Source organism: Lycorma delicatula, chromosome 6 (assembly GCF_047948215.1).
Source record: "Lycorma delicatula isolate Av1 chromosome 6, ASM4794821v1, whole genome shotgun sequence".
NCBI classification, from domain to species: Eukaryota; Metazoa; Arthropoda; class Insecta; order Hemiptera; family Fulgoridae; genus Lycorma; species Lycorma delicatula.
This window is the reverse complement of record NC_134460.1, coordinates 64,469,135-64,613,313: the sequence shown is the minus strand read 5'-3', so window position 1 is coordinate 64,613,313 and position 144,179 is coordinate 64,469,135. Positions and strand designations below refer to the sequence as shown.

Genomic DNA, 144,179 nt, shown 5'->3' with positions numbered 1-144,179 from the left:
TTTAAAATAGTCGGCCTTCATCTTAAAAAAAGTAGTAGTTTTAGCTGGCGCGAGTGGTAGCATCTCGGCCTTTCATCAGGAGGTCTCGGGTTTGAATCCCGGTCAGGCATGGCATTTTCACACACTACAAAAATTGTCATTCATCTCATCCTCGGAAGTAATACCTAACAATGGTCTTGGAGGTTAAAAATAGTAGTTTTAGCTGATTACTCGTCCTTCATACGTTTAATTTTCTTATTTATATATAAAATTATTATTTATATAAAATTAAATATATATGAAACTTTCTTAGTTATATATTAGATTAATTATATTTCTTTTTCCTGTTTAGCCTCCGGTAATTACCTTTCAGATAATACTTCAGAGGATGAATGAGGATAATATGTATGAGTGTAAATGAAGTGTAGTCTTGTGTAGTCTCAGTTAGACCACTCCTGAGATGTGTGGTTAATTGAAACCCAACCACCAAAGAACACCGATATTCACGATCTAGTATTCAAATACGTGTAAAAATAACTGACTTTACTAGGACTTGAACGCTGGAACTTTCGACTTCCAAATCAGCTGATTTGGGAAGACGCGTTCACCATTAGACCAATCCGGTTGGTTAAAAGTGTCTACTACACATCTATCTCTCACGGTCGTCACTTGTGCTCAACACCATTTCATCTCCAAATTGGCACTGATTTTTGTTTTAGATAAAATGTAGACATTTTGCATAAAATCGAAATAACTATTTTTCGTTTTACTTATCAAATATAGATCGAATAAATTAGGCAGTAACTTCATTCTATTACCGAACTAGTACAGCACTAGTCATTAACAAAATTTCACTTTGTGATAACAGCACGGACTGGCCGGGACGTGGTTAAATTATAAAATTACTACTACTAAATTATTACCAATAAAATTGGTGATCAGCAAACAGAATGAGTTTTATAAAAATAATGATGGACACTTACGGAACTTGAACTTTTTCTGAATATTCCGGATGAAATATGTAATTAAGCTAATTTATGAATCGATTTAACTTGGTTATATTATTTAAGAAGAAAAGATTAGAAGGTTTTGAAATGTGGTGCTATAGGAGAATGTTGAAAATCAGATGGGTGGATAAAATGACAAATGAACAGGTGTTGCCGCAAATTAATTAAGAAAAAAAGGAGCATTTGGAAAAATATAGTTAAATAAGAGACAGACTTATAGACCACATATTAAAGCATCCTGGAATAGTCGCTTTAATATTGGAGGGACAGGCGAAGAGAAAAATTATGCAGACAGGCAACGTTTGGAATATGTAAAAAAAAATCGTTAGGAATGTAGGATGTAGGGGGTATACGGAAATGAAATGACTGGTACTAGAAAGTGGAATCTTGGAGAGCTACATCATACCAGTCAAATGAATGAATACAAAAAAAAATTGCTTAGGCTAATTTAGTTTAAAATAATCTTTTTTCATTCCAAAAACTATTGTTATATATTTTATTTTTTAGCTTGTTTTCATTTCATGTGCATAATTCTTTTCTTTTTTTTAACAAAGTTTATTGTACATAAATTTAAATACTTTCAGTTGTGTTCCTAATGTCCACTGAAACGAAAACTGTCTCCACTTCAAGAAATCGGAAGTGTAGACAGGTGGAGAGTTTTGTCATTCACGCCATCAAAACGAAAGAGGAAGAATATCAAGTATGGTACGCAGTGACTCTAAGAAATACCTGAAGATAAAAAAAACAGACTCGGCCTGAGGCAGGGGTTCTGGGAACAGCACAGCTGGGCCTAGTCCCTATGCTGAAGGTCAGAGGCAAACGATGTGAAAAGACTCAGAACTGACGGACCGACCTGCCATGCCGGAATTACAGCAGATGGGGAGGCCCGTTAGAGTCAGACGGGCACCCCGTCGGGGCGCGTATTTGTTGCTTGAATGCGGATCCTTCCCGGGGGGAAAGCGAAATAAAAAAATAAAAATTGTGTTCTTAATGTATTTCTGAACATCATCAATCTAAGGATTACTTTAGTCTCTTCAGTATTATACAAATATGGTGTTATAAGAGTCCAGGAAGATACCAAAAAGGTTTACTTTGAAATTCTTTATAATGAGTTGTTTTTTACCTTTTCTCAGACTCTGCTGAATGTACACCCAATTCCATGGATTTCCGATCCTTCGGAATCTTGAATCTGATATGGAAGTTTTGAAGAAATGCAATCTTTTTTGCAGTGTATAATATGAATTAACAATATGTTTCTATTTGGGTAAAACTGTCCTGAAAGAGATACTTGGAGGGGACTTTGAGCTAGTCTCTAGCTGTTCGAAGATCCTCCGTCGTTTACTACCGACTATCCTTATTTAACGTTTTCTTATCTTTGATTTACCTATTTTTTTTTTTTTGTATGTCAGTAAGTCTGATCCGGTTAGATTTTAGCTAAGAATATAAAACCATTCTTGGTTTAACTTGAAGAGACAGGATCCGTGTAGACCAATCAGAACCTGTTTACGTCCGTTGGCCGAACAACAATCTGAATTTCCTATAGAATAAACCTTCTTGTGTCTTGTAATCCTAAATTCAGGCCTACGCAAAGAGTTATGGAGTAGTTAATCATGCATGTCCTTTACGCCCTCAAATGCTTCAACCAAAAAAAATTGCATAATGCAGAATTTATTTAACATAATTTTTTTCTAACTAAAAGTATTGAATGGAGGAAATTTCAAATGGTGTGATAATGAGACTAGGAAGAGGATATAATCACATGTAATAAATTGTTTAAAGGTGTAATATATAGGATTTCGGTTTGTATTAATTAGCATTAAATAATTGTTTTCTTATGTAAATAATTAACTATAATAAATCATCTTTACCACTTAACTGTATCAGTAATTTATTTATTTTAAATTGCCTTAATTATTTTACCTTAGCCTACTTTTTTTTTACAACTTTTCAGATCAAATATCTTTTTAAGTAGAATATATTTTATTTTGAAAAATTTGCTGCGATATATACCTTCTGATTTTTCTGTTATTTAAAAAAAATTTATTTACCAATAAAATTAATTTATGAATAATTTCAAAATTTAAATATATTACATAAGTTAATATTTTTTTAAACTTTTTCAAGTTATTATGAAATTTTCTCGTATGTGAACCACACGAGCTATATTTTATTATATTATGCTGGAATTTTCTACATTTAAGATTTATTTTGTGTGAAAATAGAAATTATGGTTTGTAAGTTTAAAGCAAACTAAGGCAGCGGCGAGAGGCAAAAGGCGAAGTTCGATAAGTAACAATAAAGTAGAATATAATGTAAACATAATAAAACAAAAACGCGTTGGAAGAGTACGTCGGTCGGAAAGGAGGAGAGAGTTTCGGATCGGGTCACATTACATATACTGGTGTTTGGTGCAACCCCCCGTTAGTAAAAATAGGGGGTGTTTTGCATGGGGTTGTAAACTGTGCGGTTTATCATGGAACCAGGTGGTGCAGTGCTCGGTATATTAGTTAATTTACTGCAAGCAGCCCAGCAACCACAACAACCCTGTTCAACCCCTCTTCATCTACATCTTACAAGCTATATTTTCTTTCGATAATAACAATAAGCCAGTTTTATTCTTTTTACAACCGTACTTTGTTACCTTTTTTTTAAGCAAGGTCATTTTGTTCAAGATTTTTGTTTGATAACAAGTTTCCTGTTCCATTAGACAGGAATTAGTTTTAGATGAAGGTCTATTTCTACGTTGAATTTTCTCATTAAAAATTCTACAGGTTTTTTTTATAATCGATGCGCTTTTAATAGAATTTTTTTGTATTAAAATTTATCAAAAATATTACATTCATTCAACTTAAACTGCAATGATATTTAAATTTAGTAAAATATAAGTGTTCTCTTAAATTACAAATATAAAAAATTATTATTTGTTATTTCAAAACTATCTCATTTATGTTTTGCCTATTATTATTATTACTTGTTGAATTAAAGAAAACATGATAACGCTTTAAAATGATTAAAAATTAGGAAGGAATAGTTTAAATATTAGTAGAGAATTTTATCTCAAAGGTCTTTTTTGAGCTAATTGTTGCACATTCTTCAGTGAAATTTCCAGCAGCACTGTTGTTAACAGCACTGGTCTTACAAAAATGGGATAACCCCTAACAGGTTAATGTTACTTTTAACAAGTTAATGTACACTACCCCTTTATAGTGGTAAAAAATCTTAATTTATAGCAAAATCAATTACACATCAGTGATAAAAAAATAAATAATACAAATATATATCAACCAATGTCATCATCAATAATAATCATTTAAAGTTGCCAACTTTTTAAGGAAGGCTTCTCTGTTGATATCAAGAAAAAACAAAATACATTATAGGAACATACAACAATTGCATAAAATAAAGTTCCATTTACCAATAATTTTAAAAGTATATATCCGAGTACTTTCGGAGCTGTTACTCCATCATCAGAGATTTTCTAAAAGATGTTAATTCAAATACAAATGTATAATTGTTTTTAAATTAAAACTGTTACGTTCATAATAGTCGGTCGTCGAGAAATGAAATTAAATTGTACGTCAGTAAGACCGAAACGTCATGTTCATAAGATGTTTTACTATTATTATATTATATTATTATAGATAATAGTCACAAACATCTTACGAGCATGAAGTTACGGTCTTATTGACGCAAAATTTAATTTTATTTCTTGACGACCACTATTATGAACGTAACAGTTTTAATTTAAATACAATTATACATTTGAATTTGAATTAACATCTTTTGGGAAATCCCTGATGATGAAGTAACAGTCCCGAAAGTACTCGGATATTTTATACAATTGTATTACGGTGCCAAATGGTTAGTAAATTAAACATACAACAAACTAAAAAAAAACACATACTGACAGAAATAGAAACACAGAAGTGTATAAATTAAACTCCAGTGATTACATAAATACTGCAGGACAGAATGGGTGCATTTTTCCACAGATAAAAGGAATTCATACAGATACTATATCCAACTGAAACAACTCTTTCAAATTAGGTTTGAAATGACTTCATATAAATGTAAAAATATTAATCACAAAATGATAATTTTACACATAGTATGTAAAATTAAATTTTAATTAGATTATTATTTTGTATAAAACAAATTGAATTTCACAAAAAAAACACACATTAAATGAAAAAACACAACATACGAGGACCATTCGAAAAGTTCTTCGCCTGGCAAACAAAATAGAAAATTTTTTAAAAATGTATTTTTTTTAGGTAGTCAATCCAGTTAGTTACATTGAAACCAACGACTTTGCAACATTTTTCTAACACACTCAGTACAATGCGATTTGTCCAACTTTGTAAAATAAGCGGTTTTCTTTGCTTTTAACTTGTCGTTCGAAGTGAATCTTTGTCCAGCGAGCCATTTTTTTAAGGATGAGAAGAGGAAGTAACCACTAGGAACCAGATAAGGCGCACACGATGATGAAGTTTTGTAAATACAACCTGAAACGTGTGTTCAGTCGCATCATCATGATAAAAGAGCATTTTCTTTTTGGCCATTTATGAACGTTTAGCTAAATAGAAACCTTCAATCAACCACGTAATGAAATATAATAATTCCCGATGATGGTTCTGCCTCTTCCCAGGTAGTCTATAGCACCATACCACGATAATCCCAGATAACCGTAACCATGAATTTTCCTACAGATCGAACCTATTTTGTTTTCATTAGTGCATTTTCATCTGCCACCACCCACTTTTTGGACTGCTGTTTGATCTCTGTGTAAGAGTGAATCCATATTTTTTCATCTATTGTCGAAGAATCTCAGCGGACTCTCATTTAAATAAGTCTAAATATCCTCGAAAAGTATTCAGTCGGACGCGTTTTTGGTAAACTGTTAACAAATGCATCACCCGTCGAGCTTTATCATACCCAACAATCTTGGAAAATATAATGGGTACGATCTATCGAGATGTTTGCATATCAGCAAGCTCGCGTATTTTCAGTTTGCAATATTAAATTGTGATACATTGTTGTTTTGTGACTATTACTTCAGTTGTAGCGGTTCTTGGGTGTTCCAAGTAATCATCATCTTGAATAGACGTAAAACCACGTTTAAATTCAGCAGCCTTACCCACCGGATTGGTCTAGTGGTGAACGCGTCTTCGCAAATCAGCTGGTTTCGAGTTCCAGGGTTCAAATCCTAGTAAAGGCAGTTACTTTTATACGGATTTGATTACTAGATCGTGGATACCGGTGTTATCCACGATCTTTCTGTTTTGGTAGTTGGGTTTCAATTAATCACATATCTCAGAAATGGTCGACCTGAGACTGTACAAGACTACACTTCATTTACACTCATACATATCATCCTCCGAAGTAATACCTGACGGTGGTTTCCGGAGGCTAAACAAGGTAAAACCTCAGCAGCCCACTTTTTTAACGTCAACACAAAAAGAAAGAATCGTTTATAGTGAAATGTAATCTTTTTGTACGACCGTCGGGATTAATTTAAAGTACTCTATAACTACAAGAACTTCAACTTTATCTTTTTTTCATAAAATGTCAAAATTTATTTGCTTTACCCGGTCGTCACAAAGAGCAACTAAACGTACGCGGTTGACTCTTTGCAACACGCCATCTAAAAATCATATTTTACAAGTATTATAGTCATTCGGTCGGTCGTACTTGCGCCACCTTTGTGTCAGTGAAAGAACTTTCTTTCCAAATGACCCTAGTAAGTAGAATTTATTATTCGATTACGTATTTAAGGAATTTTCTAATCTTTTGAATAACCCAATTAACAACTGGCACTGGAAACTGCATCGAAGAAAGTGATAACAGTTATCTCCAAAAGAATTTAGTAAAAGGAAAACATCATTCATTTATAAAATGAGCCGTTTACAATTTTTATAATTCTAATTATAGTTCCGAACACATTTTATTATCAAAACCAATTGTTCTGCACAAATAATTAATTGTGAGTACTGTGATTATACTTAATTGTACTTCACAGTGAGTGCTTGTTTTTTTTTAAATAAAGATATTACATAATAAGTAATATCTTATTAGTAAATATAGATTTCTAGGGATTAGATTTTGAGCTCTACGCAAATTTTAGTAAATATTATCTTATACGTTGCCATAAAACCTAAAAAAATTCAAGTAAAAAAATAAGATATTTCAAGTTTTTATCGCTTTAATTGAATTTTAAAGATTTTAATTTTAAATACACAATATTTATTTTTAAATGTTCATTAACTTAATTGAATGTTTTATTTATTTATTCCTTTTTTTTACTTTTTTATTTTTACAACTTATAACTGAAATGATATATTTTGAATTTCATCAGTATAACAATCCATCCATCAAAAGAAATAAATATTATACGAAATGGATGATACAGAAAGGGGGAATGGAGAAAATTTAGAAAAAGGAAGATATCATCAGTCTTAACCGTCAACTGTCCGAGAAAAAATATATCTAATAATAATAATAGTAGCAAATAAAGTAAGAATCAAAAATTAAGTATATTTCGGACAGTGGAATGTAGTGTGATTTATAACTATACGTTCATTCACTATTCTATGCCTACAACTCGTATATTGCCTCGATTCCCCCCTCCCTTATTTCCAACTAAGCTCGAGACTTGACTTTTTTTATCCATCCCTTCACTAACTTGTGTTGATATAAATGAAAGCATTTACAAGCTTATTGGGTTTTGCTTCGGTCCGTTCCCTATTCTTTGTCTTCTGTATTAAAACCAACATCTAGTGTTATGACTTGCGCGTAACAGTTCCATATATTCCTAGGATGCTATTATGAGCACAGTTTTTGCCCCTCTGCTGGCTTTTAGAGCGGGAGATTTCTTCTGTCTTGAGAGTAGCTAAGAAGCCATATAATCGGGAGAAATGGTTTGTGTTTGGAGACTTAATGGAAGCCCTCGACCCCTCTCCTTACCGGCTTTCTTTTCTACCCCTCCTCTACGTACTAACCGTTCTCTATCCTCTTTTACCCCTTAACCTTCCTCTGCTATCCGCTATTACTCCTTCTTCACCCCTCTACATGTCCATGCACTACCGTACTTACTCACCCACGTTTACGACAACGTCGACGAAAGTCTCGAATAAAAAACTCTTTCCACTATTCCCTTCTCTCTTTCGTTCCTCTCCCCCTTTCTGTTTTCTAAATAATATTACAAATTAATCAAGAAACGACTTTTAGCCCGGCAATATTTTCAAATTACTCTTTATCAAAGAATTATTCAACTGTATCGTAACAATTTTTATCCTTAAACTCCTAATATTTATCAATCTTTATTTGCTTTTTATTTTTTTATAATTTTCATTCTTGATTAATAAGTAATCTTTTTGACAATTTTAAATAGTTTTCAAAAATTTATCCGTTGAATACATAATTAGCATTAAATATATCACCTATTTTTTACTGCTGCAGTAACTAACGTTCAAATCCAATATAAATATATTTATACATATAGTATTAATTTTATTTCAACCTTCGTTTTATTTTATTCGTATGGATTTAATTAACGGTAATTTTTCAGGTACGATAATCCTAATATTATAGATGTAAAGACAAATTTTAGAATTCTATTTGTATTTATATAATAATTAAAGAAGATGATTTTTCTTATATAATAAGTAACAAAATGCTTACGAAATTTTTGTATGAAGTAAAACTAAACAAGCAAATGCAGAATTTTTATCGATTGTTAAATTAACATCATTACTAGTTTTAATTAGATTAATAATAAATTAATATAAAAATAGAAACCAATAACAAATGAAAAAAGGATTAAAAATAATCATAAAATACAACAAAAACCTTAAAACTCAAAAATAATATAATTTCTTAAAGAGTCTAAACAGGAAGCAAAAGACTACCTTACAATACAGTACATATCCAAACGTTCCAGTATCGAGGCAGAGTACGTGTGTTTGTGTACTACATTGGTAACGTCACTCTCTCTCTCTCTCTCTCTCTCTCTCTCTCTGTGTGTGTGTGTGTGTGTGTGTGTGTGTGTGTGTGTGTGTGTGTGTGTGTGTGTGTGTGTGTGTATGGGCACTTTTTTATATTTTAGTATTATTATGATTTACTAATCTTGTAATAAATACTGATTATGATTTAATATTTAAGAATTAAAATGTGCATTTAATTATATTTTTTTATTTTTTTTATTATTTCTTTTTAAAAATTGTTTGATATATTTCAATAACAATTAAGCGTAATTCTTCTTTTTTGTTCCTTTTTGTGCAGTACAATTTTTAATTTAAAAATAATTCGTTAGAATTTATTACCCTAAAATTACATAATAACAAATCCATATCCTAAAAACGTCGTAGTATTTTTTGTACGTTATATTTAAAAGAAAAAAAACTGTATAAAATGCACTAAATTATTAAGATTTTGTTAATTTCCATTATTAATATTATTGCCTATATCGGTAGCGGAGTGATAACGTATCTGCATTTCATCCGAAAGATTCAGGCTTCAAATCCGGTCAGGTTTTCCATTTTTTATATGCAAGCATATTCCTCATAAAATGACTATAATTGGAAGCAAGCCTCTTGTTGATCAATTAATTGCTATATATTTATACAGATATATTTAAACAAAACTATATTATCTCGATAGTTTTTTTAATAATTATTCTATTTTGAAGTTTTCTGTTTAAAAACTTAGAGTAATAAAGATTAAATGTATACTTTTAAAATCTTCAAAGCTTTTTGTACATTGTTTTTGATCATGATTGAATCAATTTCTTTGTTGCTTCAATCAGTTTATTTTATTGTGTATTTTCAACAAATTTTAACTTTTTATGTCATATAGCGAACAATGAATTAAGAAATTTTCATCTCGTTTATTTTTAATTTATATTCATTTTTTTTAATTAAACCACATTAAAACCATAGTTTTACAGTTAACTAAATTATTTTGTGTTAAATTTAAGTTACAATTTTTATTAATTTAATTTTTTGGGTTTGAATTAATTAAAATTAACTGTCTATTAAAGAATAAACAAGCAGAATAAAACTAAATTTATTTAAAATGGGTGTTATTTGTCTTAAAAGATGCTCCTTCAAATCATAGTTGAGTCAATCATTAGGCTTTTACAGCCCTGGAAAGAACCCCACCGGGTTGGTCAAGTGGTGAACTCGTCATCGCAAATCAGCTGATTTGCGATGACAAGTCGAAAGTTCTAAGGTTCAAATCCTAGTAAAGGCAGTTACTTTTACACAGATTTGAATACTAGATCGTGGATACCGGTGTTCTTTGGTGGTTGGGTTTCAATTAACCACATATGTAAAGAATGGTCGAGACTGTACAAGACTACACTTCGTTTACATTCATACAAATCATCAACTCACCGTAATAACTTACGGTGGTTCCGAAGGCTAAACAGAAAAGAAAAAGGCTCTGGCAAGCAATAAAATGTCCGAACTTGCCTAGAAACTGATCGCTTACCTAATTATACCTAGATTACATTCCCCACAATAGGTTCTTTTATTCTCAAAAGGGATGTAGAAGAGAGAACTGAACAAGAATCGTAGAATTCAAGCTATGAAAGAAATTATCAGACATAATGAATGGTAAAAATGGATTATTAAGCTATGGATGATCCCATTAGTAATTCCTTGAATATCAGCGTTTATTCCAGGCTAGGAGCAACACATTGATCAGAATAGTATACCCATGCGAGAATTGCGTTCAATCGACACTATGACAAATGAGCTACCATCTTATCTTATCTGGTACAAAATATATTCACTTATCGTGCGCTTAAGTAGTATCCCCTCAATCACCTGCTTCATTTAGCGTGCGATTATCCACATCGTTCGATAATACCAAACCTAACGAGTTCAATATCAGTTTCTACTTGATAGATCACAGACCTTCATGTCACCGTGGACTGGGCAACAAAATTCACTATCGTACACTGAACAGAATTTCCAGGTTTCAGTCAAAGCTCAGGTTCACTATGCCTGTTCGAGTGACTAGAAAAATCTTCCTATCCCGTTCCATCTGATCCATTTTACAAAGAAAAATCATTCATGAGTAATCAACAACAAAAATCTTAACAATCCTTTGATCTTTAGTTACACGGCATAAAAGCACAGTTCTGGCTTGTAGAAATGCAAAATTGATCGTCCAAAAGTATAAAAAAAGAAACCCCGGGGAGAATAAATCCTCACTCGGTTTAAAGTTGCAAACTTTTTGTTTCCCCTTTTGACTTCACGAGTCGATCTTGAAGTACCATTACTTCACGAGTTGATAAAACAATCGAGTCACAATTAACTTTTTAACGTGATTTTAATGTCATTTAAAGTTAAAATACGCCTATAGATCAATTACACTACTAAAATTTCTCATACGAATCTATAATCAATTAAAAAACTGTGTTTTATTCCCCGAATTAACTTTCCTGTCTGAAATCGTATTCTTTGTGAGTACAAATTTGGATGATCAACAATTTTGAATTGCTAAATAAAATTCATATGTGAAAAAAATTGATTTTACTTAAAGATCTTTTCTTTCTTTATAAAATAATGAGCTATATGGAAATAAACACAACTTTTCGTTAAAGAACCTTGCTTATCTACCTTAATTTTGTTCAATACGGAATACAAATCATTCAAAATAGTTTCCAGCAAAGAATGTAAAATAAGTGGATATTTCTTATACTCAAAAAGGATAAACTATTACTAAATGTGTTTAAATTAATTCTGTTACGCATTCTTATGAAAGCTATTAGTAAATTAGATAAAAGTGGGTGGGTTATAATGTTTGAAATATGGAACTGTAGAAAATTGTTAGAGAAATTGGCTGGAAAGACTGAATCTGATGGTTGTTAAATTGAAAGCGAGAAATTAAAAAAAAACTCAGGGAAATAACTGAGTAGAAAAACTATTTTTTTTACTTAAACGATAAATTGCTCTGAATAAATTTGGTTGAATATATCAAAAGCAGTCTTATTTATGAAGTACGATAAAAATAAAGAAATACAAATAAAATTTTCTTGTAGAAAAATCAACTAAATATAATAAGTTATATAACTATATATTTGTAAAATAGAATAATATTTGGTAGTAAGAACCTAACATGATACGAAAGAAAAATAATTTTTCATGACAAGTTTACATTATGGTAACACAAATATAATATTTTACAATATTAAAAATATAATAATAAATAAATAAAATAGATGAAAATAAAATTATGACCGTACTCTATATTTTAGATTTACATATTGTTACATGAATTTTCTAAAATACGTAGTAGCCTAGTAGACTTAAATAATACAAGAAAGCACTAATAATAAATCTTAGAAAAGAGAAAATTTATAGCTACTATAGAATTTCCTATCTATATATTATTTATTAAATAAAATAACAGACAAAGAAAGAATTATTTGATATTCCTATTATATGGTTTATTCTATATATACATATTTTTTTTTTTTTTTTATTTACAAAAGAAATGAATTAAATTTATATGAAATATTTCTAAACGTAAACAACTGAAGTATTTTTACGTGAATGTGAGTTTTTTTTATTTATTCTATGTAAAAGAATGAAATGATAGACTACAAACATGTATGAATTTAGAAGATGCATTTTATCATTAGAGAACTCATTGTGTATCTCGTTTCTTTATATATAAATATATAAACAAGTTGCAGATAGATAATCTCAGAAATGTCACCAATTCTATATCAGGAATACGGAAATGCAAACGATAAAAATAAACATTCATTTCCTCGTAGAAGTCAACCACTGTTTTTTTTTTCTTTTCTTTTTCTCTTCTATCTCTTTCTATTGCTTTCAATTGTATCGATCAGCCGGTTATTTAAAACTTACATCAAGAAGCAATAACACAAAAATTCTTTCGTGAGTGGTTTAATAAAACATTCCGCTTTCTTTTGTTTGTTTAACCTTAGACTGTATATGCTATTGGCACTGATAGTGCCAAATTGAATTTAGTATACAGTAGGCTACTTTGATCGGATCGACTCTTGATGCCTCAACCAATTGTTCATATCATTTTTTTTTTTTAATAAAATAAAATATATATCTACAAACGATACCAATGACATCAGTTTTCAAATAAATGAAAATATGTGTATATTAGATAACTTTAATAATAATAATAAATTTTTTTAAATTTTTAATAGTTAAAGAACTCTTTTCTAGGCTCTGAAATATTTATTAAGATTGTAATATTTTTTAAGCATAACTTTTAGCGACGAAAAATGTATATAATTTTTTTTTAATTTTATGCATTATTGATAGATAGCCCACCGGGCTGGTCTAGTGGTTAACTCGTCGCAAATCAGTTGCTGAAAAACTGATTTTTGAATTAAAGAAGGTTCTGAGATTCAAATCCTAGTAAAGGTTATTTGCTTTTATTAGGATTTGAATATTAGATATTGGACACAAGTGTACTCTGGTGGTTGGGGTTAATTTAACCACACGTCTCAGGAATGGTCGGCCTGAGTCTGATCAAGACTACACCTCATTTACATGTCGTATATATCATTCTCATCTCGTTGAGCCGTGAAGGTTCGCTTGTTGTTCAGTAGTTTAACAGACTACAACGTGCATATTAGGAAAATAAAAATAAATTATTGCTATATTTGTCATACATTTTTCATTATAAGTCTTTTTAAAAACTTATATTACAGGAACTACAAAAAAGTTAAATTTTATGTAGAAATTCTTTTGGACTAACTATGCTCAAGAGAAATATATAATTAGAGATGTTCCAGCAAGAATCTTAGATTAATAAATACTAAATAATGTTAATGTTAAAAATTATGTATATTTGTATAATTTTAATACTTAAAATATATGTTGAAATGGAGTATAGGGTTAGCGGTTGCAATTCCAAACGTAGGTAAACAGTTCGAGTTCTAGCCAGATCGATATTATAACTCAAACGATTCCTCGTCAATAAGGTGTTTCCAACCACCATACGATTATTAAATTAAAAATACATTTTTATTCGGAGATCCAAAGATGTAACAAGCTACAGGATATCCATTACAGGAACAAAGGGGATCCAGTTCGATACGAACACTGTATCAAAAAAATTATTCTGAATATCTGAAGACTTCCTAAATATCGTACAAATCGCTAAAAAAATACTGTTCAAAAATCAAACAAATATCATATCTAAAAACAACTAAGAGCTAGTGAAACAGAAGGATTTAAAATTATAATTTAGTTTATTAATTGTAATAAATCCGCTTTTTGATTTGAATAGATAATGTTATTAAAGTTTATTTAGTAATTAGATTACAATTACATTTATTATACGTTTATTTAGGTCATAATTACATTATAGTTTTTGGTTGTACTAATAATATATATCTTCATTATTTTATTTACTTAGTATTTTTTTTTTTTTTTTAAGAATAAGCAGTGGTTTGAAAAACCAACTGAAAATCGTTTATAAAAACTAATAATTTAGAATTAGATGCCCGTTTTTATTGTCACGCAATCATCATTAGCTAATGTAATGGAATTAGTTTACATAATTTCAGCAAAACGTTAATATAAACATAAAAATATAAATCAACAAAAATAATTTTACATTCACTAAAAGATAAAAACAAAACAAAACCTGAAAAATATAAATAATATACCTATAATAATATAACCTTCAGTCCAAGCGGAAAACAAAGCTTTGCCTCACAATATAATGTCTACCCGTTAATTTTTCAATCCAAATGTCCCACTACGTAGTTCAGACTCCCCTTTAAAGGAAGAAGGTTTATAATAATTTTATCAAACGTGGCCGGTTGGTATGATTGTACAATAATAATAATTTATAAAAACCTATTACCAACAACTTTTTTATATGTGTTCAAGTACTTTCGGATATCAAATCCATCTTCAGGAACTCAAAAAACTTTTATATTATTCTTAAAGTTAAAAAAACTAAAACATTCATGGTATGTAAGTCGTTATGTAAAATATAAAAATGTACAACAGTGGTCGGTCATCATGTTTTAAAAAATTATCTCGACTTAGACATAAAACTTTGTTTTGTTAAATTTTACAACATTGATAAAACGGCTTTTAAAATTTATTAAAATATATCAAAATAATACAATGGTTTAATACAAGAATTTAAGCAAAAAAAATTAATTAAATATAAAATCTATATGTATTTATCGCATACATGTTAAAATTGAATAATTCTACAATATGTATTCTTAAACATTTCATTTTTTTCTGCATCTTTATTGAATTTTGTAAAACAAATTTTTATCGACACCCAATTTAAGCAAATAAAATAAAAATTTATTTTTCTATACTTTAAACCTATCTTTGCCTTTTTCCCTAATTCTATAAATAGTTCTCTTTCATCTTGAGTTCATAGGTATCTAAAAAAAAGAGGAATCTTTTAATCCAAAAATCATGTTAATTTAAAACACAAATTGTGAAATCATTTTCTCCCAAGATATGTTTTTCCTCTTCAAAGAGTAATGATTTCTTATATATATATATATATATATATATATATATATATATATATATATATATATATATATACAGATAGCACCCTTATATATATATATATATAGATAGCAACCTTACTATAATACGCCATGGTATTGATAAAATTAAGAGAAATGAGGCCATAATTGTAATAATATTTTATGGTTATAGAACAATAATTTATAATAATAGTTTGTATCGTACATAATTATAAAATTGTATCGTAAAGAAATATAATATTGTTTCTTTTTGCTTAATGGTATAATATTTCTTCATAATCTAATAATTTATACATATATTTTTTGTTTTCTGATTTTTGAACGGAAAAATTAATATATGTACAATTTATATTTTATATTAAATTTTATTATTTCAACTTTATTCATTATTTATTACAAAAATATCACGTAAAAATTATAATAAACAATTTTCAAACTGCTCTGTTGTTAAATCAAGTACAAATAAAATACATGTAAAAGTATAGGTCTATACACGCGCGCACACTTTTTTCATAAGAATAAGAGAGAGTATGGGAAAAGGAGGAAAGGAGTTCCTGAAACGCTGTTGTATAGGTGGAACTGAGAGAGAAAGATAGAAAGATATGGGGATAGTGTCAATTATACGTTGTATAATGAGGCCGGGATATCGACCTGTGAGAACGCCGGGACGCCGCATTGGTCCAGGGACGCAAGAAAGGGGGAAGACCAGACGCCATATTGTCATCCTACTCGACACCGCCATTTTAATGCACACACCAGCCTAACTTTAATTGTACCCTGAATCGTTGTCCAAATATTATAGAAAACTTTATTCTTGCGTATTGCATTTCTCTTATCTTTTATGTTTTTCTTGTACTATACGGAAGTATCTATCCCCCTTATAAATGAAGCTGAATTCAAATTACTAAGTTTTAACAGTACAAACGTTGCTACTTATTGTAATTATAACACTTTTTTAAAAATAATTTCTTAAACTAGAAATTAATGGCTAATTTTAATGATTTACATGTTAATTACCCTTAATACAAAAATAATTTTAATTTAACTGTCGTTAAATTAAAAATATTAAATACTGGGTTCATATAATTTATAATACAACATATAAAGATTTATTACTTCATTTTTCAATTTTCTTAGATGAAAAGCCATCAGTAAAAATAATTAAAATTAGTTTTTAGAAACTAGTTTTTTTATTAAAATTTCACAACAATAAATAAAACAGTATGGATAAGCGTAAAACGCTTTGTGTGAGTAAAATTGCTAGGAAATAAAGTTTTATATTTTAAATGTAATTTTAACTTCATTGAAAAATCTCGATTATAAAGCATTAAATTCTGAAAAACCGTTATTTTTCAATTTCCCAGTGAAAAATTCGTATAATCCTTAGGATCAAATGTAATATGTTTATCGAACTTTGACTTCCGTGACTAAAAGAAGTGTATTTTATTGCGCAGAAGTAGACTATTAGGAATTATAGTATATAAAAAGAAAATAGTCTATAGATTAACCCTTTTTTATATTAAAAAAAAAAAATAAGTAATTTTTCAATTTTATGTCAAATTTAATAATACTGAATTTCATTCTACATTTAATAACAGAACATAAAAATTTTTATGGTAAAACATAATGGCAAATAATACATTGTTACTCATAAAAAAAAAACATTTATTTTTTTCTATAAATATTTAAAAAATCTACATGGTGTCCGATAAAAAAACTGAAATAATTTCAAGATATATCTACAACAAATTAATTTTTTGGGGGTCTGTCAGTTAGCATTTACAATCTGAACCTCATAGGGGACCATAAGTAAATTTGATTAATGATAATCACGTGAAGAGAAGTCCCCGGCGAAACCCTTCATTAAAACATACAATGGTTCAACATTTCGTATATTAAAAAAATCACTGGTACAGCTGTTCCAAGTAAAATTCAATACTTAACATAGTACTAGAAAGAAATCACAGCAGGAAAAAATGAAAACAATGACAATACTAATATATGAAAACAACACTATAGACAAAACAAATAATTGGCAGTAAATAGAAATAACTATAATTCCTAGACTACCAAAGTGACGTTTAATATGGTGACAAAGTCATCTTGGTTTCCCACTTCTAGGTTCCTTCTTTAGGTTACTCCTCTGGTTATATCTTCTAGGTCCAGCTCATGGAAACGTTTCAGACCCCTGATGGCATCGTTATAGTCCAATAGATTTACTGCAAGATAAAATACGTTTTAATCGCGAGCCAATTGTTTGAATCTCTTCGAAAACAGAAGGTCCTAGATAGGCATGAATTTTTCTACCCCCTAACAAACAACTGCACCTCCGTAATGATCCTCACCAATTTATTTTAAACCTTTGAATTATCTCAATATTGATGGTACTCGTCGTACCGCAAAGCTGGATCACATATGTGATTTTTTACCTGTGATCTTGTGTGATGTGGAATATCTGTGATCTTTTACCCAGTAATTAGTTTAGTTTCCTACACTTGATGTTAAGCAGTTTCCTCTTTCCTACCACGTGGTCCTTTCATCTCAGGCGACGATCCAAATGTAGGTTAAGGTACCGTACCCAATCCGTATGAAAAATAAAGAAAAATTTTTATATAAACATGGGACCGGAAATACTTTGTTTTCAAATTTTAGCTTGCGAAAAATTATGTCCTAATGTAATCCAATGGTAAAATAAAGCTATACTAAAATTTTTGGAACTAATAGGAGTTTAATGGTTTCATATGCATTTTTCCCTGAAAAATAGAATAAAATAGTTTCTAGAACCCTATTTCTATAAATTTTGGAGACAATAATTTTAAAAAGCCAAAAATTGGTGATGCGTAGTACAACTTGTTAGGTTTGACCCACATTAATTTCTTTAAATGCTTAGTAAACAAACAAGATTTGTATAAAATTTAATTCTGAAATGAATATAAATGAATGTCAAGAAGAGTTTATAAAATTTGACTTTTATTAAAACCAAAAAAGACCAAAACTTGGTTGAAAAATACTGAAATTATTTCCGTTTTTTTTTTTGTGAAACATTTTGTACATCAGTATTTTTTTTTACTATCACTATCCTTTGTTGATAGTGGTTTATTAAAAATATATATTTAGGAAACAGTGAGTAACAGTATCGGGTTTTATGGTTTATAAATGTGTGAATACGGATTTTCAATTAGTTTAGAATTTTTGTGCTTCCTACCCTGCATCTATCAAGATTAATTTTATTCTGTACGAAGATTTTTTGAGTTAAAATAAAAATAAAATTTTCACCTGATGAGAAATGTTATAACTTCTTTCTTGACAGGTATTGTAATACCGTACAATTTTCTACTTTCTCGATCCACGAATTTGGCAAAACATATTGTGAGGAAGTCAGTATAAAAGTTTAATATACACAGATTATTTTCTTTTTGAATAAACACCATAATAAATTGGAAAAAATCTTCTTAAAGTGAAAATAGTTGAAAGAGATATACATACGAATTATGTTGTATCCTATATTGAAATACAACAGACTATATTCTATATTTTTTTTCTACATTCTATATTATTTATTACTTGAAACATATAATATTTGTTATGCTTTATTTATTTTACTATTTATATGAAATTTTAATCTTATTATTAAATTTTAATTATATTAGCCTGTTTAATCAGATATTATTTTTGCTCGGGTTAATTAATGAAAAACGAATACTGCTTTGTCTTTATTAAAAAATAAAAAAAGAATCGTTTTTATTATTTTACTTATATATATAAAACATAAATGTATATTATTATGTGTGTTTTTTTTTTATGTTTCACAGTCCAGTTAAAATATTTTGCACTGGACGGAAGAATTTAACCTAAAAATTAAACATAGATTAAACAACGCTTAAATGAAACATTGTTTCAAAGCAGTGTTTAAAAAATACTAAAATAATAACACCATATTTAAAATATTGTTATTTACAGCACTTTTTTAATGATAAAATTGAAACTGTACTAAAATTGATTTTATTTAAAAAAATAATTAAAAATTTGCACCAAAAAATTATTTTTAAATTATGTATAATAAAATTTTAAATTGTGGTTGTGACTTTTCACTTAATACATTAAGTAACAGCTCACGAATAATCATTGTGTACATGACCGTATAAAAAAAATTCAATAAAAAAACTGTAGTTGAGGAGTACGTGTATTTTATAAGCTAAAATAGTAAGAACAACAAATGGTCTGTCTGCTGACAAATTTTTTGATGAGCAAAGACACATAATCCCAGTTGGATTTTTTAAAAACTTATTGTTATGCTTAAACCTTCTTAAAACTCATACTTATTAGAATCTATAAAGTTATTCTGTGTATGTATTTTTCAGGGGTTTCTTTATTTTATCATTAAAATGTTTCAAATAGATTTTAGTGATGTTTTGTTTTAATTTTTTTTTAAATCTCATTACATTTTAATTTTAACATTTTATCTTAATTAAATAAAAATTTTTCAATGAAAATGATAGAAATTAATTGCGGATAAAAAAAACAATACTAGATTAAATTTAAAACTACCAGTTTATATATTCATAATATGAGACATCATTGACCGTAAACAGTACTAAGTAAACAGAGCATGCGCTTCATATAACCTCCATCCACTTACACGGAGCACGTGGAAACTAACGTCGTTCGTAGAATAATATCGAAAACATTCAAATTAAACAAAACTAAATCAAAAGAACGTATGTTTTACTGATAATATAACGTTTTTTTCCTTGTAATTGATAATAAACATCGATAAAATATTTTTTTATGCATGGTGCGAAATCTTTCACTTAAATTATTTTGTCATCTGTTTAACTGATTAACAGATAAATCCATTTTCTAACCATCTATATAATAAATTCGTTACAGAAAGATAAGTTAAAATTAAGTGAATTTAAGGATCACAGTAAAACACGCTTCCTTAGGAAATTTTTTTTTAAATCAAAAATACTTCGATAACATTAATACAAAAAATAAAAATGTCTGGTAACAATATAACTAAAATTTATCTATATTGCATTTTTATTAAAATTTAATCCTTTTCTCAGATATAATTTTAAAATTATTTTAACCTTTGAATCTATTTATTTAGTAATGAAACAATTTTTTCATTTCTTTTTTTCTGATACAAGTTAATAGCAATACAATTCTTTTTTTAAATTAATCATTCCTATTTGCAGCTAATGAAGGGCATAAGAATTTTAAGTGATATAGAAACTGGAAGTTGTTTCTACTTTAAAGTGTAAGAAAATTAAAATCCTACGAATTAAGATTATTTTTATGAAACGGAGAGTGTGTTTTGATTTCTTGGAAGAAAGATGATGGAAGATTTTCAAATTTTTTACACCATTAAAATAAATCTCAGTAAATAATTTAAAAATAACAGCTGAGTTGCGCAAGTCACGGGTCACAAACAGTCTTTTTTTTTAGAGATTTTTTTTTATTTGATTTTGGTAATGATTTTTTTTCGTATTAAGGATAGCAGAGATGTACTGTTTAAAAATTGTTTTTTTTCAATTACTACTATTAAAAATTTCTTGAACGTTTTCTTAGGTGAAGTTGTAAGCAAATTCACTAAAATCTAGATAGTAGACGTAATAGATTAAAAAATACCTGCTCGTTCCTTCTTGTCCGACTTACGTTAACAAATTTAATACCAACAAAATTCTATACAGGTTAGTCATTATACTAAAATTTATCACTGTACACTTACACTACACTTATTCATGAGATAGTAAGCAAAACAAACACACACACACATATATCCATCTATCATTTAGAATCTCACTCTACTATACTTTTTTAATATTTTTGTGAAAAGATGTGAAATTTTACCCCTGAGGTAAAAATATTTCCCGCAGGGTAAATAAAACACCGAGAAATGCAACAAAAGAAAACGGAGTACGTAAAATTTTTAATCATTACAATACTTGTCTTTATAGTCATGTCTATTATATAATAAAAATTACAAATTTGTTATAATTAGTAAAACATTTTTTTTAAAAATAGGAAATCCTTATAAGTAATAATTTGTTAAAATGCTAATGTTTGTATGTGTCCGACGATAATTCTTAAATTTTAAATTCAATCTAAACGAAAGTATATGGAATTCGATTTTTGTTAGGAAAAAAGTTTATTGGAATAAAATATTTTCGTTAACAGGCGGTTCGGTGGAAATGGATTGATCACTGTTCATCTATTTTTTTTTTAATTCGTTCTTCGTTATACCCTAAATATTGCGGTGAAATTATTTATACAACAAAAAATATATATATATTTTTTTTTTAATTCTTTATTTATAATAGGCAAGCCTTATAGAAAACAAAAGTAAATTTTATGTCAAATAATAGGTGAAAGAGAAGCATCCAGTAATATTCCACAAAAAGAAACCAAACATGTAATAAATAATTGATAAATAACCCTAATAATGTGATTTTAAAAGAAAAATAATTGTAAAGTCCAGAGATAATTTTAAAGTTTAGAAGTAGTCGATATACAATCGGAATAGTTAAGTAACATCCACACATCAAGACTCCCGCCTCGTGACGATTCCGATCGCCACACCAATCCCTTCGTTCCTGGCTCTGATAGGTTTTACCGGAGGTGGTCTTTTTGATCCTCTAAACTTGATAACAACATATTCATCAGTCTGGCCTCTGTCAGAATGCCACCGATACAAATACCTCGGCAGATATTTCCATCACTGTATTTACACAACCTACTACCGCCTTCGTATGGCCTCTTCCTACCACAACCACCTACCATAACTTACAACCCTCAACTATCCAATTAACATATTCGCTGAAGTGCAATCCCCGTGTCTCTAACACCGAAGGTTTCACACTAAAACTCAAACTTCAATTAGACTACGCTCAGATCATTACTTGATTGAGTCTTTAAATACCAAAAATACTATCCCTCATACCAACAAAACAAGTGTTGATCGCAACAACTTCCTTTTTCTGTTTAGCTTTTGGACACACCGTAAGGTATTACTTCAGAGGATGAATGAGAATGAAATGTATCAATGTAAATGAAATGTAGTCTTGTACAGTCTCAGGTCGACCATTCCTGACATATGTGGTAAATTGAAACCCATTCACCAAAGAACACCGATATCCAAGATCTAGTATTCAAATCCGTATAGAAGTAACTGCCTTTAATAGATCAACAACTAGTAACTGCCTTAGATCAACATCCATTCCAACCTCTTTGGAGAAGACATCCTCCTTGTGACGCCTCCGGTCGCCACAACCCCCCCCCGTTACTAGCCCTAATGGGCTTTAACGGGAGTCGTATTTCGCCCTCTAACCTTTTTCATCTCATAGTAATAAGCCAGGCCTCGTTGGGATGCCACTGATGTAAATGCCTCGGTAGACATTTACATCAGTGATTTATAAACTCAGCTTTTGCCTTCGCTGCAAACCTCATCTGGACATCTTGAATGTCCTACATCGTCGTCCTCTGTACTAGCTAACCAAGTTCACGGAAGCACAAACCCTGCGCCTTAGATCAACAACGACAATTTAGTCCTACAATTCAATTTACTCATGATTTACTTAAATTTCAATAAGTAAATTCACAAATTTAATAAGCCTCTAATGACAATATACCCTATCTTTCTGTGCTTTGGTCCGCTTTTGGGAGCAAAGTCAATGCCCAAACCCGTCCACATAATTAAATAACAACAAAATAACAATCGAAATGATAATCAATACGTAAATAATTCTTAGAGTCCAAAAATAAACAACATATAATCTAAATTACAGTAAGCCACAAATATATTACCATCATAATTACTAAAGTATAATCCGTTCGAGTCATATACCATCCTGCTGAATGTATCGTAACCTCATTATCGTTCAAGTTAGCAGGCTTATCATCTTCACCATCAGGATCCGATCCCTAGCTCCAAAACGTGAACCCATTTGAGCCGTCTGAGATCCTTACTGCTGGTCAACAAATTTAAAACGAGATGTTTAATTCGAGATATATACTTTATGTTCAGACGTCCAATTTCTTTGCGAACAAACGGAATTCCCAGATGCTCGTGAATTTTCACCAACCACAGTAGTTGTGCTATGATCATTAGAATTTTGCTTTCAAACTTCTGGATGATCGCCACGTTGTTCTTACTTATAGTGCCTCTTAGTTGAGTTATGTATATTCAGACTGGTTTAAGAAACCCACCAGGTTGATCTAGTGGTGAACGCGTCTTCCCAAATCAGCTGCTTTGGAAGTCGAAAATTCCAGCGATCAAGTCCTAGTAAAAGCAATTAATTTTATACGGATTTGAATACTAGGTCGTGGATACCGGTGTTATTTGGTGGTTGGGTTTCAATTACGCACACATCTCAGAAATGGTCGAAAGAAATAAACAGATTAAAGCAGTAAATTAATGTATTTCTTTTTGTAAACAAATAATACATTATCACATTGCCTGTAATAAGTTTGAAGGTAATTTTAAATTAATATTTTTTAGGAAATTAATTAGAAAAAATCATGAAGATTGTGGGTGCATTAAGGTTTTTGTTTTTTTTTCAAGTAGAAATAAAAAATTTACGGTCTTATGTCTGTGAATTGGTATTTTCGCTTCACTACCTCTTAGATAAGAAACAGGAAAAAATATGTTTTACGGCTTAAAAATTAAAATAAAAAATTTCAGTTTTTCTAAATTGCGCAACTCTTTCAATTTAATAAAATTATTTTTAAATTAATTAATGTTTTCAAATATTTATTCAATATTTTATAAAATAACCAGAAAAAAATTGGTTGATTGAGTATAAAAAGAATAAAACCTTTTTCTTAGCAACAATTTTTTTTTTTGCAGAACAAAAATTTACAATAGGTATCTCCTGACGAAACCATAAGTTTAACTACGTTAAAATATCACATGAGAGAGGGCCATCCAGCAATGAACCCCACGAAAACAAACAGTAAAAAGTTATAATAACAGTAAACGCCCATGTTAATAAACATACTTATAGTAACAAATAAGATCCAACTCAGTAACTCATAAGCACTCATCACTGGGTTTTATAACTTTTCCAATCTATGAAACACATGTATCCAAAACATTCACTTTGTACGCGATGGTTTAGGTAAATTTCATAAGAAAGCTACCTATTGTAATGATTCGACTTCTGGAAAATTTCGACATATCTTCGTGTTTCACATCCCCAGACCCCAAGACCACCGTCAGCTCAAAAGTTTATATATACATTTATATATATTTCACTTTCTTGTGGACAAGATAACTGCCGTAATTTTGCTCCAATCACTTTTAAATTGTTCCTTAGAAATAACTCATCCCATAAATCTTGGTCGAGTTCGTTAACGGCCAAAATCGGACCACGGGGGGTGGAAATGGCAGGGGCTTTTTCGAAAAAACAAAATATTGCTATAACTTTCTTATTAAGTAAAATATCGAATTCGTTTAAAGTTCTTGCTATTCTTTGGATAAGGGCCTAAAACTTATCTAAGTAAAGTTTTTTATATCACCAACTATTGGCCCAGGGGGTTGAAAAAATGGGGTTTTGAGGACAAAATAAAATTCATACGTCCGTTAATAGGCACATTATCGAATCGGTTTAAAGTGGTCGTTAGTCCTCTACACATTGCCTAAAATTTTTTTCTGAAACAATGTTTGATATAACCTACCCTTACGGCAAGGGATGATCAAAATTTTGCTGGAATTGTAAGAAGATGGAACTTGTCGTATGCTAAACACGTGAAACTTTTTTTCACATGCAACCATTGTCGTATTGAGTAAATTTTAAGTTTTCTTAAGGTGGTTTCTTTAAGGTGGAAATCCTTTATCCCCTACTTACCACTGGTAAAATCCTCGCCTTCCAGCGTGTAGAAAATGATTTTTTATCAAATAGAAGGTCCTCATGAAGATATGCACACAAATAGATGAACGAATGAAAAATTATACACAGACATAAATAAAAGGCTAAATAAATAATCGAATATAGGGTAAATTAAAATCAAAAATACGACTAACGTTAAAACAAAACAGTAAATAGGTAACAACAATAGGTAAAAAAAATAGTATTGTAAACAGGTAAATGGACAAAGTATAAAACGTACCGAAAAAACATGAGAATAGAGTATTTTCAACGACCACCACTAAGGTGCAACACATGAACCCTTTTCAATAGCCTAATGTACGAGTATCAACGTTATCTGGCAAGGCGATTTACATGTCTACTTAGCCTAACCATGTATTTAGAACTGAAACGGTCAATCTCATCTCCAAAATTTAAAGAGAACGAATTAATAATATAGTAATTCTAGTGCTTCGGCTGTTACATCATTGTTAGAAGTACATTTTAAAATACTCAATTTTTTAATGAACACAATGAAACAATGTTAAACATCTTCAAAATTTATATCGAATCACCATCAAACTTATCGTACAAGTGATTTTTTTTTTAATTTAATTGTTCTAAAATATGTTCATGAGAATAATTTAACAACCAAAGCACTAAAATTATTTGATTTTTTCAGTTTATTGGCAATAAGTTGAATTTTATTATTAATATTTTTTATAATTCTCATGATTAAATTATAAATACCTTTTAATTTTTCTCACGCCATAACTATAATTCTATTCTTCTAAAAATACCCATTTTTCTGATCTTAGGGGATGGGTAAAATCATTTGCAGGTATCAGAAGTTAGGAAACCTTTTGTTCTAATAATAATTATTTTTTACTGTTTGCGTACCCTAATCTGTACAAGAAGTGTACTGTGAAGCCAAGATTTTTAGGGTTTGCAGGAGTTTTTCCCCTTCAGTAGCATATATTTTCGGGTAATGATCCGTAAAATTACACAGATAAAGAATATTTAAAGCAGTATTCAGATGCATTTTTTAAAAATTAGGTACCCATCCAATTCATAACTCAATTGAATAGGGTTGTTTCAGGAAGATTAAGACTACTTTTTTTATTACAACAAAATTGAAAAAAATAAATTGTTCTTTAAATTTAATTCTTTTTTATTGATTCAAAACTGCATTTGTGTATCTATATATAACTTATAAACACTGAATCGATTGAACTGAAAAATGTTTAGTTCCATTATGCGCTTTCTTTGAGATGGTTTGTACATATTAGTGATTAGTTTTATATATGAGGAAGTATATTAAAATTCTGTTTCTTTCCTCATTGAAAGCCATTACATTTTCTTAAAAACCAAAATATATAAAACCAAATCCACTTAATTTTTGTAAAATTAATGTGTTTTAGTTTATTTAAAATTTTTTTTTTGACTTTTTATATAAATGTCTAACATATAATACCACAACTTTTTAGAAATACCAAAGTTAGGGAAAGTTTTAGTTTAACCTTCTTGAAGCCTCTTAAAAAGTATTTCTAAAATCTCATCAGTGGTTTTTGTCTGATTTATGTATTTTAGTTTGTATTTGTTGTTGTTACTTGTCTTTATTGTTCCTGGTCCTTTATTGTATATTTTTTTTTGTTTTATGTAACACTACATGATAGTGTTACTTTAGACGGTAATGACTGTAATTGTTGATGCGACTTGAAATAAAAGCATTAAAAAAAAATCCCATCAATTAAGCCGATTTTATTATCAGTCTTTTTTTCTGTTTAGCCTCCTGAAATTACCACTCAGATATTACTTCAGAGAATGAATTAGGATGATATGTATGAGTGTAAATGAAGTATAGTCTTGTACTCTAAGGTCAACGATTCCTGAGATGTGTGGTTAATTGAAACACAACCGCTAAAGAACACCGGTATCCACGATCCAGTATTCAGATCCGTTTAAAAGTAACTGCATTTACTAGGACTTGAACGTTGGAACTCTCGACTTCCAAAGCAGTTGAATTGGGAAGACGCGTTCACCATTAAACCAGCCCGGTGTGTATTTTACTATCAGTCTATTTCAGTCAATACTATACTCGTATCTCAGTCTTTCATCCGGTAGATTTTTAGATCGAATTCCGGTCGAACTTGACATTAACGCTTAAAAAAAAAAAATCAATACCATATTCCTATACATCAGCATCAAACAAGTTTGGTAGAATAAATTATATTCAAAAAAAATAATAATAATAATGCTAAGTAGATATGACCGACAGAAATAAAAATATTACCAAATAATTTAATAACAGTAGATCATTACTACGCATTTTTATTTTCAAAAATTTCCGCTTAAATTATTGGAAAGTAAGGCATTACAGAAAAAATTACTTTAGAAAATAAAACTTGTTTAATTTTAATTAAAATTTTAAGTTTTTTTAAATCGGTGCCAAATTAAATACAAAAATGATTATTAACCGTTAATTTGTTACTGCCTTAAAAACGTAAATATCAAGCAGATAATTTAAGTGGAAATTTTTTGAATTATCTGAAGATTTTTTTACACATTTATTTATATATTTTTACCGACTTTTCGAAAAAAAAGTACATTACTTTCGGTCGCACAGTGGTATTAGGCGGTGAAAATGAATTCTCTTTAAATTTCAAGGAATGAGGAGTACGAAAATACCATTTCCTTAAAATAGAACTTCCTTATACACACACACACACACACACACACATATATATATATATATATATACGCGTATGCATATATATATACGCGTATGTATACAATTTTATGGCTCAAAAATCTCCAAAACTACTGTATCAATTTCACTGAAATTTATATATGCTGTAGTAGCATACCTGTCGTTATGCATGTGAAATTTTTATGAAGATTTCTTGAGTTTCGCCCAATTTAAGGTCGACAACAGACAACATAACCTCAAATTGAGATATTACTTTGGTCACATGATGAAATTGGGGGATGAAAATGAATTTAATTTACGTTTTGAGTTATGGAAAATTCCATTCATGTTTAAAATTTTTCGGCTCGAAAATCTCCAAAACTAGAACACCAATTTCTTTGAAATTTAGATATACAGTAGTAGTCCATCTGAACGTGGGCATATAAAAATGTTATGAAGATTGGTTGAGTAGTTCTTGAGTTATATCCAACTTAAGTTATATAGTAAACAAAATAACCTTAATTTGAGGTTACATTGACTGTATAGTGATGTATTTTTCATACGCGCTTAATCAGTGAGTCACAGCGGTAAGTTGAAACTTGGTGCTTGTGTGTAGGCTACTCGTTAATCGAACTATATACTGCGTTTTACTCTGAAAATCAGTGCGTTTCTGAGTGCGAAATAGTGAGGACGTCGGAAAGTAAAAGTTGGCCTTGTTGAGAAGAACTGCGCAATTTTCTTTTTTTTTATATATTATTGGTTTACCAAATAAGCTTATAATTCTAAATATGAAAAAAGAAATATATATATTTTAATCTTTTTAAGATATAGAAAGGTCTATAAACGCGATTGGTATGAATGAAACCATTTCCAATAATTTTAAAGTTGAGATACCTGTAAATTAATACAAATAAGAAACAGAACGTCGAAAAATGACGTCGAGAAAATCCTTTCGATTGTGGATTATGACTTTTTGAATGCGGAACGATGTTTTATTTTTACCTGTAGGTTTTCTTGACTAATTTTCTTCTATTTTTTTGAGTGAAATTAATGTTTGATGATATCAGATATGAATTAGTAAATTATAATAATCTTATGCTAAGCAACTAACGACAAACAGAAATAATAATATCAAATTATAAAATTATCATCTGTAAACGATTAATTTTCTTTTGAAAAGTCTTTCTTTAGTGGTGCTTCTTCAAAAAGAGAATATAACTATCCAAATTTGACAATTTGATGAGAAGCAAGGATACAACATACATGCGAATCAAGTTGAGACCTTTTATTCTTTTACTGAAATCAGTTAAAAATATAATCTTTTCATTTAGTAATAAGTAACGTTTGAACACGCATAAAAAATACATACGGGTTAAATTAAAAAACAGTTCCTTTTGTCGAAGTCGGTTAAAAAAACAGTTCATTTATACAAGCTACGATTTTAAGAATCACTGAATAAATATAATAATTTTATTTTGTCAAGATTATTTTCTTTTTTCATTAAAATACTTTTTTCAATTATACTACAGGAATGTATTTTTTAATTAGTTATATTTCATTTTTGTTACCCATTTTCTGACTAAATTGCAGCTATTTCGGTCGGTTATTAACTTTTAAAGGTACTATAATATAACTGTGTAAATAAGGGTCTTTTTAAGAGGGAAAGAAGTACTCTGAGCCCGGTTAATTGGCTGTAATTTATTAATGAAAGAAAGAATAAAAGTACGTTCTTTTCTTCTCTTTTTTTTATATCTCTTTACTTGTTTAAGACCGGACGGAAAACCAAATAACGCAAGAAAAGTCAATTTTGAGGTGGTGTTCCCTGGTGTAAGGTTACAGTTTAATCTCTCGGTTCTCTTAAGACCCTCCATGTTAATGAACAACCCTTAATCTCTCCCCCTTCTTCCTCTTCTTCTTCTTACTTTTCTCCTAACAACTTACCCGCAATTCTTAAAAACCGCAGCCTTAGTTATTAATCTAGACCCATTAATTTTTCCGCATTAAAAACTTTCCACTTTACATTGCTGTACAAAGTTTTATTGGTGTAATTAACTAGATTTTTTTCTACCGTAAACCGTAAACTTTCACGTAATTCTTTCATTTCTTTGGTATTGTTTTATTATATAAAATATAATATGATAGCGAAGTTTTGCTCTTATAAAAGAAAATTAATGATGAAAGTTTTTGAAGAGTGGATAATTTAAAGTAGAGAAGTGGATTGGACAATAAGCCGCATTGAAGAACCAGGATTAAACTCCTAAGTTAAGGGGAGAGGGTGCTTAAATTACTTAAAAATCCGTATACAAGATTGATGCCAATATATATCACAGTATACCGGATATAATATAAAAGGGTGGGTTTTTAAAAAGTATTTTTTTTTTTTTTTTTTTATTCTATTCCTCTCACTCTTATCTTTACCACTTCTTCATCTTTTCTTTCTTTTTTTTTTCTACGCTATTTCATCTCCAAGAAACACTACTATCAAGCCACCACTCTTTTCGTTCCATCATTTAGCTGAATTAAGAGTTTAATTTCGCAAACTCTGTGAACAATAATGCTTCTTCTTATCTCGTTACGTTCATTGTCAGATCCCCTAACACAGCCATTTCCTTTTGTCTAGATATACAAAACTCTAGTCGGCCCTACTTCGGTCTATACATCGTTATCCATCTCTACCGTAGGAAATTACAACTTAACCATAATAATGTAAGTTGTAGAATTCTTAAACAGTATAATGCTCTCCTTTAAAAATGCTGAATTCAAAAAAGATTTTATTTTTAATTATTCTAATATTTTTTAATCTTTTAGTAATTTTTACATCCATTATTAAAAATAATTACTTTTGAAAAGAATAAATCTCTTAACTTCTGGTACATTCTAGTATTATATATACTTCAAATAGTGAAAATACATAATAACATATCCTTTAATGAATTCCCAACAAAATAAAAGAGAATTTAACCAAAAATTTTACTTTAATTTTTATTTCTTAAATATTTTTATCTGTTTAACTGTAATAAAAATTCTTAAATACTGAATTTAATGAGTTATTTAAATAGTAATCTGTTATTTACTGTAAGAGAACAAATAAGTATACAATCATTAGTTTGTAGAAGATCTTTCACATAAGCGATTGCATTCTTCAAAGTTTAATTATCTATAAAATACTTTTAAAAATATAAAACAGGAGCTTAAATAATACAAGAGCATCCTGTGCATAACTAAAAAGAGAAAACTGAGGCGCGCTCTCATATATAATCATTTTATTATTAGAGCGCGCCACACGCGCTTTCTGTTTACTCATGCGTAAATTGAGATTTTTCTTAAAAGTAATTTAAAACTTAATTACTTGAAAGTAATTTTTTTTAAAGAAGTTTTCTTGAAAACAGAATTATTTTTTGTTTTTTAGTAAGATTTTTTTTTATTTCGTTTGTTTTTTGTTAACTTTTTTTAAGGGATTTTTTTTTTAACTTTGTGTCTCTTTTCATATCCTCCACTTGACGTTCAATTCGATTAAATATTAATTGTTTTTATTTATTGTTAATTATAGTACTGAAGATTATAATCAAATTAAATAATTCTCTCCCCATAATAAACCTAATAATGATGTCATAAAATTACAACATAAATTTTTTCCCATAACTCAGCTATTTGTTAACCGATTTTAAAAAATAAAATTCCATTCTGTTCAAAATAAAAGGTTTAATATTTTAGAAAATAACATAAATTTTGATAAAACTAATATTTATGAAGATATAACGGATTGAAAAATAAACATGTAATTTTGTAATTTGCAAAGCTATTTAAGTCCTGATTTTTTTGCTAATTTTAAAATTTTATTACCAAGATGTTTACCAAATATTAATGTGATTTGTCTATCCGAACTTGAGATATAAATTTTTATACAAAAATAACAAAATGGTGAACAGGGGGAGAACGAAGAAGAAATTGCCATTTTTCCTAAGGATATTTTTTGTTTAGTTTTACAAATAGTATCCGGAAAAGTATAGCCAGCCCAGCACTTTAGAAACACTCTGTATAATAAACAGACTACTGTATTAAATTATGTTTTGCTAAAAAGTATTATTAAATAAAACTTTATATAATTTAACTATATTATAATAAGCAACTTTTTTAATAACTTTCAGATAACTTGTCTGAAAATGGAGAATAAATAGTCTGATTCTTTTCATCTTCTATAAATATATATAAATCAATAAAAAAGTAAAATCTTTACTTATATATATATATATATATATACTCAATAAACTCCTAAACCTTTGATCAGTAGAGGTTACATTTTTTTTTCATAGCTACTATCTATAATCATGCTTGTATTATGGAATATGAAGAAATCCGAACACCTTAACCTTACTTCATCCTTTTGATATTTTTTTTTATATATTTAATTTTTCTCATAACTCACATCGAAATCGCTATGGTTGTGGTAGAGTATGAAAAGGTTCATAAATTTACTATCAGATACTAATGGAGCCATTAGGGTTGTAGCGTGGAAAAGTTTTGTTAGACAAAGCAACTGGCTACTTAAATAGTAATGTATAAAAAATAATAATTATAAAAGAAATTATATTATATTTTTCTTCATCATCAAAACTTTTAATATACTTTACGATTTATGGTTAACATAATAGTAGTTCAGAATTTAGTTTTTAACTTTTTTTTTTACTTAAAAAAGATCTTTATTACACATTAAAACTTTGATCACTTTTTACAGTGAATGCGTATAATCTAACATTTTGTAACTTTTAAGAGTAATGAATAACATTAATACTTAATTATTCCATTTATTCCTTTAAATAAAAACGTAACCTTAATACATAGATTTCTTATTTTACATATATGTAAAATTTAAAATAAATTAAAAATCTAATTTAATAAACAGAATGCGCTAAAATTTATGTAAACTATTATGTATGCTGGATATCATAACCTAACGATTGTAAGTGCCTTGGCACAGAAATTACTCATAAATGTGGCATTACCATTCCATAAAAATAACAAAGATCTTGCCCGGATTACCAAAAAAGCTTAGAAGTGAAGTAGGTCAGGTTACCCACCGATGTTCGAGTTGCGTTCATCGAGTTTTCGAGTAATGTTTTATTTCCGTGCTTTATTTTCGTGTCTTAATTAAATAGGATTAGCTTAATGGTAAGCTCTTTATATGCATTATTGGCTGGTTTTCATGTCATGCTTGTCGCTTTCATTGTGTTTATCGAAAGGTTATTGCGCGTATTATGTTCGTCTCGAGCATTCCTGACGTTTTGTTGATACGAGTGAGTTACATAAGGAGGTAGAGGTATAAGGAGTTACATAAGGAGGTACATAAGAAGTACATAAGGAGACCTGCGCATCCTGAAATTATGACTTCCGGTGGTCCCAGAATGCGTAGGTTTTACTCCAAAAGGGGGATGGTTTTAGTCGGGAGTCTGCTGATGGCGGTTGGATAAGACCACCAGTGGGAGCCGGACACTGTGCGTAAATACATTTCCACATCCCCCAAAAAAAATAAAAAAAAAAGGTTAACCCATCGGGTTGAACTAGTGGTGAACTCATCATCGCAGATCAGTTGATTTCGAAGTTGAGAGTTCCAGGGTTCAAATCCTAGTAAAGACAGTTACTTTTAAACGGATTTACATTCTAGGTGGTGGATAACGGGGTTTTTTGGTGGTTGGGTTTCAATTAACCACACATCTCAGGAATGGTAGATCTGAAACTGTACAAGACAACAGTTCATTTACATTCATACATGTCATCCACATTTATCCTCTGAAGTAAAATCTTACAGTGGTTCCAGAGATTAAACAGAAAAAGGAAGATTAGGTTAATGGTTTCCCATTGTCTTTTTCATTATTAGGAATATATTTTTTTTCTTTGCGGATATTATTTGATCTTATAAACAGAATGTTTATTTCGTTCATTATACTAACTGGTTATACATAAAAGCATCATCACTCTCAGAGAAATTCTAACGCTTGTACTTTAGATGTGCCGCTATTATTAAAACAACAAATTATTATTCACGGAAAACAATGTATATATATTATTTCTAATCACTGGAGGATATACATTCATTAAGATATACTGAAGACACTTAGAAAGATTTTGAAAAAAATCAGTTGTACTTTCTGATTTCTGGCAAATCTAAACACCAGTAAAATTAAGTTTGACATACTGTTCTCCAGTTAAAGAATGGTTTTAATATTGTAGTAGGTAAATTCTGATTTATTAACACTATATGCATAAATAAAACATTTATGACCAAATCATACTTTGTCTGAAGTGTGTTTGTCATATAGATCTGAATCATAAATTATTAGAAATAAGAAAGAGAAGTATTTGGATAATTTTGATTCGTCGTAAAAAAAAAACTAGAGAAACTGAAGAAGAAAAACTGAAGTATTATTGAGGTAGGAAAGGAGCAGAAACCGATGAAGATGATAAAAAAGAGAAAATCCTCATCTTGTTTGGGACATATCACATTTAGAAATTGTCTTTAGCGAAAAGAAATGTAGAAGGAAGGAGTCAAAGAAGAAGAAGGGTTGGGATTCTGATTCGAATTACGGAGGGAAGAAGCTATAAGGAAATGGAGATAGATTATAAACAGAATCTAGTAAAATGAAGGATATTCAATTAAAACCTGACAAAAGATTGATTCACTAAAAAAAGAAGAAGAATCAAATAAAAAAATATAATAAAAGGATTTATATTTTTAAAAAAATATGACTTTTTCTTTTTACATTCATTATATTGAATCAAAGACCGACAGGTAAACCTGACGTATGCCTCATAAATCTATGTAGGAGGAATTTGACTTGAAGGGAAACGAAATTTTTAGATCTTGGTTGCATATTTTCTTCCAGAAACGATTTATTTTATTTTTTAAATGAGTACTGAAAGCTATTTCTTAAACTATATCAATTTATTTTTAAATATTTCGCAGAGATCTAGAGTTATCTTTATTATTAAAAATTACTTGTTTTAATATGTTTCATGTTCCAATTTATCAATGAGTTACCCGAAATTTTTTTTCCAAGAAACAATTTGAAACATTGTAGATGTTTGCAATTACTGTTACTATTTTTATCAGAGACGTAATATTCAGATGAAATTTTATTTTCATTGTTAGTTCTTAAGTAAATTTAACGTGGGGTCTGAATACTATTTTCCAAAAGTGTAATAATAATAATAATTTATGAGTTACTATTTACAAGAAATAAAAACAAAAAATAAGAATTTTTAGAATTTAATCCCTACATGATGGTTGGTGCTCGGAATCATAGTTACATAAAATATACATTTTATTTATTTCTTCCATACTCTTTTCAGTTGCCAAACGTTTATGTACCTTAGATCAAAGAAAAAATACTTTCTTAAATCATTTAAGTACTTTAAACATATATATATAAATTACTCTGTTGGTACTGTAATAAATATTTTCCCGATATAATTTTTACTAAAAAAAGTTAAAAATCTATTTATATATATATATATATATAATCGATATGAAAAACTATTTCTTTGTTTTTCGTCATCACTGCTTAGAATTGAATTATTTTAAATTCATAATGAATAGCTTGATATAACTTTCGTATTCAAGGTATTTTCACGTGGAATTTAAAAAAAATTAATTTGAAAACTTACATTACGTATGGTAATTGTAAAAAGTAGATTTAAAAAGTCTTGAAAAAACTAACGTGTAACTTACACGTTACATGAATAACTTACATATTTTACATGAATAGATATTTTTTATATGTACCGTTTATATATATATATATATATATATATATATATATATATATATATATATAGACTTTCAACGTTTTTTAGTATAAATTATATCGGGGAAATATTTATTTCAGTACCAAAAGAGTAATCTATATATATATATATATATGTTTAAAAAAGTACTTAAATGATTTAAGAAAGTATTTTTTCTTTGATCTAAGGAATATAAACGTTTGGCAACTGAAAAGAGTATGGAAGAAATAAATAAAATGATTTTCGTTCAAATATTTTATGAAACTTCCACAAATTAATTTTAAATATAATATAAACCATTTCGTTAAATTTTATTTTAAGTAATAATTATCATAAAATGAAAAAGCAGTCGTGCAATAGAGAAAAATATGAGTGTGTATACAAACCTTCACTAAAAGGTTGTAAAATAACATAATATTAGTATTTTGTAATATCATACATAGGAAAGTAAATTTAGAAATGTTTTTATTGATTAAAGATATTCAATTTATTAAAGATGAAAAAATTAAAATTTCATTAATATAAATAATATTATTAAGAGAATTACAGTACCGGTAACTGATAATATTATTTTAATATTTTTATTCTGATAAAACAAAGAAGATCATCATGGTCCTCCATAAAGGGTGTAGTAATACAGAACAGTGGAGAATGGCGGGGCATGCGTATAAAGTGGCGTCGTCGTGAAGGCTATGAGACGTCTCTCCCCTCTCTTAGACGCCCACTCCTTTTACCTCCACCCATTGAGGGACGCACACGCTTCAGGCGTCGTACAGAATGACTTCAAGGTCATCTCTACTCCACGACCTTTTCCTCGCATTACATCTGCCACCATTTCACTTAACAGGACATCTTTTACGTACATCTTTACCTATACGATATTTACGTTTTGTTTTTATTTCAAGTTTTATTAGTATTGTATTTATTGTATGTTTAACTTTTTTTCTTACAATTACTATCCCGTTAAAGATAGTCTAATCAATTAAAATACCTTTATCGAAATATTATTTTTATATGTAATTACTTAATTCAGTTGTTTATTATTAATCTATATTTTATTGACATGTATCAAAATTTTAGTCATAAGTTTTTTGTTTGAATAAAAACTAATAAAGTAAAATTTGACTTCTTATTGATTCCTAACAATTATACATTGAAAAAATATTTATATTTTAAGAACAAAATAAAATTGATTTTATTACAATTAGAACTTGTCAATTTATTTGCCATTCTTATCGTAATGTTATATTACAGTATAGTATATTTCGTAAATAATCAAGAAATTAATGCTCATACGTAATTCACAATTAAAAATAAAATTTTTAATTTGATTTTTGCATAATTTCAACATTAAATATGTAATAACACGACTTAACCTGTTTAAGAAATGAATGAATTAATATTAACTTAATATTTAAAAGATTTTACGTAATTTAAAACCTTCTAAGATTATAATATTATTTTTATTTCATTATTATGAATCATTACAGTGTAAATACATTATTTTATAATTAAAATAAGAAACAATATTATAACAGTGATTTGGGATCATCATTTTTATAATAAACTACTGAAAGGAGCCTTGACAGCATTTAAGAAGTATCCTTGTTAACAATTATAGAATAGTAGTAAAGTTACAAAAATTTAATTGGTTGATGATTTAGCTTAAAATACCTCAGCACTACAAAATTAACATACTTCTACTATGTTATAATTAAGTGAGGCACAAATTTCATGTTTTATTATTTTATTATTATTATTATTATTATTATTATTATTATTATTATTATTATTATTATTATTATTATTATTATTATTATTATTATTATTATTATTATTATTATTATTATTATTATTATTATTATTTTAAGGTGGTTTGTTATATACGGATATGAATACGAGATAACGTTTTATTTTTTCTATGACATAATAACTTTTTTTTCTAAATAATAATAAAATGAAAATTAAGCTTAGTAGATAAATTATAATAAATATGTTTATTTTGTATTATATACTTTAGTACTTATATTATAAATAAGCAAATTAAATAATCTGCTGATAAGTTCTTTTTATTTTTTCATAAATACTTAAATCTCCTGTTATAGCAATTAAAAAAACTTTAGGTTATCGTAAATTATTAAAATATTTAAAAAATAATAATATTTGGTAGAAAAAATCCGAAATAAGCTACTGTATGATAATGGAAATTATTTTTTAAACAAAATAATTTTTTCCTAATTTTAACATGCCAGAAAATCAAAAAACAATACTGTCTTATTTTTATTTTTATCTTTTTAAATATCTTCTGGTGATTTTATATTCCATTCCATATAATTAACAGCTTTTACAGGAAATAAAATATGTAATTTACACTATATTTATTTATACATTGCCTACACCTACAAGAGCGTATTGTACGTTTGTACATTTTTTTTTTCAATTTTCTTTTTAAAACACAATATTTTTATCAAAACACATTTTTTATGTTGACTGTTAGTTTCAATTTAATTAATATTAGCAATTTTTTTCAATAATTGTACCATTGCATCAATTCCATACGTTGATAACAGAATCCGTACTCAAAAGATTTGATCAATCATAGACTTGATAGAATTGTATTTGTTTTAAAATTTAGTTGGGTTGAGAAAGGTCATATCATATAAAATTAAAATAATTTAAATATAAACTGTACAAAAGTAACGTAAATATAAAAACTGAATGAAATAAACCATGTAAAGATTTTGTTATTTTTCTAAAGAAGGCTGAAATTATTACCCTTATATGATGTTCATAATGTTTATTTATTTATTTATTTTTTTTTTAATCAAAAACTCATGTAATTCTTTTCAATTATTTTCCTGAATTACAATAATTCAAACTACATATTATATAATACTAGGTATTTAGACTGGTTTAAAGTAATTGTAAATTTTTCAGTGATAAACTAAAAACTAAATGAAGTTATTTAATATTTTCTTTTGGTCCCAAGAATGTAGAACAAAAATGTTTTAACTTTGTTAATTATTATTGCATTCACGCAAAAGATTTTGGGGCGTACCCATTATTATGTTTTTTTTCAATTTAGAAAACAATTTACTATCAAGAGAAAAAAATGTTTAGTTTTTACGATAAAGTTTGATAAGTTAAAATATTTTGTAATACCAATTTTATTTCAAGGTATATTTTTCTTATTTTATAATATTATAATAATCACAATAAAGGTCTATCCCTTGTCTATAAAAATTTCCCTTCTTCGATGAAAAATTCCCTTTTATTTATTCGTTTTTCTTATTTACTTCTTATTCCTGATGTTAAATTATTTAATTTTACGAAGACAACCAGGATTATAATTATCATTTACCGTTCTCGGACCCTCTGAAGAACTTCATATTTTCTTAAATATACTTCTACATGATTCTCAATAAATATCTAATTTTTTATTTCTAAGATCTCATTATGATTTAGAAGGGAAAACTCTGATAATTTCGTAAATTTTACAAAACGATAGCTGTTTAGATTTGTAATTATGTTAACTTTTTTCATGGAAAACTTAACCAAGTTCAAGATTTTAACATTGAAAATATTACATAGCTAAATTTTGTGGCAGTAAATCTTTAAAAAATAATATGAAAATTGGTCCCATGAATCAATCCTGTCGTCATTATTCGTTAAAATGACAATCATAAAGTATTTTATCGTTAAATTTTATTGTATCAAATTTAACCTTAATATTTAAATAATTCCACTAAAGACTTGCTGTTATTTTTTTTTTACATATTTAAAGTTTAATAAAATGTTATCTTTTGCGGTTAGATTTACCAAATAAAAGAATAACCATTTAAAAATTTATACATGTTAATATTTTTTTATCTATAAAAGTGATAAAAATATATATTTTTTTATAAATAAACTGCTGAATATTCAGAAAATTGTACAAAAGCTGTATTAAATAAAGTTCAGTCAGTTTGAAAAATTATCATATAACACTGATACTCTGCCGTAGAGTAAAAAACTTTTCCCTTATACCGGGTAAACCTTATATAAAGATATAAGAAATATACATAGTTTCTAGGATACATCTAACATTTTACAAGCCAATGTAAGTTTGCATTTTTGGTTACCTTCAAGGCATGAAGAACTGAAACCGAAAGCCTCTGAAGCTCTAACAGACTTGCAATCTCTGACACTCGTATACCGGCCATAAAGTGTACCATATCCTAAACTACAGCTGTGTCTTTCAGAATACAACAAGCCCTCAACCCTCTCTACGTCACAATAATACAAGGGATATAAAAAAGCGTACCACCCCACGCGCCAGTTTTTTTCGTTCTTTTTTATGCAACCCCTATGATATGCACCCCTTACCTAGGGTGGGTTGCTAACTGCACACCCGGTCGACGTACTTTCCACCCCTTCTGTTTAGCCCGAGGATAAAACCCGATCGCTATACATTTTTTTTTTTTTTTTTTTTTTTTTTTAATGTTCTGCATTGTTTTTGTGGTTGAAACGGATATTGTTCGCAGCATGCTGTTTAATTCATTATTCTTCACGCGTATTAATTTCATAACAAAAGAAGAGTAAGAGGTTTGAATTTTTTTTTATTTGCATCATCATTAACTTTCTAATAGGGTAGTCAAAATCGCTCTCTCTAAAATTACAAAAACAATATAAGATAGAACAAAACCTTATTAACTAATATAATTTTATCAATACATTTATAAAGATAATATCAAAATATTTTCTTTTTTACTTAAAAATTAACAAATTTTAAAAATTTATATTGTTTAGTGAGTATATAAAAAAATGAACTAGCCCTCTAAAAATTTCTTCTTTTGGATTTACATGTTCGACAATAGATTTTATCGGTTAAATTAAATTCAATAAAACTCGTTTTAATAATTTCAACAGAGTATGAAAAGTAATAATCTAGTTTAAAGAGATAATACTGAAGATAATACAACAGCTTTTACCTAAGTTAGAATTCGATTGCTAAATCATGTCTAATTCTGATACAGTGTTGAACTGAACTGAACTTCTTAGAATAAAGGTTAACGTATTAAGTATATATAAATAGGCAAATATATTATTTTTCATTTTCAATATTAGTCCTAGAATTACAAAACAGATGCTATAATCGGTGATCAATGTGAATGCTAACCGTCAATATTATCATTGTCAATATTATCTCGTTTCCTATTCATTTTAAAAACAATCTGAATTAAAATTAATGGTTATTAGATTTTCCTTAAAAATATTTTTAAGTTTTTTTGAATATTAAAGAATAAATTATATCTATTTTTCATTGTTAAAAATTATTTCATCGGATTTGGATTTATTAATGAGATAGGAAATATTATTAAATTAAGGAAAACGCTATAACTAGACTACCACAAGTCGGTAGATTATTTAAGTAAAAAAACAAAAAAAAAATACAACGAGGATTAGAAAAAGATTCTTAAAAATATTTTTATGGAGGTTAATATCTTATGATCGTAAAACATTAATAAAAGTTAGAGAAATCACAGTAAAACCAGTAAAAATAGAGGCGTTTGAATTTGGTGCTAATAGAAGAATATTGAAACTGGGATAGATAGAAAGATTTTAAGAAGAACTGGAGAAAAGATAAGTTCGTGGCAAAATATCGTAAAAATATAAACAAAACAAGGTTTATGGATCACATATTAAACAATGTTACTTAATTTGGTTGAAAAGAGAATATTAAGATAAAACTTGTAATGAATAATAAAGATTAAACGTATCCAAAATTTAAAAAAAAATAAAAAATGAAAAAAAATTATTGATAAGAAATTAAAATAATTAAACAGAAATAAAAACAGTATAAATTCAAACTACTAAGCTACAAAAAAATAAGATAACTTATCAATTACAAAACATAAGAAATAAATTCAATAAAATAAAAATAAGGAAAAAATAATCCTAAGAAAAATTGATGACACAAACTTTAAAAACGGAATCCACAAACTCAAAAACGAAAACGAAATTTACAGAAACATAGATAAAATCTACAACACAATAAGAAAAAGAAGGTAACAGTTTTACGGCCATTTGTACAGAACGGATCCACAACGACTTACAAAACAAATCTTTGATAGATTTAATTCTACAAAATTTAAACTCAGATGGTTCTCGGCAGACGATAAAGAAATTAAAAAGTTAAACATAAATGAAAACACAGTACAAGAACGAGACCAATTTAGAAAACTTATAAAAACGGTAGACTCACAGAGAAAGCCAAAATACCAGGCATAAAATGGACTGAAAAAAGAAAATGAGAAACAAAGTAGCAGAATGAAAGAATACTGAAAGAACAAAGAGAATAATTCTGTTTGACTTTGTGTGTGCGTGGTTCCTAAATTCCTAAAGATCTAATCGAAAAATTAAACAAATAAAATTAAACCAGTTATATAAACAAATCAATTATTAACAATGATCATTAATAATAATTAATAATTTTGAAATATATTAAATTAAAAAACCAACAAACCACCTCTCCATATCCTGATGGACTTTATCGGAGGTCATCTTTTACACCTCGGCATATGATATCTCTCAGTCGCCTCAGCCCAGGATACCACCGATGCGAATGCCACAAGGGACATTCCCTTTGGTGTAACTATTACTAGAAATAACAAAACACATCTCTAAACACCTCTAGTCTCAAGCAAGACTGAAAATCATAGTCGTCAAAGGAACTAAATCACCCTACCTGTCTGAAAGGTAAAGTTCACACGCGACACAAACATGTTTCCGTTACTCTGTATCAAGTAACGGAAAATGTATGTAACTAATTAAAATGAAGAATGAAAAAAGTGACTTGTTTGATTAATAAATAACTTCTTCCTGTTCCCTGTTACATCCTGAAAAACTTATCAAGTGAAAATAATTTATTAAGATGATAATATTAATTCTCACCTGGCTCAAACTTTGACTACACACTTTTTTACATGTTTATATTTTCTTCTAGTTGTTTTGATCTATACATTTCCCAAGCTTTATTTTTAGTTTTAAGTCCGGTATGAAATTACCTGGAATTTTTTATTACAAAATCAAGAATATCATAGTAAACAAATGTATAAATGCTTAATCATTTTCATTTAAATATATTTTTTAAAAATGAGCAAACAGTTTACTAATTCTCTGATAATTTCCTCTGCCAAAGGCTGGGTTAGTCTTCAATCTTCTAAAAGGGGTAGATTACCCTTCTCGTTGGTCTAGTGGTAAACTCGTCATCGCAAATCAGCTGATTTCGAAATCAAAAGTTCTAAGGTTCAAATTCTAGTAAAAGTAGTTAATTACTTTTATACGGATTAGAATACTAGATCGTGGATACCGGTGTTCTTTGGTGGTTGGGTTTAAGTTAATCACACATCTCAGAAACGGTCAACCTGAGACTGTACAAGACTACACTTCGTTTTCATTCATACATATCATCCTCATTCATCCTCTGAAGTAATACCTTACGGTGGTTCCGGAAGCTAAACAGAAGAAAAAAGAAGGTAGATTATGGGAAAGAAGAATTAACAATTTAATAAAATTCCAGCTATTCTATATAAATAGATTACTTTATATAATATATTATATAGGAAGGCCTTTACACGGGAAGGTCTTCAAGGATGACTTGGTGACGGAATGGTAGCATCTCATTCATTCAACATATAGGCCCAGGTTTCAAATCCTGTTCAAGATTGGTATTCTTCATAAGTTACAGAGTCTTACAACTCAAACTACAACCGAAAAGCTTATTAAAATAATATTATTTTAATTAACAATTTCTTCTAGGTTAAATTAAAAAGGAGAAAGGTAGAAATTTTAATTAAGGTAAGAATGTTTTTCTTATGCTTAGCTGTTGTTTAGAATGTTGTTACCTAAAGCTAAAAAAAAAAGTTTTCTTACTTGGCATAATGTGGCAAGGGAGAAACAATTTTTGGAAAACTCGTTAATATTAAAATGTAAAAATTAAATTTTTCAGTAATAGTTAGAACACGAAAAATTAATTATTTATTCCCGTGATAAACTAGTATTACAGTTAAATTGGATTAAACCTGTATTCAAAAATCTTGAAATATTTCTGAACTTGTTATAGGAACTTAACCTTTAATCCATCTGATAAATCTAGTATTAGTGCAAACACATCTCGGATTTTCCCCTTTAAGCCACCCCTAAAAGAGTGAAATGATTAAGGGTGGATTTTACACTTTCCGTATTCTTTGTGATCCAATCGTGATAAAAGCTATATTTCCGTTCTACAATTTATTCCAAAAAAACCTGGAAAAAATGTAAGCTTCTATTTTAATCATTGTTTTAAACAGTGAAACGAGATAAACGTAGATCTCCTAATTCTCTTGAATGTTGTTTACTCGTTGAAAAGAAACTAGTAATACGGAACAGAAGAAGTTCTCTGAAAACGTGTTTCGAAATTTCCCTATAAGCCATTGTTAAGAAGGTAAAACTAGTTACAATTTTCATGTCTGCAATTATTATTCAGAAAGTGCTGGAAATATTTAATAAAAGGATTATTTGTAGAAAAAAAAGTTTAATATTTTCTGATATAAAAAAAATACATTGTTTTCTTATATTTAGAACAGGTACTTCATCTAATACTTAATAAATCGAGAAGAATCTAAAAACATAGTTATTATTATTATTAAATTAAGCCATAATTTTCATTGTAGAATCAATATCACGATATAGAGGTTGCAATAAAATTAATATAAATAAACACTGGTTTAACTGTTCTCCCGTAGTAGCCTTTAACTAGATCATATTATTTTATTAGCTGATAATACAAAATACTTATCAATAAATTAATTTTAAATTTTTATTTTAATGAGCTTAGGTTTATTAAAATAAAGCAACTTAGATATTTTACAATTATTGTGGAATTTTAATGAAATCTTTTTTTATGTAAAAATCAGTTTGTAATTTTGAATTCATGCGCTTTTTTTAAAAAAACTTTTACGTGGGAATATGGATTTGTATCAAATGAGAAATGTCATGTCTAACAGGGATTCTTCGAACCCAAGACCACCAGATAAAAAGCAGTGACGTTACCAGTTCACCACAAAGATCGGAGTTTATGATGATCGATGATTTTTTATCCCACAAATACAGTTAATTACAAATTAATATAAGTTTCTAGGACTTTAAAATAAACAATGTCCTACTTGTATTGTGTATTTTTTAAATAGTACTGTTTTTGGAAAAAAATGAGTTGTGAAATTTTGTGGGATACTCCAAATGATATTTTTAATTTTATCTAAGGAGTCATTTTCAATAAAGAGTCAATAAACCTTTTTTTCCTAATGTGTAAGTTGCAGTCTATCAACGAGAGAACAGTAAGCAATTTCATTTGGCCTTGGGCCAAATGAAATGAGGATGATATGTAAGAAGGTATCTTGCATAAACTTAGGCCAACCATTTCTTAGATGTGTGATTAATTGAACCTAAGCCACCAAAGTTCACCGGTGTCCAGTGTCTAACATTCAAACCAGTATAAAAACAACTAGTTTTTACTAGTCGAACCTCAGAACCTTCGACTTTCGAAAATCAGCTGTTAAACAACTGGTTTACGGAGACGAGTTAACAACTAGGCCAGCCAGGTGGCAAAATCAATAAATATTAAAATATTCTCTTGTATTTTGTAAGAATTAAAAACGAAATTTATAAATTATACTGGATATGTGATTAAAATTATTTTTTAACATGCAAATCGAGCTTGATCCAAAAATAATTTTGTATTATGTATTATTTTATTAAGTAATTCGAAAGATAACAACACTTTTATAAATTTTCAAAAAATTGCCACTTTTGTTTTAAATAAAACTGTATAGCCATTTCAGTTATAATGAAAACATCTTCAGTAATAACAATCAGTATTATTGAACTACAGAAAGGAAAACGTGTAGTTTCTTCTCAGAAGCTACAAAATGGCTATGTAGTTTTATATAATATAAAGTGCCAATTTTTGGAAAATTTATAAAAGTGTTATTTTTTGTAATAATTGACTAATCATACTCAAGAAGTTAATAAATTCAAAAGATATTTAACAAAGAAACAGTTTAGTTTTATTTTCTACAAATTGATGGTTGAAAATGAAAGATGATTATTTTCTTATGCATTTTTTATAAATTCAATTATGAAGCATATAGTGAAAAGTGAAATGTAAGAAAATTATTAAAATCAGAAATCACTTTTGCAATTCATAATTTCTTTTTTAAATTATATCCAATTAAATAAGATCAATAATTATACCATTAAAATAAAAATAAAAAATTTATTATGCATGACATCAGTCCATAATGTATGTTTTTAAAGATTATATTATTAGATCGAAAATAAAACCCTCGTGTTATAATTATATTCTCTCCATTTCCTGAAAGTAATGGTTAATAATCGGCTCGATTTATTTAGAAGGTAAAAAGATAAATATCTCTATTTTTTCATGCTTTAATGCTTTGAAGAAATTTTACATTTTACCGGTAGAAATATTAATGATTTAAGAAATTTAAAAATTTGAAGACTAATATGTTTAATATGATTGCTACCGGAACAGGGCTGATAGGAAAACTGTAGTCGTATCAAAAATATAGATGAAGGAGCAACATCTATGGCAGTAGGTTCATCTGTGCTTCAACTGTGGTGAGGCTGGGCACAAAAGACAACAATGCACCGAGCCAGCTGTGTGTGCGTTATGCAGTAATGAGGGCCACAGGAAAGGCAGCAAACTGTATGGGAACTGACGATTAATTAACCTGTAGGAAAATCCTACAGGTTAATTGTGTAATAGTAGTCAGTACTCCATGGATGCCTGCAAGGAAGTTGCTGTCAGACGAGGCGTCGATGGGGTCTCCGAGCCGAATAGGTCAATGATGACTCAAGATTCACTCTTGACTGGATCACGGAGACTATTAGAGATGCCACGATCGGCTTCCCTGTGCCCGGAATACCGATAGTGAGCAGTGGCAAAGGTAATAATGGCTTTGTTTGGGTAGACATTAGGCAGCTGCTGGTGATTTTCTTCAGCTATCACTCCCCAACACCACCTTGGATGCCTTTGGAAACTTCGTAGACAACCTGTCTAGGTATTAACCTTCAAATATTTGTCTGTCACGGTGACCACCCTGGCAGAATGGTAATTATAATTATATCGGGTGACGCTAAGTCGTTGCCATTTGAAAAAGATAGAAAAAATGCAAGAGAGGCTCTATTGAGTGAGGCAATTAGTCTGTGCAAGTTCACTTGTGTGAACAATGGCGTGCGTCCCACGTCTTAGAGAGGTGGCTGTCAATACTGGGTTTACCTAACATTGGTGCGTTCGTGCCATGTCGACAAGGTCCGGGAGTGGATCACCGAGGAGATAACCCTTAGTGACCATCATTTGATATTGCATTGATAGTTAGGCAGCATACACTTGAGACCATTCCAACTTCTGTAGAAGACACAAGGCGGGTGCCTTGTGACGATTCCGGTCACTACCACCTCCATAGCCCTGATGGACTTTAACGGACGTCGAATTTTTATTCTCTAACTTTTTACATCTCGCATTAATAAGCCAGGCTTCGTTGGGATGCCACCTATGTAAATGCCTCGGTAGACATTTACATCAGTGAATTTATGACTCAGCCTTTGCCTTCGCTGTAGGCTTCTTTCAGACATCTTCATTCTTTCGGACTAGGTTGGCTAGTTCAGAAAGCAACGAAATAGCCCTCTGAATTTCGTTGCCCTCTGAACTAGCCAACCTAGTTTGCGGAAGCACAAACCCCGCGCCTAGTTAAATGAGCTTTGTAAGTAAATGTCTCATAATACGAGGTAATTCAGTATAAAACACACCACAAGAAATGTTGTTCGCAACAACGGAATTTATTGCTAGTTCCGTTAGTGAACTCAACCTCGACTTCATTACAACAACGGATTACAGTAGAGACCAACCCAAACCCGTAGGAGAAGACACCCGCCTAGTGGTCACCACACCTCCCTTCCCGTTCCTTGCTCTGTTGGGCTTTAACGGGAGTCGTCTATCGCCCTCTGACTTTTTACATCTCATAGTAATAAGCCTGGCCTCGTTGGGATGCCATCGATGCAAATGCCTCGGTAGACATTTGCATCGGTGATTTAATAACTCAGCTTATTGCCTTCGTTGTAGGCCTCGTCCGAATATCTTGAATGTCCTACATCGTCACCCTCTGAACTAGCTAATCGAGCTCGCAGAAGCGCGAACCCCGCGCCTAGTTCTACTTGTTATGAGCCAATATCGTGAATGTCTCGTAATTAGAGGCAAAATAACACAACATACCACCAAACATGTTGATCGCAACAACGAAATTTAGTTCTAGTTTCCTTATTGTACTCAGCTTACACTTTAAATAAACCCCTGACTTAGGTTAATTACGGACTCCGGTCTGGTCCACCAGGGAGAGGCGGATTGATCGCCTACTCCCACTCAGCTCCATCGGACAGTCCCGCGAGACATTCACCACCATAAACTGTCGTCGAGATCCCGTTACACCTCACGGCTTTATGGTGTCCCATGCCCATCGGCAGTGCAGTCGCCGTTCCGCCGACAGCTTAACAATTAACAATTGACGCTTCTTATCTGACTAACTGTGGCTCGCTGCCAATCAACTGTCCAGGCGGACCCTAGCCACCCAAGTTCCTACTCCACTATCTACTAGATCCCTTCGGCAGTCCTGCGCAGGACGAGGAAGCGAAGGAATCTAGCAACGATTACCCAGTCTCTGCGAGTTCTCCAGTTGACCCGCAGATCAAAGAAGGAGTTAACTCTCTCAAATTCCCTAACAACTCTGGTACGCTCAGCTTCGTTCCGGGGACAGACATACAGGACATGGTCCACTGTATCATCGACCCTACAGTCCGGACACAAGCCGGAGTCAACCAACCTAAACCTAGCCAAACTATCCCTAAAAGCACCATGTCCCGAAAGAAATTGAGTGATATGCCGATTAGGGGAAACCCAGCTAATCGCTGGCAACTCTCTAACACTGGAAAAAATACCATGCGTATATCGACCAGTAGAAGAATCGTTCCACCTAGTTTGCCAAGAATCAAAACCTTGGTCTTCAATTTCCCGCTTACGCCCTGACGTTAGAAGGCCTCCCTTCTTAGAAAGTAATATACCGCTGGCTACATTCCGTAGCCGAAATATCCAGGGGTTTTATGCCAGCAATCACAGTTACTGCCTCTCGCGAGACAGTCCTGTAGCCGCCGACAACAGCTAACAATAGAAGACGCTGGGCTCGCAAAAGAATGTCACTATAACATTGGAATTGTAAACGATGAGCCCAGACGGTCGCAGCGTACAACATTATGGGCTCACAGACACCTTTATAAAGAATGCGCATGGTACGATAATTCAACCCTCAATCGGCAGGAATGACTTTATGGAGACCGAAGAAAGCATCGATGCCCTTCTAAGCGGAAACATTGACCGCTAGATAGCATTTGCGTAGAGGCGTCCGTCCGCGTTTCAGCGTGGGAGTCCATGGGGTCTGCTTTCTAAATGCCGTTCCCAAATACTCCTCGGGAACCGAGTAATATTTAGGTGGATCCGGTTTCCGGGTGAAGTCAGCACGGTTTATAGTTTTTAGCATTTAGGTATAAGTCTAACACTGCCACCTGCGCGGTGGAAGATGATTTTTCTATCCTCCTACCAAAAAAAAAAGTTTGGATTAAAAATAAATTCCTAGACATTTTTAAATTGTAAAATTCCACTTAATAAAAAAGTAAAATAGCTTTTATAAAAACTAATCTACAAGTAAATAAAAAATAATAACTTATTTTTTAATTTTTCTCTAAAGTTTGACTAAATAATAAACAACCAAATATAAAAGTAGCTTGTTCGTTCTTAAATGAGGCTAACTTTCAAAAAAAAATTTATACATAACTTTTAACAATAAACCATAATTCATAATATAATCGTATAATTCTTTTTAAAATTAAAAAAGAATTTTACAAAAATCTTTTACTTTTTAGTTCGGGTTTTTGTTTGTATTGAAATTTTTAAGTTTATTTACATCTCAATTCTATTTTTATTAAAAATTAGGATTGATCTACAAAAAAATTACTATCGATACAAAAAAAAAATTAAAAAAACAAACACAAAGCAAGAACCTGCCTTTTGGTAAAAATAAGTAAAGAAATATACTTAAATAACCTAAAAAGACACTATTAAGTTTAAGCTAAATCTCTCTCTGAAATACGAAAATATTTATAATTTTTACGTTGAGTTTCCCTAATAATTTTTTTTATGTTGAAACATTTTTGAACATCAGAATATATATATATTATTTTTTTGTAGCATCCTCGTCGCAACTTCACCCACACTATACTATGGTTACTTGTGTTTCCCGTTGCGGTCAGTTTTCTTTTATTTTATGTTTTTTTTAGTCAAGTAATCGAAGGTAGATGCAGCCAGTCGTACATATAGTAACATTAGCAGCGGCTGTGATGGTTGAACCGATGTGCCGTACACCGTCGCATCTCTTAAAAAATCGAAATTCAAAAACACCCAAAAATTGTTTTTAGATATTTATATGAAGAATATTTGCAAGCCCAAATCTACTTAATATCTCGTTTAGTATAGTCGGAAAAGGGGAAAATTTGCAATCATCGTTCAAAATGTTTACCTTTCTTTACCCTTTTCAAGATTGAATTTCAAAAATTCTTGAAAATGGTTTTTAGATATTCACATGAAGATTACATACATCAAAAATCAAGTTGAAATCTACATTGTTACCTAGAAATAAAAAAAAGTCATAAATTTCATTGTTACTCCATATTAATCCTTTAAACTTGAAATTTCAAAAATTCCTTCTTAGTGTGCACTTACACGGTCTAGAGAGTTTCATCAATTTATCTTCAGTAGTTTTTGCTGAACATTGATTATGAATCACTCACGACAGGTTATATATATATATATATATATATAGACAAAAACACACGCGCGCGCGAATATATAATTACATTATAAAATACAATACTAAATAAAATATTTTCTGAAACAAAGTGATTTTCGTTAAAAAAAATTTTCTAATTTAATTTTGCGAAGAAAAATTATAACGGACAGCGGAACAACTAGCAGAATTTTGTTTAAAAAATCAAAAAAAAATCATCTAAATCATTCCATTCTTTGACTAATAATTTTTTTATATTTTAAAAATATTTATTTATACATACAGGTAGAATTAAAAATTTACTTCTTTTGTAAATTAGTTTAAAAAAATATCCATAAACAGTAATCAGTAGGGCAATGATAATGAGGAAGTAAATTTTAAACGTAAAGTTAGTTTAGATAAAATCATACTATTATTTTGCAACTAGTATACCAAATAAATTAGTTATTTTTCATCATTTAGCATTTTATAATATAAAATATTACTAAGCCTATGTAAAAGCTAATAGACAATGAAAATTTTTATGAAATTTATTTTTTTATTCTTCCATATTTTGCATTTTATTATAATACAATTGAAAATATTCAACGGGCAGAGGTCAATTTTTAACAGTAGTCAACGTGCACCTTGTGAAAGAAAGCATACATGGGATTCGGTTCTGAGGATTATAGATTTTTTTTTCATCGGGGCGAGACAAGGACTGAGGGGTGACTGGGGCTAAAAAAACAGCAGCGCCTGGGGTGAGGCCTGAATATGCAGGGGAGAGGGAAAAACATAATCATAATGGCAATCGATAAAACACCCGCGATTGCTCTGCCCGTCTGAAGCACTGAGTCATTCACGGCTAGAGTTAAAGAAAAATCTTTTTTTTAACTCTCAACCAAGTAAAAAACTATTAATATTAAATAATGTACGTTACCATAGTTACGATAAATTTTATTTTGGTTTTAAAATTATTTTAAATCTTATTACATTTATAATCAAGTATATAAAAATGACTTTCATCATTGTTAACAAAAAAACGAAATTATCAGAAAATTCAACAACTGATATTAACTATTAAACAAATTTAATTTGCACATATTAAAAATATCATTCATAATTTCTCTTTTTAGTAATGAATGAACTTTTTCTTTGAGAAAAAGAATATATATCGAACTTTTTTATAATGTTATTTTTACATGTTTTTCTGTTCTTTTAACTAAAGAATAAAAAACACTGGTTTCCTCATTTATCACTTGTAATCTATTGTATCACCCGAATTTAAGCACTTAAATTCGGCTGCACTTAAAAAAAGAACAAAACTTTATCTATTTTTAAATCTAAACGTATTTCAGGCGAACACAACTTTAGTCTTAACTTCTATCAATTTTGATTTTCTAATATGTATCCAGATAAATTTATTTTATTAAATAAGACTGCTAGTAAAAAAAAATATATTATACAGATTAATTTATAATTCTCATATTAAAATCATAAAAACTACAGAAATTTATGTATAAATTTATATTTAGATATTTTACGTATCTCTTAAAAAGTATAATTTTTAATATTAAAAATGATCAGTATTAATTAAAATTTATATATTTTTTTATGGTTATTTATTTATTATTCTTCAAATAACAATGAAATAACTGTGAAACTAAAAAACTTATTCACTTACTTTTTTTTAGTTTTATTCGAAATTCAGGTTATAATTTTCTGAATAAATGAATAAAATTCTTGAATGAATAAAACAATAAAAATTCAGCAACTAATTAAAAATAAATAAATACAGATAAACTTTAGAAAAAATTATTCTTTAATTTATTAAGAACAACAAATTAAGAACTCTTCTGAATTATTCATTATTATGATTTTTCATAAATATACATTTTTATTCTTTAAACAAGATAATTTTGTGCTTATATTTAAATTAAGCACAAAAAATATTATAAATAAATTAATATTAAATGAACAATAACGAAAAAATTACCGATAAAAAAGTTAAATAGACAAATTATTTCTACTCATTTCACGGTTACTCATGATCAGGTTAATTTTTTTAAATAAACAAATAATAATTAATAAAATATTTTTTAGATTTAATTTACTAAGAAATCTATTTCATAATAGTCGCAAACATCTTATAAACATGACGTTACTATCTTATTGACGTACTAATTATTTTTATTCTTCACGACCGACTATTATAAAAATAATAGTTTAATTTTAAAAACAATTCCTGATATGAATTTAAATTAACATTCCTGAAGATGGAGTAACAGCTCCAAAAGTACTAGAATTTCCACTTTTTAAATTGTTGGTAATTGAAAATTTAATTTATACTACAAAATATTTATTTAAAAAAAAAACTTTTTTTTAACCTCCGGGGACCACCGTTAGGTATTGCTTCAGAGGATGAGATGAATGATTTCTAGCGTGTGTGAAAATGACATGCCTGACCGGGATTCGAACCCGGGACCTCCGGGTTTATTATTTATTTTTTTATTTAAAAAAGAAAAATTAGTATCTTGTTCTATACATTTAATTTTTTTAAATTATTTTTTTTTTTTAAATCTGATGTGTAGACCACATTACTTTCTTGTACGCCTATTAAATTTTATATACACTTTTTTTTTTAAATGAAAAGTACATAAAAATTTATTTAATTAATAACTTCTGGTATTTTTTTCTTTTTTTTTAATGTTATTGAGTTATTATTCATCGTATTTTTTTTACAATGGGAAGCTAATAATTATTTGTAAATCAATATATTTAAATTTAAAAAAAGTTAAAAAAAGGAGATGAAATCTGATTCGAACTAATCTGCCTTTGTAAGATCCAAATATTTCATTAATTAAAATTTCATTTGGTTATAACTCTGAAAGTAATGAAAGTAAATACCATTTATGATACATCGTTGAAAACCTCTCAATGAGGGCTTATTACTGCAATTAAGAAAAGGTTTTTTGTACACTTTTGATTCAGTCGATTGCAATCAAAAGGGTAGGAACACAACTAAATGTTACAGCAGTACTAAATCCAAAATTTCAACATCCTACGGCTAATCGTTTTTGGAGTTATGCGAGATGCATACGTATAATACGTATGAAATACATAAACAATACGTATAAATACATACTTACGTACAGAAGTCACGCTGAAACTAGTCAAAATGAATTCAGGGATGGTCAAAATGAATATTTCCGTTGAAATCTGAGAACCAACATTTTTCGCGATTACAAGTAAAACGCATGATTCACAACAACGTCATTTAGATACATATATATTTTAATTAATCTGCTGATATTGTTCCGAAACAACGAATTTGATTTTTATTTTAATGATTTGCCTACCCATTTACTCATCCTTTAACTTTTTGCTGTGTAGCATAATACGTTGTTTTCTGGCCTGATATTTTAGAAAAATTACCTTTTTTTTGTTTATTTGAAAAATAACCCTAATAATAATAACTGCGTATAGAATTTAGTAAAACATTATTTATTACCTAATTTATTAAAAAGAGAATTACTTTTTACTTACTATTGAAAAAATTAATCTAATTTTAATTTAATTTTCACTTTGTTCCTAAAGAAAGTTACAAATGAATACTGAAATTAAGTAACACTGACAGTTATAAATAAACGGATAATGACTGATCTCTTGATTTATTTCAACTGCTGCTTATATCTATAGAATTAATTGATGTCAAGAAGAATAGTTGTTGATAAATCCTTCTATTTTTTTTAGATAAAATAAAATTAACCCACTGTTAAATAATACCATATTATCAAAGAAAAACATGTCACATCAAACATTGACTTATTCCTGTTATATATATGCTTAAAAAAAGTAAACTTTTTGACTTATATACCTCATATGCTTAAATATATAAGGTTTTGATAATAATAAATCATATTAAATTTAGTAAAGTAGTATTGTTTCATTTAAGTTTGAACGATTGATTGATCAAAAAAGTATACACAATATGAAAAATAAAAATATATAAATCCATTTTTTACTTTCATCCAATGATCCGTGACAAATTCCGACATATTTCAACTGAACTGTCCTTCTATCTAAAAAGATTCATTCACTTTTTTTTTTAACAACAATAGAAAATTCAGTTACTTTTACTTCAAATCTATATTATTTTGAAGCCTTTACATTGTCAGGAAACATGGACGGAAGGATAGAAGCGGTCATTCTTGAATTTGCGAGATTAATCTCTACCACCCTCACTCAAGGGAAATGCTGTAACAACACCCCGCATCCTTCTCCATTCCTAGTCTTCCCTTCTCTTTGCTTCACCATCCACATACACATACATATATATTTTTATATCTCAAACCAGTGAACTCAGAGGAGGCTTAAAATGTAACAGTTATAGCCAGAGTAGTTCTTCGTCCGTGAAATTAAAAAAAAATTACAACTTTTTTATTTCTTCCATTTTTTAATAAAAAAAGAGTAAAAACAACTGTTTTATTAAAATTCTTATTATTAAAATATACATAAAATGTTAATCAATTTATAATAAATTTGTTTATAATTTATGTAAATAAAACAGTTCTTCAAATATATGATGGATTGTTTCCAATAGAAAAGTATTCATTTACTTATTTTAAATTATCTGCCTATTTTTTAGTAATTTATATTTTGTTAAATGTACATAAAACTTGTTATCGAATTTACATTAAAATATAATGACTGCACAGTTAAAATTAAATATTATCAATCAAACTTCTTGGGTGAGGGATCCTTCACATGTGAAGTAAGTAATCAAACTAAAACAATAAATTATCTAGGAATTATTATTGATAATCAATTAATCTGGAAAAAGTACATTATTTATTTAAAAAATAAATTAGTCGCTTTATTAAGAAATTTTACTCTTAAAGATTATATTGTGCTTCACACATATATAGTTACGATTAAGTTCCACCTTAATTTACTGCAAGAAGTGTGTATGTAGCACCATATAAATAATGATTATAAGTTAATGATCACGAGTTAATGATTATACAGAAACTACTAAATACTTTTAGAGAAGTAGGAATAATTCTAATTACATATATATATTTTTTAAATGTTATATAATTATATTTATAAAATGAAAGTTTTGATTCTAAATAGGTCTGGACGAATAAGCAAGAATAATTACACCCCCTCCTAAAAAACAAGTATTTTAAAAGGTCTGATTCTAGGAAATGAAAAAAACTGATAAATCTTTGCAATAGATGAAATGTTTGTTTGGTTTTTGCATCAATTATTAAGTCTTCTTTTTGTAAACAGCTGTTTTCCTACTTTCTCTGATTTTTTTTTTTCTAAAACCGATTCGTATTTGTGATATATGAATTAGTTTATTCTATACTTATGAGTAAAATTTATCATTAATTCTATAATCTGCTACTGTATATTTATTATTCTTTCATAGCACAAGTTTATTTATCGCCATACCAAAACTTTTTCTTTCAATTTAATTTTTATTTTTTTAATTGAAAAGAATGTTAATATTGTTTTGTGTTGTAATGGAAAGTAATGTTGTATAGTTTTGTGAAACTTGGGAATGATATTTGAAAACAAGTTAGTTGTAAACTTTTGAGATAAACAATTTTCTTTTATTTAACAGAAACCTTACATTTACCAGAAGCATTTTTTTATATTTTAAAAAGAAGTTCAGTATAGATTGTAAATTCAAAATTGTAATCTTCAATACAGATTATCTTACAGAGATATCTGATTTTTCATCAAATCAATAATGTTTTACAGTGTACATAAGTTTTTCTTCTTTGATTTGATTAAAAATAAACATTATTATAAATTAATGTAAAAGGGGAGAGGAGATAATGAGCAAGTGATTTATCTCAAAAAGAGTTGAATATGAAAAGTTTAATTGTGGATGTTTGAAGCTTAATAAATAATACTATCAGAATATAATTCTTATATGTTGGTCAACATGACAACACTTTAATTCTTATAAACAACTCGCTATCAAATTAATGTAATTTGTTCTTTTAAAGATCTATCAGCTAACTAGCAGCACCTTTTTAAATGTGATTTTATGAATCTGATGAGGTTTCCTATTCTTTTCAACATAGGAACCATTAACAATAATGCAAAAGAAATTACACTGTTAATAAATTGAGCATTATTTAAAACATTAACATGAACAGTATTTATTAATATGATCTGATTCATGCTTAAACACTGTCTACAGATTTACAAACAGCTTCTGCAAAATGAATCAACAGTTGAAAATATTTTATAAAAAAAAAAAAAAACACAAAAAATGATTTTAAGCCAGTGCTACTATTAAAAATTAATATTTATACTTTACAAATATATTTTCTTTTTAATCTTTCTGTTTAGTTAATCATTAAAAAAATATGTCGATTTTAACAACTGGCTTTCTCTGATGGTCCGTAAAAATAAATTATATCAATTGGTACAAAACTACTTAACAAACATTTTTATATTTCTAATAATTAAATTTTTTTAATTGACATGTTTCTCTACAATTTATACAAAACTTGTCCTAAATAATGGCTTACCTTAATACCCATTATTACTTTTCTATCTACACAATCTTTTAAGTGACATTATCTTTCCGTGTAAAAAGAAGGATCAGGAAAGGAAGAAAGGGATCAAGCAACTTGAAGAGAAAACTATATAGTGAGGGAAGGAGGAAAAATAAAGAAGGGCAGGATTCGCTCGCTATGTCTTCGTAATCGGGGCTTAATTTAAGCCAATCAAGGGGGAAGCACAATGCTTGTCTCAACAATTAGATAAATGACCCAATTCCCCCTTGGCTTTTCCACATCTGTTGTAAAAGACATTCCTTCTACTTGGCTCTCAGGTGATTAATACTGGATTCAATAACAAACATATACTTTTACTGTCTACTTTTTTTGTCAGGATAAATTAATATGTTTTTTTTTAATTTGAAAAGCTTCATGAAAAATCATCATCCATAAATTGAATGCATACTTTTTTACAATCTACGAAAGAGGACCTACTCATGTAGTTATAAAACTGTAAAATTAGAGATAATAAATACCATACTGCACACATTTAAATCTTAGCAGTCCCAACGTATCATATAAAATTATTAAATCATTAATCAAATTATATAAAAATAATATCTATTTTTTGTCTCATAAATATCGAATTAAGATATCTTTTAAAAATTATTTTATTATATTTAATTTTACATAATACTGAAAAATGTCTCCATCTTGGATGAATCTCTTTTTGGATATTTAGGCAGAAGGGATTTAAAAAACAGCAGCAAATTGAAATTTATTTACATTAAATAACTCTAAAACTTTAATTACCAGGTTGTTTGTTTCTTTAAAAATATAACTAACTATATTCATTGAATTGCATAATGAAACATAATTTAAAATTATCAAATATAAAAAACTCAGAATCAAAATACAGTAAATTTTCTTTTACAGGAGTTAATTAGAGAACAATTTAGCTATAATTAGAGGAATTACAAGTACTGCTGCTCTGACAGTTCCAGTAATTAGTATTTGGTAATAGGCAATTATGATTGGTTTTTGTATCAATCATAAAGGGTAGAAATACATATCCAAATAATATATTTTTAATCTATGCTATATTAACATTTTGTTTTATAAATTATGTGGATTTGAAAATTTGTATTCCTCAAGTGCATACAAACAGATTTATATGCTATTAAAAATGTTTAGGTTATGATTAAACATTTAAGCAATCATTGCAATTTAATCTATATATTGCTGAATTTTGCTGCATTAGTCAATGTGTCTTTTGTTAGTTATTTTAAAAGCAATAGAGTAAACTTTTCTGAAAATCTAAGCAATTTGTATAGCTGTTGGTTGATGTACTTTGGTATGATATGTTTTCAATCTATCTTTTATCTGATATGTTTTTTCTGTAATTTGTACAGTAAATTGTCCATAAATGTGGGTGGGTATCTCTATTAACCTGCATCAAATGTTACATTGCACCGAGTCTTTCCCTGTAAGTTGTCAACTGACAAAGAAGTATGTATCACTAAAACTTCATTATTTTGAAAGCATGTCAGTTTACTTTAATCATTTTAAAGTAAAACTATGTTTTTCTCTATTTTTATATTGAAGATAATGTAAGATGTACATTATGAATTGTTAGGTTATTTCTTAATCAATAAGAAATTCTACATCTTAAGAAAGATTTTGACTACTGTGTATCATCATAGTTTATAAATAAGTTAAGTTTCCATTAATTAATAGCTAATAATAAACCAATAAATAGTAAGGAAAATCCATACTGAAGAGTCTCTCAACTTCACCTTATCACAACAAAACCAAATAACCAATAAAAACAAAACTGTTATTTCTATGATAAATTTGACAGATTATCAGGGTGTTTTCCTTAAATACAAATTATTTTTGTAGTATTACATTTCAGAATTGAGCTAAATTTTTAATAATCCACCAAGGTAACGACCATGTAAGCTATACATATGAGAGTTTATATGGTGTTTTGTGAGCAGTAACATTGAAAGCAGAACGTTTCCAATGAGAAAAATGACTTAAAACAACACAAGAATGCATGCTCCAAGCATACTGCAAAACACTGGCGCATTTACAATCATTACAGTTATTCATGTTATCTCTCTGTTAGAAAATAGGGTAATTTTGTAATAATTTATATATCTTTTTACATAAAAATATGATTCTGTTAACTAGTTCCACATAACTATTTGCTAATGGTCAACAGAATAAAAAAAATAAACAGGTATTCTAAACTAGTTACGGAAATAAATTGCTAAATAAAAAAGTACTAAAAAAAATAAATTATTTAAATCTAAAACTAAACAGATGACAATTCTAAGTATTAAGTAATCAACAACAGTAGATATTGAGGAATGAGCAGGTACAAAATTAGTATTTCTACCAGTGCTTGTGGAACATAAATAAAAAATAGAAACTGTTGATTAAAAAAGGTATTATTATATATGCAGTCAATAAAAAAACAATTCCAACTATTAAAACTTTCACTTAATTGATAAAAAAAATAGAAATTTTTATCCAAAAATTTAACAAAAAATAATAATATAAAAGAGATGTAAGTATAAATTCATAAACTGATTCCTTAGTATCTATTGACAGTGATTGTTTAATAATTGAAATAGCCATCTAGTTTTAGATTTTTTAAATATTTTCCATACATAATTTTTATAAAAGATAGATTTACCTAACTGCCAGGTAAATATCCCAATTTCAATCCCTTGTTTAGCAATTTACATAAAAATGATACATTTTTGAAATAATTGGTATTTGTATAATTGGTATTGGAGTAAATAATAATTAATGCCATTTATTTATTTATATTAAAAAAAATGTAGCCCCTCTTCAATACATTTTGAATAAAATAAAAAGGCTTCATATCAAGAAATCATTGGATAATATCTTATAGTTACATCACTAAATAGTCCCTACTCAGTTTTGTTGGCTCATCTTTATGACTGCTTTCATATCTTTTTATTATTAGATGAGGTAATAATTTTTTTTGCTTGGCTTCCATAAAATTCATGCAAGTGTTCTTGTAACTAACTTCCTTCCCTCTCAGTTACTTATGAAATACCTACTTCCATAAAATTTTCTGGCAAACCATTTTCCATTTATGAATGCTGCAACTGCTTCTACTGCCTTGGTAAATGTACTGGCAGGCTCCTGCAAACTACTTATTACTGTTCTTCATTGTCTTTGATTAAGTTTACCACTATTTTCAATAACATGCAATACAACATAAATATATATTAGTTCATACTATTACGACACATAGAATAATTTTCCCTGAAATTTTGTATCCATGCATTAAAATTGATTATGCAGGAATCTGTACATTTTGTAATAATTCATGATAGTCAAATTTCTAGTTTCTTTATTCGATAAACATTATAAAGCATTTAATTGGAATATACGACAAGATCAATAATAAAAAAATACTGTTAATTTTACTTTTAATAATGGTTAAAGATTGAAAAATGTTGTATATGTTATACATAATGGCTACAAAGATTTATGTCAATTTTCCAGTAAAAGTCTTGTATTTTTAAGCAATATTTTAAAACACTATTTTAAGCCAACAAACACTATACATGTAGGATGTACAGGCATTCATGTAGACACGTTAAACCACTTTCAATAAAAATTACTTTATGTCTATTTAAATAATAGTTTTTTTTCTACTCTAATGCTACACATTTTAAAGGACATTAACTAAAACAATTTGACACATTTTATAGATTGTCAATTTAAAATAAAAGAGCGAGTACTCTTTATAGACTAGTGGTTGATATGATTATATTATCAATATGGAATAATGGAATATGATGGGATTTGTTTACAGAGATAAAACTTCTGATGAAAGAATACAGCCCTATTTATTAACTACTGAAGTAACCAAAAACCATATTTGTCACACAATATAGATGTAAAATTTATAAATTAATTTTACAAATTTATTGAAGTTATAACCTAATTTTAATACAAACTGTTTGATACTTTTGAAGATGATGTAGACAGACATGAACGTAGTAAATAAATTTTTTAACAAATTATCATGTGTCTTTACCATTGGTAAGAGAAGCCAAATTAATAGATAATTTAACAACGATACTAATTTTCATCAAGATTTAATTCGGTAGAAGAGCCAAAGTTAGAAGTTATAACTGATCAATGACACATGTTAACTATAAAACAAACATACAACATTATTAGCTTAGAACTTGCTCAGGTATCAAGAATTTAAATATTTTTTTTTTTTAGTTTATCATACAAAAAATTAATAAAAATTACATATATCAATAGCTAAAATATAAGCCCTGTGTAAAAAAATATACAGGGAGATCTATTGAAAATTCATAAAATTAAAATGTAGTTAAGTCGAGCTGATCAGATGAACAAGCCACATTTATCACATAAAAAAATGAGATTCAGCAAAATCAGCTTTTTAGCAGTAAAAGAAAAAGCAGTTTAAAAAATGCTAATTAAAATTTTTTTTAAATAAGTTTTACACCCAGTTAAAAAAAGAAAAAAATTATGCATATTAGTTAACTGAGAAAGCACTTTAAATTTGTTTTGTGGTTTTTAAAGCTCTTAAAAAAATTTCAAGAAATACAAAAATAAAAATTGATTTGCAATATTCAAGTACTTGTATTTAATTTCTAAAATAAAACAAACATATATTTAACATTTTATTATTACCTTGATATGTGAAGTATTATTTAGTGATAAAATCGTTTAACCAATCAAAACTCTTTCTTATTCAATCATCATCATCATCATCATCATCACATCATCACTTCATAAGGGGATAAAGGAAAGATGTGGTAAATGAAATAAGTAACACATATTTGTATGTGTACTTAATACACATATAGATTAACTTTTTATATGCAAAGTTTTAATAAGTGAATACATATATTTTTTATTGTAATAATAAATATACACAATTTTACATAAAATAATAAATTAATGATTATGCAGTGTTATTCAATACCAATCAGAACACCAGTTGGCGTAGTTTCATTTTCACTTTTACTATTTTGTGAAGGTAACTGTTGTTGTGGCAGTTGAGGTTGTGATTGTTGTTTTTGTGGTTGTTGTTGCAATTGACTTGTACCAAGAGCTTCAGTCTGATTATTATATCTGAATGCAGCAAAATCACTAAGTAGATCAGCGGTGGGTGTAATATCAAGTTCAGGGAGTAAATCTTGTGACAGTGCTGATAATTCATTAGAGATACTACTCATACTGTTTGATTGTACTCCGCTAACAATATTTATAATATCATCAGTTGTACTTTCTTCATTATTTAAAGTAAGACTTTCAATGTCTAATAATGCTTTAATATCTGTACTATCACTTTCTATTGCTTCTTCTGCTGGTTGTAAAAGCTCATCATCACCATCATCATCATCTTCATCCTAAAAATAATTAATAATATAATAAGAATGAAAATAAATACTGATATAAAAATATTTTTAAACCTATATTCTAATCCTCTTTAACCTATTTTGATGAAAAAAGAGATTTTTGTTTTTATTTTATTTTTCAACTGAATATATGTTGAAAAATTATTATTATTTTACATAATATTGAAGGTTCAGAAGAGTAACTGATACAAAAACAACAGTTTACAGTCAAGAATCAATTACCTTACTTAAACTTACATAGTTTAAGATTTTATATATTCAATAGCTGTTAACTCTAAAAATAATTACTCAAATAAAAAAAGGACTGTCAATTCTTATCAAAGCTTACAAAAATTAATTCTTTTAAACACTATTTTTCCTGTGATACACTTTACAAGTTCTTGATTTTACAATAACATTAATTAATTCATAATTACCACAATCTTTTTTAAATCCGTATTAAAAATTACACTAATTCAGCTGGTGGCTACTGAAAGTTTGCAATCATGAAATGCAATTATAGGGCAATTTTATTGAACTCAAAAAATCCATAATAAGGATTAGTCCTTAATTTCTGGTACCTGAAATATCTCGTTAGTTACCTGTGTTCTTACCATGCTACTAGTAAGATAGTCTTACATCCCAAATTTAGCAATCCTGTAAAATTATATCAGCAATTCAGTGGGTAGTCATGCTCTGGGAGTATCAATGCATAGATTAAATGATAGAAGATAAAGAAAAAGAGAAGCTGGAAAAAGAAACAACTTAGATAAAAACAGATACGAATAGGATTGTTTACAGTCCAATTCAGGAGTGACTTATGAAAATTTAAGTTATTCCCAAGCACACCATAATAATATAAACATCACTTCACTATAGCAAAACACATTAAAAAATCCAGACTAAAAAAAAATAAATTTGGATCAAAATTTCAGAAGCAAGCAATCAACAAAACATCAAAATTTATTACACATTTTCTGGCAATTTGCATGGTACACAGAAGCCACTGTAAAAAGGTTAAAAATTTGACAGAAAAATGAGATTATCTCTTTTTATAGAAAGTTTACAAAAAGTTAATCTAATCAGTGTAAATATTAAAATTTATAAAATGTTGGAAGAAAGCTTTCAAGTTCTTGATTGAACAAATTAAAATAGTGTGGTCTTCATTATCATGATCCATTCTAACTTACAACCAAAGATATTTTTTCAAGATTTTTGTTATTTAAAATGAACAATCAATTTTCAGAGTTACTGTTAATAAAATACTGTTATTTTTAAATTTATTTAGCAGAATTAACTGCTACATGCATTAATTAGCTTTTGAATGTTACAGTACTCCCAACCAACATAATTTTGCAGCCACAGTTGACAATCTTCAACAGTGTAATTGACTTATTCACGACTTCTAAAATTTTTATTTTTACCTTATGTTATTTTTAAAATACAACTACTTAATATGATAAAGATTTAGTGAACTTTCATGCATGCTGATCATTCACCATTTTGTTTTGGACCACACAGGTCACATGTTCTTTGAAATCATTTACAGAAAGCAACACGTTAATAATTTACTGACTGTAATAAAATATAAAGAAAAAATATAGTACCTGTACAACAGGGCTTGTAGATTGATATTGAAATGCTGAGTGAGCAAGATCCATTTCAATAGGAAATAAAGTATTGTCTTTAAGAAGCTGATAAGTTTCTGAATGGAATGCAACAAGACCGGCAACAAACTTTTGTAACTGTCCTACAACATCTTGAACATGCTTATTATCTAATAACTCTAATTTTACCAATACATCTGATCGTAACTGAGCAAATCTTGCTCTTGCATCTTGACGACAACGTAAAATCAATCTGTAATTTAAAAAATAAAAAGAAACTAATGAAGCATAACATATTAATACTAGTATAACAATAATAACAAGCATAATAAAGGCATGTAATATATCAAATAATAATAACAATAGCATAATATAATAAAGGACAATTACTATCAAAAAGTAAAATAGTATTTATTAAGGATATTAAGTTATTCTATCAAAAATTAAAATCTCCAACAGCAGACTACAATAATTATCTTCAGTATATTTATTATAAAATATTTCAGTAAAATAATATAGATCCATCTGTAGGCATTCCAGGTAATTAAATCTACAAGCACTCCTCGTCAGTCAGTCTACTTCAGTTTGTATGAATTTTAACAATTTGGTAGACAGATATCATCTACTGACCTTTACAAGGATTTCAGTTTTATTCTAAATTAAACGTAGTGGAAGGAGGATGGATGGATAGTGGGCATTGGGTGGATGGTAACTAGGAGGAGAGTGGGTGGATGGTGGGTGGTTAGTAGAAGGAGAGAGGGAATATTTTTGGTGGAGGGCGTATGGAAGACCTGAACAAATTTAAGATATTCATTGTATGCGTTATTCATAATGAGAATAAAACACATGATCAATCACGTATGAATCAAGCATGTAAAATAGTTGTTAATGTACACGATTTTATGAAGAAAGAACTTATAAAGTTGGCAAAATTCGAAGATGACAAACATTTAATATGCATTAAAAAGTGTGAAGAAAGAACCGCTAAAGTTGCAGCTTGTGGGATTTTAAAATCACAAATTCAAAAACTTTGAAAAGAAAAGCAGGATATTTTAAATTCTAAATCAAAGTTGTGCTCATTCAGCAAACCAAAAACTTTTATGAACTTTCGGCCGTAACATTCAAAATATCAAGCAGCTTCTGTTTGTTTAGGTGGTGTTCCACATTGATCATATCTTCAACAGAGCCTGTTGCCCAAAATGTTTTGATAAGGGTTTGAACTACATGGCAATGAGGAACAGGCGTATTACAAAAGTTTCAGAAAACCTATGCTTCAATAAGTCTATATACTTGTCATGTTCCCAAAAGACGTGTTCAATGAGAAAAATGCATTCTTCTACCAAAAGAACCATTATATTTCTCGCAACTATTGATTCCTAAAAACAAAGTGAAACAAAGCACATTCAATCACAATTCAACAACTAATGTCTTAGTTCATTACTGAGCAATGCCCAACAAACCCACAGGGCAACCAATCTAATGCCGAAAACACAGAATGTATCAAACAATTCTAAAGCATACTGCTCAGCCCAATCCATTAGAGCAAAAGTAGCGTACAAAGAAAATAAAAGCTTGCTTGAACGAGGCAGAGAGTCACTGTGCAGGGCATTGTATTACTCTTTTCTTGTAGCATTAGGCTCATTCAATTCTGTAATACAGTGTGTATTTAACTATTTTCATAAATAGCAAAAATTCATTCCACATTTAGAATTTATTATCATTTTAGTGTACTTATAAATATTTCTTTACTATGTGCAGTACAAAAACAAATAGTTTCATTCTTATGTTAATAAATTACTCTGCCCAACAATAAAAATGTTTTGGGCTCAAAAATAGCTTATTCTTATGTATTTCTGTCTGCTGAATTAATAAATCACCATAAAAATGACCAATTAGCTCTTGGTTTAGACATACAATGACATGTCATTTTTACCTGATCTAAATATTTAGTTGGGAGTAATTTTGTTTTTGGAGTTGTCACACGTGTTAAATGATAAAACACAATGTTCTCCAGCTGTTTGTAAGTTATAAACATTATTACTGTTGCTGTGATTATGAATTTTATATTGTTTGTGTTGTAATTTATGCACAATTTCTGGTTTTCAAGTGCTTTTGAAGTGAAAAACTTTTTTAATCAAAATGCCACAAAAATGTGTAAATTCATTGAATGATTTTTGTTATATTTGCAGTGAAATAACATTTTTGTCACAGAAACGCAATCTGACACTTCTTGTGAAGACTGCCTATCAGCATTATTTTGTATGAAAGTAGGGGACCAGGATAAGTCATGGACTCCACATATACGTTGCAAATCTTGTTCAATTATACTATGAAAACGGCTGAAAAATAAAAAACGATCTATGGTTTTTGTTGTGAATATGTTTGGTGGGTGCCCACAAACCATAAAGATAATTTCTATTTCTGCTTGACTCCACCTATAAAGGCAGGATTGTCCTGAAAAAAAGAGGAACAGTTCAACACCTTAACCTTCCATCTGCTATTTGACCTTTTCCACATTCAGATAAGTTTATCAATTCTTACTCCACACCAAAATTATGAGCTTGAAGTTGAAAATGAAGACAGTGTGGAAGAAGAAGAACCCAACAAGCCTTCCACATCCCATAACTCTGATTTTGATGAAAAAGATGATAAAGCTCACAGACTGAGTCAAGAAAAATTGAATGATCTCATTCGAGACCCTGATATAACAAAGGAGAAGACAGAACTTCTAGGGTCAAGACTACAACAATGAAATCTTCTCCAACATGATGTCAGGGTCTCACAATACAACCATCATCACAGGGATCTGCTTCTTTTTTTTTTTAAGAAGAAAAACAATCTTGTTTGCTGGGAGATAAATGGCTTGATGAAATATTTGAATTTGAATCATGATCCAACTGATTGGAGGCTACTCATAAACTCCTCTAAGTTTAGTTTGAAAGCTGGCAACTATTTGTCTTTCTTTTACTCCTGTTGGTCATGAAGTTCACATAAAAGAAACTTAAAACTTCAAGCATGGCAATCCTTCTAAACCGACATCAAATATGCTGAACACAAGTGGAAAATCTGTGGCAATCTAAAAGTCATCGGTACACTAAATACTGCTGCTTTTTATGTATGTAGGACAGTAGGGATAGGAAATCGCATTATATTCAAGTAGACTAGCCTGCAAGAAATCTTAACTCTAGTGAAAAAAGTGTTGTTACCAAGCCTCTCGTGTACCCAAAAGATATTCTTTCACACCTTCATATAAAGCTGGGTTTGATGAAAAATTTTGTCAAAAGTAACCGAGAAGGACAGGCCTTTAAGTACTTAAAAGAGAAATTTCTTACATCAGTGGTGCAAAACTTAAGAAAGGTATTTTTATTGGGCCACAAATTGCATAACATACACGATCCAGCACTTGCATCGTATGTGTATCGGTGCATTTTCAGCCGATATCAGGTACCTGTGAGTAGCTCTCATATGGCCTATCCAAAATCGACAGAGGACCACTTCCTCTCGGTGAATTTTTCTGTAGAAGGAATCCCTTGGCAACACAGTATCTTTGACATGTCGAAGTCTGTTATCTACTGTGGCAATCCAGTCATCTTTCCACCTCGTGCGAAGTGTGAGTTTTACATAGTTAATAAAGTCTAATGTAGTAACACGGGTAGTGAAGGATGGTAGACTACATGTGTCTTCAGCAGTGAAATCTGCATACTCATTGCAGATTGTCATGTGGGGATTCCTGATGAATCCCCACATGACTAGGGATCCAGCAGAAGCTCACTTGTGTGTTGCGATGGTTCAATTCGGCGATTGCACTGTAGATTTCACTGACAATAGGATGTCTGGAATAAAAATCTTTTAAAGTTTGGGGAGCACTACATGAGTCGCTACAAATATGATGATTCTTAGGGTTAACGATATTCAAAGCCTTATTTGTAGCAAATAGTACAGTAGTAAAGACACTTATAATACTGGGTAGACCAAACATACAGGTTCGGTCATTAAAATAAATGCACATCCAACGGTATTGTGCTGTTTCGATACATCTGCACATACTACTGCATCTGGGTTTGTCTTGTAGAAGAATATGGTGAAACATTTGCTGAAAGAAAATAGAATATATAGTTTTCTCTTAATCCGTTAAAATAAAATACTTCCACTTATTGTATATCACAGAAACTAGTCATAAAAATTTTTCTTTGTCATATTTGTTTTTCTCAACTCAAAATTAGTAAGATTTGACTTACGAAGTGAAGGAAACATTCAAAATAATTATTTGATGGGCAGTGTATTATTAATAAATCAATATATTTAAATTTAAAAAAAAGGAGATGAAGTCGAATTCAAACCGATGTGTCATCCCCTTGTATGATCCAAATAATTCATCAATTAAACTTTTATTTGGCTATAACTCTGGAACCAATGAAAATAAGTACAGTACCACTTGTGATATATGGTTGAAAATATCTCAAAGAGGGTTTTTTACTGCAGCTAAGAAAAAGTCCAAAATCCATATTTTTTAGATATTGGACTTTTTTGGACACTTTTGGTCCAGTCGATTACAATCAAAAGGGAAGGTGCACAACTAGATATTACAACAGTCCTAAAACCAAAATTTCAACAACCTACGGCTAATTGTTTTTGAGTTATGAGAGATACATACACACATATGTATGTACAGACATCATGCCGAAATTAGTCAATATGGATATTTATATTGAAATCTGAAAAGCGAAATTTTTCATGATCACAATGCTTCCCTTACTTTGTACAACGAAGTAAAAAAAAAAAAAATGCAATTCATACTAACAAAAAATCTACAGTACAGTAAATTATAAAATTAAAAAAATAGTAAAATGTATATAAAACTAAAATATTGAGAAATTTTCCATTAATCAGAAATTAAATGTAAAATTAAAAAATTTACTATAGTTCAATTAACTCTACAAGAGCCAGTTAACAGGTTAAAAAATATAAACAATTAGATACAGAAATATATAATAACAAATAAGAAAATTAAGTTACATGTAAAAATTTAATATTACATGAGTTTCATTAACAACAAATTAAATAAATAGTATATAGTTGACAGTTCAAGAATTATCCAAAAAACTTACAAAATAATTTATCAATCTGTTGATATTTGCTATTCTGCAACTTGTGTTGCATAGAGGGATTCTTTAAACATTCCATTTAACATGTTCTGTATGTTATTTCATTTCCAGTCTGTAATATGTAAATGAGGTTGGGTTTTGGGCTTGCAATAATTTTCTTTTTTATAGAAAATGAACATATATTTTAAAAAATTCAGTCTCTTTTTGTTTAAATTTTTCTAAGTAATCTTAAATAAATAAAATATTCACTCAAATCACCTGTATTCATAATTTCCTGTTTCTACTCTATAAAGTGGTTCCTGAAGAGCAGCATAACCATATTCCTCATCATCCATTTCTTTTACTTTTAAGCAATAAGAAAGATATTCAAATTTTGTATCAGCATACTTTCTTATTGTCAGTTTTGTATCAGGTATTGCCTTGTTCAAATAAGTACCAAGATCGGATAAGATCTAGAATTTCCAACAAAAAAAAAATATAATAGAAAACAATTAAATAAAAATATCTTTTTCTTACATCTCCACTAAAAATTTCTTCATAATATGTACAATTTCTTCATAAATTGGATAATCATAAGAACAACATAGCGCGCAAGTTATAAGAATGTAATGAATAGTTTCACTCTACCTCACCTCTAATAAACTAAAAATAATTTATTAATATAATTTATTTCTAAAATATAATTTAATTTATTTTTATATTATAATTTTATTAAATTATAATATAATTTTATTTATTAATAAATAACTAAATAATTTAATTTCTAATATTTTTTTTCACGCAAATCTTATTCAAATTACATAAAAGTTTAACTGACTACTTTTTTAAAACATGACACTATAAATCAATATAAACAACTGAGCAGATGTTTAATGCCCAATATTTAAAATTTAAACTTTTAATTAGAAATATTTGATGTATTTGTCACTACCTGCAAAAAAAATATTTTTTTAAACTATATAGGGATTATTTATAAGGTAAATGGAGAAAAAAAAACCATGCATTTTAAGTTTTGGTAGCCCAGAAATTGAAAATAACTGCATGACTATCATATATATTATTATATTAAAATAAATACTTATTATAATATTTTCATATTATTGTTGTTTTATTACAACAATATTATTATACTTTAATGTAGATTAAAATATTTCATCCCTCACTCAAAGATTATTTTAAATAGAAACATTATGAGAGATGTTTGAAATGTAATGTAGAACGTAATGAGAGAAGAAAATTTGCAAAAGTGACAGGTGCTGCCACGTAATGTCATTCTCCTGCTACTAATATTCCAAAACTTGTTGATCCACACTCTCTCATTTTATATCAATCATTATTGTTGTGGAATCAAGTACATCTGCTATGTCAACTCGTCTAAAACAATAATCAGTAATTGAATTTTTAACAGAGGAAAAAGTAAAATTCATTGTCATCTAAAAGCTAGTTACAATAATGAAACTATTGATCAAAGTACTGTGAGATGAATAATAAAATTTTGTGCATCAGAATCTGGTAAAGCTAATGTTGAGGATGAACCTTACAGTGGTCAACTATGTCTTTTTAAAAAGCACCAAAAGGAGATGAATGAATTGATTCAAAATGACTGCCATATTTTTACAAAACATTGCCAACAAGATGCACATATTGAAAAAACGAGTAGGAGACATTATTGTACAACTGGGCGGCCATAAAATTTGTTTATGAAGTTGAAATATGAAACAATACCACATCTTCCATACTCACCAGACTTAATGCCCTATGATTTTTACTTCTTTTTGTGATTAAAGAGAAATATTAAGGTATTCATTCCACCATACGTAATGAACTGAAGGATGCAGTGAGGTAATATGGATCAAGGTAAGACCACCAGCACATTTCATTGAAAGAATGATAAAATTGGTTCACCATTGGGTGTAAATACATGAAAAATAATCTAAGTTTTTGTAATAAATAAATGCACTTTTATGCCATATTTGTTTCAGTTGACTATTTTTTTTTTTTTTTGATTTGCTAGTTGTTAAAGACTATACATTACATTTCAGTTTTATTAAACAACTTTTCATTAACACAACAATCATTCTAAAATATATATTATATTTTCATCTATGTATGTATGAAATAATCATACTTGCATATATAATTTACTTTTTAAGTTACTAAGTTACAATTTCTGTCATGAAGAGATAGTCATGAATAACCATAAAGGCTTTCCATAAATCTTAAAAAAAATGTGTACAGACTATTCAAACATTATAAAAATAAACTTCATTAATATTTTTTAAACCAAACAATTTGTACTCTAAAATACAATATTTTTCAGACTCTTCATTTTAGAAAGAAATACTTAATTTTCAAAATATATTAATTAATATAAAAAAATGTAATTTGTAGATTTTTGTGTGTGTTTACATTTAATCCTAAATCCTATATAAAACATTATTCATACTTAACAATTCTATAAAAAATTAAACTAATCTAAATATACATTAATAAATTCAGGCTTTACAAAGATTTAAGCCTAATTTACACGACAAGCAACATCTATGTGTATCTTTAAATATATATTTTATTATATACCAAACCTATGATTTTTATAATACTCGACAAGAAAGAGAGTAGTTTGTCTCGCAATCACTTCCACCACATTACAAACAAATCTCCACATGTATAACACATATGACTATTAGAAAACTGTTCTATTACAAAAATAAAAAATAAATTACAATAGAGCACGATTTAAACGGTTCCTACTCAACTGAAACCTAGATTAACTAGAAAAGGATTAAATCACTTATAGCCAGGTTTAGTTTCAATGAATTTGAGAATATTAATATTTTATAATTAAATTTTAATTATAATAGAGCTCCCTCTCTGAATCATGAGATCTAGCCGATGGTGAGGGGGCTTGTTGAGAGCCAGACTAAAAAATGATTCCTGAAAGAGAACAGCAGCTGTTTCAGTAGTTGTTAAGGGCGTATGTCAGAAAGACTTAAACAGCCATATCAATAACATTCAATCTTCCGAGTACTGCACAGCTGAAAGATATGAAAAACTACAGTTATTTTTTTCAAGAAAATGTAGCTCTCTGCATTTTCATGTAGCAAAGATGGAGGCACCTTCCTTGGTAAAATATTCTGGAGGTAAACTAATCCCTTGTTCGGATCTCTGGGTGGAGACTAGTAACGAAGGGGTCACCAGAAAATTAAAAAAAATCATTCTACAAGTTGGAGCATGGAATGTTAGAAGTCTACAAAAGGTTGGTAGGTTAGAAAATTTAAAGAGGGAAATGGAGAGGTTAAATGTAGATGTAGTAGGAATTAGTGAGGTTCAGTGGGAAGAGGAAAACAACTTTTGGTCAGGTTATTTTAGAATAATTAACTCAATGTCAAATAAAGGGCAGGCAGGAGCAGGTTTTGTAATAAACAAGAAGGTAGAGAAGAGAGTAGATTATTTCAGAAAGCTTAGCGACAGAATCATTGTAATAAGGATAAAATGTCTATATGCCTAAGTGCCCATGATGATGATGATGCAGAGGTGTATACAATGAAATTGATGAAACAATTAAACACAAAAAAGGGGAAGAAAATTTAATAATAGCTGGAGATTGAAATACAAGTATCGGTAAAGCCAAGGAATGAAATACTGTGGGTGAATGTGGGCTGGGCAAAAGGAATGAAAGAGGGAACCGACTCATTGAATTTTGCACGGAAGTATAATTTAGTAGTTGCCAACACCTAGCTTAAAAATCATAATAGAAGAATACATACATGGAAAAAGCCAGGTGATACAGTAAGGTATCAGACAGATTATATTATAGTTAAACAAAGATTTAGAAATCAACTTGTCAACTGCAAAGCAGATCCAGGAGCAGAGATTGGTAGCCACCATAATTTAGTGATAATGAAATGTAGATTCGGGTTTAAAAATCTGAAGAAAAGGTATCAGCTGAATCGGTGTAATTTAGAGAAGCTTGAAGAAGAGGAGGTAAAGAAGATTTTTGAGGAGGACATTGCAAGAGGTCTGAGTATAAAAAACAAGTTAGAAAATACAGAAGAAGAATGGGAGAATGTTAATAAAGGAAATACTTAAATCAACAGAAGCAAACTTAGGTGGAACAAAGAGAACAGGTAGAAAATCTTGGATATCAGAGGAAGTACTGCAACTGATGGATAAACATAGAAAGTATAAGAATGCTAATGATGAAGAAGGTAAAAGAAACTATCGACAATTAAGAAATACTATAAACAGAAAGTGCGAATTAGCGAAAGAATAGTGGATTAAAGAAAAGTGTTCAGAATTGGAAAGAGAAATGATAATTGGTAAAACAAACAGAGCATACAGGAAAATAAGGAGAATTTTGTGATACATAAGTTAAAAATCGAATAATGTGTTAAATAAAGATGGTACACCGATTTATAATATGAAAGAAAAGGTCAATAGGTGGGTGGAATATATTGAAAAGTTATATGGAGGAAATGAATTAGAAACTGGTGTTATAGAGGAAAAAGTGGAAGTCAAAGAGGATGAAAGGGAGATACAATATTGAAATCTGAATTTAATGGAGTATTAAAAGATTTGAATGTCAGAAAGGCTCCTGGGATAGACAGAATACCTGCAGAATTACTGTGCAGTGTGGATGAGCAAGTAATAGATAGATTATACAAACTGCTGTATAATATTTACGAAAAAGGTTAAGTTCCATCCGACTTCAAAAAGAGTGTTATTGTCATGATACCAAGAAAGCAGGAACAGATAAATGTGAAGAATACAGAACAATTAGCCTAACTACTCATGCATAAGAAATCTTAACTAGAATTCTGTACAAGAAAAACAAACCAACATACAAGGCAATTATAAACATAGAAAGGCCTTTTTGCCAAAACGTTTTGATAATGTAGACTGGAATAAAATGTTCATCATTTTGAAAAATTAGGGTTCCAGTATAGAGATAAAAAAAGAACAATTGCTACCATTTGGAGGAACCAATCTGCAACAGTAATAATCAAACAGCATAAGAAAGAAGCCGTAATAAAAAAGGGAATCCGACAAGGATATTCCCCATCCCAGTTACTTTTTAATCTATATATAGACTAGCAGTTAATGACATTAAAGAACAATTTAGATCCAAAGTAACAGTGCACGGCTAAAAGATAAAAATGCTTCGATCTGCTGATGACATAGTAATTCTACCTGAGAGTAAAAATGATTTAGAAGGAACAATGAACGTCATGGATGAAGTCCTACGCAAGAACTACCGCATGAAAATAAACAAGAACAAAACGTAAGTAATGAAATGTGGTAGAAATAAAGTAGATGGATCATGGAATATAAAAATAGAAAGAAAATTATATAGATAGAAGGATTTTGTTATTTGGGAAGTAGAATTACTAAAGATGTACAAAGAAGGAGCGATATAAAATGCCGAAGAGAAAAGGAAAAATGAGCTTTCAGTCAGAAATATAATTTGCTAACATCAAAAATTAAACCAAAGTTTTGCAGTGAATTTAATGGTGGTTCTTTTATAGTATCATTTTCAATGAAATCAAGTGATAAATTAATTCTTAAATCAACAAAATATTTAAGTCAATCAAATCTAAATGGAAAACAATGAAACCATCAGAATTTGAATAATTGAATAAAGCACTTTTCCTTAAATTATTCAATAAAGAAAAAACAAAATTACTTTTTTAGGAAAAATTTTGCAAGGCAAAGATTGCTTTCATACAATCAACACTAGCTAAAAATTAGTTATGAACTTAGAATGCTAAAGATAAATTTACTGTAAACTTTTTTCAAATTAACATAAATATGTCTGTATAATTAGGTATTTGTGTGTGTTATGACGGTCATTTAATTTAACATTTTTATGTGTATTTAATACAAAACTCACTTTGAATTTTTTAAATTATTTTCAAACGTTCCCACTAATACACAAATATAGTAACCCATGTTTTTACAGTTACATTAGGTTCTCTATTTTTCTGTTTAGCCTCCGCAATCATCATAAGGTATTACTTCAGAGAATATTATGTATGCGTGTAAATGAAGTGTAGTCTTTTACAGTCTCAATCCAATCTGTCTCAGTCTCTGTCTTGACCAATCGTGTGGTTAATTGAAACCCAACCCACAAAGAACATCAGTATCCACAATCTAGTATTCAAATTCATATAAAAGTAACTTCCTTTACTAGGATTTGAACCATAGAACTCTTGAATTCAATATCAGCTGATGTGCGATGATAAGTTAACCACTAACACCAACCCAGTGAGTGTTACATTAGGTTCTAGCATATTTCAAATAAAAATGAATTAATTTACTATATGTATTTTCTGATGTAAATATGATACAAAAAATGTAATAATTCATTATCATTATTAATAATAAAACCTATTACAATTAATAAACAAGAACTAAATGGATATTATTTATTTTTCAGGCTATAAAATCCAATTACACTCAAAATTCCAGTTGGACAAAAACAAAAATCAATAGGTGAGAATAAATTTTTGCAATATCTATTTTTTTAATAATGCATGAAATATAATAAGTAACCATAAACTAAAGTTTTAAATAGTTGTATTTTTGTAAACATCTCTTTCTGATACATCAGCAATATTTGGTTAATAATATCCGCTTATGTATATAAATGTAAAATATATATCAACAGAGTTTCAAAACTTATGAATAAACAGTAAAACTTTGAAAACTTATCTCAGAAATAAAAATAGACAAAATAATTTCTATGCCTTTTGCCAAAAAGTGATCTGTTTTTCATCTGTTCGGCTTTTTTTAACAAAAATTTTTAATTAAAAAACGTATACATAAAATTTGATAAACATGTTTAACATAATACTTTTTCATGAAATAAATAAATCTTGTGTTTTAAAATGTTCAAAATTAATAAAAAGAACCCACGTCTGTAATCGAGAAAGGGGTAACAACATAAACAAAAATTGAGGGTTTAGAAAATAACTTACTGGTTTCATGGCTTTCAAATGTTTAATTCCACTTTTCTCCATTTGTCTGTGATAGTCACCAAATTGTCTAAACGCTTCACTTGCTCTTGGTTGAGGTTCTCTCACACCAATTGCAGCAAAGGCATTCCCGAAATCTATAAAAGGAAACATATACATTACTGTAACTGTAAAAATCAATAATAACAAAATGCAAACTCTAATATTTTGTTAGTCTTTTAATATTTTACATTTGCTAGAAAATTATAAGTTTAAAATACAGCAACAAAGGATTTTTAAAATAGATTTTTGAAACACATATAAATGAAAAGAATAATTCACTTATTGAGCTCCACAAATTGACAAATCTTAGCAGCTCTAGTGAATATTCAGCACTTCTGATGAAGATATTGATATAAATTCTTGATAAACTCTTTCTGATAAACTTTAAGTTAACATAAAACATTTTAAAATCAATGTTTTTACAAAAATGAAGTAAAAAATTTCTTTATATTTACAAGACAGTTCATTTCTCTACTTTGCAAGGATCACCACAGATTTATTCAATATGGTTTAGCTGGTAACTTTTCAATAATACCTATCTTTGAAGCCTCCTTAACTTTCTTTGATGTTGCTTTCATCTAACCTGCTTTATATCATATTTATCAAAAAGTGTGACACATAAAATTACACTATTACACAAGCTAATATCTTAATTCCAACAAGAAACTGCAATGACGTGAAACACTGAGTTATTTATATAACTAGTTTGTACCAGACTACACAGATCAGTATAATAAATAAGTACAGTTTATGGTTCAAATAGTTGGGTTGGATATATTGTGTTAGATTCCTGTTTTTTGTTCTAAGTTCTCACTAAGGCTATAAACTCAGAATATAAAATCCATTTTAGTTTCTGCAGAAAACTTTTCTTTCTACAGAATTTTGAATTTCCTAAAAAAATTACAAAATCTTCTAAGTAACATTTTTTGGCACACTTTCTTAACTTTAGCTAAAATTTATATTAATTATACATGACCTAGTTTTTTTTCTGCATTAATTTCTTTTGAAGCATATTAAGTTCATTTCTTTTCAATTTATTTTTTTTATTTTTGTTTTTAATTTATGGATTTATTTTTCAATATAATATACTTTCTTTAAAACTATCACAGAAATAAGATATTTTGTCAAAATTTAAAAATAATTGTTTTCCAAATCTATATTTATTTCAATTATTCATTTATAAAAATTGTGTTTATTTTTATAATTTTTTTATTGATAATATTTTTTTATCATCTGATCTTCCTGTTTTGCAGATAATCCGACAGTTTTTCAGAATTTTTGGTGAAAAAATTCAATGAGGTTTTGATAAATACATGAAGTTCAATGACCACATCATCCAAGCCTACAGAGAGGAAAAGTTGCTGATGAGGAACAGATACTAAGATCTACTTGATCTTAGTATTACTTTCTTTGACGTAAAGTTGTTTACCATATACCCAGTTCCTTTGATGAACAGAATCAGAGTGTCATATGCATTTCTGTGTCTTTATCATGCTGAAATGCAATCATATACTTGGTTCTGTAAAGAAGACAACATAAAACCACTCTTCTCCTCACTATCTCTATTATGTCTGTCACAAGAATTGTTGTATATGAAGATTAGCGATAAAATTTTTAGAAGCGATTGTCTGACTGACTTGTTTCTGTCTGGTTGTCAACAATCACTACGATTAAGGCTACTAACATAAATTAATTTATTTTTAACTTCCTATTATTCAGACACAAGAAAAGATTAATTAGATTTGTGGATAATTACATGAAAAATCATTATATGTCAAGTGTGTTGAGTTTACATTTCTCTAAAAATAGACAAGGCACTTTTAAACCAACACAACACATACATATTCCACAATGTGAGTTTGGCTTTACCTACTACTTAACTTTCAAAATCTGGCCAAAACATGAATTTATTATAACTTTCTTAAAGAAGTACATTAAAAAAAAAAAGGATAATTCAGCATATTTTTTTTTTTATTTTAGAAAATTATTAGCTATGAATAGACTTAGAATCAAGTGATAAACCTACAGTCATTAACTCAGAAAAAATAATCTGTAAAAGTTTAAATAGAAAATTATTTACCTTTATGAACTTGAAGAAGATTGTATAAAGCCTTCATTAATCTTTTAGCATGATCAACAAGACCTCTATAAGTAACCTCAGTTTTTTCTAGTTCTTCTAATTTCTTTACAAGAGTATCGTTACATAAAATAGCTCTAGAAAGGCCAAGTGCATCAGCTGTTGCAGCACTCATATTTTCAACCAATCGATGCTTAACTTTTTTCAGGACAATATCCAATGTTTTCCCTTGTTGTGGATCTGCATGTAATTTGTTGTACTTAATGCTTACTTCATCCTGTTGCATAAAAAATTAACAAAAGAAGAAAATGGATAAATTACAAATGCTACATTCATTTTTTAGATTAAATAAGATTAAAATGTTATAAGTAAACTCATAAACCAAAATTGTCAATTTCTTTGAAACTTTTAAATAATTATTAAAAAAAAATAAATTTAGCATTAAATAATAAAAAAACAGTGTTGATGTTCTTGTTTTTTTTGTTTTTTTTTTTTTAATTAGGTAAAATTATTAAAAAGTAGGTAGAATCTAAATTGTCTGTTCATTGAGTAATAAAACCTGACTACACATTTAATTATAAACATGCAGTTATGCGTTTATAATTGTATGCAATGGAGGGTATTGGCATTTTTATTAGATATTTGTTTAAAGCAGAATCTGTTTGAAAAATGCATAATCATTAGCTCTTCAAACTGTTTAACTGGCGTTTGGTACATTTTTTTTTCAAAAAGTTTTTCTATACATAAATAACTTAGTTTTACAAAAGACTATTGGTTGTAGTAGTCTTTTTTCATATGTGTTCATTATTAGTATCTCCAGAATAACACCAACACACCAACATCAAGTACAAAGTGTACAGTATGTATTATAACTAACAGTACTTGTTATAACTAACATGTAAATTAATTAAATAAAATTAATAAATATTTTATTTATTTTTTAACTTTATTATTTAAACTATTACAGACTGTAAATATCTTGCTTTCAAATGACAGAAAATTTTCCACAAAAGCTCTTAGAAAAGCTGATTATGCTGCTTCTTTCTAATGAAATACTAATTGGTAACTTATCTGACATGACTGCTTAATAACTGTTACTGATGTTCCACTGATGAAGGAGCAGGACAATCAACTCCAAAAATATCCAGAAAAATAATTTTCAAATATTAAAACTGAACTGCAAATACTTTTTGAAATTGTTTTAATCTTTCATCAGTTTTAGAAATTTTTTTCTTTTACATATCAGTACATAATTATGCATTTACAAATCTTGTCAAGGAGAGTAATGCTACTCCATGAGTAAGACTCATATTTTTTTATAAACTAGAATTATTAAATAAATATAATTAATATGGGGGTAATAAAGAAAACAAAACATTATCATGGACTGAAGAATAAAAACGTAAGGTAAAATGCAAATACTGCATTTAATAAACCAATTCTTATAGATTACTGATAATACAAACATTAGTTGCTGTTTTGGAGTACTGCTGACATTTATCATTGACTAAGATATAAATATCAATGTTTGACTTTTATATATTTTTATCTTATATTATTAAAAGTACATATTTTTCAACTGATAATTAATTATGTTAAAATTAAAAACAATTTTTAGAAAATAATTTAACTAAAATGTTAGTAAAAACTCTAAATATGAAACAATACCCTGGGAAAGATAAGAGTAATAACAAATTAAACTGGAAAAATGAAAATAAATAATACAAATTAATTAAATCTAGCAAGATTTTATTACATTGGCACATTATTTTTTTTTTTTTGTTTCAGTTATTCAAAATTGATAGACTTAAAAATGTATGACTATTTTATAATTAAAAAAAAACACACACACACTTGGAACGTTCTAGAAGCAGCAAACAATTTTCCAGAAGACCCTGAAACAAAACTGAGGAAAAGCTAACATCAATTCAACTGGGAATGACCCAGGAAAATTGAGATGCATAAAACCAAAACTACTTCAGCAATTCATTTCATAATTAAAAACATTATTAAAACCTGTTTCAGATAAATAAAAACTAAATTTAATTAATTTAGTAGAATTTAATAATACACTGTCATCACCTTGCATGATTGTATCATCTTAGCAACCTCAACTTTCGTCTTTCCTTTTACAGAATTTCCATTTACACCAACCAGCTCATCACCGCTTTGTAATGTACCTTCTTTTGCTGCAGGTGTGTTATCAAAAACCTGAACATATAAAGATTATAAGTGCACAGAATGAAAAAATAACCATATTGAAAATTAAAATACTTTTTTCAATAACACTCACAACAGTATAATTAAAGAATCATAAATTTCCCACAAATGGGGAAAAAATTGTTTTCACAGAAGGAATTTTAATAATTTTTATGAGCAGTAATTTTGTTCAATTAACATATCACTGAAAAACTAACAGAAACATTTTTTTCCATTTATTTATTATATGATACATGGTTGTGATGTGTCCAAAATATTAAAACTAAGCATTTAAATTATTATAATACGAAACTATACATAATATTTATAGTTTATAGTTATACATAATATTTATATAGGTATTATTACAGACTTCAGTAGAGCTACAAATTGACGTCTAGTTTTTCCAGCCATTCAATTCCAGGTGGGGGTTAAAGCAATAAACATCTTATGGATCTTCTTTGTATGCTCACTATGAACAGTACTTAATTAGATGCTCAAACATTTAGAGTGACTCACCATACTCACAACCAACCATAAGTGACATACCCCATTTTTTCATAAAGTAATTGCATTTATTTCATAAAGTTATATTTTAGTCTACATCATAACTGTCTTGGTAGAAGAAAGCCTAGCACTTGTGCATGGACCGCCTCTATCCATTGGCAGCTGTACTTTTAATTATGAAAGCTTTCATGGTGGTTACAGACCCCAAATATTGAAAACATACCATGCAATTTCAGATCCTCCTCAATCACTATCTCACACTCCCTGAATGTTTTATATTGTGAGTGAGAGCAATATCATCGGTATACATGAATTTCCTGAAAGAGGACAGAATACATGATTCCTGAAAGAAAGCAGCAGCTCTTTCAGTAGTTGTTAAGAGCATAGGTCAGGAGGACTTAAACGGCCATATCAACATCACTTAATCTTCTGAGTACTGCGCAGCTGAAAGCAATGGAAAACTGCAGCTGCTTTTTTCCCAAGAAAATGTAACTGTATAACAAAGGTGGAAGCGCCTTACTTGGCAAAATATTCCAAGGTAAACTAGTCCCCTGTTCGGATATCTGGGGGAGACTAGTAAGGAAGGAGTGACCAGAAAATTAAAAAAATCATTCTACAAGTCAGAGCATGAAATGTTAAAAGTGTAAAAAAGATTGGTAGGTTAGAAAATATAAAGAGGAAAATGGATAGGTTAAATGTAGATGTAGTAGGAATTAGGGAGGTTCAGTGGGAAGAGGAACACAACCTTTGGTCAGGTGATTTTAGAATAATTAACACAGCTTCAAAAAAAGGGCAGGCAGGAGTAGGTTTTGTAATGAACAAGAAGGTAGGGAAGAGAGTAGAGTATTTAAAAATTCATAGCGACACAATCATTGTAATAAGGATAAAATCAAAACCTAAGCCAACAATAATTGTAATCGTCTATATGGCTACAAGTGCCCATGATGATGAAGAGGTAGAGAGGGTATAAGAAGAAATTAACAAAGCAATTAAATACATAAAAGGAGATGAAAATTTAATAGTAGTTGGAGATTGAATGCAAGCATTGGAAAAGGCAAGGAAGGAAACATTATGGGTGAATATGGACTGGGCAAAAGGAATGAAAGAGGGGACTAACTTATAGAGTTTTGCACGAATTATAGTTTAGTAATTGCCAACACCCAGTTTAAAAATCATAATAGAAGAATATACACATGGAAAAAGCCAGGTGATACTGCAAGGTATTAGATAGATTATATCATGGCTAAGCAAGGATTTAGAAATCAACTAAGTGACAGCAAAGCTTACCCTGGAGCAGACAATGATAGATTTTAAAATGTTCAGCATTTTAAAAAAATTTGGGGTTCAAGTACAGAGATAGAAGAAAATTGCTAACCAAATAGCAACAGTAATAACTGAAGATCATAAGAAAGAAGCCGTAATAAAAAAGGGAGTCCAACAAGAAAGTTCTCTATCCCCATTACTTTTTAATCTATATATAGACTAGCAGTTAATGACATTAAAGAACAATTTAGATCTGGAGTAACAGAACAAGGTGAAAAGATAAAGATGCTAAGATTTGCTGATGGTATAGTAATTCTAGCCGAGAGTAAAAACGATTTAGGAGAAACAATGAACGACTTGGATGAAGTCCTACGCAAGAACTATCGCATGAAAATAAAAATTTCAATTATTATTCTTATTTTATTGTACAATAGTCTCTCTAACAACTTAACAGACACTCAGCAATGATACGGGACGACAGCTAGCGGTATCTGTCACAGGTCTCCTGGTTTCAATGTCCTACTTCTCTTATTCTTTTTCATCAAGGATGGTAATTTCACAAAGATCAATATGTTATTATAGAAAACCTTCAACCACTGTCTAGTATTCCAGCCACAGTTCTTCAAGAATTCAAAATAGATTTCATCCCCACCAATGGGTTTAAATGTTTTATTGACCTATGCAATTGCCTGATCAACCTCCCTCATCTCAAAGAATACTGAAAATTGCATTGTCTGAGCAGAGCTTGACTTATTCATAGTTAGTGCCCCTTAGTCTTCCTCTATATTATTTTGTAATTTTATATATATTTTAATTTTTCTTTATTTTTTTATATTACATAGACATATTAGAATCCACTGTTAAACATTGACATGTTTATATGAATATATAGAGCATAACATATTTACAGCCTAAAAAGTTGAATAATTCATGCATATTATGCAATAATTTTTTCTTTTAGTTATTACCTTGGCTGCAATATTTTTTTTTTTAATGCATGCAATTTCCATGCATTACAAGTCCCCATTGTCAGTACTTAATTTCCAGTAGTTCATTACAGGACACCCAATCTTATAAATTTTTGCATCTTCCAAAGCTATCTGTCAGTCATTAGAACTATTTGTATAATTTAGCAGTGTTATGAGGTGTACAAATGTGTAAATGTGTACATCATTTAGGCTCAAACTGTGCCAATCCTATACATCCAGTATCACACCAAAGTGGACAGTAAACTGAACTTTTGTACCACTACCTAGGCCCTGTACCACAAATAAGAGATATAGAAGAGAGAATAGGATGCCTCACTGAAAATGCTCAACCATTGCCAGTACCACAGCCAATGTGTTAAGTAAGAAGAAGAAAAAAATCCTGTAATCATAAAATATTTTGTATTTCCTGAAAATATTATATTTCCCTTTGCATGTTATTCAAGCAGAGAAGCGATTTTTCCAATATTCTTTACATTATTTTAGCACCTACTTAAATGGTCAATACAGAATTAACTTTTATTATTATTATCATTATGAAATAACTATACAATTAATTAATAATTATATAATGACTTATTAATAACCTTACTATCTTCTCATTTATTAATCTCTTTTAAACTTCTTTTAATTATTCTTAAGTATTCTCACCTATTGGATCTGATTAGAACTTCTTAAAACAAATTACACAAAAATTAGTTCAATATTGCTTATGAGTAAGTTTTTTAAGTTTATATTTTTAAGTTTTAAGTATTTTTTAATTTTTTCAGTTAACATAAATATAATCCATCAAAAAATATATGCGTTTAGGATCATTGTAGATTTAGGTTATTTAAGGTCATTCACCATAGTCAGTAATTTTTTTTCAATTTACATCTACTTCATGCTAGCAGTATCGAAAATGATGATGATTTTTGTAGGCAATTAGAAATAATTTGGTTATTTATATTGATTCTGATACTCTTAAGCTACTCTACAAATTTTTATTCAACAAATTTAAAAATAATAACCAAACATGTATAAGGGTTTTGACAACAGTGTATAATACAGAATGCAAAAAACTTGTAATAAATTAGTTTTTTTTTCTACTCACAATGTTTCATAATTATTGAAGATTTTTACAAAATATAAACATATACATTTAAATAAATCACTTTACAAATGTGCCCACAAAAATACAACACTTACATAGGTACAATAACACTTACAAGTATAGATTAGTTTTGAACTATTCATATCAATGAAATATTTCATCTACTTTAAGTAAACTTTTATGACATGATGAATTTGATAAAACTGAATTTTATAAAAAGAAAAAGATGTATTTTATCTGCTAATATCCTGCAAGGTTATTCACTGAAAATAAACACTGTGTAAATGTTATGTTTGGTGTCTTGAGAGTCTGTGTATATACATATTTATTTTAATTTATCAGAGTTTTTTTTTTTTTAATTTCATTTTATATAACAATTTCAGTTCATATGGGAGTATGTAATGTATCAATTTTTGTTTATATCGTAGACACACCATGCTAATTAATTTGAACTTATAATACTATGTCTAACTGTTTATTTTGCCCTAGAAGACTGGCAGATTTAAAACTTGAACTTTTTTTTCTTAAATGTCACTGTCAGAAAATTGACAGTTACATCATCACTTATGCTAATAAATATTTTGATCACTAATTCACATTTAATCATCTCAAGTTTGGCATGAATCAAAAGGTTACATTCTGTTCTTTCCTTCACACAGTTATGAATGCCATTTTTATAATTTTATTGGCAATAACAGCAGCTGGATATTAACAGTCTGTTTGAGTGTTGAAACTACAACTTTGTTATTACACAACAGTTTTGCTTCAAATTATTTTGTTTATAGACATTTATTCATAAATCATAAATAAGTACGAAAATTCTTTTGAGTAATTTGGTTTGTAATATTTTGATTTTGATATACTATTTTAAAAGTAACAATGACCTAATTTGGGGAAAAAATTAAAAAATAATTTTAGTCCGATATATTCAATTTCCTTTCAAAAAAAAAATTAAGAAAATATTTTTTGCATTACAATAATTTTCTAAAAACCTTTATACATAAAGTGATGTGTAAATTTAAAAGATTAAAATTCTTTAATAGATTTTTGCATTATATGTAAAATAACTTGTAACCACAGAAATAAATGGTTGTTAGTTTAAGGGTTAACAGATAGGGGTTACATGATTGTATTTATTTTGGTGAAATTATCTCTTACAGTTAATATTATGGGAAATATTTTTTTGCAATACTGTACATTATAACTGCATGATATAAATTAAACTTGCATATAGAAGGTTAATATTTTTCTAAATAAAATAATCATGCACATGCATTACTGAACTTTTATAAATTAAAGTGAATTAAAAAATGAAAACGTTATGAATCAATCACCCAGTAAACAGTAATTACACCAAACATTAAAAGGCAGCTCTGAGACAATATTAAAAAGAAGCAGGTTCACTCAGATCTCTAACTTACAACCTCAGGTTTAGAAAAGGCAAGTTTTTATCCCAGTGATACAGCACCCTACTTACACATCCTGCGTTTAACTTGCTGTATGAACAAAATAAACTACTACTACAGCTACTACAGATCCTGACTGAATTAAGTAACCTTGGGTCTCGAATGTCATGGATACCAACCAGATATCATACAAATAATCATTAAGAATATTTCAGATCAGTATGGAAGAGTTTTATTTTATGTGTACAATCCCAGTGTGTGATTAGTGATCACACTTTTTTAAAAATACATGCACACAATATTTGAAAAACCTAATACTTAAATAAGAACTATGACAATAATAGTAACAAACACTGATAAAACAAATTAAACAACTGAAAATAACTACTAAAATCTACATACTTTCTTTCTGCTAATATAATAGGGAAAAACGTTTAAGAAGACAATGTAACAAAATTGACTTCTATATATTTTATTTAATTTAATAACAGACATGTATGAAGCAACAAGTCTCATTATAAGTAGAAACAGTGGGATGAAAAAGTAATACCAAATCTCAAATAACAATAGTTTTATGCTTATAGCAGTGTACTTAACCTTTTATTAATGATGATCAGTCAAATGGACTGAAATTTTTTTTGACGGAATGAGAGTGAGCTATACATTTAGATTCCTTCCTCTCTCTGGGCCTCAAGAAGATCCCTAATAATGAAACTGTAAATATATTACTTGGAGAGAAAAATTCTATTTTGCTAGAGCAAACCAACATGTCATCAATCATTTGCAGGTTTTACTATCAATCAATGATAACAATTTGAAGACGAGTGGATGGCTTAATACACCACGCAGATTTTCAAGAATGTCTGTACTTCTAACTATTATAACATAAAGTGCAATTAAAAATGTTTCTGGACTTAGCTGACAAAAAATAAATAAAATATCTTAAGATTGGATTGGCCTCCATCCCATTTAATGTAATTTCCTTCTGAGTGTATAGCGTAAACCCAAAGGTTTCTCACAAATGGAAACACTTCTGAAGTTATCTCTTAACAAGGTTTCATTAATTCCTGCAATTTAGCCGTGAATTCTTCAATGGTCTTGAAATATTGTCCTTAAGCTTGAATTTCATATTCAGAATTACAAAGAACTCACAAGTATTGGGGTCTGATGAATGCAAAGAGTGAGATGCGTGTTGTGGTAGTAGACACCAAAATGTTACACATGTAGTTAAGTTCAAGTTCTTATAAAAAACTTGCTTACAACCACTACACAATAGACCAACGATCTCAAAAATGCCTGAATTGTTCTCTTTCAATTTTATAGAAAGGTTTCACACACTTTTATATTTTGAGAAGTGTTTTTAGTATAAGGATGACCGGAACCTTCATAGTCATCAACTGACACACACTTTAATGATAATTGAATGTTTAAGCTGTAATACCACTGGTTCTCATGCCGCATTCATATTTTCGCTAACTTATAGGTAGCATTATATTTTACCATGTGGTCAAAAGATAAGCCTTTTTACTTGCTTGTAAGAAGTAAAGGAAGTATTGTGATCGTGAAAAATTTCAGTTTTCAGATTTCAACCGAAATATCCATTTTTACCATCCCTGAATACATTTTGACTCGTTTCGACGTGACGTCTGTACGTACAGATATGCATATGTAAGTATCTCGCGTAACACAAAAATGATTAGCTGTTGAATGTTGAAAGTTTGGATTTAGGACTGTTGTGACATCTAGTTGTGCACCTCCCCTTTTGATTGCAATCGACTGAGTCAAAAGTGTCCAAAAAAGGACCAAACTCCAAAACAAATTTGGATTTTGGAATTTTTCTTAACTGCAGTAATAAGCCTTCACTAACAGCTTTAAAACGATATCATGTGGTACTTATTTTCGTTAGTTCCAGAGTTATAGCCAAGTAAAATTTTTAATTAATAGAATATTTGGATCTTAGAGGGAAAGGCATATCACTTCGAATCAGACTTCATCTCCCTTTGTTTAACTTATTTTTTTAATTTAAATATATTAATTTATAAAAAAATTATTAATAAATCTCTGATTGTAAAAAAAATGTACGATAAATAATAATTTAGTAATCAAAAAAAAAAATGAAAACATATCAGAAGTTATTAATGTTAATATTTCCTAAACCACTTCTAAATTACTGAATATTTTGTAAAAAGACTGAACAATATGTCTAAATAATATTAACAGAAAAAATTTTATATAAATTATACTTAAACTGCAAAAAAAGTGCTGAATAACACTACTAACTTGAATAGTTAACAAGAAAGTTAAAAATTACATTATCTTATCCGTCTCTTACACTTCTGTAATTCATGTTTTTTTCAACTGAAAAAAATCATACTTCTAGCTAAAAGGTAGTTAACCATGAATAAAGGAAAGGATCAGAATTTTAAAATTACGATCTTTAAATTACTACCAAAATATAATACAATACAAATTAAAGGAAATAATTTATAAAATTAGTGTGTTTGTTAGTTTATACCTGGACAATATACAAACATGGACAAAGTGGAGCACCTCCACCAATACTAATTCCAATCAAGTTAGCATCATCCTTTTTTATTGTTACTATCCCAGATGTTATAGTCATGCCCCTAAAACATTAGTAAATTAATTAGTAAAAAATACATAACAAAGAGTATTAGTAATTAATACATAACAAAGATCTATAAATTAACATAAAAATCAGTCAACAAAAGCTAACACCATACAAAAAATGTCTAACGATTAATTTTTTTTGGCATTACAAAATTACAAAAGCTATTATTAATTTCAATAATTATGTAATTAAAATTAATCAGATTAAGAAGTGATTATTTTATTTAAGAAACCACTAAAAGTAATTTAATAACAGAAGCACATTCCATAACAGCAAGACCAATTGTTACATAAAAGCAATTTTCATACTAGCATAAACATATCAGAGAATAAAATACACATGTCAAACATTATAAACAAACTGCTACAGTATTTATGAATCCTGTACTTGATTTATTAGAGAATCCAGGAGTTTACTGCTAAACTTTACAAGTATATTCCTTTAATTTGATTAAAATAAAAAAATATCATAAAATGAGTTTCAAGGAATGTGTTTTCAAATTATTTCCAGTAAAAGATTTTCCCTTTAGCCGCAATCTTTATCTTTGAAATCAATGCAACAATTAACTTGTACTAATAAAATTTTAACAGTAAATTTATGATTTTTGACATATTTTTACATAAAGTTTTAAAAAAAAAATAATAATACTAATATTGTGTCAGGTATTTTTCTTGAAGTCCTTGAGAAATTCTGTAAAAAGTAGCCAAAAAATTTAACTTTTTCATATTTCTGTAGAATAAAAACAAACAAAAACAGTAGAGAAACAAAACGTTTTGTTACAAATCTAGTAAAGTATTTTTTTCTGAACCAATTTAGGTAAAAAATGCTGAAAAGTAAAGGCAAAAAGGGGAACATCTTTGGCTGCCCATAATTTAAAAGCAAAGTGTTCTGATGAACCACAATTTAGAGGTTGTATGAACTATTTTCACTTTTTTTAATCAGAAGAATGTGCTTGTAAAGTTTAGCAAACACTCTATATATTTAAATATAGAATACAATTAATTATAAAAAAATCTATTTATTATAACGATTTGTTTAGGCCTCCTCTATCATTTAACTTTTTTTTAACATTCCTCCAATGTTAAAAAAGTTATTTCAGAACAAAAAAGACATAAGTTTTTAAGTAAAAATTAAACTACATAATTACAGGCATCACAAAGTACAATTATTTTTCTGAATGTAAGAAATTTTTCAGGGTATTTTACAATTTTCACAGCTTATAAACTTTCATAGAATTTAGATAACTTTTTCCATGATTTAGATAATTATCATGACTATATATAATTTTAAACCATCCCAGACAAATTTTCTAATTAGCAGTATGGACAGAATTCAAAATCAGTATTGAGATTTAAGGTACCAGTTTCAGGCAAACAAATGCAAAGCACTTAATAAAGATAAAAACAAAAATATTTCAATTTTCAGGAATGATGAGCAAAATACAGATTCATCATAACAAATATAATTGTGAGAATACAAGTCTTCAATAAAAAAAAATAATAAAGGGACTTACCATCATTTGTTTGGCGTAACAAAATAAGTTAATACAAAATTCCTAGAATGGTTGAATTGGTAGCAATTACCAATCTTTAATAAAACTATTGTAATGTATAAAACAAAAATCTAATAAGCTGCTTCAAGAATTAAGGGAGAAATCAGAAATGTGCCTTGGACACTTAATTTGTAAAATAGATGTAAAAATTTACTACTTGTCAGTAAATTTTTTATCAAAGAATCTTCTGCGCTTTCCATCTCCCTTCTGTGTACTTACCAGGTTAATGCAATTTAAAGGCAAAGTAATCGGTTTTTCCTGCATTACTATAGTAATATTCCTAATCACAAAAAGAAACAATATATTTATCGAATTAGATAATATAACTATTTTAAGTAACTCAGCACAATACTCTGGTTTAAGAGAAAGAGGCTTATTATACCATTTTTAATCAATTACCAGACTGTTTCAAAGATCTTTCAATGATTTATATAAAATAGAATCAAAATATTTTCCTTCACAGAACCAATAAATCTTTGTCAAAAAATAATAACTAAATTTTCTATATCTGTATAAATAAAATCCATGTGTGATCAATTAATTTCTACTAGTTCCTTCTAAATTTGTTGTCCTAATTTTACTTGTTTGTGCAAATTTCGTTTCTTTTCCTTATTTACATCCTCTTAATGTTATCTATATAGAGCAAAATTATGTACTAATCTAAATAAAAATATTTACTTAAACTGGCAAATAATTTAGTCAACAATGATTTATTTATTAGACAACAAAAATGAAAACAGCATGATGTTAGTCACATAATATTTAAGATATATATAAAATCCTATAAAATAATCTATTAAAAACTGATAAATAACAGTGTCTGCTAAGGAAAATGTATTTTATGGTAATGTTTATAGTATATTTCTAAATCTATAATAAACATTGTAATTTTTGGTATTAGCTAAATATTGCAGTATCATGAAAATATTTTATTAAATACTATGGTATACAATATCCATAGAAAAAATTATAAGTAATTTCAGATTTGATTTGGTTTGGCATCTAATAACCTTGCCAAAAAATAATATTCTTATCTCTTATTACTAATAATAAACTAGCAAATGTAATAAGAAAAATTAAATTAAATTAAATGTTCCAGAGCATTCTGTTTAATGATATTTCTAATATTTTTAGGCATTCTTACAAAAAAGTGTAATATTTTTTATTACAAAAACGTAAGATAAAAAAATAAATATTTTTTATAAAAACAATATTAGGGTGTTTTAGTAAAACCTGCCCATACTTACTTTATCATATTTTTATATAATAAATAATCTGACATAAGAACTGTTTTTATAAATATCACAATATTTTGGCTAATGACGTAGGGCATTTTTCTGTTGATATTTTTAACAAATTACCAAACCGTTTAACTTTCCCATCAATCTGTTTAAAATAAAACAATTTTCTTTACACAACCGATTTTACTTTGATGACTGAAATTTACTCAGAGTTTGTAAAAAACTAATTTAAAAAAATTTCTTAATTTTTGTTTAAATATACAAATAATTTAAAATAATAGTCTTTTTTCTTTTTTTTAGATTTATTTAGTATCTTCACATATCTGCTTCACTTTCATTATTTATAATTTCAAAGTATACAGACTTAACTACATTTTTTTTAATAATGGTTTATTTTGTATGGCTACTTTGATCAATGTTTTATAATGGTTTCTCTTGGTCCATTTAATTCTGGAAAAGTTCCTATTTTATCAGTAGAGTAGGAAACCTACCTATTTGTAACACATCTATATAATATATTATTATGTACTAATCAGAATAAAACAGTTATTTAATTATATTCTTCTAATAATTTTCCAATCCTCCATTTTTGTAGAATGTAGATTTTGGCAGTTAAAATGTTTTAATAACAGGCTTGTAAATCTTTAGTTAATACACAAAGAAATATGTCTAATATAAAACAGTTAATTATGGTAATTTTTTAAAATAAAACTATAGTCAATTAGAGGTAGAACATTTCTTAAAATTTCTCAACAATACAATTAGAAATGACTTAATCCATCAAATAAAAGTTAAAATCTCATTCATGAGCTAAAATGGTTCTGAAGGTAGAATGAATAAATCAGTAGAATTAAAAACAATTATACTAATTTTAAATAATAATCAAAACATTAATTAATAATAAATGGCCAAAATACAGAAATTTTATAAGTTCATTAATAAATTAACTGTTGAAAATACAATTAATTACATATCATTTCAAAGTAACAGAATTTTTAAAAAAGAATTAAAAATAAATAAAATTTTCAGTTAACATAAAGTTATAACAAAACTTATTTATATTACTACATTACAATGAATGATTCAATAAACAATTCACCTCACTATTAGGTAAAACATCTACATTTATCACATAATTTTTAAGTTAAATATTTTTAATGCTATTAAAATGGGCTACAATATTAAATATTAACTACATTTTTTATTACAAACTATATCTACTTATCATAATCTAATTTGGATAATAGAAAAAAAATTAACTTCATGTAATCAACAAAAATAAAACAATTAGTTTTGTTTACAGGATCTACAGGGAAATTTCTATTTTTACTAATTCACAGACATAAATATATATAGCAAGTAAGTAAGTACTCAAATATTTTTTCAATTCTAACACAAAAAAATTATTTTTATTGAATAAAAAAATTGTATTACAAGGAAAAAATTACATGTTATCAAAAGGTTACAAAAAGCATAATAAATTTATTAATTTATTATATATAAATGTCATGGAGATAAACAGATATAAACTGTGTCAATAGAATCCAATAACTAAGGTAAATTTAACTAACAGAACACACAAATAAAAAACATTATTTATTGATATAATAAACCTAATTTAAAAAATTACAATAAATATAATAACAAAATAAATTTAAATAACAAATAATATTTAAAATATAGATAAAAGAAATTACAATACTTCTTTAATCTTAACATCAAATTAACATCTAATTGATCATCCAGTGTTTAAATTACCTACAACCAAAGACAAAGTTTTAGAAGCAAATTATCATAAGTTTTTTTTTCTTGTTTCATAAAAGATAAAGTTTATTTGAAGTATAATTCCTTATTGATTGCATGTTTCAGAAAGAGCTTTATGATTATATAAATGTATTATGTTTTACTTACAGCAAAACATTTAATGTTTTAAGAACATATCATTTTCATTGATCAGTTAGAGGAACTGATATCAACTGATACTCACAGACACAAAGTATGATTCTATATATATTTTTTTTACACAAATTCAAAGGAAGTTTTACTTACGTAAATTGCTGTCTTTCATGGAAACAATTTAGTCAAGGTACAATGTTCTAATAGGACTAGATGCATTTCAGGAAATTATATTCGATAAGTGACTATAAGAATGTTTTCATTAAAAAAATATAAACTTTTTATTTTGCAAAAGATAAAGTAAAGTGGTTTACGTAAAAATGTACATGCTATTGTTTATCACGTAGATGAAGGATGACTTTTAAATTCATCATTTTCAGTGATGTACGTTTCATGTTAGCAGTTAAGATTAATAAGTACAACCATAAAATACAGGGCAATGATAACCCACATCTTTCACTGAATATGTTCAACATTCTAGGGATTAATTTTGTTTTGGGTTCAAAGCAAAAAAAGTACACAATTCTTGTTTCAGAACGACCTTTAACAAATTCACGTATCTAGACACCTCCAACAGTTTCTCACAGCATATCCGGATGAAAATAAACAAGAATAAACATTACAACAATATCAGATCCCACTATAAAGGATATGGAGTACCTCAACACAAAATTACAACTCTGTAGACCAATTGAACAGAACCAACCACTTTGTTCTTTGAGCTTGTAACTTAAGATATACTTTCTTTTACAGTATCATCAAAGATCAAGTTTATACATCATCCATATTTCTAAATATTGTTGAATTCAAACCCAAATATTTAATAGAAGAGATTTCACATGTAGCAAGAAATTTGTGTGTCACAATACAACTGAAAATCTCTTGAAACTGCCAGATGTAAAACATAAAATGTTTTGTAACATTACAAAATGTTAAAATAATGGATGTCTTCTACATAAAATTGTTTTAAAGACTGGTTATAATGTACTAGCTTTTAGATCAGAGGTTCTGGATTCATTTCAAAGAATAATAGCCCGATATTTTCATCATATAATTTTATCTTCATCCCATTACTCAAAAACAAACTTTACAATTGTAAAATTTGTTTCTTTAAACATCAATCACTTTCACAGAACAATATTAATTCAATTCATTATCTAAAAGTGTATAAATTGGCCATTTTTTAATGATAATAGCTGAATGAAAGCCTGAAATGTGCTAGACCCTAGGTTATAATTGAACGCTGAACAAAGAGAATGAGAAGTAAGCATGTTAACAATGTTGATAGGAACCTTCAAATTATGACTTAATTTTTTTTTTAATTTAAATTTTTTACAATAATAACTATATAAATTTAGTTTTTTTAACTAAACAACTCAGTCAATTTTAAAATCCACAATATTTATTTCTAATGAATTATAAATTGTAATGATAAGATTTTATAAAAATTTACGTATATAAAATAGTAAAATTAAAAAAAAAACACACAAAGCATACTTACAAATATTATTCTATAAAACTGTATTCATATTAATGTTTTTATCATGCAATAATATTGAATAACAACAAAATTAATAATTTAGAAACTTGGAAATATTAAAAAGTGTAACTAATTAAACATAAAACCAGTTTTATACAACCATGGTTCTTTACCATGTGTAAAAAATTCTAAAAATCAGTTATAAAATAAAATTAAATAGAATATTATTTGCTAGTAATAAATTGTATAAAATTTTAATAATTCATCAAACTGTGCACTAAGCAAATGTGATTTTATAATATAAAATAAATAAAAAGAAGCTATAGGGTGAACTAAACTAAAAAATGCTTTCTACGAGTGTTGACTGAGGTGTTCTATAGTGCTATGTATACCTGTAACAAAAAGTAATAAAAATAAAGCGATAAATTAAGCATTTAATAAAAATGAAAAACTTATAATGTAAATAATTAAAACTATGAGAACATATATTTAAGAATATGCATAACACTTGCAAACTTTCCCTAAATTAAAAAACAAAACCCATAATTTTTTTAAACTCTATAAACTACATGCCTAGTCTATACTCTTTATTTTGGAATGCCAATTATAAAAAAAAGGTGATGTATGCATAATATTTTAACATAGATTTTATAAAAAAATTTAATGCCAAAACTATTAAAAATAATTGCTGTTGTAATTAAAATTTTAATTAGAAATACTAATAGACAAACATGGTTAATAAGTTTTTGAAGAACTGTTTAATATTGTTAATATATATATATAAAACTCAGACTTCATGGTACATGATAACCAAAATTTATAATTTTTTTTTTAGAATATGCAAGTAGAGATTTCACTATGTGAGCAGGGATTTAGAATGGCAAGCAACTTTTTTTAAACAATACAAAAAATTACATACAAAAATATCTTACATAATTCATTATAAGTAATAATCACATTTCTGATTTTGTCTTTAAATATCAATTATTTATTTTAAATTGCATTATTTATCAATTATTTCTTTTAAACCACATTATTGCCTTAGTTTACAAATACCCCTTTAGTAAATTTTTGATACTGATAAAAATAGTTTACAGCTATTTGCAATTAACAGTAATTCTTTAATTTTTTACAACCAAATATTTAAAAGTAATTTTCATTTTAGTTCATGTTCAAATGTACTTAATTTCTGAAATATGTATGTGTTAATGACAAAACAGCAAAAATCTGTCCAGAAAATTAAGAACTAGAAATCAGAAGACATAAACCTCATAGCTTAAACATAAATAATAAAGCAATATAGGATCTGTTCAAATCTGTAAAGGAGTCTTCTGAAACTTAATAATCAAAACATTCTAAATCTGGATAAAAGTAATAGTAGTGTCAATTTTTTAACAGAAACTGCTAAATAAAAAATGAACTGACAAAACTATGTCTGAGATTCTGGTTGATTTTTTTACATTTCAATATACTTTAAAATGCAATTGTATATATTTAAGTAAATGTCTTACTTTGGCTCTGCTTTTAGAGTACAGAATCATAATTTTAATGTAAAAAAATTACAGAAGTAATATTTTCAGTAGATTACATCAGTAACTTAAATAAAATTAAGCTACTACAGGAATACAAACCACAAAATTTAACATGTTCATTTTTTAAAAACTCAAGTAAATATTTATATGAGGCTACAAAAGAAGTTTTTCCCGACAAGTTAATTAATAATGTATTTTTTAATTTATGAATTATACTTTATGATTTTCCAAGAATCAATAACATTTGTAAAGTAGGAAATAATTTGAAGTACATAAATTTTGAAAGAAAACTACACAGTTCAATTCCATGTACTATTTTTATATAGTACTTTTAGCAATAGAAATAAATAATTATAAAATAAACATTTCAGTCATTGGAGGCCCTAATTCCATCTAATTTGAAAATAAATTGTTTGCAATTTTCTATTATTTTATTAAAATTATATTTTGTCAAATTGTTTAATAATTTCTAAATTTTGGCCATTTCTTCAAAAATACTTAAAAAATTCAATTAAAATAATAGTTGTGACTAGGTTATAGCAGGGATAACTGAATACATGCGTAAACAGCCATTTTGTGCAGTTCTCACTAATCTGCAACACACTCTTTGCAATGTTACAGTTACAACATAAAATCTACGCACAACTATTAGTGTTTTCTGCAACAAACAAGTAATAATATAAAACAATGTAAAAGAATGTGCTATAAATGGAAGAAAGTTACAGTAAAAAATTGAACTACATTGCTAACATTGGGAATGACTCAGTAATACCTTACTTCACACCCAAAACACTCTTACTTAAAAATCAAATGTTAATCTGCATATAAGAAAAAATATACATAAAAAATATGTAGGAAAACGAAAGTGATCTGAATTATATTCACATTAGTTGAATAAAGAATATTAACAGGACTGAGTAAATTAAAATTACAACTTGCTACCTAAAAATATAACTGTTACAAGAACAATAACATTATGCATATAATAAATATGTCAATAAATTTTATAATGATAATAACAGGAAAGATGTATTTCACTATCTATTTTTTTTTTAACTATTAGCCATGCACAAGATGCTTCAGGAAAAAAGATCTATTAAAAATTCTATTTGTAATGTAAAATGTATCATGCATTATATCATAATTACAAATTAATGCACGCACACACACGCACACGCACATACAAAATTCATAATAATTACCACAACATGTGCAGATTTAATGCATTGAATTTAAAACAAAAATCAAACAAGATAAAGATTACAATATCTTTTCATAATATAATCATAAATTTAATCCCCAACAATGAATTTTAATCAATTTCTCATTATTTCTATAATTCTTTTTGCATTTTACCCATAATCAAAAGCACTGAAACTTCTATCTTCATCATAAAAAAACAAGACTTTCACATGAATGAACAAAAGAATAAAACCATAAATTTTCTGCATTTGTTTTAGGTAGAATTCATGGGAGAAAGCTATCTATTGTAATAGGTACAATGATTCGACTTGTGAATCACATCCCCCAGACACCAAAACCACCATAAGTTCAAATGTTTATATATACATTTATATATATATATATATATATATATATTTCACTTTGTTCTGGACATGATTAACTGCCATAATTTTGTATCAATCACTTTCAAATTAATACATAAAATATAACAATCGAAAATCTCACTCGAGTTCATTAATGGGCAAAATCAGACCATGAGGGTAGAAATCTGTGGGGCTTTTTCAAAAAAACAAATCATCATTATAACTTTATTATTAGATAAAATATCAAATTCGTTTAAAGTTCCTACTATTCTTTGGATAAGGGGCTAAAACTTATGTAAGTAAAGTTTTTTGATATCACCAACCATTGGCCAAGGGGGTAAGAAAAATGAGGTTTCAAAGACAAAAAAAAATCATACCTACCTTAATAGGTACAGTATCAAACTGGTTTAAAGTGTTCATTAGTCCTTTAAACATTACCTAAAACTTTTGTCTGAAACAATTTTTGATATGGTCAAGCCTTATGGTAAAATACCAAAATGTTGCTGGAATTGTAAGAAGATGGGGCTTGTCGTATGCTAAACATGTGAAAATTTTTTCAGATGCAACCATTGTCGTATTGGGTAAATTTGAAGTTTTGTGGAAATCTTTTTTATCCCCTACTTAGCATAGGTGAAATCTACCTCTGCCTTCCACCATGCTGAAAGGAATTTTTTAACATGTCCAAAGGACTCAAGATATTTTATACATTTTTTTATTATTTCTCTTACTTTTCCCTGACAGGTTTTAAACATAAATCTTCATAGCTTCAAATAGGTTAATTCATTTAATATTTTTATTTAATTATAAAACATCAGAAAGCTTAAACTTTGATTTTTTTTTTTTAAATTTAATACATTTAATACCTCAGTATTAAATTTTAGTATTAAATTAGTATAAATTTTCAGTATTAAATTCAGGAATGAATTCAGTAATGTTACATACTCTCTATAAAAAAAGGTAATTTTTTATTATTTTAGTTCTGGATGATTTAATAATGGAATTCAAAATTTCTTCAAATCATTAAATATACAGCTAACATCTTACAAGAGGAGCATAAAAGAAATATAGGGTTGAGCAGAAACTTTAGACAGTTTAAAAATAAAATGACATTACTCTTCATTAGTGAAATTTTATTGGTATATGTATAATTAACATAATATACTAGATATATAATGACTATAATGGTTAACTGTATAATATTTCATGTTTGATTTTTCAATCTTTTGGGTTAACTGCTTTCATTGTTGAAATATGAGTATTCTTAAAAAATGTGGCTGGTATCCAACTCCTTTTAGTAATCCCAACTGTAAAAGGTTTGGAGGTGAAATTCCCTAACAGTTTGGCCAATTAACATTCCAAAGTGTTTACATGACAACTATTCTAACATATCCTGTAACCTAACACAGCTGAAAACACAACAAATTATTTTGATTGAATATTCTATTGATTTTTAAGATGAAGAAGTTGACTGACATGTTTTTATCAGTACTTCAGAGTATTCCCAGTCGTGATCTTCAAAGAAATAATGCCCAGCCATCCAGGATAATAACAAAGAATATCAAACAATTAATTTAAAAATATATTAAGGCTGATAAAGCTCACTCAATGGTAAATAACAATAGTTTAACTTATCAATCATAACATTATACTGAATTAATGCTTACTGGAACAAAGAAAATAATATTTCACACTCATTTTTCAGAAGACTTAACAGGGCTGTAAATACTTTGGCCCTACATAGTTTACAGTTATTTTTCAGAAACTACACTAAGAAAATAATTTAGAAATAGAAATGAATAAGTTAGGAAACACTTTGACTCCCCCAGGTCCAAAGACACAACATGTTAGACAATTGATCACCGATAACTTTGGGCGACTGAATTTAACACAAGAGAATTTCCTTGGTATGCGCAGATCTTGTCAACCCAGAAATTCAGTCCCAATAAATATTTATAATAAAATCTAAAGATACATGTAACAATAAGGCTGTGAGACAGGAATTTTTGGTTTTTAATCAAAACCTGTTAATAGAGCTGCCAACAAAACTATCATTTAGTTGCAATTACAGGTTCCATTAGAATTATAGCCCATATTTACATTAAAATCACACACAATTAATTTCTCTCTGAACTAAATTCCAAGATGGAAATAACCATGTGGTAGTGTTTGTGTTCAAGTAATAATGACAATGAATTTGACTATTCCCGATAAAAAATGTGCTACTACAAGGAGCAGTATTACCAGTGTAAAAAAATTCCAATTTGAAATAATTGGATTATTCTGCTCAAACCTGTATTAATTCATTCTCAATCATATTTTTTTATGAATAATCCTCACATAAGAATAAGTACAATATATATTTGATTCATAAATCTCTAACAGAAAAGAGTAATGTAGCTGTTCGTTCATCACTATTTCAATCATTAGGATATTACCAACAATACGCGAATAATTTTTAAAACACATTAAACTTTAAATGTAATATTATTATGGTGATTTAAGGTTTTCTTTCAACAGAAATTGAATTAAAAAATGAAATATCTACATAATGTTAGAAAAATATGCAGTAATTAGAAAGTAATTTTATCAAAACATTAATTACTTACAGAGAATCTTGGTAAAGAAATTGGTGACTCATTAAACTAGTTCTCTCATTATCATTGATAAGAACACTCTCCCTAGAAAACAAAGTACCAGAATTAAAAACTCTATAAACACGCTCAATTCAAAGTTTATTCATCCAAGTTTATTAAAATATAATTACCACTTTTTTTTAGCATTAACGATAACAGTTTTTAATAAACTAATCTATTAACTTAACTGGTAATCTAGAGTCTGAGATCCAATAACAGTTATTATGCTTATGAAGGATGATATAAAATTTTTATTGCATGCAAAAAGTAAAATGCCTAACCCATAAATATATTAAAAATTTGTTAAATAAAAATTTATAATCAATTAATTTTTAACAAACTATTTTTTAAATCAAATATTATTATTCAAATGTTACACAACTGGAATCCGACTGAGGTGAATGATCCTAAGACAAAATTATTAATGCTTGAAGTTATCAGCAAAACTCCAAATCATCCTGTAATGAAACTTTGCAAATTTTTTAATTTTCTCTGTAAATGTTTTGTACAGTTCTATAAAATTTCACCTAATATATAACTTCACTCACAATGTCAACTTATTGTTAAATAATACAAACTTTAAGCTCTACAATATTCCAATTATTATTAAATTAAAAGTTATACAACTCAACATATTTCAAAGAGAAGACTTTTATGAGAAATAATTTTTCTTTGTTCTAAAAGAATAGCTTCATGTTTCTTATATTAATATAAGATTTTCTATTAAACTTCATTGCTATACTTAAAAAAGATCAAATTCCCATTTTTCATTTTAACTTATTTTATTTTTGTACCATTATGTGACTTCCTATCAATAAACTCCAACTTTAAACTAATCCCAGTTTACATCTAAGCTGTAATATTTTGTAAGTTATAAGATTTGTAACTTAAGCTCCTGACTGCAGAACTTATCTGGTGAAAAAAATTAACATCTTACATGTTATAAACAGTTAAGTGTAGAAATGTATTTTACTTCTCATTTCAAAATAATGAACTATATCTAAACAAAAAATTATAGAAACTTGGGTCAGTTTTCAGAAACGTTTTCTCAAATCAATAGAAATTAGTTTTCTTAAATCAGTAGAATGATACAAAAAGGTGATTTTTAAATGTGTAAAATTTTATTTTATTCCTAACTTTCAAAAATATATTACTTTAATTTTTCTACCGATTCATTTTTTGTATAAACCTACTCATTTTTTTTTATTCAGTTTAATAGTGGCAATGTAAAACAATTACAGAACCAAATATCATATCTCATTTTTTAATTTTTTATAACCAGACTACAGTTAACTGTAACAATGACATAAACCTATGTAAGACAAAACAAACTTTATATGGTTTTATTTCCTTTATAATTAGACTAGATCATCAATGATATAGATCTAGAGCTAGATTGTATATAACAAGTACACTTGTGTATACACAGAGTGTTCTGGGACATATTCCCCAAACTTCAAGTAATGATTCAAGACACGAAAATGAGCAAATAGAGAAAAAATAAGTTCAAATAGACAAGTCCTATTTTGCATTGTTTTCCTTCTGGATACCATTTTTTGATTTTCAACAAGAAAATCATTTCTCAGGAATGAGTAAACCTACTTTAATTAGATTTGGCAAATCTGTTTTAAAAACATCACCTTCAAAAACTACAAAATGGCGACCATCTTAATTTTTTAATCTTTAATATCTTTTTAATTATTTGTTTGATCAAATTTTTACTTATTACAAAATTTATTAAGCATTTTATTTTGAACAAAATAACATCTCATTTGTAAAAATCTGTTGACAAACAAATTAGTTATTGCAGACAATTATATGTACAGCAGTACATTTATACACCGTAATACAAGATAGTAATTTTTATTAATTTCTATTATTATTAATAATCTTTACTACATTTAATGGAGGAAATAAAAACAGGCAAAAGATTTATCAGCCAGCATTATGGTGTGCAAGCATACTGCTGTGTTAATTGTCTACAATAACTCGATTGTTTGTTAACAGATTTTTAGAAATGAGATAGTAAGTAAAAATTTGTTCAAACAAATAACAAAGATATTGAAGATTAAAAAATTAAGATGGCACCATTTTAAAATTTTTGAAGGTTACTTTTTCAAAATCTTTTATTCTATAGAACAAGACACTAGTCTTAGATTTGCCAAATTTAATTAAAGTTGGTTGACCCATTCTGGAGAAATAATTTTTTTGTTGAAAATCACGAAATGGCATCCAAAAGGAAAGCAAAGCAAAATAGGACTTGTTGATATGAACATTTTTGGTCATTTTCGTGTCCTGAATCAATACTGAAGTTTTGGGAATATGTCCTGGAATACCCCATACATCAAGAAAAGCAACTTATGTCAAGAATTACAGACATCAATATAAAAGGGAATTTGTAGACAATATTCAGATATGAAGAAAAGAAACTGAACATTTTTGTTAACAGTTATTGCCAATCTCTGAAATGACACAAATAACTAATACCAAAAAAATATATAATTTTAACTATACCCTATTACTCATTAATAAGCAACAGCTTAAAAATCAAAAATTTTTGCATGTTTTGAAATAATATAGCATTCTATCTCTTCTTAATCCTGCTCATAATTGTAGTAAAAGTATGAAATTTTTTACTATGAATAAATAAACATGTATTTTTTTTCTGAACAAACAGAAAATACTTTCTGATAAAGAAAACTCTGCATGTTTTACATTGCATTATTCAGTTACACTTTCAATTTTATTCTAAAAAGCTTTTAACTATCAGATAACTATGTAAATCACTAGGCAAATTTTTATGCAATTGGTTTTCGTTCATTTTGCATATTAAGAATCACAGCAACTAATGGAACTAAATATCAAATAAAAATACATTAAGGTTAATTCATTTTTTTATCATCCAGTAACACCAGATGTTTATTTTACATACGACTGTAAATTATTACTACTTTAATAATAATAATAATATGAAATTAGTCGCATATAACCAAGTACCAAACATTTTTATATAATATCATAGACTTTGTATAATTATAACTTCTAAGTTTTTTATTCAGTTTTCAAAATATTGCTGATAACTACAATTATATGTAATAATTTTTTTTTAAATTCTCTTTCTTTACTCAAACTGTAAATACAATGAAATAGGTTTCACGTAATTATTAACCATGAAGAGCAAAGTCTTTTCAACTCAACTTTGATATTTTATTTGTTTATTATAAAATCACAGTCAAATGTATTTTTCAGTTTTTATGACATTTTTGAGCGAGGTTACTTGTTGTAAGATGAATGACGTAATCATTTTTTTTTTTAATTTTCATTTCAAAATAGCAGCTGGTACAGCTGTTGGGGAAACAGCAATTGTTAATTCTCACTCAATAAACCAACACCTAACAAAGGCTTTTTGTACAAATTATTTTATAAATATTAACTTTCTTGTACATCTACTGTACTGCATACAGTCAGTTAATTTTTATTTAATGGAGTAAATAATAAAAAAACAACTACATAAAATATGGGGATAGAGTGAAAGGACTTCTTTGACAGTTATCAGTCAGCAATATCCAGTGTTATCTTGAAACACTGATATGATATGATATTGCTAAGGCAGTAAAATTGCTTTTGGCACCAGCTAAAGTTTCTAAATCAATTATTACTGACAATTTTGTTTTGAGCTTTATTTTAATTTTCACTTTATTGATTCGGTTTCATCGAAGAATTAAATTCAGGAGAAATAAGCAAGACTTACTATTCAATGAACTACTATTATAATTAAATAATTATATTAATTACATAAAGATGAAGATTTCATTATCTTTAATTTGTTCTGGGCAAGACAACAAACTGTACTCCCACATTACTGTCGTGTCATTAAACTCCACTGAAAAAACCTAGACAGAAAAACCCTGATCCTCCAAGTTAAAAGTTGACTGCAGGCTGACAATCTGACACCATAAAAATTTATTTACAGAATCAAAACATACCCTAAACAATCTGGAGAAAAGGAATAAATAAGAAAAAAAACACAATAAAAATAGATAACTATTTAATTATAGGATGAGCTCATAAAATTACCAAGAATCATTAAGGGAGAGAGAAGTTCCACTATTGAAGAAAGTAAAGACATAAGAGATAAATATCTGAGTTGCTAAATGACTTAAGAGTAATGAATGAGCAGAACTGAAAAGAAAAGTTCACTAACAAAGAAGAATATTACAATATTATAGAGCAGGACAAGGCTCATAACATTAAACAGTGCAAAGAAAGAATGAAAAGCAATTTTTAATAATACTATTGTCCATAAAGAATATACCTTTATAGATACTAATAATTAAATATAACGCATTTTACTTGATCATACTTACATTTCAAGGATTTCATCATCGTCATCATCATCTTTATTTTTTTCCATTTTAATTGTATTTTCTTCAGTTTTTTCTTCTGTCAAAGTAGAAACTAATGTTTTTTCTTCTGTTAAAGTAGAAATTAATGCTGCAGTAGCAGTGCCAGTAATTGAAGTTGAAGTTGAAGTTGTTGTAGTTGTAGTTGTAGTTATTGTTGTTGAATAAACTGGAGGTGGTCTTAAACTTAAGTAAACCAGAATGACACACAAGTGATTTTATCATTTAAAAAAAAAAGAAGAAAAAAACAATTAATTTGATTCTAATTTAAAATCAATCAATAGGATATACACATGAACCGTTTACACTAAAATGATTAAAACTGGTAATTACAGAATTGGAATCGTACAAACAATTTACTGAAAATTATAAGGTTCATAGTTACTGAACAAAGACAAAATCTAAGACTAAGTGCAGATAAAAAAAATTACCAGAAATAAATGATTATATCCTTCTACACACTATCAACAGTTGACTGTTATGTAAGTTCAAACAATAAATATAAAAATCAAAATTTATAATAAAAATATATAATATTATAAAAATATTAAACTACACTTTTTCTATCACATCTATTTTTCTTTGTGCTAGTTAACCCTTACCAGATTAGTGGTGCCAGTCACTTAAGATTACTAGTCTACTTACTCTCTCCAATTAAAATTATTTTCATTTCACTAATACTAAAAAAAAAAAAAATAATTCTTAAGAAATACAAAGTAGTAGTCGCTATGAAAAGTTTTTAGAGTTAACTTTACAGAATAAATAATTTAACATTATAATATAATAAATCTAGTTAAAATAATTCATTAAAATAACATATAATTTCTTATCCCTTTATGTAATGGAACAATTATTATCCCTCAAGTAAGGTTAAATTTTATGGAAAGTACACTTTACAGCCGTAGAAAATTTAATCGAAATTATGTTTGAACCCTATATCTAATTAAGAAAAACTCCACTGATGAATAGTATATTTAAAGTTTCCAAAACTTTAACCATCCACACACCGATCACTCTCTAAGAATAAGACCAAAATATCTGTCCTAATTAGCAGCACAATTAGTCATACGTACTGGTATTTTTCACTTTATATCAATTTTTAATTAATTTAAATTTTTTTAGAGGATTGGCTTCTTCAAGTAAGTCCCTCAACCACATGTTTTGCTTTTGTGCAGTCCCCTGGATAAGAGAGTATTTTGAGGAGAACAGTGAGGAACAAACAGTGTTACCCACTGAGTTCCAAGAAAAAAAAAAGCAGCAGCCCTGCTAGCTATTAGAAGGTAAGATGATATCACAGAAGAACCTGGACAATAAATGATCTAATTCCCAATGTGCTCATCCAAGGAAAAAAGACTAAAGGAAAAAGAAAAAGGAGGAAAAATAAGAAAAAAATTATTAACTGTTAGAGGAACTGCCTCAGACTGGGTAGTTTACCATCTTTTAACATATTTTTTTTGTTTTTTTTTTTTTTTGTCTTCAGTCATTTGACTGGTTTGATGCAGCTCTCCAAGATTCCCTATCTAGTGCTAGTCGTTTCATTTCAGTATACCCTCTACATCCTACATCCCCAACAATTTGTTTTACATACTCCAAACGTGGCCTGCCTACACAATTTTTCCCTTCTACCTGTCCTTCCAATATTAAAGCGACTATTCCAGGATGCCTTAGTATGTGGCCTATAAGTCTGTCTCTTCTTTTAACTATATTCTTCCAAATGCTTCTTTCTTCATCTATTTGCCGCAATACCTCTTCATTTGTCACTTTATCCACCCATCTGATTTTTAACATTCTCCTATAGCACCACATTTCAAAAGCTTCTAATCTTTTCTTCTCAGATACTCCGATTGTCCAAGTTTCACTTCCATATAAAGCGACACTCCAAACATACACTTTCAAAAATCTTTTCCTGACATTTAAATTCATTTTTGATGTAAACAAATTATATTTCTTACTGAAGGCTCGTTTAGCTTGTGCTATTCGGCATTTTATATCGCTCCTGCTTCGTCCATCTTTAGTAATTTTACTTCCCAAATAACAAAATTCTTCTACCTCCATAATCTTTTCTCCTCCTATTTTCACATTCAGGGGTCCATCTTTGTTATTTCTACTACATTTCATTACTTTTGTTTTGTTCTTGTTTATTTTCATGCGATAGTTCTTGCGTAGGACTTCATCTATGCCGTTCATTGTTTCTTCTAAATCCTTTTTACTCTCGGCTAGAATTACTATATCATCAGCAAATCGTAGCATCTTTATCTTTTCACCTTGTACTGTTACTCCGAATCTAAATTGTTCTTTAATATCATTAACTGCTAGTTCCATGTAAAGATTAAAAAGTAACGGAGATAGGGAACATCCTTGTCGGACTCCCTTTCTTATTAGGGCTTCTTTCTTATGTTCTTCAATTGTTATTGTTGCTGTTTGGTTCCTGTACATGTTAGCAATTGTTCTTCTATCTCTGTATTTGAACCCTAATTTTTTTAAAATGCTGAACATTTTATTCCAATCTACGTTATCGAAAGCCTTTTCTAGGTCTATAAACGCCAAGTATGTTGGTTTGTTTTTCTTTAATCTTCCTTCTACTATTAATCTGAGGCCTAAAATTGCTTCCCTTGTCCCTATACTTTTCCTGAAACCAAATTGGTCTTCTCCTAACACTTCTTCCACTCTCCTCTCAATTCTTCTGTATAAAATTCTAGTTAAGATTTTTGATGCATGACTAGTTAAACTAATTGTTCTGTATTCTTCACATTTATCTGCCCCTGCTTTCTTTGGTATCATAACTATAACACTTTTTTTGAAGTCTGACGGAAATTCCCCTTTTTCATAAATATTACACACCAGTTTGTATAATCTATCAATCGCTTCCTCACCTGCACTGCGCAGTAATTCTACAGGTATTCCGTCTATTCCAGGAGCCTTTCTGCCATTTAAATCTTTTAATGCTCTCTTAAATTCAGATCTCAGTATTGTTTCTCCCATTTCATCCTCCTCAACTTCCTCTTCTTCCTCTATAACACCATTTTCTAATTCATTTCCTCCGTATAACTCTTCAATATATTCCACCCATCTATCGACTTTACCTTTCGTATTATATATTGGTGTACCATCTTTGTTTAACACATTATTAGATTTTAATTTATGTACCCCAAAATTTTCCTTAACTTTCCTGTATGCTCCGTCAATTTTACCAATGTTCATTTCTCTTTCCACTTCTGAACACTTTTCTTTAATCCACTCTTCTTTCGCCAGTTTGCATTTCCTATTTATAGCATTTCTTAATTGCCGATAGTTCCTTTTACTTTCTTCATCATTAGCATTCTTATATTTTCTACGTTCATCCATCAGCTGCAATATATCGTCTGAAACCCAAGGTTTTCTACCAGTTCTCTTTATTCCGCCTAAGTTTGCTTCAGCTGATTTAAGAATTTCCTTTTTAACATTCTCCCATTCTTCTTCTACATTTTCTGCCATATCTTTTTTACTCAGACCTCTTGCGATGTCCTCCTCAAAAATCTTCTTTACCTCCTCTTCCTCAAGCTTCTCTAAATTCCACCGATTCATCTGACAACTTTTCTTCAGGTTTTTAAACCCCAATCTACATTTCATTATCACCAAATTATGGTCGCTATCAATGTCTGCTCCAGGGTAAGTTTTGCAGTCAACGAGTTGATTTCTAAATCTTTGCTTAACCATGATATAATCTATCTGATACCTTCCAGTATCGCCTGGCTTTTTCCAAGTGTATATTCTTCTATTATGATTTTTAAATTGGGTGTTGGCAATTACTAAATTATACTTCGTGCAAAATTCTATAAGTCGGTCCCCTCTTTCATTCCTTTTGCCCAGCCCATATTCACCCACTATATTTCCTTCCTTGCCTTTTCCAATGCTTGCATTCCAATCTCCAACTATTATTAAATTTTCATCTCCCTTTACGTGTTTAATTGCTTCATCAATCTCTTCGTATACACACTCTACCTCATCATCATCATGGGCGCTTGTAGGCATATAAACGTTAACAATCGTTGTCGGTTTAGGTTTTGATTTTATCCTTATTACAATGATTCTATCGCTATGCGTTTTGAAATACTCCACTCTCCTCCCTATCTTCTTGTTCATCACGAAACCTACTCCTGCCTGCCCATTATTTGACGCTGAGTTAATTACTCTAAAATCACCTGACCAAAAGTCGCCTTCCTCTTCCCACCGAACCTCACTAATTCCTACTATATCCACATTCACCCTATCCATTTCCCTTTTTAAATTTTCTAGCCTACCAACCTTTTTTAAGCTTCTAACATTCCACGCTCCGACTCGTAGAACGTTATTTTTTAATTTTCTGGTGACCCCTTCCTTAGTAGTCCCCACCCGGAGATCCGAACGGGGGACTATTTTACCTCCGGAATATTTTACTAAGGAAGGCGCCTCCATTGTTGCTATGTGAAAATGCAGAGAGCCACATTTTCTTGGAAAAAAAGCAGCTGTAGTTTTCCATTGCTTTCAGCTGCGCAGTACTCAGAGGACTGAGTGATGTTGATACGGCCGTTTAAGTCATTGTGACTCACGCCCCTAACAACTACTGAAAGAGCTGCTGCCCTCTTTCAGGAATCATTCCTTAGTCTGGCTCTCAACAGATACCTCTCCGATATGGTTGCACCTTCGGTCCAGCTACTCTGTATCCCTGAGCACTCAAGCCCCCTCACCAACGGCAAGGTCTCATGATTCATAGAGGAGGTGTAAAATGTAAAAAATTACATTTTTTTTGTAATAGCATATTTTCAGCAACTACAAAACAGTTAACTAAGTGATAAAAAAAAATTGTTTTATTGCTAAATTAACTGGTCTTAAGTTCAATTCTGGGCAAGGATTTATATTTTTAATTTACTTTTATTATTATTTGTTTTACACATTTGATTCATTGCATTTTCCATGTTTACATACTGCATATAATGTTTGTCCTAGTCTATAACAACAAAAAGTAAACAGAATTTGTCTGTAACTGTCTATAACAGTTACTTGAAGTGAAACCCAAAATTTAATTAATTTTAAAACGAATAACCTACTCTCATTTCTGATTTTAAAAAAAATCTGCAATACCAATATTTAAAAAATGTATAAATATCAATAATATAATTGTAGTAATAAAAAATAATTGTACCAAATTTCAAATAAAAGAAAAGAACTGTTTAAAAAATAAAATACTTTATCTTAAATATAAAAGTATCTTAAATATAATAAAAAGTTGAGTTTTTTTCAAAAGTAATGATAAGTGTTAAATATAAAACAAATCATAAAATAACAAGGACTAGATATGACTAATATTATACCAAATACAAATATTTCTACATTATATGGGTACAATATGTACTTTTACATTACCATTTATAAATAATAATAAAACCAAATATAGTGTAAAAATAAAAAATAATTAAGAATTGTATTATTATGTAATATTCACAAAATAATATATTACATACTACCAGTGCAGTTTAAAAGTAAAAATTACAAAATAACACTTTCATTGGCAGTATATTACAACAAAACAATACAAACAACATGAATAGTACAGGAAGAGATTAAAAAGTTGGAACTGATAGAATTTTACAATTTTCATATTCACATATAATTATGTAAAACTTCCAACAAATATGATATGAAAATGTTTTATAGCACACAATATCTATCTGTATTTAAAACTACATTTTGACTTAATAATTTTAACGACAAAATGATTAGTTAATATAACTTTTCTAATTAACAACTAGTATTTTAGGAAATTAGAAGATTAAAAAAAAATAATTTATATAAAACACAGAATAAAATGAAACTAGTAAGAAATCAAAAATGTAAAAGTATGCTGTAAGCATTGACCTGATAAAAAATCTATGTAGCTAAACAAAACAATGACAGCATTTTAAGAATAAACTTTAGGAGGACAGAATAAGTACTAAAAATTAATTATAAAAAAATAACAAAAATAGTCTTAAATAGAAGAATTACTGAAGCTAATTAAGAAAATAACAATATAAATTTTGGAATTATTACCTACAATAAGAATCTTTTTCTTCTAAAACCTTTCATACCATTAGTTATTTTTTTTTTAATGGCAATTAAAACAAATTATGATTTGTACAAGATGGACAATTATATAAAGTATTAACCTCTAACAACAAGCAACTAGTAAGTACTTCGCACAAAAATTTAAAAAATTTAAGTCGTAAAGCTGTAAGCCATTTTCAGTAAACTGGTGCTACTTTTTTTCAGTGTATAAGACAATGTTATTGTTGGAGATTTTTTTAATTGTGGGGACATGCATTTAAAATGTACATTTGTTACTTAGAAAGTATTAATTTGAATAAATTGTCAGTTCTTTCAGTATATCACTTAAATTTACATAATTATCCTTCCTTTGTCTATGTGTTGAATAATAATAACTTCAATATTTTACATACACATTTTAATCTAATACATAAATGCAAACATTTATATCCGTTCTGTCCATTTGCAACAGTATCATACAAGAACCAACTTATCAGTTGCTTTCAAATTTTCAGAATATATTCACATTTACCCAGAGAAGGTTTTAAGTCACAGATTAAGAGCCTAGCCTCCTTGTGGGTGAAGTTGTGAATTCTTGCTCTTGGACAATAACCTAATACTGTTTTTGATTTTATTTTTTGATGTAAAAATAATAGACTATGCGTTTTATAACATATATGATTTTCAGCTCTCTGCTCTCTCTAACAGGGTATTCTACAGTAATGGAAAGGGGAATCAAAAGCAAGAGCATAACAGAGCTTCTATGTCAAGAATGAGGGAAACATTGGAGGAAAGAGAGTTTTTGAAGAATTGATTGTTATTTATCAGTATAATCTCACAACTATGAGGATAACAAACATACTGGGGGCGACTAGACTGGAAGGGCGGGCGAAGCAAGCCCGACCGGCTAGTACACTATAACAGTAAATAATACAGCAGTAATATGATGTACTAAAAATGAAGTAATATTTTAAAACTATATAATTTTTTACCATATTCTAACACGTTTCTTATAAACTCCAAAACTGATTTTTTTTACTGTAGTGACAACACAAGTTGTCACTACAGTAAAAAAAGTTGTCAATGAAAATGGCTATAACAGTAACTGAACGTATTATCTAAGTTTTACAAATGTTACACAAAGTAAATTTCATTTGCTTTATCATTAAAAATGAATATTTTATATAAAAAATATGAAGACAGAAGGGCAGAATATCTTTTAATGTTTGGTTAAACTAATTTTTTTTAACAGTAAAAACAAAGAAAAAATTTTAGATTTAAATTAATTTTAATCAAAAAAGTTCTTTATTTATATTTTTGTTTTAAAGCCACCACTCAGAATAGAGCTTGCTTATGTTAGGGGTTAATTTTTATTTTATTTTGCTGGTCTTAAGTAAATGAGCACTATCAAAGTCTTGTTAAATCTCACCTGATCCCATTTAAACCTTGATTATTAAAGAATAAGTCTGATTTGTTTTTTTGATGCCACAGAAACTTTTAGCAAAAACACTTTTAGCATAAACCTCATTCTTTTTTCTGTGAAAACCAATATAATTTCATAGACACTTACCCTTTTATGTGAAAATTTATTTAAGTTTTTTTGGTCTAATTATTTTTCTCTCCTGTCAATATCTTCATTGTCAACAAAATTCACATTTAAATATTTTATCTTGGTCAGTCAGTTAGGGTAGATTATGAGCAAAATTGGAGCAATCTAAATATAATATTAGTGCAAAAAAATATATACTCTTTTCACATAAAAGATCGACACATAATCATATAATCCCCTAACATAATGAAATTTACAAATCCATCAGAAGAAGCTGTCAAGTAGATAAATTTTCATGATGACAAATAAGATGAAATTTAAGTCAATAATCAGGAACCACTGTATATCATTTCTTAATATGGCACATTACACAAGTGTTCATATTTTGATAATTAAGATAAGTATATGGGAATAGGGAACAAAATTTGACTAACAAAGGGTACAATAGAGGAAATAATAAAAAATAATGCTTATTTTTAATATCAATAAAAAGAGTTAAATATTTTAGTGACTTTTACAAGATAAGTTAAGATCAGTTTCTGTAAATATAGAATAAAAAATAATTAAAAATTTTATGTTCACCTTACCAGCAAAAAAAGTGTTTTCTTGAGATCTTTTGGTTTATTTCAAACCATCATAGGAGATAAAAACAGTGTATTAAGTGAAAAATTAAAATAATTACACAGTCATGACTGAATGTCAAAAAATATACTTAAGACTATATAGTGAATTCTGGTGGAATAAAATAGAATTAAAGGAAACCATGTTATCAAAAATGATATTTTATTTGTTTATGATTATTATCTCTTTATATTTGTATTTAAGACGTATTTGAATAATTTAGCTTCTTAGAAAATTTTTGTTCATTAATTAAATTATTATGGTTACGATAAATGTGATTTTTTTCTAAATTAGGTGTATTAAAATGAGTATAGGCAATATCTACAATTATTATAAAATTATTTTGATTGTATATATGACCATTATCCAAGATATGTTTAGCAAAATTAGAATTTTCGGGTTTAATGTTTTAAATACTATCGACGTGTTCTTTTGCACGTATGGAAAATTTAAATTTACCAGAAAAGACTGAAAAAGTATTTATAAAAAATGAATACACACCATATAGTCAAAAAATTGAAAAATTTAACAAAAAATTAACATAACACCAGTCTATACTACAAATAATAAATTAATCAAATATATTAATAATAATTATAATAAAACATTACATAATAATGATTCTAGATTTAATAATAAAGGTGGACATAGTCTAAATTGTAAAGACTGTGATATGATTTATAATGGTATGACAAATTGTAAATTTTCCATACACACAAAATAACACATCGATAGTATTAAAAACAATAAAACAAAAAAAACTGATTTTGCTAAACACATCTTAGAGAATGATCATTTATAAAAATTTAGATATTTCCTATAATCATCTTAATACACATAATTTAGAAACATTTCATATATATATAGTAACCATAATAATTAATGAACAAATTTTTTTAAAGAAGATTAATTATTCAAATACAACTTGAATACAAATATAGAGAGATAATAATCATAAACTAAAATATCATTTTTGAAAACGGTTTCCTTTAATTCTATTTTATTCCACCAGAATTCACTATATAGTCTTCAGTATACTTTTGACATTCAAGCAGGCATGACTGTAATTATTTTAATTTTCGTCTTATATTATTTTTATCTCCTGATGATGGTTTGAAATAAACCAAAAAATCTGGAGAAAACACATATTTTTTTGCTGGTAAGGTAGATATAAAATTTTTAATTATTTTTTATTCTATTAAAAAAATTATCAGCGGAAACCATATTTAAAAAATTTATTCTGTAAATATACAACTGTTACCAAAAATGTTCTACACAAAACCCCAGTAACTTTACAAAGTATCAACCAAAACAAATCTACCCGAAAAGTATACCATAAATCACAATAATACTCTTGGGTCAGTATTAATTAACTGTACTCACTTAACACCTCTGATGTTAATACTGACATCCATATGTGAACTATCTGCATCTATTTCAGAAATGGCCAGACTGTTATATAATTTAAATATAAAAATTATTAATTACAGATGAATAATAAACTAATCATATTAATTTTAATGATGTAATGCTAAATTTTATTAGAAATCTATTAATAAAATACATATAAAAGTTATTCGAAAAGGTGCTGCATTATATATTTATTTATGAAATTAATAAAATTAATTACTGTGACTAATAAGTTATCTGTTGTGATATTTATAATAAAGGAATTAAAAAACACAAGAATATTATTATTATACCAGTTTGAATTAAAATAGATTTTCAAGTTTATTCTGATTAATTTTTTTATATTCCAGTATGACAGTGATTTTACTCGGGAAAAAAAAAATCTGATGTGGGCACCACATAACTTCCTTGTACGCTTATTAAATTACATATATACATTTTTTGCTGCACTTCAATTAACTTATTTCGTCTGAAAGTGAGATACGATCCTCCAATTCTTTAATAAAATAGACAGTTACACAATTGCTGAAATATTAGTTTTTATTAACATCAAATATTCATACAATTATTAATTCAGGAATCTTCATGAAATATTAGGATAGAGTAAAAGATTCAGGGATGATCAAAATGGATATTACTGTTGAAATCTGAAAACCGAAATTTTTAAATACTTTCTTTACTTCGTACAAGGAAGTAAAAATTAAAACAAAATAGTTCATAATTTTAACAAAACAGTATTTAAGCATTACAAATGTACATTTATCAACAAAACCAATGATTTATAAGATTTTAATTAACACTTACAATACAAAAAATTTTCTCTGCATTTTAATTAAATAAATCAATAATTAATCATAATTCTTACAAAGAAAACAAAAAATGATATGCAGAAGTATTCAGCTAAAACAATGGATATCTTATACGCGATAAAAACCTCAACAATATGCGCGTACACGCACACACACACACACACACACACACAAGCACACCTGAATCAATAAGGAAAATTCCATGAATTTATAAATTATACTTTTAGATAATAATTTTTTTTCAAATATTGCATCAAAATCAAGTAAATTAAAAACTAGGCAACAGATTATTTATGAACAAATAAAACTGGTTTTTTTTTTTTTAACTTAATTTTTGCTATATTCATATCTACTAATGATTGTGATAAGAATATTATATATTTGTATGATAAATATATTACATACAGTAAATTAATGAACCAACATTCTAAAAAAATTTGAAATGCAATTTAATGATATTATTTTATAAATAATAATAAATTATTATATTATCTTGAACAGTTCTTAAATAAATGAGTTTAATATAAAACATTATCAAAAATCAAAGTTTTAAACAAAAAATTATTGCAAAGTAATAATAATAATTATGTGCATGAAAATAAAAAAAAATATGCATGAATTCATATTTTGCAAATAATCAAGGTAGGAATGTAAAGTAATCTCACAAAAAAAGAACAGTCATGGAAAATCAAATTAAACTTCAGATAGAAGCCTATCAAATTTAAGAAAATGAAATAGTTTGTTACATATAGTATTACCAAATTATTTAACTCATGTCTGCAAACAACTCAATAATTTGTTTGAAGATCTCCTCCATGTAGCATTGAAATATGTTAAGATGTAATTGTTTTTTTAAGTAATATATTACACATGTGTCTTTGTTACAATATTAGTGATCCATTTCAATGGGTTACTAATTAAACATCAACTATGTTCAATATGGAGTGTTTTTATGAATTAACTGTAACCTTAATTTGAACCTAAGAAACACAAAGATAACTCTGTTTTTTGGTTTATTTCTTTGGGTTACAAATCTTCAGGATTACCAGAGTTACTGTTTAATAATATTTTTATCAAACTTTAAAATGCAAGATTAGCTTTTATTTCAAAAACTATGATTTTTAGAAAAAAAATTAATTTCCTTTCTTACATAGAAACACCCATTACATTCACCCATATTTTAAGTCTAATTTTCTGTTTTTGCAGTTTTAAATCCCTTGATGTAAAATCTAGACAACTACTACACTAGGCATAGTGGTGTCAAAAAATAATAACTGTTTGGATATTAATTTATTCTTTTTTTTAATTATTTTGTTTCACATGTGGCATAGGAACAATAGAAAAATAATAATTTTGTTATGTTTTGACCATGATTGTCAGCACCAATAATAATTTAAAAAGTAATAACTTTGCGATTACAAAAAACCAAACTTATAATTGTCACTTAAGAGTTTAAATTAATATCATAATTTGTCATTGTAAAAGTGTATATTTTTAAATTAAAATAATTTATTTTTTTAGGAATTAGTATATTTTAGAAAAATTTTACATTTTTTTGCTGTATATGTACTAATTGCACAATTTCGAACTAGTCAAGTGGTACTTTTTACTTACACATTTTCAAAATCAAGTACAACATTTCATATTTTTATTTAAGCTAATATCTACAGAAATACAAAACAATATCTAAAATTTCAGAATTTACAACTGGTTTCAATATTTTTTTTTTTTTGGCTATGGTATTATGGATTCTAAAGAAATAATTATGGAAAAGCCATACCCAAAACGTGGAGGCAATAAAACCAATAATGCATTTTTTTTTAAATTCTGTGTTCAAACTACTTTTTTTTACACTACTGATCAGACTGCAATACTTCCCATTATTCTAGGTAATTTTTTTTTAAATCTTTAAAAAAGAAATAATTCAGCCACTTTTCAATTGCCAGCTAGGTTCTATCTCTCTGAAAATAATCGGGTATTATAATTATATTTTTAGGATTAATTAAGAGGCTTGGCTTTAGTCAAAAAGCATTTCAATCGTGAGAATTTTTTAAAACCACTAGACACAAAACAAATATCGATAGCAGATAAGATGATGTGACAATTTAAGCTACTATTATGTACGGGCACAACACCTAACTGCCTATGAGTATCTTATTTTCATTAATTATTGTCCAAATTGAGATATAACACATTAAAATATTTTAATGCGCTCTTATATAAATTAATCCTTAATAATTAATTAATTCTTATAAAGAAAAAGTTATTGTTGGTTAATATTTCACAGCAAATTATAGATTACCTGAAGAGTTACAAGTATTAATATTGTAAATTGCCAAGTCCAGTTTTTTATAGGTCTGTACATCATAAAATGTCTAGACTCACAAATTAATAAGAAAATAGTAGCAAAATTAATTGAAAAAATTTGCTTAATATTATAAATATGTTTTAAAAGTTCTCTGTTATATAAAATTTTTCTTGCAATTGAATTATATAGCGTTTCATTTTAATAGCTCCAGGTGATTTTTTCATAAACTATGCACAATAAAAAAAAGACCTAAACAAAAGTTATTCAGATAGGAGGGGGCACTTTATGGTGATCTTGGACTTGACCTTGACCTTTTTCAAGGTTAACATGTTTTTTTAATGGAATGACCTATTTTTGACCCCACCAATGAAAAGAGCAGAAAATTTTACATTAGAATATGTGACCAAAACAACCTCTGAAACTGTTAACCTCTCGTAATAAATAGTTTAGTAAACTGCATCCTAGTAGCAGAATATACTTATTTTATAAAAATTAATTTTACCACATGTTTTTATTCATTATCCTAGTTTATTAATAAAAAATGAAAGTTATATCATCAATTGCTGTTGTGGATATTTCTATAGTTTTAATATTTAAAATGATATTTTATAAAACAACATCTGAAGAAGCAGAGATCACTATAAAAGTACTAAATAAGGAAAATAAATAAAAGCAGCATTATAAATTAATAGTTACAAAATAATTAATTATAAGTACCATTGATGGTATATGAAAGTTTATTATTTTATTTATAATATATACATTTCTTTTTACAATTTCTATTCCCATTATTTAAAAAAGAAGAGCTGATAAGTCCATGCGATACCAAAAAAAAATATAGAAATTGTTGAAAACATTTCTTACATTATTTCAAGAAAATATTTCATTTTCCTTCAGCAACAAGATTAGTGTTCATTAAACATATAATTAATATACTAAAAATAAATATTGACTCATTTTCATTGTGTAATTTTGGCTGATTTTTATCATTTTACCGTCATCCTCAGCTTACCTTTTTCAAAATGTACTATTTGTCATTAAGAAACAAAAATAAAATTACATCATAACTTCTCAAGTGCGGTTCAATTTAATAATCAAACTGAATTTTTTTTTTAACTCCTAGTGATCCAGTAATGGGATGAATCAGAAGTTAAACTTACATTTAATCCTCTAATCTACAACTACTTAACTTACTATGATTGAGAAGGAAAATAAAACTTTTCAACAGTGTAAAAACATTTTTCAAATAAAAAAAATTCTTTAGCTTTTTTGTGAAGATTTTTCTACCTTTACATATATTAACACGATATGGTAATTTTTCACTTTGGTGATATATAATACAGGTGGATTAAATTCAAATAATGTTGGCTCAATGTGATAATGTAATATCCATCACATATATAAATATAACAATGGAAATTACAAAGCAGGACTATAAATGGATCCTGTCAAACTTTAAAACAGGTGATGGAAGGCTGTATAGATTCATTTCAGTGAATAGAAACATTAGAAAATTTACATACAGAATGACTAGAAAAGAATTCTAAGAATAATAATCACAAAATAAAAGTACTAATAACAAAACCTAAAAATAATTAACACAGTAACCATAATGGAAATAACAGTTATTTTCAAGGAAAGATCATTTACAATTACAGCAATGAAATGCAAGAAGTACATCGCTAAGGTAAGGCCAATGTCAACAAAGTATCAATGTCCTTCAGGAATTTGAATATCTCTATAACCACTTTGTCATATAAAGCATTTCATGGAATTAATAACTGAAATGGTACACAAGTATTTCACCTTACAACAACTGATATTTTATGAACTTCCATAAACTCACTTGTTCCATTTCTTGTGTCGTAAGTATCCAATTTGTTTCAAACTCTGTCTTTTCAGCTGATTGTTGTTTCACAAATAAATAATCATTGAAACATCATTAATTGTAGATTTTTAAAAGACTACTTATATTTTTCATAATTTGTTTTTCCTGCCACGCATCTAATGGCTCCTTTTGTGGGTCAAAAACTCTACTTAATATTATTTATAATATTATGTAATGAAATATGACATATATATATATAATGACATAATATTATTTTTCTTGTTTGCTATATTTACTCTTCTTACTAATATTTAAGTTATTATACTCATATATCTAATTTTTATTAAAAAGTAAAGTAACATTGAAGTGTACCCAATTTTACCACAAAACAGTGCAAAAATTGAAGATGTAAAGAACCACAGCACCCATTTATTTGCATAAAGAAGAGAACACAATCGTTAGGTTTTTTTTTTTTTTAATTATACCATAAAATTACAGTAGATAAAAAAAACAATACATATTTTAATTATTACTTATTCTAGATTAAATTTCTATTTATCTAAGCAACTTCATGGGAAGTCCAGATATAAAAAACTTCAGTAAAAATTTGAGATTTAGAAAGATTCCCAAACTATTGTACACTGAAAAATTTTTAAGTGATTTTATATTAACTCAAATTTAAACTATAACAAGCATCACAGACCTTATAAATCCAAATAAGGAGAAATTAAAACTTCAATATAAATGGAGAAACTGTCGATTGTTAGTTTTTCATGGAATTCATTGCTTTTATCTTTGACTACTAACATCAAGAGTATGTATCTACCCTTCCAAAGAAAAATTAAACCCATTGCAGTGTAACTTTGATGATCTGTAGCAAATTGTTTATTAAAAAAGGCTTTGGTCACTATAATGTTACATTTCCTGAAATTTATTTTCACTTTTATTTTTCAAGAAAATACTACCAAAGATATTTTAGATATTGCAGAACCAAAGGTTAAGAAGATGCAGTTTATTACCTTGTCTAAGGTTATTAAAATTATTGTCACTTACTGAAGGTGTACTAGCAGTTGTCCAGTGATGTAGCATCCTTACATAAGTGTATCAAGTTACACTGATACTATTCATTAATATAAAGGTATGTTGTTATAATTTTTAATAAAATATATCAAATTAGAACAGCTTGTTTATATTATTATACAGGTGAGCAACATAAAACCGAACCCATAACGTAACTGCTGCAGAATCAGTAGGTTACGTTGGAATGAAATTTTATGAATGATAAATTAGGTAAGAAAAATATAAAACCTAATTTCTATGTTGCATTTATTTACCTTATTGTTACAAAAGATGTTCAAAATGACACCCTACGCATCGATGCATTTTTGTGTTCAACTGAGTTCGAGTTCAATATGATGAACTTCAGTTCATCAATACTGTGGGGATTAGATGCATAAACTATCTCCTCTAAGTATTCCCAAAGGACAAAATTGCAAGTAGACAACTCTGGGGAATGTGGAGGCAACTATCCTCTGTTGACAGCTCATTCATTTGTGAAAGCTGCATGAACACGATTCAGTGAAATGTTTGATGTGTAACATGCAGCTCAGTCTTGTTGGTAGAAGCTGTATTCTTTTTCATTATCAGTTAATTCCATATAAAATTCTTTGAAAATTGTGAGATAAACTTGTGTATTGACAATCTAGTCAAAAAAATTGGTACCACTATACGAATACTGGAAATGGCACACCAAAAGTCAATTTTCTTATCGTGAAGTGAATGCTCAAATATCTTGTGAGGATTCCTCACCATCCATACCTGGTATTCTGTGAATTAACATGGTCGGATAAAAAAAAAAAATGATGCCTCGTCTGACATGAAATACAACAGCGGGTCTGTCTGTCCACCAACAACATTTTCAAGAAGCCAATTGCAATAATCAAGTCATTTCGGTTTGTCTATCTCCTTCAAGTGTTGCACAGTTGTAACGCAGTATGGTTTCAATTTTAATTCAAGAAGAATTTTACGACAAGATGTGTACTTAACACCAAATGTTGAGATAACTTGTGTAATGATTTTTCTGGACTGGTAGTAATTCTCCTTTCAATATCGGTAATGGCCTGTTGAGTCCTAACAAAAGGTTGCCTATTTCATTTTGCATTTGAAACCAAACCAGTGTGCCACTTTTTAACTAAATCGTGGATGCTACTCTTTCCTGGGATACAGGCATTTGGAAATTTTCTACAAATTCTTGACATGATTCTTCAAATGATGCAGAACAAATTTAGGCCTCAACTTTAGCTATCCCTCTCCTGGTTAAATACATCTGCACTCACAATACTTCATGCAATAAAATATACTAAACTGACATGTAACCACCTGACAAACGGCAGCTACAATCAGTAGCGACATATACATCCACTACTCGCACTAGTTGTGTGAGAGTATTTCATTAAATAGTGTTGGGTAGCAGTTTCATTATGGGTTCAGTTTTATGTTTTCCACCTTGTACAATACATTACATTTTTTACATTTATTTTAAAAAATGTCGTTTTATATACATCCTGCATACATAAAAGGCCTGTCTTTCTCACCAATAATTCATCTATTTTCTGAATAGCCAGAAAGTTAAAATTTGGCAAATGAATATTTAGGAAATAAAACTATAATTAGTTTGATTACCAATCCCTAAAAGGTTTAAAAGAGCATTCCTAAGCTTACAAATTTAACATCTGGTTGTGTGAAAAAGAGGTACTTCAGTTATTAATACATAAAATGATTTCAATTTCTTTATTAAATACCAGCAGTAAAGACTTTTTTTTATTCCAATCACATTCAGGGCTTTATTGTGAACAAATATGTTGATGCATATTATGACGTAACTGAATGAATATATAAATAATAAAAATGTCAAAAGCTATGAATAAGTCAATAAAAATCACAATACATATGTAAATAAAGCGAAACATTAATTCAATGATAAATTCAAACTGAATGCAAACCAAAGTAAATATTAGAAATTTATGGTTTGTTTAAAAAAAGGTTATTTGAAATTTGTCAAGGACGTAAATAATTTTGTAGTCAATTTATCAACTCTATAAATTATTCATAATACTCCCAAACTTACAATAAGTACCAAAGATACTTTTTTCTTTTTGAGTTAAAAAAATAATTTTATAAAATGCAGCCAGAAGAATAAAATTAAATTAAAAAACCTTTTTTACTTGAAGAGAATTAAACAACTTTTTAAATAATTCAAGAAAACATTACAGGCTTTACTTTTATACTAATCAAATTTTATGCAAAAATTTAGGCACAAGCTACATAAAACAGTGTGCATAAGCTTATAAATGTTAAAATACAACTGTATTGTGGAAAAAGTTGATCCTAATAAAGAAAACTTAAAATACTTAAAACTTAAAATAATTAACTTACTTACTTATAATTATTACTTATTATTACTTACTTATAATTAACTTAAAATAAAATTCTTAATATTAACAAACTAAAAATGATAAGTAATGGTTTTCTAATTCTTCTTTAAATTATGATTGAAGTCATCGCCAAATAAAAAACAAAAACTTACTATCCCTTAGTTTTACAACATAATCAACTGAAATGTAAAGAAAAATTGGAAAAGCATTATTTTTTTCTTATGTTAGATTTATTTTCAAATTGATTTCAAATTACAATATATAACTGTATTTTTAAAAAGTATTTAGCAAGAAGCTTAAGGTGAGAGATCTGCAACTTGATAAGAGAAAATACTGCAAAGAAATTATAGAAAGAGACTCTTACCGTGGCTGAGATAAAGATCTCTGAAATACAGGAGAATGTTTTATTGTTTTATCTTATTCTTTTCAACTAACTTCCTGGCATTTTATGTGAAAGACAAGTTCTCTGGCATCATAATAAGTTCAAAGTATCTTCTATGTTAGACAGTTTTGTTTTCTATGTTAATATAGGTTTTACTTCATTATGATTAAGTTTTATGGTTAAAATTAATCTTTCTCGCAAGAAAATGTGATCTATAATTATGCACAAGGACTAATCATAAAAAAAAAGTTTTGGGATCTGTTGTAAACTAGCTTTTTGGATTTTAAAGGTAGTAGGTGAGTTTAATTTGCTAAAAGTTTGACTTTGGTGTAACCCCTGGCTAATTTTACTGGCATAGCTACAAGTTATAGGTGCAACTATACTACATACTTACCAAAATATTACACTTTACTACCTTTAACTTGACATTTCAAAAAATACAACTTTATATTTCAGATATCCTACATTTTAAAATTTCCATGTATTTTATTTTATTTGTTGGTTTTCATTTGATTACCAGATATTAAAATGTAGTTATATTAAAAATCTGAACTTTCACAAATATAAATCTTTTTTATTTGGAAAACACCAACATTAGGGTCCCCCTCTGTATCTTCTTTTTTTAAACTTTCTTCCATAATTCAGGATTACATGTAATTTTTCTTTTAATTTTGAGGGGTTAGACTTATCTGCTTCTTTCGATTCCATCGAGTTTCAATGAATTTCTACAACTTATTTCCTCATTTAGCTATTCGTTCTTTAAAATTTTTGTATTCCTTTAATTTTGACAAAAATACATAAAAATGTATCTTTTGAAACTTATTTAAGTAAATTTCACTCTTTCAGATATAATTAGCTGCGTATAATATGGCTATACAAAAAAAAAACCCAAGCAAACCAATTAAAAGCAACCACACATGGATTTTGCTGGAGGATCACTGTACATTTTTTCTTTTTTTTGTGATAGTCTCTTTCAGTAGTTTTTACAGAGGGAATTGAAAGTTTATTTTTAATCAAAGTAGTTAAGATCTTCTGAGCAGACCAGGTGTTATTAAAAAAAATCCTAAAAATATACATGACCTAGTATTAGATTTGAATACAAATAAGATAAGTATATTTATCTGAAATTGATGCAAGAGGTTAAATAATGGTAATGTTGCAACCTACACCCCTAATACAAAATAAAAATATTTAGATCAACTTCTGTACACCTTTCTTGTATTTAAGGCCAAATAACTAAATAGTTTTAAAAAATCTCTTTTTTGTAATTTTTTAGATCAAATTGTTACCTATTATTCATAAAATCATTAATTCGCTAATTGGTAAATATTAATTAATACCAATCAGTTCAATCAGTTTTACATAAACATCAATCAGTTTTTAAGGTAGTTGTTTTTGGATCCAGGGTGTCAAAATCCAATTAAAACAATAGGAATCAATTAATAAAATGTGAGATTTAATTTTTTTCACCCCTTTAAGTGCATTTCACTAATTAAATTATTATCCTATAGGGTATATATAATAATAAAAGTCTGATGTGGACACAAAAGACTTCCTTGTACGCCTATTAAACATATACACATTATATGCTGCACTTCATTTAAACTTATTTCATTTGAAAGTGAGATACGATCCTCTAATAATTTAATATGACAGTTACACAATTAAGATACCACAATGCTTCACATTTTTTGTGGTGTCCATATCAGAATTTTATATGTTTCACATCACTCAAGCAGTTATGTGATGTTAAGTCAGAGCGTGTTGGTTCTGTAACCATGAACACATCGGTCCAAATCAAACTTCATATACATATATTTTTTAACTTTTTTTTTTTTTTTTAATTTAAATATATTAATTTATTAATAATTTTTAACCTCTGTAAATTTTTTAAATTAAAATGAAAAGTACATAACTTTTTTTTTCATTTTTTTCTTTATTGTTTTTATTGAATTATTATTTACTGTAATTTTTTTTATAATCACAGGTTAATAATTATTAATAAATCAATGTATTTAAATTTTTAAAAAAAGTTAAAAAATATATATGTATATAAAATGGGATTCGAACTAATGTGTCTTTACCTTGTAAGATCAAAATATTTCATTAATTAAAATTACATTTGGCTATAACTCTAGAACCAATGAAAATAAGTACCACTTAAGATATATTGTTGAAAAGCTATCAATGAGCGTTTATTACCGCAGTTAAGAAAACGTAAAAAATCTTAATGTTTTGGATTTTGGTCTTTTTTGGACACTTTTGGTCCAGTCAACTACAATCAAAAGGGAAGGTGCACAACTAGATATTACAACAGTCCTAAACCCAAAAATGGACTCAGGGATAGTCAGAATGGATATTTCCGTTGAAATTTGAAAACCAAAATTTTTCGCGATAATAATACTTTCTTTTAATTTGTACAAGGAAATAAAAAAAAAAAAAAAAAAAAAAAAAAAAAAAAACAGACAAAGAAGAGTCAAGTGTGTGCAATTTTTTTTATGATTAATTCACAAGTCAAAAGCTGCGTGGAAATATAACTGATATTTGTAACATACAAAAGCATGCTAATCCTGACTGGGATTTGAACCTAAGGACCTTCTGGATAAAAGGCTCTGGCACTATCACTCCACTCCACCACAGAAGTTGGCATTACTTGTATCTTTACTTTTCATTCTGAGTATATTTAGCATATAATATAATTAAAAAATTCATTCTCTAATATTAGTATTACACTAATTTAAATTAGCAATTCCAATGTTCTATATAACTGGGATTTTAACAGTTCTGAAACAGAATTAATAATAGTCATTGTATAATTTTTTAAACTGGAAGCAAAAAATTTGACTTGAATTGTAAATTATTTTAGCCTCTGTAACCCACCTATCAAAAAAAATTTTTTTTACCATATATAACATTTATAACAGCACCATTAAAATTTGGATAAGTCTAAAGAGCTCTTTCAAATATTGGGTAAATTATCACAGCACATTCCTTCTCAAAGATGACAATAACAAATACTCATGATAAATTTAAGTCACAAAAAAGATACAAAATGTTATGACACTCCTTTACTTCTATTTAGATTGTGGAATAAATTTTTAAATCATTTTAGTTGCGGGAGAAAAAATGGAAGTGGCATGGCACCCCTGCTTTTATGAAATATTCTTCTTTAGAAATCTTTTTCCTTTGAAATTTTTTTATAGATGTCAAGAAATAATTTTTACCTGAATTTGGAAACTTATGAAGTTTAACAGTAATCATATAGATTAACTGCTTTACACAAAAAGGACCTCACAATGTGTTCTGAAGTAACATAATTAAGTAAAAATAAGAAAAAGATAAAAATATATATTGGTGGATATGTATCAAATTATGTGATACATGTGTACAGCCATTCCTAGCCAATCTCAAGGAAGAGGTTCCTCACAGACACCATGAAACAGAAAACTACAAATACTGAGACATATCCAAAATATTTATTTTCACGGATAAAAAATATTATAAATTATGAACAAAAAATATTAATTTTTTTATACTCTAAAATGTAATGATAATAACTTTTTAAACTGTAAATGATTGAAAAATTGTATTGTACTATTTACAAATAAATATTTTAATTCAATATATGTACACAATAACACATTAATATTTCTGTACAACTAAAAAATGCGTACTTACTCAGATTTACAAAATCACCACTAGGCACAACAAAGATCTCTTATGAGAAAGGATAGATATAGAGTAAAATTAATAAGGGTTAAAAATTACAGAAAAAGGAACAATATGTTTTATATAATTTCAGCAGCTTTACAATTACCTTGGCCTAATTTGGAAATAAACAATGGTACTGGTAAGTAGCTTATTTGAAATAGCTCTTCTCCTCTCACGAGTTCTATAGTCCTAACAGGTAGAATGGTATTATTTTTATTCTACTTACTATTCTAAGAATTTCATTCCATTTATTTTAAGTACTATTATTTCTCAAGCTGTTCATCAGTCTCTCTTGGCTAACACATTGTTCTTTTCAATCCCTGATGCTATTAACACATTGTGGACCGGTTGCAAGAATTCTCGTGATTTGTCTCATTTTGTCAAAAGACTGTTCACAAGAATTACCAGGTTTTTTACATTGGTAACTCTCATTCCATCTCTTATATTTTTTGTGAACTTCTTATTAATTCTAAAGGTTCACAGCTTTGACTGAATATTCTCTGAACATTTACACACGTTTCATTAATGAATGCCCCTTCATACTTAACCTTGAGGACGTCATTCATATCAGCTGTGTAAGAGGGGATTTACAGCCAGTCTAAAAATGGTTTTGCGCAAGTTGATGGATTTAAATCATAAACGCAGTGTAAAAGATAATAAATTAAGCGAATTACTTTATGATGTACTGTCAGATTGTCCTAGTGAAGATGATGACATGGATTCTAGTGATAGTGTAAATGTTATACAACAACAAAGTACTTGTAAAAGGCCAGTGCTATTGAATATTAGTTCAGATTCAGAATCAACCAATTTGAGTGATAACTCAGATTCAGGTAACCCATGGTTATAGACAATTAACCAAATTTAGAACCTTTTGAGGGTATTCCAGGTGTTACCTTCTAATAATGAAAATATAAGTGATATTATAGAACTAATTTTTGGGGAACATCTTTTTCTTATGATATGAAACGAAACAAACAGGTACCACCAACAAATGAGTACACAGTCACCTAAAACTCTCAAATGGAAAGATGTGACTGTAAATGAAATGGAAGCATTCTTGGGCCTTCTTTTGATAATGGGACATGTAAAAAGACTGCATTAGAGACTACTGGACCACTGACTCATATTGAAATGCTAACTTTTTCTAAAATTATGAGCAGAGGTAGATTCAAACAAATTTGGTAGTTTTGGCATTTAAGTGATAATGAAAATGCAGGAAATAACACAGACAGGTTGTACAAAATTACACCTCTTATTTCATATCTTCTGGATAAATTCAAAACTATTTATAAACCCAAGCAAAATTTATCTTTAAATGAAGGAATGATTTCCTGGCGAGGTAGGCTGCAGTTTCAAACATACAATCCTGCTAAAATTATAAAATATAGGTTATTAGTCAGAATGGTATGTGAAAGTGACACAGGTTATGTTTGTAAAATGGGGAAGGAAAAAGATTAGAAGAAACTATTTTTGCTGTCCTTAATTGTAATCTTGATTTATGGCATCAAGTATACCAAGAAAACTGCTATAATAGTGTTTCAATTGCTGAAAGGTTATTAGAAAATAAAACCAGAGTTTGTGGAACAATAAGAGCTAATAGAGGTTTACTGTGCACTTTGAAAGCTAAATTGAAAAACTTGAAAAAAGGGGGATCCACATTTGTCCATAAGGATGATGTGCTACTTGTTGGGTGGAAAGATAAAGGGAGATCAAAATGATTTCAACAATCCATGGTAGTCAACAGCAAACTACTGGTAAAAGGAACAGAAAAACAGAAGACTAAATTTTTCGAAACCTGTATGCATTTTAGAATACAACCATATGAAAAGTGTAGATCATACAGATCAGTACTTGTCATATTATTCAATTATGAGAAAGACAAGAAGGTGGCTGGCTTTCTTCCTAATAAATTGCGGTCTCTTTAATTTATTCAGAATATAAAATTGTTTGAACCTCCCAAAAAAATTACATAAAACACCAATAGTAAAGGAAACCTCACAGGATTTTGACTCCAATTCAGATACTGACAGTGTTTGTCCAGGTCCTTCCCAACCAACCAAATGTGCCCCAGTTAGTGACCCCTCCCCATATAGAGTGAGCGGTGACATGAAGAAACATGCTCTTGATGTTATGTTAGTTCTGGAGGAAAAAATATCCTACTAGAGCATGTAGTGTGCTGCAAAAAAACCTAGAAAAAAGATACATTTGTACGGTTTGCCAGGTACCACTTCATAAAGGAAGCTGCTATCAAAATATAGCTTTGAAGCACACATTGAAACAATACTAGAACCTCCCATGATTTGGAAATCGGACAATGGTAAATGAAAATACGATTTTTTTTCATAGTGCATGCATAAATTTAAGTATCCTGGTTTAAATGCCTGGGAACTAGGGTAAATGAAGGTCGTTTAAACCCGGTCCACAAAATCTTAATCTTTTCAAGATTAATATATAGTACTAAGGCTGGGTAGTTCATTTCATTAAACTTTTTAGTTACCTTTTTTTTCTGCTGGCAGAAACTATAAAACACCCTTGGACTGTATTAGAGCCAAGACAAATTGTCAACATGGAAACATACAAAGACTAGGGGCATCTTCTGCAAGCAACGCGTAGTACCTAGATGAATAAGTGGTGCGATGAGAAGAGGACAACCAGAAAAACAAACAGAGGTAGGCAGAAGGTGAAACATAGGAAAGAAGTACTAAAGTTAGCGTGAGCAGGGCTGTAGAGAAAGAAAGGACGAAGGAATGGTAGAAGAAGCTGACAATCTATGAACCAGTGCCCAACCCAGGATTACTGGTCAAGATGTAGAAGGACAGTATTAAGAGGATTATGTTTATTATTTAATGCTTATTTAAACTACAGGCTATAATAAAATAGTAAGAGCACTATGTATTTATTCTTCAGTTGTTCCTACACTGTTTTGAGATTTTACTAAGTTGTTTATTGTAAATGTACTCATTAAACCAATTTTTTCAATGAAAAACTCAAGTAAGATAAAATCTAATGGGTGACCATGTAACATAGGAAGAAAAGCAGTATTATTACATTATTTAAAAAAAATACCTAACTAGAATGTTGGAGAAATATTTTATTTTAAAATACATAATAATAAGGGCTACGAAAAATAAACATTGAAGCAATATTGAATATTAATTTAAATAGGATGTACAGCCCCCCCCCCCCCCCCAACTGGTTTAATCATCATTGCAAATCCGTTGTTTATCAGCTGATTTTCGAAGTCGAAAGCTCATGTTCAAATCCTAGTAAAAGTTAGTTGCTTTTATATCAATTTGAATACTAGATAGTGGAAACTGGACCAGTGTACTTTTATGGTTGGAGTTCAATTAACCACATGTCTCAGGAATGGTTGGCTTCAGTATGTACAGCACCTCATACACAGTATGTACTACACCTCATTTACATATCATCCGCAACTCATTGGGCCGTGAGAGCGAGGTTGCTTATTGTTCACTAGTTGACAGATTGTAACATACACATTAGGAAAATAAAAAAATAAAAATAGGTGTACAGTGAAATGCAAGAAAATAATGCAATATAATACAGAAAAAATTCAATAACAAACATTTATTATAAAAGTGCAATATGAACAGTGCAAAAAATTAAAGGAAAATAAAACTACAAACAGCAACCATGCAACTGTTACGATTTTAATATAAAAAATACAAACTTCAACATATAACTGCGATTAAACTAAAAACAAAGCTGCAAATTAAAAAAGCAAAATAAAAAATAAAATGCAAGACATACAATCTATCTTCAACGACATGGTCACCAAAACTGTATGAACTACAAGATGATGGCGTTACATCAAGCAGGGAGTAGCTATAGTCAGTTAAATGTGAACTATTTCCCATCCACATGGTACAGAAATAATTGAACAATTAAGTATGAAGTGTAACTATAACACTTGCAGATCAGACTACACTTGTTCGCTATTAACACATTACACTGCAAAAATATCAAATAAAAAAAAAATAATAAATTAAAAGATTAACAAACAATGTATAAACTAAAAATAGTGAAACATAAAAAGCAAAACAGAAAAACTAAAATGATATGAATGCAAACAGTAGGCATTTTAATAAACAAACCTACTAATTACATTATTAAAATCTAATAAAGCACTAAAAAAATAAGTTCAATATGTATCTAACTTTTAAATTAAAAGAACAACTAATTTAGCAAATGAAAATAAAAAATACATCTACAAATACATAATTATCATTTACATTGTATTTTTCATAACATAGAAGAAAATCACAAACAACAAAAATAAGCATACACAAATGTGAACATTACTAATAAAACTACTCTTAAAACTCAGTTAATTAAAAGTTATTTTAATTTAACAACACAAAGACATGAAGAATATTTATTTCTGAAATAACCTCATATTTTATGCCCTTTTTGTATAATTAAATTTAATTTTTATCAATCTATTGTTAAATAAATGTTTAAACTCAAATAATGGAGATATTATGTAGAGGTCTCTTAAAAGAGACCCATCACCCTTTATACTAAATGCATATGTTAGTGTAAGATAGGTAAAATAATGAAACAGATGTTGGTATAACTAGGGCTGAATTAGGGAGGACCTGTTTATTACCTGCATATATGAGTATTGCCAGTCTGTGTAGAGTATTGGCTTTTGAACAAGGCATAATTGTATGCTGTTTGTCAAAATACAGTTAACTGTTGAAGAATGTATATTCATGATGGAAATTTATTTACAGATGAAATCTCATGCTGTGTCAGCGAAAATTCAGGGAGAAATTTGAAAAAGAAACAAATGTGAAAAGTGTCACTCAGAAGTTATTTAAAAATATTGTAAAACAAATTCGGTGATAGACCAGAGGTCAGTTTTAAACATGCAGGTAGGACATTAAAGCGGCAGTTACAAAATCTCTTCATAAATCTTTGCTGAGACTAAACTGGGAAATGAACATTTTCTAAGGTTCAGCCAACATAGCAGTAGGGAGAATGCTGAAATGTAATCCTACCAAATACAAGTTTTCCATGAGCTAACAAATGCTGATTAGGTTTAAAGGGTTCATAACTGTCAACGGTTAGAACAACTTCATTAGAGCATTGGCCTTTTAGATCAAGTGTTTTTCACAGATGAAGCATGGTTTCACCTTGGTGAGTATGTTTATAGTCAGAACAACTGGACCTGGGTTACTAAAAACCCATACATTTTCTTTGAATCTTCCCTATACCCATGACAAATAGGCACACAGTGTGCAGTTTTAAGGCAATGAATAATAAGACCCTTGTTCTTTGAAAAAAATGTGGATGGTGCCATCTACCAAGAAATTATCCAACAGTTCATACCTTACTGCAAGAGGATGAGTGTGACTGATGGTTGCAACAGACAGCGTCACTTGCCGTACAGCTTGCTCTACTATGGAGATGCTACAAAATTATTTCGGTGGAAGAATCATTTCTATAAAACTGTGGCCACCAAGAATCCCCGACCCAACTAGTCCAGACTTCTTTCTGTGAGGTTATTTAAAAGAAATTGTTTATAGGAGCAATCCACACACCCTGCAGGAATTGAAGACAAACACTACCAATGTCATCCATGTAACAAACAGAGTACAGCTATAAGAGTAACCAGGAACATGGTTCAAACATGTTGACAAGCACATAGAAGTGGATGGCCATCATTTTAACTCCTTCTGTAAATTATTATATTAGTTTTTGCCAGTAAATTATTATTTATAGACTAAACTAAATGATGTGGGCTCTTTTAAGTTGAACACCTGTAGCCTGCATCTGGATTTGTGTGAATAAAGATTTGAATTTATGTGTTAAGTAAAAAAAATATTAATGAGATTTTATTAACAAATAGCCGATTTACTAATTTACTAACTGGCTTTTCACTAACGACTTCTCAGTAGATAAATAATAAATCTGATATAAATATCATTAAAAAATTAATTAAACATATGCCTAATGCTCCGTGGTTAATTAAAATAATCAATAGATAAAAGAAAGAAAGTAATGTGGTTTGGGAGGTATAATAGTTTGCTTATGACTTTTGTTGTTTGTTTGGTTCCTAACTAAATTAATTTTCACAAAACAGCAATCAATTATGAAACAATCTGTATCAATCAAGCCAAAGAGAGTGGATGCAAGAAAATTTTATCAAAACTAATTATATATGGCAGAAAAAAGCAAAATTAATTGAAATTCAAGTGGGATCCTTAAAAAATAACATTTTCAGAAAAAAATTTTTTTTTAATTATGTTATAAATATTATGAAATTTAAAATGGTTATAAAAAAATAACAAAAATCATCACTCATTTTCTGGATAACTAGAAATACATGTACTTTCTTAAGATATTCTGAAAATTATGATTTAGTTCCTTTCCTTGATGGTATGGCAAAATGTTGTTTATCTTCTAGTGGTACTCATATTACAGCGATTCAGAAACCTGAACTTATTACACGGTCAAATATAGCAGTAAAAAAAAAATACATGTTGTATTGTTCATTTAACTCTTTCAGCATCAAGTTTACAGACATAAAATTTAAGTATAATGTGCAAAACCAGATCGATGTTTGGTTTTACAAATGTGTGAAAAATAAGGAAAATAAAAGGCAAAAAAATATGTTATGCTCATACTTTTTTTTTATATTAGCTATTATTAAAAACAAACATTCTTCCCGCAAAGGTAAGTTATACTGTATATCTCAACCATACCATGTAAATCCCAGAACAAGTTGTATATAATCACTTTATATGAATACTTGAAATTTTTGGAAGTAATATATTTCAAAACATCAAAATTTTAGCAGAAATACACATTTATAAAGTATTATGAAAAAGTAAACAAGAAATAAATTAATTAAAAAATAAAAACCTTTTTGGGTAATTTTTTTATGCTTATGAAAGCATTCTTCCAGTTATTAGTAAGCTTGCCATCAATTTTATTACTTATTAATTTTTATAAAAATATACCATTTAGCCATGCTGATCTAGGCTAAGATATAATTAAATACAATCTATTAGAAATAATAATGAAAATATACAAATAATTAAAAAATAAACTTCTATATATATATATATACAAAGCACATAAAAATTAATGTGAAGAGATAATTTAAAGTAAATTTAAATTGAATTATTACTCTTTAGAGAAGTAGTTTGAAATTTGAAAACACAAAAGACATGTTATAAATATGGAATGAAAATTGATTTCACGTTAATTTTCTTTTCTTTTTTAATTCTCAGTGTGAAACTGGGTACATGTAAATCAACAAAAAAAAAGTTAATTATATTCTTTAGTATTCATAAAACATTTAATTTCATTCTTTACTAGAGAATACTACCACAAAAAATCATATGGTTTTGGTGTTCCTCTTCTTTCAAACTAAATATAATTATTATATTCCTTAACAGTTCATATATTCTATAAAAATTAAAATACTCTTTCAAGAATTATACTGACATAATTTAACAAAAATTGATTACAAATGTCATTATTAACATTATCTAACTGAATAGGTTCATTTCATATTAAAAGTGTAATTAATACAAATGTGTAAAAAAAAATGCTACAAAATATGGAATTTCTGAGAAATACACATATGTATAAATTTCCTGGTTAATAAAACAGAAGAGAACTAAAATCGATTTTAAAATAAAGAAAGAAACCACACCTTGATTAAACAACAAAAAAAGATTCAAGGCAAATTGTTTTTAATAGTTTTTTATTTTCATAATTTTATAAGAATTGAATAAATTCCTCTTGGTGCATACTTTCAGGGACTAAACTTAAAAATGATTCTATAAGAACAGTGGAAAAGGCAAATCCAGTTAACCAAATTTGACCACTATGTTATAAAAATGTCAGAGAAACAAGATAAAGGAATCATTTAGGTTCAGAAACTACGATAATTCCAATATATGTAATCATCAAAAGACTTTCCTGTTTAGTGTAAGAGAAAACAAAATACATAACAAACGCACATTGGAGAGAGTTATGTGACGAACCATTACACTCTTCGTTCTTTCTTAATTTAGTGATCTCTTTCATGTGAACCATTAATAATATATGTATAGTTATAGAAGAACATTTTAAACTAAAAGCATTTTTACATTACGCTTAGCATCACTGAATTGTATCAAATGATAAATAAGCAAATTTTCATCATTATATACTGAAATTTTTGTTCTATTTTACAGAAAAATCTTTTGGAAATCCAGTTGTTATACAAGCAATAAAAGACAAATCTATTAAATAAAAAATGATACATAACACTATTTAATGGTTTACATATATAACAGCAATAAATTTACAGTAAAATATTAATGAAATTACATCATACATGCATTGTAATATTATTTATATATAGAGTGGGCCATATTGATGGGACACATTTATATTTTGAATACTGCGAACAATAAAGTCATGCATGTTTTTCATATAGCTTAACAGGAAGTGTAAGGATAGGAGTTACTGATACACGTTTCTTTCATTGTTTCATTGTGACAAGGAATCATCATGATGTGGACTGCCATTGAAATTTATACGTTGTGGAGGCATTCTTCAGTAGTGAAAGCTCCATCGTCACAGCACAACAATGTTCCAAACAACATTGTTGTGCAGAAATGGACAGCACCATCCCGAAAGGTCATAGTGCATGCTGTTCGCAACTTTTGTGAGACCACAAACACAAACAAAAAAAGTCCCCTGGGAGACTTCGATCATCACGTAGTGCAATAAACATTGTGTGTATCCAATGCCATGGACCAAAGAAGTTATTGCACAGTGCCAAGGTGTAGTGAGTCATGCCTGTGTGATAGGTCCCTATTTTTTTTGAGAACAAACACAATGACACTGTCACAGTAACCACTGAGCAGTACAACACAATGTTACAAACATTTTTCGTTCCCAAAATGAGACAGCTTGGCCTAAGCGACAAGTGGATACAGCAGGATGATGCTATCAGTCATCCTGCAGTAGTGTCAATGACAACCCTTCGACATCACTTCCCGGGAAACCTCCATCTCTGGATTCGGTGATATCCATTGGCCATCCAGATCTAACTCCACCAAACTATTTCCTGTAGGGTTATCTAAAGGAGAAGGTATACCACAAAGCCCACCACCATCAATGAACTGAAGGGTAGCATCCGAAGGAAGATAGCAGCCATCCCTGCCGAAACCCTGTGCCAAACTATGTTGAACATGATTGTTGCGCCAAAGAATGTTCTCGTCAAGGTGGTGCCCATCTAAGGGATGTAATCTTCAAACACTAAACACAGTGCAAAACTCCCGTCCTTTGGTGATGTGTTCCACATAGTTGGTAATAAATGTTGTGTTCAACATGCTCCACAAATGCATTTTAAATGTGTCCGATCAATATAGTCCACCTATATATATATATATATATATATATAACTATATTTTATATACATATTATTTTTATATATACACACACACATACATGCACATGCACACACACACAATATTTTTAATATTTTAAATGAAGTTCTGAAAGGAAGTTTAATACAATTAATATAAGAACAAACTGAGACAGCTAAATATGAAAATAGAAACAAAAGCAGATAAAAGAAGTGTAAATTTTCAAATACTGAAGGAAATGGCAGTGTCACGCACTACCAAAATGGTGTGAACTCAAATTTCTCAGAGCAGATGCTGATTTGAGGGATCTGTATCTAAGCAAATCACACCTTGTAAATACTGCATTTTTTCTAGCAACTACACTATTCTGTCAATAATGGGCACTGCATGATTGAAAGATTGTTGAAGCTGTACAACAAAAAATTTCAATGTAATAACAATTATGCTTATGACAGAATAAAAAAGTAGGGTAATGATAAAGTACTAGGAAAACAAAAGAAGAGAGATAAGAGACCGTTGTATTTATGCAAATGTTAATATTTGTAGTTTAAAAAAAAGGAAATTACAGCATAATCTGGGCCAGTAGAAACTTTTTTAGGCTTCTAGTAGCAGTATCAAATATAATAAGCAGTATTATATTTTGTATTATCTTCTTATTATTTTGTATTATCTTCTGAACACAAATTAAATAATACAGATCACACTGATACTGAAATTAAAAATCACTGTGTTGAGAGGCAAAATTCTTCTTAACAACATTAAAGACAAAGAAGGCAAATTTAGAAAAGCAAAAAATAATTGTACTATAGAAGTTGAAAGATAAAGGAAAACAAGGAATAAGAAAATGGTGATAAGAAAATAAAAAGAAGGAAATGAAAGACTTAAAAATCAAAACTCTGAAGTTTCAATTTAAAAATAAGATAAAGGTAGCAAGAAAGATGTAGGGGAGAAGAAAACTGATGAAAAAGTGGACAAGGATAGAAAAAAAGAAAAGTCTCCGAGATATTTAAAAGAAAGAGAATTGATATGATAAAAATCATCAGAATTATGAATGAAGTTGATGGAAACAATGAAAAAATAGTATAAACAATGAGTATAAAAGTAGTAGATGAAGTAATTTGAGAACTTCTGAATCCAAATGGAATCATGTGAAAGAAAACGGTACACAAGGAAAAATAATTGATAATTTGAAAATAAAATTTCCATAGCTTGGACAGAAGTTGAAGAGGCATCCTCATTCAGGTTCAAACAATATGGACATCTAAAGACAGTGGAGAAGAAAAGAAGGTCAATGTGATAAAAGAAGCAAAATGGAAAGAAAACAGCTGGTTGAAAAAACTGAGAAGTGTGTGAACAAAATAGAAAGACTTTATCATGTTAATGAGAGAGGTGGTAAAAAACAATGAAGTCTTTTCATCATCGAATGAAAGATATTCATGATGAAAAGTTTCATGGAAAAAACAGACTAGCCAAACAACTGGATGCACACTTCTAGTTGCTGATAATGATTACAAACATAAAAATTCACATTGCCATTTGTAAAAAAAAAACAACAAAAAAACAGCCTTTTTAAATGCAATATGATAAGTTACCAAATGTGGTTAGGAATTGAATCAATACACTCGTGCGCATGCACACACACACACACACACACACACACACACACACACACACACACACACACACATACACACAAATGCACCCACACATTTCATAGCTAGTCTCTTATATGTCATCTAAAGCAAAAATCTGATACTTACAAGAATGGAAATGTAAAAAATTCTCTTTTACAATAAGATCAAATAGCTTTTTTTATTACAATAGCTAGTTAACTGTAGCTAGTAGGTTAATTTATCTCTAAATGTTTAATATACAAAAAATATGATACAATCAAACATCATATTTATGGAGAAATAAAGCGCTATGCTAAATGGTTAATGAAAATAAATGCAGCTTTTAACATAATGGTTTACAAAGCAAACTAGGTCTCACTTGATCTGAAAGCTTATTTCAGGAAAATTATTTGCATTATATATGCAATTGGGTTCAATGATTAGCTAGTGAAATCACTGGCAGCATACAAAAAACTGTTTGATATAAAACAAACAATTCGGTGAAACAACCTTACTTAAGAACAATAGAGAAACAGGATCAGAAAAATCATGAAAACAATTTCATGTTGCCCTCATATAGCAGAAAAGTAAAAAAAATATTTTTTTAAAGATCACACTTTCACATTACTGTGTGTACATGATTTTTCAATTATGAGGGCATTAAACAGTTATCTCTACCCTTAAATTTTGTTCATTGAAGGAAAATCTCTGAAAGGAGATATCTACTTAAATTTCTTTAAGGTTCATATTAGCTGCATATTTCTTGTAATATATTCTTATCATATCCTTGTGAGAGGCATACTTTAGATTGTGATATTTCAGTAGTTACAATGTTTTAAAGTTAAATTTATCCTTTCAGTTTGGATTGGCTAAAACAACAAATATTAGTATTTACACTTTAATTTTAAATACACTGTTAGAAATACTAATTTTATAGCGTTCTGAAAGCATTATTTATTTGCTCATTTTTCCCTTCTGTGTGTATATATATATATATATATATCTAATCATATCATATAATATTTTTTCAGCCACCCCCGCAAAGAATAGAATTTAAAGAACATTCTTACATTTACTTTTTTTTTGTTAATCATAGCAATGATAAACAGCCTTCAAGTTTTAATTTAATGTACATTTTTTTAAAAACGTTTTTGTGGACATTTTTATTTAAAAATTATCAAATTGAAGAACTAATACACCCAACTTTAAAATAGTAGATATCGACAGAAGTTTCTTTAATGTGTTCATTCCAACTACATAGCAGAATTTTGTACTTATTTATTCTCTAGTAACGACAGTGATGACAAACCAACTGATTACAGTTAAATTTTTATGATAAGAAATTAACTTTGCAGAATATGTCAAGCCTAAATGGGATTCAAATCCGGAACCTTCTGTATGAAAAACATTACCATTATACTCTAGACCTAACTTCTAGAAATACTATAACAAACTAACAGAATAATGGGAAAAATAAATTTGACAAGTAAATTTCCTTCATGTATAAAAAATCTATAGTTAAAAAAGTTCTCTAAGTACTTAGCCTTAAAGCTAGTTTTAAATTCAAATTTCAATAAATTTTAAAACACTTCCAGCTTTCTATAAGAAAAGTATTCTGAACTATGTTTATAAAGTAATAAATTTGTAATATTATTTGGTGGCAATAACAACATGTTTTACAAAAACTTTAGAGTAACAGAAATAATGAAATACATAAAATATATATGGAAATATAGAGAATTTAAAGATGGAAACAAAGTAAAAAAATTAGGTATATTTTCCCATTTAATGATCTATGAAAAATGCATAAAAATGGCCACTTTTAATTTTTTTTTGTTTTACTAAAGAAAACCTACAAAACTCTTTTTTTTAAATGGTAATCGAATTTATTTTTCAAAAAACAGCCACTTCATCACCAATATCTTGGTTACAATTAACAAAATTTTATTTTATTTTAATTTAAAATAAGTTAAATGTTGTGAATTGTAATATTAAATGAATTTACAGCAAGTTTGTATTTTTTATGTAAAAAAGATACTAACTCCTGCAGTATTAAATTGTTTCATTGTAAATCAGATTTTTAAAACTGAATATGACAAAAAAAATGTCTTAAATTCTGGATTTTAATCACAACAAACCAGGTTAAGTAAACTACATGAATATAGTGAGAAATAATAAAGCAGTATGAATAAATATGAAAAAGTGTCAATCCTAACTCAACCCTTTACTAAATGGTAAAAAAACATACTCATAATTGAGAGAGCATTAATCATAATAATAAGCGGATTTCAAAGAAAATAATAAAATACCCTATATCTATAAAACAATTTAAACAATTATATTTGATGCAGTCTGTAAGTTTTTTAAACTGAAATTTTTTCAAGTGATTATTTAAATAACAATAAAATCTAGGACAATTTACAATTTATCGGAAAAAAATTCCATTCTTAAGACCGGTAATGTATTTTATTATAGATTGATAATGAGAACTAATAATTTATTTTCTATATTAAATAATAATAATAATGTCAAAATAACAATAGCTAAACCACTGGTATTAGCATTGGACTTACATCTTATCTTCTTCCAAAAAGTAGTCATCATCGTACTCTATCATTTTTAACAATCTTTAGCTTACAGTGTACTACCCATATGTCAACGTCAAATAATGTTATTATCAGTAGAATAACATAATATAACCTTACAAACTTAATTGAATTTACACAGCTTCATTGATATCTTTAACCGAAACCTTCTATGAGATATAACGATTGCCAATTGTCTAATTTAAACAAAATTGCAAATGTAAAAATAAAAGAAGTTTTCCTTGAGATTATTTACTAAAAAGTATTATAATAAATATAATGATGAAACAAAACAAACTGACAATTAAAACTGAGATAATATTAAAATAAGTTTCTAAAATGAAAAGTATGTTCCCAACAATAATAACAGGTGCTTACTACTAAGTCAAAAAAACTATATTTTTTTCATTTTTTTAATACGTAAAAATTTTTGCTTTCGTTATTCATCATTCTAACAACAAGGAGATATTTCTAATCGTACATAATTTACGAAAAGGAATCTTGATTGGAAAAATAAAATCTGTAACCATATTTTCGTTTTACAGCACTCAACGACTTGATCCAAAATACTACGTTTCGTTTCTACCACTGATCTCTATATAACAGAATAGAGGATACTTAGTCGTAAAATACAACTAAGTGTTCTTTATTGAAGTATACCCTAGCGCTCCAGAATGAGTGGCTGAGAACTAAATAAATTCATTGTACGCTTCAGGGACTATAATCTTGATGGTACAGTGGATGTTTATTTTACTAGCTTTCTTTTCTTTCTTTTTCCTGTTTAGCCTCCGGTAACTATTATTTTATTAGCTACTTGTGTTAATCTTACATCTTTCTGCATATGCGCCGTTTCATTTTATTTAGTTTTAGTCACTCATTTAGTGGCGCTAGTGTATGCTTCAAATTTTACCAATTCCAATACTTAGGATAATTATATAGAGATCAGTGAGTTCTGCTAACAGATAGCGCGAAGTGGGATAATAAGGGAAAGTGAAGATTCAAAAAGTGTTTGAATTTTGCTAATTAAAAGCAAAAATGGCCCTACTTGCAAAGAGAAAGTAAAATTTTGATTTTAATTGACCTTAATCTATTATGGCAGTATTAAGAAACCCTAAATACTTCAACAAACACTCATTTTTTTATTTATTACCCCTATAACTAGCTTCATCGTAATATATTCCTTTATTACTAACTAAAAGCGTTACAGCAACTGGAATAGTATATTACTATTAAAATATATTAAATTTTAATAAATGAAAATGGTAAAATAAGAAAAGTCTACTGTAATAATTCCAAACTTTATCACTACCCACCATCACAAAAAATGTTAACTTTTTTAATAATACTACATTACTAAATAGATACGTTTCTTTTTACTAAAAGACAAAGTAGAAAGAAAGCCTTCTGAAACTTAAATTTCTCATCAAAACTAATTTTGTTATAACTTTCTTTTTGTTTATGACAACAAGGTTCTCAAGATTCTAATGGAACCTTTAATAATTACCCTTTTGCAAGAAAAAAAATAATAATCATTTTCTCTTTGCACATTTTCATTAATAAATGATGATGCTATTGCAATTTGAAAATAATCTTATAGAACGCCATGATCTACTCAAAAGGTTCAAAAAATGTGGTTATACAGGTGGTTGAAATCCTTGCAATTCTAGAAGAAAAAATATTTAGACCTGCTAATTGAAACTGAGTTAATAGTTCATTCATCACAAAACTAAAGCTGTCTAGAAAGTTAACATTAAAATCATCGCACGTTGAATTTATTATGAATATTAAAAAGAGTTTCCACTAGCTTATTTAGAAACAGAAGGAGATTTATAAGTTACCATTAACATTAGTAGGACAATGAATTGCTCAACATTCAAAATTAATTCTTTTGCAGACATATGGTAACTTTCAACTTTGTTAAAAAGGTAATCTTTAACAGAAATTGAGATGTCCCAGAATCATTTCCATAACATACTTGATTCATTATATTCATATTCATGATTTTTTTTCTACTTACGTACTATTTCTGTTTAGCCTCCAGAATCACCATAAGGTATTACTTCAGAGGATGAATGAGGATGATATGTATAAATGTAAATGAAGTGTAGTGTTGTATAGTCTCAGGTCAACCATTCCTCGGATGTGTGGTTAATTGAAACCCAACCATCACTGGTATCCACTTTCTACATACCTGGAAGTATGATTCCACAATATCTTTTCAGGACTATAATTCAATATCCTGTTGAAGAAGAAACTAAACAATAGTCCTGCAAAGGTCTTTTGAAACCATATTTCCAGATATTTTGAAAGTATCATAAATATTTTTATGTTTTATAAAAAATATACTGCCAGAAAATATTTATTTTAAATAAGTTTATTAATCTAAAGCTAGCATTAGTATTATATTTCTATTTCCGCTGATTTTAAAGCAGCAAATCAGAGAAGTTCAACTAACAATTAATTGTATATTTGAGATATAAAAAAGTACTTTTGAAAGATTATAACATAAGATGTATTAAATAGATCTTTTCAGAAATGGTAGGTTTACTATTCTGCAAGTAATAGAAAGGAATTGCTCCAGCATTTGGAAAGATCAAGGGGAAGTGCAGGAAAATTTAAAGTAAACAATTCAGAAAGTGAGGTACATGATGAAAGCTCATCTTTTATTGATGATACCGACAATGATCCATATAAACAGGCCACACTTTTTCCAAGACTTTTATAGCAAAAGTAAAAAGATTTGATTTATTGTCAGATAATAATAATGAAATTTCTGATACAGAAAATCAGAGGCATATTCCAACGATTCGACGTAGAGGTAGACTGCATGGGCTTATGCCTACTATTAGTACTGATTCACAAGAGGGGAAAACGAGGATGAAAGTAAGTGGATAAAAGTAGCAACCCTGGGCATTTACATACATTTTAATTGAATGATATACCTGGTATAAAGCACTGTCCACCTAGCAACTCCCCTGTTTTAGATTATTTTAAGATTTTTTTTACTACTTCATTACTTAAAATGTTTGCGAAGTATACAAACAAATATGCTGACCAAGTAATGTTCAAAATTAGGGCTGAACGATAGCCAGCGAATGTAGAAACTTGTCACAGTTGCTGAGATTCAGCCTTTTATTTGTGTGCTGATGAACATGGATCTGAATAAAAGACCAACTGTAGCCAGTTATTGGTGGACAACTGACAGTCAGTATTGTGCATGGTACAGTAAAATCTTCAGCTGAAGTCGTTTTCAAGACATATTATGATATTTCCATTCAGTTTATGGTACCTTCTGAACCCAAAGGTACCAAATTCTTGTACTAGGGTTCAACCTGTCATAGATGATATGAACCAAGTATTGAAACACCACTAACACCTGGGAAATTCCTTTCTATTGATGAAAGTATAATACCAACTAACTTGCAGAACCTTGTCATGCAATATTTACCTAAAAAGCACTGTAGATTTGGTGTGAAGTTAAGTTGTGGGTGCTTTGCGATGCGGTTTCACACTACTACTCAATTTTTTTGTCTACAAAAGTGCCAAGCACTCTGTTGCACAAGAAGTGAAAGAAAAAGGACTTGGCTTCAATGTAGTCATAAAAATGTTAGAAA

At 28.2% G+C, this 144,179-nt stretch overlaps 1 protein-coding gene across 6 annotated transcripts; it reads right to left on the bottom strand.

Annotated features, from left to right (window-relative positions):
* Window positions 1-62,164: 62,164 nt before the first annotated feature.
* On the bottom strand, window positions 62,165-140,729 carry PICK1 (protein interacting with PRKCA 1). Of its 6 annotated transcripts, XM_075369959.1 has the most exons (11): window positions 140,554-140,712; window positions 130,741-130,941; window positions 104,837-105,058; window positions 100,443-100,514; window positions 88,472-88,583; window positions 80,585-80,713; window positions 78,506-78,779; window positions 76,387-76,520; window positions 69,668-69,861; window positions 64,305-64,557; window positions 62,165-62,709 (listed from the first exon to the last, which is right to left on the bottom strand). In XM_075369959.1, exons 2-11 carry the CDS (start codon window positions 130,851-130,853, stop codon window positions 62,272-62,274), a joined length of 1,941 nt encoding a protein of 646 aa, XP_075226074.1. In that variant the 5' UTR covers window positions 130,854-130,941; window positions 140,554-140,712; the 3' UTR covers window positions 62,165-62,271. The 6 variants fall into 6 exon arrangements, with proteins under 6 accessions (XP_075226074.1, XP_075226075.1, XP_075226076.1 ...); XM_075369960.1 differs by lacking the exon at window positions 130,741-130,941 and having other exon boundaries at window positions 140,554-140,729; XM_075369961.1 differs by lacking the exons at window positions 100,443-100,514; window positions 104,837-105,058.
* Window positions 140,730-144,179: the final 3,450 nt, after the last annotated feature.

Excerpts from the sequence above, each read along its gene's own strand:
- PICK1 (XM_075369959.1), bottom strand. The coding sequence starts at position 130,853 with ATGTGGATGGGAAATAGTTCACATTTAACTGACTATAGCTACTCCCTG. Across the intron at positions 100,515-104,836 it reads GATGATGAAATCCTTGAAAT|GGAGAGTGTTCTTATCAATG; the intron begins GTAAGTATGATC and ends TTTGTTTTCTAG. Across the intron at positions 80,714-88,471 it reads CATGTTTGTATATTGTCCAG|GTTTTTGATAACACACCTGC; the intron begins GTATAAACTAAC and ends TTATATGTTCAG.